At 37.9% G+C, this 134,904-nt stretch overlaps 5 protein-coding genes and 1 long non-coding RNA gene across 6 annotated transcripts in view; 2 read left to right on the top strand and 4 right to left on the bottom strand.

Annotated features, from left to right (window-relative positions):
• The window catches only part of LOC108678766, a 28,699-nt gene extending 27,227 nt beyond the window's left edge, over positions 1–1,472 (bottom strand). The window contains exon 1 of the mRNA XM_018167234.2: positions 1,261–1,472. The gene's annotated coding sequence lies outside the window, so the exon portion shown is untranslated. The remainder of the gene's footprint in view (positions 1–1,260) is intronic.
• Positions 1,473–10,484: 9,012 nt separating this feature from the next.
• Positions 10,485–12,619, bottom strand: LOC108678770. Its single transcript, XR_001931334.2, has 2 exons — positions 12,515–12,619; positions 10,485–11,614 (listed from the first exon to the last, which is right to left on the bottom strand). It is a non-coding gene; the product is annotated as an uncharacterized LOC108678770 (long non-coding RNA).
• A 19,228-nt stretch (positions 12,620–31,847) lies between these two features.
• Positions 31,848–32,867, bottom strand: LOC108678765 (probable H/ACA ribonucleoprotein complex subunit 1-like protein). The gene is made up of 2 exons (XM_018167233.2): positions 32,817–32,867; positions 31,848–32,123 (listed from the first exon to the last, which is right to left on the bottom strand). The coding sequence occupies exons 1-2, from the start codon at positions 32,823–32,825 to the stop codon at positions 31,848–31,850; spliced, it is 285 nt and encodes a 94-aa protein (XP_018022722.1). The 5' UTR covers positions 32,826–32,867.
• A 27,652-nt stretch (positions 32,868–60,519) lies between these two features.
• On the top strand, positions 60,520–90,413 carry LOC108678764. Its single transcript, XM_018167232.2, has 10 exons — positions 60,520–60,643; positions 69,365–69,598; positions 81,182–81,330; positions 81,454–81,482; positions 81,859–82,014; positions 85,907–86,184; positions 86,481–86,619; positions 87,125–87,270; positions 88,401–88,593; positions 88,861–90,413. The coding sequence occupies exons 1-10, from the start codon at positions 60,520–60,522 to the stop codon at positions 89,300–89,302; spliced, it is 1,890 nt and encodes a 629-aa protein (XP_018022721.1). The 3' UTR covers positions 89,303–90,413.
• Positions 90,414–102,298: 11,885 nt separating this feature from the next.
• Positions 102,299–118,757, top strand: LOC108678769. The gene is made up of 8 exons (XM_018167238.2): positions 102,299–103,248; positions 111,237–113,894; positions 114,031–114,374; positions 114,574–114,648; positions 114,936–115,133; positions 115,465–115,659; positions 116,129–116,202; positions 116,589–118,757. The coding sequence occupies exons 1-8, from the start codon at positions 102,594–102,596 to the stop codon at positions 116,797–116,799; spliced, it is 4,410 nt and encodes a 1,469-aa protein (XP_018022727.1). The 5' UTR covers positions 102,299–102,593; the 3' UTR covers positions 116,800–118,757.
• A 7,024-nt stretch (positions 118,758–125,781) lies between these two features.
• Positions 125,782–133,331, bottom strand: LOC108678763 (aspartate--tRNA ligase, mitochondrial; the record flags this gene model as incomplete). Its single annotated transcript, XM_018167231.1, is given in 11 exon segments — positions 125,782–126,394; positions 126,889–127,072; positions 127,886–127,978; positions 128,531–128,650; positions 130,002–130,229; positions 130,562–130,675; positions 131,290–131,487; positions 132,122–132,279; positions 132,532–132,580; positions 132,911–132,997; positions 133,248–133,331. Coding segments are annotated over 11 exon segments (1,488 nt in total), but the record flags the coding sequence as incomplete, so codon positions are not given.
• Positions 133,332–134,904: the final 1,573 nt, after the last annotated feature.

Genomic DNA, 134,904 nt, shown 5'->3' with positions numbered 1-134,904 from the left:
AGATGTGTATAAGAGACAACGGTAAAGCAATGCGGATTGCGGAAGTTGAAAATTTTATGAAATGACATGTTTGCAAAGTGCAAACCACGATTTTTTAATCAAACAAAAATTTATGACATTCGAGCCGCGAGATTTCATACCTACTGAAATTATATGATGTAAGAGCCGCGATATTTCAGACAAAAATAGGACTTTTCCAGACTAGCTTTTGAATAACCTATAGAATTGCACCATGATTATTTTCAACCATCAACAAACGCATGGAACTAAAACAAAGCTTAATATAAAGGAAAAGCTGGAGACTGGAGAGGTGACGGAATTACCTACGATGTCGGAATATACCGCGCTTACCCTAGCTTTTCTCATAACATAAGTTTTGTTTCAAGTCATTTGAGGTTTGCCACTGTGCAGAGAGTGAACGAAGATTTAAAGACCTACGGCGACGCATTATCGGCAAAATTTCCGCCTTCAGAAGATCTTGCCGACACATTTAGATTGAAATTCTTGCATTTAATATATTTCTCAGTCTTCAGCCAACTATTTAGAAAAAAAGTAAGGTTTCCGGTACGTTGGATGGATTACGATGCAGCGAAGCTTGTCCGGAAATCAGTTGCGATGAGTTCCTGCAAAAAATGTAAACAACATTTTTTCGATTGCGTAGTTTTGGTCGCATTAGAGTGGTCAGACTGCTTTATTACTTGTTCAGTTGACACTTGCTGTACAACCGGACTGTTTTTAGGGTAAAATTAGTTATTTGGGGTAACACGTGCATGCAACCTTGTAATAAGTTCGTGGCTTGTAAATAGTTCGTCATTACTCAGCGTAAATGGCTTTTCATTAAAAATTACCCGGCGACGCATCTTTAAAATGGCCGGCGACGCTTTGGGTTTAAAAATCCATATATTGCCGACGCTGCATCCACCCTCTGCATAGTGGGAGGTTTGTTTGGCTATTAATGTTCAGTTTATGTTTAGTATTGGTTTATTGGTCTGAATAAAATGGGAACAGTGCAGTCAGAGTCAGTCACTAGGTTCAATTAGGCTAAATGAAAATAAATTAAGATTTTAATACAGATAAACAAAAATAAAATAAATAAATACCTACTAATAAATAAATGAGAAAAAAATATTCTGCAAAACAGACTGGCTAACCTCTGGGGGAGAAAGCCAGTCATGTTTATGGAGAATCAAACTTGAAAAATAATTATTTTAAGTAAGTGCAAAATGCAAATGCTACATAATCCTTCAAAAATAAATTCACCTGTTTTTAGACTTAGAGAGCTCAAATGACACACGTGCTTTTGCCGAGAATACAACTGACTTTCTCCGTACCACCGTACGGTAGTTTTTTTTATAATTGGGGTTAAGACTTGTAGCGACAAAAGCGCCCACCAGCCTGATCTCTGTCAGAAAAAGAAAGCAAAGCAGCAGACTCGGAGCTCTGCTATACTAGGTTGCTGCCGGTACTGACTAAAACCCGGACCCGGACCAGTCCGCCGGACCCGGACCGAGTGACTAAAACCCAGACCCGGACAGGTCCGGCGGACCAGGTTCAAAAAAATAAAAGGCTGCAAATCATCTGAAACGTCGAGAAAACTTTTAATTTCACATATAAAATTTTTATATTTACTTTCATGTCGATGCAGGAGCGTTGATGTCCTCGTGGGAGTGCAGAGATGCCGAGACCAGCGTTTGTCGCAGGTGAGCTCCTGAGATCCTCGTGACCGCAGCCGCGACTGTGGCGGCCCCCGGGCTGGACGCTCCTTATATACCCCCGCTTCTGGACAAAAGTTACCGGGTTACGAGCCTGCCCACTCTCGATGCAGCAGAAAAGACGAAATTTACGTACCGCATTCTTATTTAATAATAAAGACAAGGTTAAACGCCCAGCACTATTTTTACGCCTTTTTACTGGCAGTGTAGTTGAAGGTGGCAAATAGTTTGCAACCGACTTTAATGTTGGAAGATTGTAACAAACTTGTTTAGTGCATTTCCAGACAATGTTTATTGGTATTGAGAAGTGGTTCTCGGACTTTTCGGGCCTTTCCCTAACTGGATTTTTGCACCTCAAACATGCTGATGTTTTTTCAATGTTAATTGTAATTAATTTTATTTGACTATTTTACTTATTTAATTCAATTTTTATTTAAAAACTGTTGATGTGTTAATACTGCACTACTAAGTAAAATTTCTGGTTAAATACTTCTAAGAGACCCCAATCATGAAATCAATTTTGTAGAAATGCGAAATAGCATAAAGAGAAGATTTTGCCAGCTTGCTTTGGTCCTGTAAAATCTATTAAAGGAACTCAATGAGTGAGCGGTGAGCTTAAGAATCTAGGTGGTCTCGAATGTCATCTTAATAAATTTCTTCTCTTCAACAAGGAAAAACATCAGCATATTCTGCGAATTGAATACAAATAGGATAAATTCAATACCCGGAATCCAGAATATTATTGCAGAGTAGTTACGTTTGAACGTCGCTTCAAGATTGAGTCGTGACTTCAATAGCTGCCTTGTGCCACTATCGGCATCAGTAAACAAGCAGAAAACATCAGAAAGAACAAATTAAGAACTCCCACAAGACACCGAACGTGACATTAGCAAAAGCAAAATATCGCAGCGTCTAACCGGGCAGTCATTGGGGAGAACGTTCCCGCCATGTTGACGCTTACGCTTAGAACACAGGATCGCTACGCTTGCTGATGCACCAGCTAGATTCTGCCATTATCCATACTGTCATTGAAGAAAAGTATTTAGTTTAGGCATGAAATTGTAACCTGTTTAATGATTGTCGAAACCTTTGCAGCCTCACCTCTCAAGACCCCTGATGTAAGGAAGGCTATGCATACTGTATATACATTTGTAACTAAGACGATATAATAAGTATACAGTGTACGGGGATTTGGAAATATATTTTATCATATATTTCATGACATTTCGACATCGCAATAAAGTCAAGGGTATGAATTATTCCCAAATTATGAATATATTTTGAGTTACATATACACGCTTCAAAATTCTAAACTATTCTCAGCAAAAAACTCATCAGCCTAGCAGCATTCCATCCGTCGTATTGTAGTCCTTGCTCGTGCACTAGCTGGCGCCGGTCAAACCTCGAGCCTGGTTGAAGGAACGCATGGGATCCATATCCAAATTGCTGTGTAACATTATATTGCATACTTCCGTTAAGTTGATGTGAGGTGAACACATGCAATTACTCATCTTCTGGAAGTGCAATTAGGAATATATTTTGTTCATGAAAGCCACGGTGTTGTATATAAATTAATTGACTTGTCGAAGTTATTATATATTTCGCCAGCAAAATATTGCGCAAAGACTTGTACGCTGGTTTGAAAGCTGTTTTTTTTTCACTTCCTTTCACAAGCTTCTGAACAAAAGTAAAAGAAGAATAATTAGCACACACAAAATAATCGTATATAACCTCACGTTGAACATTTTTGAGACTTGTTGCTTCTCCATTGCTATTGAATGTTACATCAACATTTATACGGTGTAAAATAAAACCATGAACCGAGGCTGCTTGCCGGGTTCTGCTCACGGTTCCCTCCAATATGTCGCCGATGCAAGACAACGGATAAGATGTTTGGACGTCTAAAATTTATAATATATTTAGTCCCTTAAATGCACCAATTTATCTATCCTGACATCAATATTCGGTAATGCATCAGTATAAAGCAATCTGAACTTGAACAGCCCGTGTCTAAACGCAGAATTATTATCCTTCGCGTATAATTGCATACAACGAATGTATGCATGGGTGTACATATATAGAGCGGCCTGTATTATGCTCCGTATAGCATTGTAGCAATGAGTCCTATACGACGTACGGCAGACTCAAGAACATGCTTGTGTAAAGTTCGCCAGAATAACAAGTTGAGGCATCTGCCTCATCTTAAGATAATTTGAAACATGAATAGGTGCAAGGTTAAATTTGATTAAATTATCAATTAACTGCCCTGCGCTAAGAAGCTTTGCAAATGTCTGATCAGGCATTACAAATTCAGTACCAAATTATACCTCACGTTTATCGTGAGATTTCCACAAACAATACAAACTTTACATAGAACCGCCACATCTTGGCAACGGATCATGTTATTGGGCAGGTCAAAAAGGCTAAGGTTCGCATCATTTTTAGCAGCATTCAAGGTGCGGCGGTTGCGCCTCAGATGGAAACGCAAGGATAACGACTGAAAAATATGTCGTTTGCCTTGAATCGTCCTACGTTCTCAGCAGGTTATAGTAACTTGAGTTCATGTGAATGCTATATACCAAAAATAAACATAAAATCGACAAATTGTGCGTAAAAATTTCTGCGCTGCATATGAAATTATAACTCTTCATTTTTTTCAAGTTGACTAAGGATAAAATTTGATTTTGTTTCGGTGTCTCACCGGAAAATTGGTTCCAAAGCTTTAATGTTATTAATTAATAACATCAACGTTAATCAAATTAATAAAGTTTAATTTTGTTTGGCTGGAACGATATGATGGCGCCTTCCCTTGCAACTTGATTATAAAGAAAAATATAATTCGTTCTATATTTTCACATAACTTCAATAATCGTAATAATTTCTAGCTAATTTATTTATTACATAATATTTGCAGTCTATCAGCTGTTAAATAAGGTTAACATCTCCGAGGAGTGAAACGCCTTCAACTTAATGATGCAATCTTGCTAGAAATTCCGATTAATCCACTTTAGGTTCGGTTTCTATGAGCTCGTAATGACAAATTTAATTGCAAAGCAGTGCATATTTCAAACTATCTCCTTAATTTGGATCGCATTCGTGATGCAAGTTGTCGTGCGATAGCTACAGCGTCACATAAAGCGTAAAAAATATCCATCAATTTTTCTTTTATTTAACTACTCACGTAGCAGATGTATAGTAGCTCTATCTGTGGTGTACAAAACTTTTGCGTGACCTCCCTTTTCAGCGGAAGGAAAGATTGAATTAAATTTGCATTGAATAATGTAAAGAAAGCCCTTCACTTAAACTGAATTTATTGAATTGAATTTGTGTCGAGTAAACACAAAAAAAAAATGGAATAAAGACGATAGGCGCGAGCTGTTGCCCGGTGGAAGTCCTCTGAATCGGGAGCAGGAGCTTCACCTGGCTAGTGTAAACCAGCCATGTAGCACAGGGAAACTGACACGCTAAGCTCCGTGCAGCCCATCCTGTCAAAATAAATGCCAACTGATTTTAATGATACGAAAGCCAAAAGAGAAAATTGGAACAAGCTGAATATTAGGGCTGTAAATATTAAATGCTTAAATTTACGAACCTAGCAGCTATGCTCTTGAAATTTAAATGGTAATCTTGGAATAAGAGATTTATAGAACAAATTTGGCTTTCTAAGGTATATAATATATATTCAGTTGGAAGACAAGACGGGTTTTATGATTTGGGTTGAGAGTAGTGAAGGGGAAACGGTTATCCATAATGGAAACCGGCCGGGGCTACAAGTTGCCACAACACCCTGAGCTTTAGTGACGGACAACCAACCTGCAGCATCCGGTCCTCTCCTCAGCTCTCGCAGAGTCTCGTCCTCCGTAAGAAGACGAGCTGATGCCGCAGTCTCCAGGTCGTCCCAAAACCTCGAGGCCGCCACCTCAGACGAGACGCACGCTGGAGGTCTCACTCCTTCACGTAGACAGGGAGGACAATGGGCAAAGGTGTGGCGTAGCTGACAGTCGTAAGAATTCTTTCTGCTGGGCTGTTTCTGAATCCGACTAGAGGTATGAGTTTAGCTTCTATCTTCAAAGGTGGATTTGAAGAAATGCGGAAGGCCGCCCACACCACAACAAGAAATGTTGGGAAACTGTAGCCAGCCAAATAAACTTACCACTAACTCAGACCCAAACAATAAACTTCCAACTAGAAATATCTTAGTCAAGATAATTTTATACATGTGGTAACTATCTTCCATGAGTACAAATTAGATACAAACATCGCTTCTAAACGTTCACCTTAGATTATTTAATAGGATTTTATCACTTCATTGTCATTGTAAAACATGTTAACTACGAGACAATAATATCATACAGCTACATCTATGTTTCGCCCGTGAGTCTTGATTGATCGATTGAATGAATGGATTGAAATGCGTTAAAAATACCGCGGCATTCGCGAAGACGTTTTCTCAATTGCAGCACCAGAAAGAGAACTAGAGAGACTTCCAATTAAGCTTATGCATGCCTCATTCGAAGTCAGTAATTGTTTTATTGAGTTGAAATAAAAAAATTGTTAGGAATAAGCCTGCTGACAGTAAGCTATTGTCATATTTAACTTTAGTCATATTTCAAAGCATGTATATGATAATGCGAAATTTCATGTCATTGTGTTAACAATCTTACAGCATATACATACTATGATAACATTTCGATTTGAAATGGTATCCAACGACCGTGTTGATTTCAGCACAACATTTACTATTTTATATACGTACTGTACGTAGTTCATATCACGAAATCAAAACTAAAGCTCACTTTTAGTCCTCTGGTTTTTATGCAGTAACGAGTAACTACTTTTTCCCTGCCATGAAGATGCCGTTTACCCATGACATGAAGATGCGAAGTGCACCGGTCATTTGACATGCTCAATCAATAAATTTTACATTGTCAAAGATCGTGTCCTTAATTATTGTCGGGAATGTAAAAAATATACTGCCCTTAATTATTGTCGCTTTATCGGTTACTGCATCTTCAATATATATGTCCTCTTTTCATAATTTAAATCATCTAAATCTTAATAATTATTTGGAGAAGAAGTAGAATTGAAGGTAAGAAATCTTATTTGTCTGCAACTTAGCAGCAAAATTATTAATGAGATACAAACTATACTAACATCATTAAAATATTAAAATAACTTTTTATCCAGAATAACCCAGTAGAATCAACATTACTAAATCCTATTGGCCCTCTCCTGAACTCAGATCGGTTCTTATTTAGCCGCTGGCCGGTTAAATGTTGCACTTCACAAAAAAGGACTCTGCACAAAAGGACTCTGCACTTCTTCACCTCATGCCGAGGTGAGATTCGCGTACGGACACGCACTGAGGGAGGTTTGCTTTGCTGAGGGAGGTGAGCCCTGCTGCATGAGGGAGGTAAGCCCTGCTGAGGGAGGTGTGCTCTGCTGAGGGAGGTGTGCTCTGCTGAGGGAGGTGAGTTAAACCCTTCGCTATTTCTATCGAACTCAGTTCGTCGCTATATGTATTAAAGCCTAAGGCTACTGGAGTTATAACCGCCTGCATAGGTAAATTAGTTTGTGCTTTCCATGTAATGTGCATTAACTAAAACTCTCCACATTGACGCAATTCTAGGCGTTGACGTGCTAGGCGAAACTGCCACGGGAAACATACCTACGCTTACAAACGACGGGATTTACAACTACAAGCTGGCGGAGGCTCTACAACATGGATTTCGAAAATACCCGCGAACACCAAAATACACTTGAGCGACGATTTCGGGAAAGTACCACAGCGGACGAGTTTGAAATACGACACACTCCAAAGAATACTCTATTATACTCTTCTATAAGAAACATTCAACAGCCCAACTCTCCAGCATTGTTGCGACTTCAGCCTTCTTACGGACCTCGAGTCTCGGATTTGACTCCACCGAAGGTCGGAAGTCTGCACTAGCACCGCCGCATCAAGAACATCATCGAAGAGACGTTTCATCGTCACCAGCAGCAGTTCGGGCACCTTCATCATCAGCAGTAGTAGCACGACAAAAAGCTTGGAATAACACCACCACAGATTGGAGGCGACGCTACTCTTCCATATATATATATATATAGTACAGTAGTCATAAATTCTACCATTAGACCGGCAGTGAGACATGACGCTAAGCGCGGTGATAACGGCGATGGCGCGAAGCAAGTGACGACAACGTCGACCAGCCCTCAGTGTCCGGTGCCTCCGTCCTAAACCTCGGTGATGTGCCAGTTGGAAAGACTTATGTTAGGCAGTTCCTTTGTTTTTGTAGGGGCCGGCAGCTTAGCATCTGATTATTATATCAGTGTTATTTCGTGCTTATGACGATTAATCTTCTCAATTTCTGTACGTAGGTTTGCGTTTGATTATTATTTCAGAGTATTTATGTGCTATTGACGATAACTCTGCATAATCTCTATACTGAGGTCTGTGTCGGATTTTTATAATATAGGTCGTGTTAAATCTTTTCAGCTGTTATTATTCTTTCTTTTGTTAACTCGTGATTGCCAGATCGAAAAAAGACGTGCCATTACAACCACTACGGTCAAACCAGACAAATCTATAAAGTTGCTCTAAAGAGAAATATCGAATATAATAACATTAAATAACAAACAAACCCGAACCTTTAAACATAATCAAATCATAGTAACACATGAATAGAAAACCCGAGTAAAAAAATGCTACGTTATTAGAATTACAGGCACTGAAATAAATATTCCGATCACAATCAGAGTTCTATCCTTGCACATCATTCCTTATTTCCCAGAAATGTTTATCCGCGGTGCTATCCCGTATAGGGTGAATGATAAGACTGTCGTGAACGACCGTATGAATCGCGGTCGTACTGTTTCCAGTGGAAGTATCGAAGTTAGAATGGTATGATTGACTCGAAGTTTCGCACGGCCGTTATTTCTCAACTCACCGGCTGTCATCTATGTCTGCGGAGCTATCAACAGAACGTACTTGCATGATGGTTACAACAGAAGAAGAACCTTGTAGTGAGAATTTTGCATACATAGGCAGTGACCCGCATACTTGAAGCAATAGGGCAACATGGGGCAGCGCGCCCCCCCTTTTTTTAAACTAAATTTTTGATGAAGTTTTAATTGATACGAGGTGGTTCTTTGTTTTGTTTAAATGTGCAACTAATAAGGAATGTATGATGTGAATTAGGCGCCTATAGAGTTATTCAATTTTTAATGAAACACTATTTTGTAAAAAGTGTCAAAATGTGCCCATTGCCCCATCCCTGGGGCAATGGGCCCATGAGCTTAGGGCAAGGCGCCCACCCTTGGTCCCTTTACCGCATTTGCATAATTTTCGTTTAAAAATGATAAAACAACACTTTACAGTTAAAAATAAGAAAAAATGTATTAAAAATATGACTTTCATACATTTATTAACAACTCAAAAAATCATATCCTTAACATGAAAAAATATACCCTTGGCTTGAAAAAATCTATCATTGACGTGAAGAAAAATATTTCATTGACATAAAAATATATATCCTTGATTTGAAAAATATATCCTTGAGATAAAAAATTCGTCCTGACATGAAAAAATGTATTCTTGACTAGAAAAAATATATTTAGTTGATCAGAAAAAAAACTTCGTTCCAGTTTTGCCCATAATCCAAATATTATGTGCAGAGAATTCGTACCTAATCGTGATTTCAGCTAACACCATAAAAACTCATCAACTTTTGGCTAATTGGTGTTGACTGAAATCAACTTTTGGCAAGGCAAGAGTCAATAACTCGATAAGGGATCATAAATACGCACAACCAGAAACTAAACCTGCTGCCTTGAGGCGGCAAATCGAGAAATCAAGCAATATAAAATGTGATTGGTAATTCAAAAGCTAGTCATAGTTTTGAAAAGGTCATTGAGACAAATCTAATGATGTATAACACAAGACTTCCCCATGGGCGCTCTGCCCGTGACACGCGTGGGCCCGTTGCCCCCACTAGGTATCCTTTGATTTATATCGTGTCAACATTTTATTTTTAAAGCGAATAGTCTAAACTTGATCTCAAAATTATCCCTATAGATATTACTTTCAAAATATAATTCACAGTAATTTCAAAAGCTTCATCTACACTAATCGATAACAGTTTTATTTAGCAGCAAAAAAAACCTTTATCTGGGCTGAAAAAGTTATCCACAAATATCTTAATAACGCAAACACTTAGCAAAACGTAAATCCGTACACTTCACCTCAGAGAAACTGTCGACCGGCGGTAGAGAACACGGACCAATATCTGCAATACTTAGCGAGAAACCCGCTATGGGCCCATGACCCGCAGTGGGCTCGCTGCCCCATGTTACCCTACCTATTAGACGCCGCGCCCTGAGCGACACTTTCGAGTTTCCCCTTTGTCATGAAGCCCTCGGTCAGTAAAAGATATGAACATACTTGCTCGCTCGTTATTTTACCCCGTCTTGTAGTCGAGCCTCATTCTGTCTTTAATTGCTTAACGCCGCTCAGTCTCCTATCGACTTCTGTACTTAAGTTTTGTTCTGTACTATAATATAAGGAAATCGGAGCCATCTACACTTAATTCAAACAGGCATTGACAGCAACTTTAAGTTGTTCATTACCTTGCTACGATCCTCAAGTCTGTCCGGTTGTCATTCCAAGATATATCAGATGTGAGATCGTAACCGCTACATATCTGACTTATTTCACCTTAAAAATGATCATTATACGAATTCACGTGCCAGGGTGAGAAATCGAATCCATTCCAAGTAAGTTTAACAATAATCGTTTATTTGTTTTCATGAATAATGCTGCAAAAACCAATAACTTTTTAAGATAATTAAATCGAGTCCAAGCAATATTGGAAATTGCAAGTAATTTATACAGTCAATTAAGCCTCGCCTCATGTTCTTACGCCTAGTAAACGTCGTGAAAGATTTTAATGCCCGACATTGGAAAATGTGTCTTAGCATTCAATATAAGCAGATGCACTAAGAACCACTGAATAAGCTAGTGTACTTAGAACCGTTTATTAAGCAGATGTACTAAGAACCATTGAATTAGCTCATGTTCTAGGAACCATTTAATAAGCTGGTGTACTATGAACCATTGAATATGTTGATGTTCTAAGATCCATTTAATAAGCTGATGCGCAGATAAAGTGAGAGTATTGCACTCGTTATTTGCTATTCGAGACAATACTAGTGCATGACAGCGAGGTTCTACAGATGGTTAAAGATATAATAATTCTGGCGCATGCCTATTAGATATTATTTCACAAAATGCTAATTAAATAATTTTAACATGTATATAGTAAAAATGTTTCATAAATATACCGATGCATGTATTAGCTCCCTTACTGTTTACAAGGATTCTTTATTTACATCTATGAATTAGTGAAAAGGCTTAGCGGCTTCTGATACAACAGAGGATGCCTCGTTTGTTTTGGCTTGCGCAATACGCAACTCTGATGCACAAGTGATATTGAGATTTAAGGGATCAAGAACTGATTTGAGAACAAGGAGCAACGTTAAAAAATGAAGAAATTAAGTTAGCTGCCAATCCTAATTATATTAGCTTGAAATTAGCCTGATCCAGCAGATGTGAAAATTGTATACAGAATATATATAGGCATATACAGAGAATCCTATAGGTACGAACTTGGCTTGCAAAATTCCGTGGTCGGTGAATGCAATCACCCGTAATATCCGTAGCCATAGCCGTAGCCGCGTCTGATGACGGGCCTGTAGGTCCTACGGAAGCCGTAGCCGTAACCGTAATGGGGTTCAGGATCAGCGAAGGCCACAGGGTCGGGCAGGGCGACGGGTGAAGGGTCGGGGAAGGGCACGGCGCTGACCACGGCCAGCAGGACGACCCCCAGCAGCAGCACGGCGGCGAGCTGTAGGAGAGACGTTCAGGATCATGGTTGAATTAATTGAATTAATGTATTAATTCAACCATGGTTCATGATACTCCGCGCATTGCGGCATGAATTACGGTGCAAAATATACAGGCGATGAATGAGTGAAGCATTGTAAGACATGTATAAAAGTTGTGACACACAACATGGCGTTTGCAGGAAAACGTACCATGTAATTATTGGAAATTCGCATCCACAAATGAATTTTTAACAGCAATCTTAGCAAAACAGTTATGTCAAGGAAGAAATAAACTGAATTGGCATCGATGGAGATTTTAATTGCGAGTTAGGAAAGCGCTCGCGTAACTTGCATGTAAGTTTGACTTCCATCTCTACGTAATATGATGAGCGTTTCGGAAGATGAAATACTGAATGGCTCTGTGTATTAACTCATTTATTGCGAAATTATTAATACTAAATAAATTAGATTTTTTACATTAAAATAATTTATGCCATAATATTGTTGCAGCAGCTGTAGTATTGTTACAGCAGCAACAATACAACGTCCACTGCTGCAGTTCCCCCAGTAGTGGATGACTTGCCGCTGCCACCAGCGGTGATGCAGCTCCAGGTATCATTCAAGACTCCGGTATAAATTTATGCAAAACTTGTGTTCGCTTAAAAATTATAGATGCACACATTTTTTCTGAACAATTAAGCTCAACGGCGATGGCCGACTTATAAAACAGATGTTCAAAACGAGCGTTTGAAACAATAAGTGATTAAGAATCGAATTCCCGTAGTCAGTTCGGCAAAAGATTGATAGTACGTGCTGTACGTTTACGTTCGTATAGATGTATTCGTATCCACAGATTTATGCGTTTTCAAGTTCAATGGATGAAAGCTGATGCAAATTAACTTAGCGTAACGGGAACCCACCAGTTTCATGTCGATGCAGGAGCGTTGATGTCCTCGTGGGAGTGCAGAGATGCCGAGACCAGCGTTTGTCGCAGGTGAGCTCCTGAGATCCTCGTGACCCGTGACCGCAGCCGCGACTGTGGCGGCCCCCGGGCTGGACGCTACTTATATACCTCCGCTTCTGGACAAAAGTTTACCGGGTTACCAGCCTGCCCATTATAGAAACTTCCAAAGAAACGTACTGCTTTATGACGTAAAAAATTTTCCCTAAAGTCGAACGCGGAGATAAATATGAAGAGCATATATTTATAGCGATGTGGGTGGCAGGCCCTTCGTAGTTGAGTCCGGAAACTTTGTATGTTATTTACGTGAATGCAAGTTACCGGTTTGCCGAGAACGCGGCCGGTGCTGCGCCGAACGTTCTTGACTCGTGCAAAGTTTCCTTGTTTTTTGTGCTGCCGAGGCCTGTGTAGCGGCCGGAAGAACTCTTCTCGGTTGTCTAATAAACGCATTACGAGTAATGCATAATTTATTGCTGCATAATATTACTTTGCAATTGCCGTCGAAATGCAATGAATATATTGATAGAAATCTCATGATCAATGTTGAAATAAAAGTCAATTGTAATGAGAAATTACTTACTTGCAACTTTTTGGAGCAAATTATCTGTTAATATAATGTACAAAACTTTCTGTTAATTGTAAGCAATGACGGGCGATGAAAATCGGCGCCACGAACAGTGGAAATCTTCCTTCAATTTACCGCGGCAGTTGTAATGCGCACCGACACTCTTGCGGTCGCTCCGTGCAGGATCTCGTGATTGCGATACAGTTGGTAGCTCTGTGCAAAGATGTAGCTTTGGGATACAGTTGGTAACATGAACATGAATATAAAAACGTGAATGTAAAAAGTGAATTTGTTTTAATATTTGTTTTTATCTGATTGGTTCACCAGGTATTTCAAAATTACTTTCTTTTAGGATATTTTACCGATCAAAAATAAATTAAAACTAATAAATTCAATTGTAGCGTGAAAACCTTTTTCCGCGAAAGACAGCTGATGCCATAGGCTATGATGTTAACAAGAGCTGTCATGAATCTCTCTGAACGAAATGAGGTGATGTTAATCCTTATTGTTTTACAAACGATATTTATATTTGTGATGTTATGTAGTTCACTTGAACGCGACAGACGCAGTTCGTCAAATGGCCCACTGACTTCGGTCGGCCGCTGGTCAATGGCAGTGTTGTTTTTGTCCATGCGCTAGTTGCTTTTGGACTTTTGGTCAGTGAAGCGACTGAGGTACATGAGAGATCACTTGATCGAGGGCAGATAGCGACTCAAGAGAGGGTAGATGCCAGCTCAATTGAGGAATGAGGGCGGATAACGACATATGTAAGGGAAGAAATAAGGTTGTACGGCATGACATCTTTAGCCGCTCACGAGATACGTGGGTCAAGAAGAATTTGATTGAGTTACCGCAAGAATATTTTCTTCGGTCAAAACGTGGTTAGAATTTTTTTTGCTTTGTATTTTACCAGGTAAATAGTTGAAGCTCAGGCTCTTTGCATTTAATAAATGTTTATTCATTTAAAACATACAACATTTACTCACTTGATGCGCTTTTTAGTAAAGTTCAATCCTGTATTTGATGACGTCAGCCATGTTGGGATCTGTCCAGCATTGGGGATCATAATATATTGCGAAATTCACTGCTTAACATGAACCGTACCTCGCTCGCTCTGTCAATTGTGGACTTACTCATTGTGCTCATATAGTACGACTGCACCAGTAATTGAGAACCTCGTAACTGTAATTGTCCAAAGAGGGGCGCAAAGAACAAAACACAAATAACATATTTTATTCGAGATAAGTACTTAGCGTTTAGCGTCCTATTTATAAACGATGCGGAAAGAAATTCTGACAGCGCCTGCAGGAACCTTATGTCGATAAATAGCTTCGTTGTAATTCGGCGGTTTCGATTCCACATGTTATTCGTAGAATATAAAGAATGGCTATAGATATGCGTGCGAGGTGTCACCGGTAATGCGCAGGTTGGCAAGAGGTTTTTAAATTACTCGTTGGGCTGTGAGGGACGAGACCGGTTTGGTGTCTATTTTTCAATACCATTTATTATGTTTCACAGAATGCCTGTCCATTCAAGAACTTATTCATCGTTGCTGATATTTTATCTGATAAAACATCCAATGACAATAAATCGTTAATGTGTGGACACATTTTTTGTTCGATGTTTTGTTTTTGCATTTTTTTGTTTTTTTCACTGGAAAACAACTTAATCCATTTCCAGCCAAAGACATGTCATGTATCAAAACTTTTATTCATGTCTTACAATGCTTCACTCATTCATCACCTGCAAATACTCCACCGTAATTCATAGCGCACTGCACGGAGTGTCCTGAACCATGGTTGAATTAATACATTAATGTAATACATTAATGTAATTAATACATTAATTCAATTAATTCAACCATGATCCTGAACGTCTCGTGTGTACGTACAGCTCGCCGCCGTGCTGCTGCTGGGGGTCGTCCTGCTGGCCCTGGTCAGCGCCGTGCCCTTCCCCGACCCTTCACCCGTCGCCCTGCCCGACCCTGCAGCCTTCGCTGATCCTGAACCCCATTACGGTTACGGCTACGGCTTCCGTAGGTTCTACAGGCCCATCATCAGACGCGGCTACGGCTATGGCTACGGATATTACGGTTGAGTGCATTCACCGACCACGAATCAAACAAGTAAAGCTCATATCTGCTGGATTTATCTAGTTTTGAGCTGATTCAATAAGATTGATAAGTGACAAAATATTATGACGCATATATTATAATATATGCTTCATTATCTCCTATTGCTATGTTTAACCATTCCGTTAAAAAATCCTGCTGCCATCAAAATTGCAGATAGCATAATGCTTTAAGAACGAGGACTTACGTTTTAGTTATAGTAGCCTTGGACATTTTCTTTGGTAATGAAATAAAAACTGTTTATATTTTTATACAAAATTCGATCAAATAACGATTGTAAATTAGCTGTTCTTAAATTAGATTTGTAAATTAGAAAATTGATTTAAGAATGTTTTTGATACTGTTTAACACGTACAAGAATTGGTATTTTATTTGTGAAGTCAGTTCTTGCAGACGAACGTCTCCTTAAACTTTTCGTGATAATATGGGCATGTAGTTTTTATTAAAATATGAATAACAAAAAATTATGGAGTACAATGACTTTCACTGCATTGATATCATGTTGAAATAATTGACTGTACGCTAAGCTTTAGAATAAGATAATCGGAAACTGCGTCTCTACAGCAGGCACTGCATGGGTACCTAGATTAATGAATCGAGACCTGAATTTACGACTCACTCGAAGATTGGTATAATAAAACGATTACAATGACAATTTTGTTTTTGATTTTATCATCAATTTGACAGTAAAATTTTCTAAGGTTATAAGATTTCCAATTTAGACTGGTTTGGCAACTCTTGCATTTCGCCGGCCGGCAAAGTCCCTTCGTTCAAGGATTTTGTAAGAACACTATCAGAGGGCTCCCTTACCTTCAGGGCTCCGTAACCAAATTATCGAGTCTATTGTCCCATCATTAAGTACCGCGTGTCTGTAGATAAATGTATGTAGAAAGTATCTAAAATAGAAAACGCTGATAGCGAGATGCAGTGCATCTAGTATAGCTTGATCACGGCCCACAGTAATTCTGACTTCTGATATACCCTGTTCAAAATATCCTGATCCAAAATCTGATTGTACCCAAACTGGTAGGACTCTCTGGGACTACGTCTCCTCATCACATAAAGCAGGAGTTGAGCCGTCCTAGGATTGTTACCCCTGTTGGACGCCGCGCTGCGCTCGTTGTGAGGTGATACATCAGCGTTGTGTTCAGTAGGTGTCTATGAGTAATTTATGGATGATATATAATTGGTAGTAAAACAGTTTAAAAAAGTCATAAAGACATAAACGTCTATAATATGGTTAAAGTTATATGTAAAGGCTCATTGCTACGAGAAATGCGAAGTCCAACGAGTGGAAATTTATGGGTATAAATCGCGTTTGAAACTGAGAATAGAAAACTTCGAGTAGAAGGCAAAGTATCGTTGCTTAATTAATGTCACTGGCATGAAGGAGCTAAATTTATTTGTTATCTGAAATGACACGTCCCAATTCATTAGAAAAATGCAAAGTACCGATGTAAATTTTACATACATGATAAATTTAATGCAACAGCAATAGTTTGAATGTATTCAAATCTCAAATTCTTCATACTCGCGAGTATGAAGAATTAGGTTAGAAATTCAGGTTATTTCCTATTAAATGAACAGAACTTGAGCAGCTGGAGACAGAACATGTTGAGAACTAGTCGCAAAAACTGGAGCTCCAGGACAGGCCGACCATGGTCACGGCCAAGAGCGAGGTCATGCATAAATAATTCTTTATGTTTATCCGTACATTGTCATGGACCTGTTTACTCTCTGCATAATGCTAGGCTCCGACGAACTTGCTAATTTTCACAACTGAGCTTAGTATTACTGGACCGAACAATGAAATGTCTGCTTTTAATTGTAAGTCGCGTGTAAGAACTCAGGTCTGTAGTAGGATTAAATCAATCAATTCCCGTATTAAAGCGGGTAAATCACCAAACTCGATAACCAATAAATCTTTCTAGGTTATTGATCCTAAAAAGATTCTTACTTCTGATCACGAGGTAGAAGTTGTCACACGCAATACACTTTCGTGTTTCAGACTAACTTCAGACAAATCATTACTTCGTTTTTTACTAATTTTGAATAATTCATGGGCTTCACAATATTTTAAAATTTGTCATAATGAGGACATCTCGATGATCATATTGTTCCCTAGCACGAGGATGGACGTACATTATTAATTTGAATCGAACTGGATTTTATAAAACAAGAAGTTTGAGAAACTTCTTTGACAATAAAACCTCTCATATACAATTCTTCAGGTTATTGGTGATATAAATTACCTGATAAGAAAAGATAAGTGCCATTATAATAACAAATTTTTATGGCTTTTTATAAAATTATCCATGAACAATTCTTCCATACACATGATAGATGTTCTCTTTAGCCAAGCTGACTTCATTGGCCGACAATTTGACTTCTGCGAGACGAATTGTCATTGAAAGTCATAAAAGGAATTTTTTTCACCCAAATCAGTTACAGGTGAAACTTTGAGTCCCATCTCAGAGGTGAACAAGGTTCGTAAGGAGAACATTGTAACCTTTCACTCCCCAGAGCCACGCGATTTCAATGAATTGCTACAAATTTTTGTCAAGTCATTGCACTTGCAATGTAATTAATTGAAATAAAATATCTGAATATTCAGTAAAATGTAGACGGTGAATGACTTGGGTTTTATATTTTATTATTTATTTATATAACAAAATTATTAAAAAAAATAATTTAGTGGCTGGAAAATCATTTGTAACATGGATATCTTTCCTGCCGTGCAAAAATTTCAAATTCAAAAACTTTGCAAAGTAGATCTGTCAAGGCATATTTGACGGCCAATAATTTATTTCATTTAAATTATTTATTTTACGGCCAATAATAATTTATTTGTGTTCTCAAACACAAATTAAAATTTATGGCAATTTCTCAACAAGAAAATCGTCTGGTTATGAATATTCAAATTAAATTAGTTGAAAGAGAACTATAGGCAATCCCACAAATAACGTTGGTGCCAAATTTACGGGTGTATTATCATTTTGATTATATTTTTTTAATTACAAATATAAAATTTAAAATCTTATCTTCAATTTATCAAGGCCAAAGGAGCCCCGTCGCGCATGATGAGAGGCCTCCGCTGAATTTATATGTGCGGCACCCATGAATCAATTATAGTAGATATTCTTAGAAATTTAATTTTTAGCGTCCGTGGAATCATGAATTTTGTAAATGTGTCCTAAATGATATAAAAAGAAGTTTTATATACATATCATTTTACAATAATATTTTAAATCTATTCTTCTGAAGTAGGCTGCTCCCACTCTTAAAATACTAGTACATTAATATCCTATGTTCGAAATGAAAAGATGCTTTGAAGGTCTGAAAATTATTGATGATAAAGCGAAACGCGTTTTACGTATAAATTCAGTACGTTAAAATTTTGAAAAAATTTGCAAAGAAAATTCTTGTTATAGACCGAAAATGTATCTTCATACACGAGTATTGTGTGTCGTGAGTGGCATCCGAGACGATGCATTTTTTTATTAATTAATGGCAAAAGCAAGTTCACAACTTTATAAAACGCTCAAGTCATATTTTAAATCTACGATCTGAACTATCTTCAATTTTTGAAGCGAGCTGAAAGTAAGCGGCATGAAGCGTTTAGCCTTAAAGGATGAATATATAACTATTGCTCCTATGGATATATATCTATCAAATTCTTGAATGAGGAAACCTTTTTCACGAAAATGCTAACCTGGCTAGTTTCTTCGGTCTCTAGTTTTGAAATTCTTCCGAGAAAATTTCAGTTTTTTTTCTACTGATAATTGTACTTGTTTTCGAGCTGATGATGGAGCTGGTCTCCAAAACGTTCTCGATGTAGATATGGCAAATTTACTTGGCGGCTTGAATGATTTAAAATTCTTGGTAAATACTTGAAATAATTTGAATCGTTTGCATATACAGGGGTTGGACAAAATAATTGGAACACTACACTTATTAGTACCGTTTCTTTAAACTCCTCCTCTGTCCAAAATATTCATCAGAGTTTTATTATATTGGTATACATACATAATTAATATATGTTGTTTTTACTATTACAAGTATATCGCACAATCTATTCTAGATTTTTTAAAAATTAGGTAAGATGCGTGACTTAACTGATTTCGAAAAAGGGCAAATTGTTGGTGCTCGCATGACAGGAGCTTCGATCACCAAAGTCGCTGAGGTTTTCGGTTTTTCGAGAGCTACTACATCAAGGACGATGACGCAATTCGAAATACAGGGGGAAACATCTAATAATCGCACTAAATGTGGTCGACCCTCAAAGCTATCTGATAGAAATCGAAGAACATTACACCGCATTATGAAAGAAATAGGCGATCTACGGCTACAAAGGTGCGTGCAGAGTTAAATCAGCATCTCAGCAATGAAGTTTCTACCAAAACCGTTCGTCGTGAGCATCATATAAGGTGGGATACCATGGAAGAGCCGCTATCAGGAAACCTCTACTTTCTTCTGGAAACAATCAGAAGCGGATGCTGTGGTGCAAGAACCACAAAACCTGGTATCCAGACCAGTAGAGGCGAGTAATATTCTCAGACGAGTCCTCCTCCTACGAGTCAGACGAGTCCCTCGATTTTCTCAGACGAGTCAGACAAGTCCTCCTCCTGTCTGGATGAACTGGAGACGGTTTTGATGGAAGAGTGGCTGAAAATTCCAATAGAAGAAGTCAAGAAGCTGTACGATTCGATTCCCAGAAGTATTGAAGCTGTATTGAAGGCTAAAGGGGGTCCAACGCCGTATTAAATAAAGTTTATCCAAATTTATCAGGTGTTCTAATTATTTTGTCCAACCCAGGTATCTGAATGAGCGCATTTCAGTGTTGATGAAAAAAGCTTATGTCGAAGTTAAGACCGGTATATCGAGATTATGTTCAACGAAAATTGGTGTCGGAGAATGACATGTTCAGAAGCCGTTTGTATTTTACGTACGTTTGATATGAAAATGAACATGAGTTCACAATCGAAAATATTGTTGGAAGTTCGAAGAGAGAAGTTTTTGTGGAGCTCATCGCTCGCTAACCTCTCAAATGCTGCCGAAACTCGATTATAACGATTTATGTAAGAGAAAAAATGCATTCAAGAATCCTTTGATTTTATTCTTGGGGACCTATAGGCTATAGAGTTACAAATTTTTCGGAAGGAGGAATTAGACAAACCAGCTAGAGGTAGTTTTTTATTGCTAGTATCACTTGAAAAAGAAGTGGGGCTGGCCATGGCTACGGCGGCCAGGACCAGCGTCAGCAGCAGGGCGATGATGCTCTGTGGCGGTAGGTAACTTTACTATAAAACTTCCTGAGTGACTTTTTGCGTACATAAAATAGTGAATTAATGGCCCAAAAGGTTTCACTAAAATAGTTTCACTTAATAATATTCGACGTGTTATTTCTTTTTAAATCGCTAAATCTAGTATCAGAATGTTTGATAAAAATTTAACAAGGATTCTAAATTATTTGAAAATTGATTAATGCCTGCTTCTAAGAAAAATATTGATTTGAAGTTTCAACTGAACGTGGGTTCAGAGAAGATAAACTCCGAAATTTTTATTGTCATGAGAAAAAACATTTATGAAAACGTATGAAGAAAGGCGACCTGCAGGAATCCTTAGTAGGTTATATTATTAGCCTGTTTTTGAATATATTGATATGCTCAAAATCTTGAATGGGATTAATAATAAAATAGTAATCTGAATTATAGATCAAACTATTTTTTCGATCAAAATAGCGTTATTAAACGACTGTTTTTTTCATATTTCAAAAGATTCATTCTTGTTTCTTCCCTGCAGCAGAGAGAGGGCAAACTTATTTCTATTTTACGAATTGCTTGATGTAAATGCGTCAAAGTAATTTCAGTAAGGAAACAATAAATCAATCAGGTATAATTTTCGTCTTATACTTACAAACTTCATTACTGCGTAGATGCTGTGATGCGTCAGGGAGCAAGTGCAGTACACGACTGATGTAGCGGGATGCTCGTCGACGCTCATATATATACTCGGGTTAAAGTTACCGGGTTACGAGCCTGCCCATTAGAATATTCCAAAGAAACGTACTGCTTTATGACGTAAAATTTTCCTCCTAAAGTCGAACGCGGAGATAAATATGAAGAGCATATATTGATAGCGATGTGGGTGGCAGGTCCTTCGTAGTTGAGTCCGGAAACTTTGTGATGGAGCCAATTCCCCGGCCCAAAAGTTTTCGTCCGCGGTCTTCATTCTCATTCCGACCGCGGATGGAATGAAGCGGAATCACGATCAATCAAAAATAGAAAAGTTACTGTACAATTAAAAATTAATAAATATTATCGTATATAACTTCAACGTAGAATCGTTATCGTTAAATGAAAATTAATTAATATTATGCACAAAATTTAAGCAGAGAAAAGTCATCGTAAATTAAAAAATTATCGATAAAATCGTCCTTCCCTTCAAGAAAGAAAAGTTATCTCAAAATATAACGTCATGAGAATCACCGGATATCACTTCATTATGAAAAAGTTGAACTAGAAATAAAGAAGTCGCCGGCTACGTAATTAAGTACAATTTTCTTACCTCTCAACGTCGAAGTGAAACCTGAGGAAAGTTAACTTGAAACAAAAGAATGCAATTCGATAAGACATTGTTGATAACGGTTCAGGGCTGTCATGTCATCGGCTCACCCAAAATGACGCCGGCCAATGACACATTATCCTCGGCGGTATCGTCCGCTCAATGTTCTAACTTCATCATGGCGAAGATTGCGTAATGAAATTTTTAAATACACATAATGATTGTGTGATTATTGTACATACGCTGAACGATTTTTTTACGTTGATACGGTCTTGTGACCGAATTGGGCTTCATTATATCGTTTACGCCTCGAAAGGCAGGTTTATGGATTATATCATTACGTGATTTTTTATTTTATAATCGCAAAATAAGCAAGAAATTCAATCTATTCAATGCATTTTTTTGTAAAATTTTGCAATTTCACAATTATTTTATATAGATTTAAAACTGTCATAACGATGAAAGAATATAGTGGAAGATCGCGGTTTAAATGAGCATGGAATGTTATTTACGTGAATGCAAGTTACCGGTTTGCCGAGAACGCGGCCGGTGCTGCGCCGAACGTTCTTGACTCGTGCAAAGTTTCCTTGTTTTTTTGTGCTGCCGAGGCCTGTGTAGCGGCCGGAAGAACTCTTCTCGGTTGTCTAATAAACACATTACGAGTAATGCATAATTTATTGCTGCATGATATTAGTTTTGAATTACCGTCGTGACGCAATGAATATATTGATAGAAATCTCATGATCAATGTTGAATTAAAAGTCAATTGTAATGAGAAATTCCTTACTTGCAACTTTTTGGGGCAAATTATCTGTTAATATACAAAATTTTGACGGGCGATAAAAAATCGGCGCCGCGAACAGTGGAAATCTTCCTTCAATTAGCGCGGCAGTTGTAATGCGCTCCGACACTCCTGCGGTCGCCCCGTGCAGGATCTCGTGATTGCGATAAGAAAAAGTGCCTTCATTGCAGTTGGAAATTTGATATGTGGAGCCGTCAGCGTTAGCCTAGAGTAATTCGATTTTATTTCATCAATGTTGTGTCTAATTTTTGATTAACTAATCAGTTGAACATTGCATGTAATTTGATTATTGTTGTAGTGAGTCAAAAAATATTATAGTCTCTTGACTTGCATAGCATAGGCTGCATAGCATAACATAGCATAGCATAACATAGCATAACATAACATAGCATAGCATAGCATAGCGTAGAACAGCACAACACAGGATAGGGTAGCATAGCAAAGCTTTCAGACCAGCGAACAAATCTTTGCGCAATTAGTTGCAGGCGAACTATGCATTGAATTCAACAAGTGAATTAATTTCCATGAAACATCACGGCTTTCTTGAACAAATGATATTCATAATTGCACTTCCAAAAGATGGCCAATTGTGTTCATCTCACATCAACTTATTGGAAGTGGGCAATATAATGGTACACTTACACAACAAATTAGGATTGAGATTCTATGCATTCCTTTAACCAGACTCGAGGTTTGGCCGGCGCCATTGCACGAGCAAGGACTACAATACGACGGGAGGAATGCTGCTAGGCTGATGAACTTTTTGCAGGGAATAGTTTAGAATTTTGATACGTGTATATGAAACTCAAAATATATTAATCATTTGGGGATAATTCATACCCATCCCCTTGACTTTAATGTCCAAACGTCATGAAATAAAAAATAAAAGATATTTCCAAATCTCTGTAAGCTGTATGCTTGTTATATCGCTAACTTCAGTAATTGTTACAAATGTAACTTTCCCTACACCAAGGGTTTTGAGAGGTGAGGCTGCAAAGGTTTCGACAAGCGCTATAAAGGTTACAATTGCGACAAACGCTGGTCTCGGCATCTCTGCACTCCCACGAGGACATCAACGCTCCTGCATCGACATGAAACTGGTGGGTTCTCCCATCGAAGTGCGATCCATAAACTTACATTATGCATAAATCTTGAATGGCATGAAATAAATTATCCGACATTTATATGGTAGATGGTTTATATGAACCCTGATGGTTGACAATTTTAATGCTCTTAAAGAATAGGGATGCGTATTTTGATAAAGCATGCATGTATCAATATGAATAAGTTGTGTTCTGGAGTAGAGCCTAATATATTTTTCATAAAATAAAATTATTGGATCTTTCAGTGATTCTGATTCGACAATTAGCGTTAACAATTTTATTTGAACGCTGAAGTATTAACCGCAGTTTTGCTCATTTTAGCTCGTTAACTGTACACCTATAGTACGCGTTCATCTGGACAAGGTGAACGAGCGAGTTTTTTTAGCTGATTGGTAGCTACACATTAAATTGGACGCAATGGCATCTAGGAACTTATTGACCGATAAATGGCTGCAAACCTCAATGTACAGTCTGAGTTAAAATCGTGACACTCTAAAGTCTAAAGCAAGTACATCGCGCTCATGATTTAATGCTATTAATCTTTTAGTTATGGGACTATTTCTCTAAAGTTGATTCGATCAGGGCTCTGCGTTGTCAAAAAAGGTCAGTAGAAGCATCCATAGAAGTATTGTTCCTGAGCGCAATGTTAGGTAATGAATCATCAAGACTCAAGAAGTGTTCTAAAACGAGTCTCTAAATATGAATATTTTGTTTCGAGTGGAAATGGAACATGCACATTATAATAAAATACTGCTATTATTTGTCAAATTATAACAAAAACTCATATTTTTTCGATCAAGCTCAAATTGTTGGGTTGGAGCAGTTGAGATAATAAATATGTCGGGCCAATCCTGCTAAGAAAATAATTATCGCCATTAATTGGGGCAGCAAAGCTAATGTCTGCACTAGAACGATTTGATTCTCACGGCCGCCACGACGTATACGAGGATGAGCGGTACAAAGAAGCTCAGCTAAATGACGGCGAGACGAATCGAGATTTACTTCCGAAGGAGAGGCCGTCTTAATTGGCTTAAGCTAGACACGAAGGACAAAGTTACAGGCTATTTTCGAGGAGGTAGCTCTAGGATGTGTTTGCAAGTTGTGTACATTGGGCGAGAAGGTGGCTGCGAGATGCAGTTGGTAGCTCTGTACAAAGATGCAGCTCTGGGATACAGTTGGTAGCTCTGTACAAAGATGCAGCTCTGGGATACAGTTGGTAGCTCTGTACAAAGATGTAGCTCTGGGATACCGTTGGTAACTCTGTACAAAGATGCAGCTCTGGGATACAGTTAGTAACTCTATACAAAGATGCTGCTCTGGGATACAGTTGGTAGCTCTGTACAAAGATGTAGCTCTGGGATACAGTAGGTAGCTAAGTACAAAGATGCAGCTCTGGTACAGTTGGTAACATGAACATGAATGTAAAAACGTGAATGTAAAAATTGAATTTGCTTTAATATTTATTTCTATCTGATTGGTTCACCAGTTATTTCAAAATTACCTTTTTTTTGGGATGGATTACCGATCAAAAAATAATTAAAAGCTAATAAATTCAACTGTGGCGAGAAAACCTTTGCCGCAAAAGACGATGTGAACAGGAGCTTGAATCTTTCTGGATGAAATGAGAGTGATGTTCACCCTTATTGTTATTCAAATGATATTTATATTTTATTTCACAAATATAATATTTGTATTTCACAAATATAATATTTGTGATTCAGTTCATATGAACGCGCAAGACGCAGTTCGCCAAATGGCCCACTGACTTCAGGCGGCCGCTGGTCAATGTCAGAGTTGTTTATGTCCATGCGCTAGTTGCTTTTGGACTTTTGGTCAGTGAAGCGACTGAGGTACATGAGAGATCACTTGATCGAGGGCAGATAGCGACTCAAGAGAGGGTAGATGCCAAGTCAAGTGAGGAATGAGGGTGGATAACCAGGCAAGTAAGGGATGAAATTGGGCTGTCCAGCATGACAATTTTAGATGCTCACGAGAAACGTGGGTCAAGAAGAATTTGATTGAGTTACCGCAAGAATATTTTCTTCGGTCAAAACCTGTGTCGAAAAAAATTTATGCTCCATATTTTACCAGGCAAACAATTGTAGCTTCATCTCATCATGTTTAATTATAATATATTCATTTTATTTGCACATTTATTTCACTTGATGCGCAATTTAGTAAAGTAGAATCTCGTATTTGTTGACGTCCGCCATGTCGGGATCTGTCCAGCATCGAGAATCACAACATATTTCGTAATTCACTGCTTGACTTATACCTCGCTCCATCATTTCTGGACTCACTCATTGTGCTCTCATGTAGTACGAGTAATTGAGAACCTCGTACCTGTAACTGACGAAGGAGGGGCGCAACGAACAAACTCACATATATAAAGAATGGCTATAGATATGCGTGCGAGGTGTCACCGGTAATGCGCAGGTCGTCAAGAGGTTTTTAAATTGCTCGTTGGGCTGCGAGAGAAGAGACCAGCTTGGTGTGCTTTTTTTTTCATCAATACCTCTTGTTATTTTCGCAGAATATTTATTCACTGTATTTATTAACTGTTGCTGATATTTTATTTTATAAAACATCGGATTACCATAGATAGTTATTGTGTAGACAAATATTTTGTTCGATGCGCAATGTCATTGAAAACAACCCAATCCGTTTCCAGCTAAAGCCATGTCATGTCATGTATCAAAACTTAAATTCAAGTCATACAATGCTTCACTCATTCATCACCTGCAAATTCTGCACCGTAATTCATGGCGCAATGCACGGAGTATCCTGAACGTCTCTTGTGTACAGCTCGCCGCCGTGCTGCTGCTGGGGGTCGTCCTGCTGGCCGTGGTCAGCGCCGTGCCCTTCCCCGACCCTTCACCCGTCGCCCTGCCCGACCCCGTAGCCCTCGCTGATCCTGAACCCGGCTACGGTTACGGCTACGGCTACCGTAGGTTCTACAGGCCCTTTAGACGCGTCTACCGCGGCTACGGCTACGGATATTACGGTTGAGTGCATTCGCCGACCCTCGAATCTGGCAAACACAGATCATATCTGCTGGATTATCTAGTATTAAGCTGATGGAATAGGATTGATAAGTGACAAATTATGTTAATGTGTCATTACCTCCTTATAATGCAATGTTCAACCATTCCGTTAAAAAATCCTGTTACCATCAAAAAAATTATGAAGATAGCATAATTTTTTGAGAGCGAGGCCTACGTTTCAGTTACAGTAGCCCTGGACATTTTCTTTGTTAATGGAATAAAACCTGTTTACATTTATATACAAAATTCGATCAAATGACGATCGTAATTTAGCTGTTCTTAAATTAGATTTACGAATTAGGAAATTGGTTCTAGAAAGTTTACGATCCTGTTTAACAGGTGCTATAGAATTGGTATATTATTTGTGAAACCAGTTAATGCAGAAGAAAGTCACCTTAAACTTTTCGTGATAATATGGGCATGTAGTTTTAAGTTAAATAATGAGTAATGAAAAATAATGTAGTACAATGACTTTCACTGCAGTGATACCGTGGTGAAATAATTGACTGTACGCTAAGCTTATGAATAAGATAATCGGAAACCGCGCTTCTACAGCGAATACTGCTTGCCTAGAATCAATCGAAACTTGCATTTACGACTTTCTCGAGAAATGGTACAATAAAATGATTATAATGACAATTTTGTTTTTATTTTTATCATCAATTTGGCAGTAGAATTTTTTAGGCTTGTAAGATTTCCAGTTTAGACTGACTTGGCAACGTCGGCTTTTTGCACTGACAATTTTCAAAGTTTACGGCGATTGATCGAATTGTCATGCGCTATTCTTGAATGAATTTTAAACGTTCCAATTGCAAATGATTGAATATATTACACGTTATTATGAACAAAAGACTCGGACTAAACGTGTTATGGACTATCCACTAAATAAGCAAACAAACTTTCGGTGACCCAAGACACTAGGCCAATGATCTTAAATAAAGGATGAATAAAAATGATAAATGAAGAACTATGATAATAAATGAGCGATAAATACATGAAAATAAAAATATGAAACCGTGTGTCTTTCTAGCCCTTGCCTATCAATTCGTTGTCATGTCCTATATAGGTTCGCAGCCCGCTGAAAAAGCACGAATAAAAACAAATTAAGGGGTTGAATTAACGTAACACTAACGAATGAATTTTACACTCGTAAATAATTAAGTAATATAAATTTAAATATTTATTATCATCAAAAAAAACACCACTACATCAACACGGAAGATTAACGTCTGATAAACAATGCAATTAGGTACTAACCTCTGTGGTGGAACACATAGCAATTACGAAGTACATGGAGGGGAGTGAACTATTACGTCACCTCGTGGTGTAATAACGCATACAAAAACATTTTCTCATTAGTTATTATAATTTTACATATTATTATTTTTATCGAATGTAATTCGATCATTTTGTTACAATATAAAGTTTTATGAAGAAATCGCAAGACGAACACACGCAAAAGCGTATAACAGGTGAAAACAATAGTTCACTTGTACGATATACTGATCAAGTTGGACGGGTCTTATAAGAAAAGAACGCATGTTGCCTAAATTACTTCAAATTACTGTATATCATAGTGATGTCGGTTTGAAGTATAGGCCTGTTGTGCCCTGTCGCCAATTCTTCTATTTTCCGTGACATCTTAACAGAATATTTAAATTAATAGCTTTAAGCTCTAGTTTTAGATTCAAATCATCCATACACAACTCATAAAAAGCTACTGATCACAATGCTGATGCATCACCTCACAACGCGCGCAGTGAAGCTCGCAGTAGGGGTAATCATCCCAATGCAGATTGACTCTTGCTCTATGTGACCGAGTAACTCAGTCAGTGATGAGGAGACGTTGTCGTTTCAGAGAGTCCTCCCAGTTTAAGTACAATCAGATTTTGGAACAGAGTATTTTGAACAGGGTAAATCAAAAGTCAGAATTACTGTTTGCCATGATCAAGCTATACCAGTCTACCAGAAGGTCCGACGAGTTGTTTAAGCATCGTTATAATTGATATTGGTGCACGACTTGACAGTATAAAGTCATGGACGTCTATATGGTTCAAGTTGTATCTCGATGATAATTGCTATGAGAAATGTAAAGTATAACAAGAGAAAATTTATGGGTATAAATCGTGTTAGAAACTAAGAGTAGGAAACTTCAAGTTGAAGGCAAAGTATCACTGATCAATTAATCTCATTGGCATGAAGGAACTAAATTTATTTGTCATCTGAAATGACACGTTACAATTTATTTTAAAAATGTTAATGAGGGATCAAATCAAGTAATTGCCATATTTAAGCATATTTAACCAATATATATTTCTAGGATATTGATCCTAAAAAGTCTCTTACATCAGATCACGAGCTAGAATTTGTCACACGCAACACACTTTCGCGTTTCAGACTCGCTTGAGACTAATCGCTCCGTTTTTAACTAATGCTGAATTATTCGTTGGGATCACAATAATTTAAAAATTAATATAATGAGGACATCTCGATGATCATATTGTTCCTATCAAGAGGATGGACGTACATTATTAATTTGAATCGAACTGGATTTTATAGAACAAGAAGTTTGAGAAACTTTTTGACAATAAAAGCTCTAATTTACTTTACTTCAGGTTATTGGTCATATGAATTACCGTACTCGATAAGAAAAGATAAGTGCCATTCTAATTACAAATTTTTATGGCTTTTTATAAAATTATCAATGAATAATTCTTCCATACACATTATAGATGTTCTCTTTAGCCAAGCTGAATTCGTATGCTGATAATTTAACTTCTGCGAGACGAATTGTCATTGAAAGTCATAAAAGGAATTTTTTTCCACCCAAATCAGTAATCGGTGAAACTTCGAAGCTCATCTCAAAGGTGAACAAGATCCGTAAGGAGGAAATTGTAACCTTTCACTCCCCAGAGCCATGCGATTTCAATGATTTGCTACAAATTTTTGTCAAGTCATTGCACTTGTAATGCAATGAATCGAAATAAAATTTCGGAAGATTCAGTAAAATGTAGACCGTGCATGACTTGGGCTTCAAAATTGAATAAAGTAATAACAAAATTATAGATAAAATAGTTTAGCGGTTTTACATCATTGGTGACATGAATTTCTTTCATGCCGTATGAAAATAGATCTGTCAAGGCACAATTTACGGCCAATACAATTTCCCCAGCTCAGGGAGTTGCTTTTTGATCAAAGTTATGAATTTCACTGTTTAGGGAAGTTACAACTTAAGAATAATATATTGATAAATACCGTTCGAAGAATTATACGTGAAGAAGTATTTTTTTTTCTAAACATTTAATAAAGAAAATATTAAATAATGTATTTTATATTTTTTGGTGGGTATTTTCATGTGAAATATAAAATAACGAACACAATTTGATACAAAAAGTGCACATGCGTCGAACCAAATTACAAAATACTTAGAAATACTTACAAAATAATTTTTTTTATTACTTTGCTGATGATTAGTTTGCTGGATAAAATGATGGAGGATGCTATCCAGATAAATTTCCTTGTTTAAAAAATGTGAAAAACGGCTACATTTTACAACGCAATACATATTATGGTGTAACGGACCCGCTAACATTGTATGAGAAACAAAATTGATTGCGTCACGAAGTGGTTCGATTAATGAGAATAATTAATATGAATCGATTAGAAAGAAGCGAGAACGCAAAATAATAACAAGTGAAAAATTAGATCCTTAATCAATACCAAGCACACACGAAATAATTTATTTGTGTTCGTTAAATTTCTCACAAGAAAACTGTTTGGTTATGAATATTACAATTAAATTGGTTGAAAGAAAAATATAAGCAATCGCACAAATAACATTGGTGCCAAATTTACGGGTGTATTATAATTTTGGATATAATTTTTTCAAGTACAAAATTGAAATGTAAAATCTTACCTCCAATTTATCAAGGCCAAAGTTGCCCCGTCGAGCTCATGATGAGAGGCTTCCGCTGAATTTATGTGTGACACCCATGAAGCAGTTATAGCAGATAATCTTAGAAATATAATTTTGAGCGTCCGTGGAATCGCGAATTTTGTAAATGTCTCTTAAAGGATATTAGAGGAAGCATTCTATACATATCATTTTACAAGACTATTTTATATCTATTCTTCTGAAGTAAGCTGCATGCTCCAACTCTTGAAATACTAGTACATTAATATCCTCTGCTCGAAATGAAAAATGCTCTGAAGGTCAGAAATATATTGATGAAAGAGCAAAACGCGTTTTACGCATAAATTCAGTATACTAAAATTTTGAGAAAATTTGCAAAAAGATTCTTGCTTTAGACCGAAAATGTATTCTTATACACGAGTATCGTGTGTCGTGAGTGGCATCCGAGACGATGCATTTCTTTTTTGCATCATGAATGTAAAAAGATAGTGCACAACTTTATGAAACGCTCAAGTCATACAGTATTTTAAATATCCTACTATCTGAAATATATCTTCAGTTTTTGCATGCGAGCTGCAAGCAAGCAACATGAACTGTTTAGCCTTAAAGAATGAATATATGAATAAAGCTCCTATAAATATATAGCCGTAAAATACTTGAATGAGGAAACCTTTTTCGCGAAAACGCTTCCCTAGCTCGTTTCTTCGTTATCTATGTTTCAATTTCTCACGAATAAAATTCGGCTTTTTCTACTGATAATTGTACTTGTTCTTGTACACAAAGTTTTTGAACTGATGATGGAGCTGGTCTCCTAAACGTTCTCGATGAAGATATGGCAAATTTACTTGGCGGCTTCAATGCTTTAAAATTAATTCTTGATAAAATGCTTGAAATAATTTACATTGTTTGCTATGAGCGTATATAGTTCAGTGTGGATGAGAAAAAAAAATCAGCTTCTGGCGAAGTCAAGACAGCTAAATCGAGATTATGTTCAACGAAAATTGGTGTCGGAGAATGACATGTTCAGAAGCCGTTTGTATTTTACGTACGTTTGATATGAAAATGACTCTCAAATGCTGACGAAACTTGATTATAATGACATTTGTAAGAGAAAAACTTCATTCCAGAATCATTTGATTTTATTTTTGGGGTCCTGTATAGGCCATTGAGTTAAAAATTTTTACGGAAGGAGGAATTAGACAAATCTAATTTCTTTCCACCACCAAACTTCCCGAATTTCTTCCCGCCACCAAATCCACCACGTCGGAAGCCACCGCCATATCCGCCACGGAATCCTCCATAGCCCCCGCGGAATCCACCGCCGCCAAATCTGCGTCCGCCGAATTTTTTGAATTTGCCAGGCTCGGGGTCGGCGACGGGGTTAGGGTCGGGGCTGGCCATGGCTACGGCGGCCAGGACCAGCGTCAGCAGCAGGGCGATGATGCTCTGTGACGGTAGGTAACTTTGCTGTAAAACTTCCTGATTGACTTCTTGCCAATATAAAATGGTGAATTAACGGCCATATGATATTTCACTATAATAGATTCACTTAATAGCGTTCTGCCCAAAAAATGTTTCACTAAAATAGTTTCACTTAATAATGTTCTATATGATAATATTTTGTTTCAAATCGATAAATCTAGTATCGGAATGTTCACAATCGATTGATAAAAAATTAAAAAGGATTCTAAATTAATTGGAAATAAATTATTGCCTGCTTCTAAGAAAAATATTGGTTTGAAGTTTCAACACATCATGGAATCAGTGAGATAAACTCAAAAATTTATATTTTAATGAGAGAAAACATTTACGAAAATGGATGGTGAAAGAAGACCTGCAATATACCCTTGAAAGTCATACTGTTCGCCAGTTTTTAAATATATCGATATGCTCAAAATATTCAAAAATATTAATAATAAAATAGTAATCTGAATTCTAGATCAAACTATTTTTTCGATCAAAATAACGTTTTTAAACGCCTGTTTTTTTTCAGATTTGGAATCATTCATTCGTGTTCCTACCCTGCAGCTGTGGTAAACTTATTTTATCTTATCGGATTGATCGATCTAAATGCGTCTAAGTAATTTCAGTAATGAAACAATGAATCAATCAGGTATAATATGGATCATATGTACTTACAAACTTCATTATTGCGTAGGTGCTGTGATGCGTCAGAGAGCAAGTGCAGTACACGACTGATGTGGTGTGATGTTCGTCGACGCCCTTATATACTCGGGGCGGCCTTCCCTTCAGGCGTAGGGACCCAACAACTCAACTGAGGTGATTGCTATCGTCATCGGGGGTGGACAGTTGAAGCATTTGAAGAAGCCATTACCGTGATCAAGGTCAACTTGGAGGAAAATGTATGAATATTAAACTGATTTGTTTGATTATGCTTTTGTGTAATGTAACGTCTTTTTATCAAGGTGAGATGCATCTGCTCTATTTTTCATTTATGTTACGTAACCAAAAATTAACGCTGAACGAGTGTATTTTAAAGCGTTGGAGCATTCCAATCGAAATACCGGCTGTGAGGTGACTTTAAGGGTGATATTATCAATATCTTCCTCGAGTAATTTTCAAGAGATATCGTAATTAAAATCTAAGCTCACATGTTAAAGTGATACAAATAGCTATAACTGCAAGGATATTATACTTCAGCGAGACAACATATTTTTTATTTTTTTTTTACATCTGAATCTTAAGAAATATCTTTAAACCTAATTTCATTTATAAATTGTAAACAACAACAACATGAAAAAAAGATTTAGGGAGTGTGGGTTGCGACACTTTTATTTGTTCAACTATATGTACATTGAACGATCAAATACGAAAAAGTGCGTAACCCGTGAAATCAAATAATCATCGATTTAATAGTATATTAAATCATTATGCAAGGTATCTATTATTACTGTCGTTATCACAGAGGTTTCTTGAGACCCGTAATATTTAGTTAACATAAATAAATGGTACGTCGAGTCAGAAATTAACGGCAGGTCTGATATGGACGCCTCGGAGTTCAAGTGGTGCACATTCATGGTGCGTGGCTGCATCGGGCGTCGCCAGGGCTGAGGTTTAACTAAATTACTTGCGGAAGTTTCGTGTCGCCCGAGCTGCACGCATCGAGTATTTCTTTGACTAATTGCCCATTGCCTCTGGCGGTTAAACAAATGCACTATCTTTATATATTCAGTTCACACTATCTTTATCTATTCAGTTCACACTATCTTTATCTATTCAGTGTACACTTGAAGAATTAAAAAAAACTGTAAACATTTGAGTAATTCGGATTAAAATGGTTTGGTTGAGTTCGTACGGTAACTGCACTGACGGAAGTCAATACCACAATCTTCGACTTCAAATTGGTTGGAGTGACAGTAACAATAATTAGTATTTTTAACAAGTAATAATAGCAACAATATTTGAGCGAACATCAGTGGTTCTGGCCAGGATGCAAAACAATTGAAGCAGATCTAGAAATAAGTGATATCGTAGGACTTTTGAAGGCAACTTCAAAACCGTATTAAAAATTCCGGCATTTGACTTCTGAACAATCTAAGATGGATTTATGATCTATAAATTATTCAGAGGCTTGTTTAAGTTTTTGCATAAATCGGAAATAATTTTATGAATGATTACAAGTGAAAATTAGGATGTCTCCGCAAATATTACGAGTGATGTTTACATACATGTGATACTTTGGATTTCTCCGTAAATAACATAATAATTGTGCCACGCATGAGTTAATTGAAAACAAAAAAAAGGTAGACTATCAATTGTGCTAAAAAACTCGATAACTGAATCTCTTCTCAGCGGACTAGCCAATTAGGTGACTTGCTGACTAGCCAATTAGGTAATTTGCTGTCTAGCCAATTATGTGATTTGCTGACTAGCCAATTAGGTGATTTCCTGACTAGCCAATTAGGTGACTGGCTGAATAGCTGTCCTGCCGATTAATTGACCAGCTGTTGAAGAAGAGAAGCAACTGGATTGCTGGTCCGCTGTGCCAAATTTGTCTTCCAGCCATGTTTCGGACTAACTTTCTGCATGCAGTTTCATCACGTATCACTATGCGGTCATTGGCAAAGGATGAAAGTAAAATCGGGAGCCATCGTTGCGTTTGGAATTATTATCCAAATTATTATTATTATCGATTTTTATGAAATAATTTTATAAGTTTATAAATTAGTCGTGACTAAAACACAAGGCAATGCGTAAACGAATGATAGAAACATTATAACCGTCGTGTCACGAGAACTGCTTCTTCTCGTACGTGATGAAACCATCACTACTTCTCTCGAATCAAGTTATTATTTTTTTTTTGAAAATTCTGATAATGTTATTGGCGCAAGCCTGCTTGTAGACGAAGACCTCAATTCAAACTAATTACCTCAACTAACCTGTCATCCAGCAGCTGCAAACGCTGCCATAATAATTTTTGTGTGATAATAAAAGTAATAAGGGAACACTATCTCTAATGTCCCTGACATTAAAAACGTTCAAGACTGGATGTCCTGCTCAAGGCTGTTGAGTTTTTGCTTCAGATGTAGGGTTCCGTTAGGTAAGCGATGCGTTCTTGCCACCATCTTCGGTATAACAGGTTTTTGTCTCTTGAAGGTTACGAGTGACGTTGAATAACAGTAGATGAGTGGACCTCACTCAGGAGAGGCTTTTGTGCTCAAAAAATTCATTTGGATTTAAATTCGTAGATGAGCCAGGTCAAAAAAAGTTTTTCACTGATAATTATTAACATTTTCTGACAATAAATCTGATATATACAGTAATGGTATAAAATATATGGGTATTAATAGTATAGCATATTCAACGTCATGTGGCATGAAAGCCGTTTGAGCAAGGGTTAATGTAACCTCGGTAGTTGTCGCTCTCACAGTGGAAGAGTTGGTTACATTCTGTATATTATATGTCACAGTATGTTGTATCATTATGCACTCTGAAGGTTCTACAGAAATTGTGATAGATGTTTGAATATGCCCATAGCAAAATTTTCACGTTATGTCCTAGAGTGAACTATTATGTATAAAAATACTAAGAGTATTAAAATGAGCAACTGCCAGCAGGGTAAGACAAAAGCATCTAAATTTTATTTGGGGAAAGGAAAGTGAGGTTCGAAGAGACAATATGAATTAAATTGAATATAACGCGACTATTTTCCTTCATAAAATACGAAATGTCGAATAAAGCTACATATCACATCCCATGTTATATTTCTAAGTACCTAAGCACTGATTACTGAAACCGGTGCAACTCATGATCACTGAACCCCGAACCGGTGTAATTTGGGAGAGTCTACATATGGTGGACATAGTGACACTTGATACCTAATAATGATATCATTAAAATACCAGTCAAATTCCAGGTTGTAATTTTCTAATTATGTTGATACGTATTTAGTAGGGTTGCTAAGAATAAATTTAATGTTTCCGAAACTAACTGATGTAAGTCAGAGGCATCAGAAAATACAATGTTCTGATTTTACGTCTGCAATGATTTCCGTAATTTGTGGTAATGATTAAAATCATAATTTCCTAAATACGATTGTAAACTTTTTTAGGTTGAGCATATATATGTTGATTGTTGGCTATTCAGTTGACTTACCTTAAAACAAATGTTGCTCACTGCGGAATGCAGGACAGAGCAACACTGTCCTGACTCTGCCACGGCAGTAACGCTTTTACCTGTATGCTATTACTGCCTTATCCAGTTATTCATTATTATATTTAATATATAAAATAATTGAAGTGTCTCACTTTGCCCCACGTCTTACTGTAACCCACTTTATTTGCCCTACGTTTGGCTGCTGAACTTCACATTCAAGGAAATGCTTCTCAACTTTGGCCTTGATAAGTTTGGGCGAGAAAAACGTGTATGGGACTACGTTGCAATATTACAACTTCCGCTGGTTCTCCTCATACAACATTCTTAAGTCAACTCGAAACAGATGTGCGGTTTTTCATTTATTTTCAGCGAAGCAAAAAATTTTCTTATCCAGGTGTCTAACTCTTCGTCCAACTAACGGTAAAGAAGCTACTAAAAACTAAACTGTAATTCATTCGAGTGTAGTTATGTTTTAAAGAAATATGTTTTTGTGACATTGAACTGGCAAGCTTGCATGTTCTGCATTTCATAATCATCATTGAATTACAACAAATGCTTCACGATATGAGCATGCATGGATAGCATATTATCGATGAAGGAATAATTACAAAAAAAAATAATTTAACGGGTTGCACACTGTAGTTGTATAGACATTTTTCGGTTATTTTAAAAACTGAGATGCCAAGCTGTGATGAGAAAAAAAAAAACGGACAAAAATATCACCTTGGATAAGAAGAGACATTGCTTTATACGGTGAAACAAGCCTAACATTTTGGTCCTTATATATTAAAAAAGAATTAAAGTTATTTATCGGTGACTGAGCTAGTAGTCTTAACTTTGTGGTATATATATTTAATACGTGCAATAACGGAAGTTTCACCAGCCAAGAAACAAATATTAAAATGGTCAACTGATATTTGTGCATTGAAGGGTGAAATAATTGGCCCTCAACTTAAGGCCATTTTGTGGCAAAATAGGCGTCATGAGGGCCTTGAAGGGGCCTTGAAGCGATCACGACGATCAAAGCCCGGACATGCTTATGACCCAGCCGTCTGAGGGGGAATGACTTGCGCTGCACAATCGATTAAATTAGAATCTTAGTGTTAAAACTTATTTTATACTGGGGCTAGCAATAAGAGGTACTTACATTAACCCATTCCAATTAGAGGAGCCAAGAGTAATTTCTCGTGGCTTTATATTCCTTCGAGTGTCAACCAATAGTTCCGATCTATTTTTAGCGCATTTTTTAATTTATGGAAAAAAAGACGCTATTGCGCTCGCCATGTCCGTTCGTCTGTCTGTCCGTCCGTGACTTCACGTTTTCGTCGACGAGAAAATGCGCTCTCTGTCACTCACTGCAGTGAGAACTGAGTTATATTTTTTACTTTTCAGGGCCTGGAGTTTTGGATATAATATTATTGCATCATTTTGGACTCAATATAATCGTATAATTAATTTGATTGAACCATATAGTTTAGCTTTACATTAGTTTTTCAGACCGCACCTAGGAAATTTAATAAGTTTTTCGCGAAACTTGAGGCATATATTTCTTTAAAGTGCTTATTTTTGATCGATACTTCAAATAAATAAGAACCTGCCTCATCGAGACTCGTTCCAAGCATGATACGCAACTCAGAGAATGTACAGCGACAACCATTTGAGATCCAGAATTTTAGCTTAAACGTTTTATTTTTTTAGTACTCGACGAAAAAGTTACAAGAAAACTCAGTATAATAAAAATTCAGTGAAAGACGAGCATGAGCGAGATCGCTTTTCAGAAAAATTTCCCACGTAATCTAGTAACAAATAAACGGATCATTAAATCTGGTATGTAATAATAACAATACATATTATCAAGGGATTATCATCAAGCGGGCGTCAGCAAATGTCGCGGGAAGGTTTGCTGCATGACTGAGTAGAAGGCAACGTTAACTTAAATGTCTCGATGAGCACGGCCGCAAGTTGTCGGGCAGAGCACTAGTGATGGTCAAACTGTAATGCCACAACAACGATGGCTGGTCCACTTCAGGTAACATTGCTGCTGGTATGCATTTCCCGTACATTTGTTAATATATTATAACATTCTCTCATCATCAGTTATCAGGATATCATCACCAGGTCATACGTATTATAATTCATCACACTTTGCGTGAACGGTCAGTGTACATATATAATTTTTGTCATAATGTCATAATTTTGTCATAATAATTTGTGAACCTGTCATAATGGCGAGGACGATTCATAAAAGATTCGGAGCATTTTAAACACATATTTTATTTTGTCACTGTTTCATCGTTGGCGCTAAGAGGATGTTATTTTGGGGTCGAAAGACGGCGTATAGGCTATGATTAGTTGGAGGCGCGTTGATGGGAGTCCTAAAAATGACAAGACATTTTCCATGTCCTTCAACACAGCCCTGAGGCGTGGGGCAAATATTCGACTGGGACAACCTTTTCTTAAAACTAACGGGTAATATAAAATAGACATCATAAAAAATTACATATCAAATTTACTACTAAACATTTGGATAAAAAAACTGTTTAAATAATAATATATTTTTAGGCGAAAAGATTATTTCAATGATCGAGTTGTTGCAAATGATATAAGGAAATTTAAATCGAGAGTTCCCTCATCAGTTGACAAAATTCTCGATGTTTGACATAAAAAGGTGTGGAGTCACAATTTATTCATAAATCAAGGACAATTGTTTGGTTGTTCTATAATGCATTCTAACAGGATGATATGGCATGGATGAACAAACAGCATTGGTAGCCAAAAACCTGTTTTGCTTCTCTGATCGTAACTGCGCGCCCACAAATGACCAATCATTTGGCTTACCTAATCGCCAATTCACGGTCAGCAAGTAAAAACTAAAAATCCTTCGCTTTTTACAAGCGAAGTTCACAAAAACTGTGCCGTTTTACTGCTGAAAAACCTCCATGTGTAGGAGTGAAAAAATGTAAGATTTGAGGCGTGGAAACTGTACATTTTTTTTAATAGCAACTACTCAATTAAGCTATAATGGCAAAATTCAAGGACAAAATCATTAACCGTAAATAAATTGTGACTAATAGTGCGACCAGAAAAAGTTCCGTGTCAATGATTAAAAAATTTGTTAAAGTTTTATACAGATAACATTTTTTCATCATTCAGCATTGACTTGTTACGTAACACAAAAATTAATTCGGACAAATGACGTTTTTTTCTTGGAGTTGATATCACGACAGTTTGATTCCTGCGTGGCAACTCACCTCTTCGACTTCAATGGGAAATAATCCGTATCGTGATTGACGGCTTACAAACGTCGAGGTTTTCCAGGATCCTGGAGTGTGAAAAAGAAGAAAAAAATTAATAGAGGGTAACTGCCTCCACGCGCCCCAAGCCATGCATGACGCCACAAAAAATCTTTAAAAATACGGCGTGGTCATAATGCTCCCGTGAGTCAAAACTCATGTAAAAACAAATTTTGCTTGACTAACTTATGCTCCAATAATTAAACGCTATATTAATAAGTTGAGTATAAATAGCTCTGTTCGTGTTTAAATTCTTCGATTGGGATAACGTACAGAAGACGAACTTATAAGTGTGATTTAGGTTTTTCTCTACCAGTGACACTTACGTTGCAAGTATTTTGCTACTGACATAAAAAAAATTACAACGTGAGAAAGAATAAAGGAGCACTGAAGTTTGACTATATTTTTACTTCTGAAATTTTCTTAGCAAAAAAATCAAATTCATTGTAACGTAATTTTTTTCTACTCTCCATAATAATCTACTTTTTTTCATTCTCTCCAAAAGCTGTGCGAAGTTGTTGCATTAGTTTTTATGTAAGAACTTAGCTAAGATGTTATAGTTTAACCTCTCAATAAGTTCTTCGCACTACATAGTAATGGGTCTACATACTATAATAGACCTGCATACTAATAGCTCTGCATTGTAATAGGTCATAGACTGCATATAGTAATAGGTCCGCATACTTTGATAGACCTGCATTGTAATAGGTCAAAGACTGAATAGTAATAGGTCCGCATACTATAATAGACCTGCATACTAATAAGTCTACATTGTAATAGGTCAAAGACTGAATAGTAATAGGTCTGCATACTAGTAGGTCTGCCTATTAATAGGTATAAGAAATTGTTCCCCAGTCATAGAGCACGTAACCCTGCCAGGCCCTTTAAGAAGCTACATAATCGTCGCATATATGAATGGCATTGGTTAGCCAAATAACACTGAACAGATAATGAAACTACGAATTTTAGTTGAATAACAACAACTGTTTTACGAATATTATCGCGGATTATGATGATGAAAATACTTTTACATATTTTCAAATACATTGAAATGGAAAATTTCTTGTATCACAAATTACGAGTTCAGGAACACAGACGAAAACAAACTGTTTCTCCATCATAAAAATAACCGTTTTTAATGCCAAGAACAACTTGATAACATTGGAGTAATCATACAAATTATCACCGTTTTGATCCTACATATCTTGGGCCATGAACATCTCAAATATTATGTGTTGTGTGTGTTGTGCGTGTAGTGTGGTCGTAGTTATGTGTGTAGTGTGGTCGTAGTTGTGTGTGTAGTGTGGTCGTAGTTGTGCGTGTAGTGTGGTCGTAGTTGTGTGTGTAGTGTGGTCGTAGTTGTGTGTGTAGTGTGGTCGTAGTTGTGTGTGTAGTGTGGTCGTAGTTGTGTGTGTAGTGTGGTTGTAGTTGTGTGTGTTATGGTCGCTTAAAATAAAAAAGTATGTTTTATTTTTGTCCTATCCAAGTTACCGCTAAAATTTAGTCATAGTAAACGAAGTTCATTGAAGTGAAAACACATTTCAATTATAGAGTTTTCAACATTAGATTTCATATTCAAAGAGTTCATAAATTTGAAACCACTGTACACTAATCGATTTTTAACAGCAAACGAGATCAAACCCATTTCTAACCGTTTAAACTCCAAATAAACATTTAATAAAATCTCCTTGTTAGTAATCAATTTATTGACATGCTTTGCTCAACTAAATCAATTGTCAATTGTTCTTCGTGCAATGCCCGAATCATGAACGAATCAGCTAATCGGGCTGCAAGACATAATCTGTTGCACAACTATTGCGACCATCACCCTGGCCTTGAAAACAGGCCCACTGCGTTTCCGTAGTCCTCGAGGCGACGTTATCATAGAAGGATTGCTCTTCAAATGAATATAATTGTCATAATTTTACACATTCTATTCGATGAGTATACCACAGCTTAACATATGCTAGCGTGAGAGAATAGAAAGCTAATTAGCATGAAAATTGCATTCGGACTGGAATTAGAGTGAACATGAAGCGCGTTTAAGGCCATTGTATAGAATAAAAATTTCTTGTATAAAATGCGACGTCTTGTGATGATTTATCAGCATTGCTATGAATTAATTATGCAATGGTGTGCAAATGGAAATATTTGCACTTTTTGGATGTTTATTGCTATCTAAGACACTTCTAACGATTATTTAATTAAAACTGGGTCTCGTCGCAATCATTCATGTTTGTTTAATATTCTAGTAATAACAATTTTGCAAATGGTTTGCCATTCATAGCATGATTAATATATTGATTGGTATGACATAATTGCTAATGTATCGAATGAAAGGAGAATATTGGCTTTAAAATGACTAGAAAGTATTCCGTTTCTACCGATCAGGTATTTTAGAGGTTCAAATGCTCGTAGAAAATCTAAATTGCAACAGCATAAAGTGTGTAGAGCACTGCAATTATAATTCTTCTGTAAGATAGCTCAAGGGCGCAACCCAGATTCCATGGGCACAGCGCCAAGCTCAAAGGCACAGTCCACAGATCAGTGGCACAGCACAGAGCTCAAATATTGAATCCACAGATCAGGGGCACAGCAAAGACCTCAAATATTTAATCCAGAGATCAGGGGCACAGCACAGAGCTCAAATATTTAATCCAGAGATCAGGGGCACAGCACAGAGCTCAAATATTTAATCCAGAGATCAGGGGCACAGCACAAAGCTCAAAGGATCAGTCCACAGATCAGGGGTAATGCACAGAGCTCTGGAGGACAGCACAAGATCTAGAGCACTGCAGAGAGATCTGGGGCACAGAACAGAGATATAGAGCACTGCCCAGAGCTTAAAGGCCCAGCCCAGAACTCAAATTAAGGCTCAGCACAGAAATCAAAGGCACAGCACAGCAGTCTGGAGAGCATCACGTGAGCTTCAGTCATAGAGAGTAGAGTGCAGCAGGAGATGAAGTGCACCGGCCTGGCTCAAAGTAGCTGTCCTTTAATCGGGCGTGTCTTTGTAATGTTTGAAAAATGACTTTAAGAGGCGTCTGTAAGCCTATATTTTGAATCAATTACTAAATTTTCGAGCTATTAGTGTTGCTTTCTGTACCTGATGCCTGGCAGCTTCAGGAAGCCTGACTATTGGCCTTGCCCGCGACTCTGACGTGGGCGCATATGCGACGCTGAAGTTCGGTAGTTACTCGTCGTCTTAATTAATAGTTAGCCGAGATACTAGGTGGGAGTACATATGTTTTAAATCATTTATAATTAATTATTACATGGTAACAACGAATTGTCAGCTTTTGATGGTAATGAGGGATGACTTTATTGAGCTAAAATTGAGAAATTGGGAGATATTCATTTCGTTACCATCGGTAGTAAACTTTTCAGATAACGGTTATCAGCTAAATTTCTTGCCATTTGACGAAAACTTTTGATTGTAGATTAATGTTTACTAGATCGATTCCGAAACATCAATTCGTCAAATCATCACATTAATGGTTTATGAGAAAAAAAAAAACGATGATACGAAGATGTAGTCAATCACCATAATATAAATGAAGTGTTGATATCTCTTATCAAGTTTTCTAAAATGGGTAATAAACATAACATTAAGTTTACAAAAGAATAAAATCAAATAAGATATAAGCGACGAATAATAGAACGTAACTTACGTAAGAATATTGATAAGTAAGATACATCATATTGCGGAAATTTATACTATGAAACAATTGTAAAATATTCATAGATGCGTAATGAATGTCGTGCGTAAGCAGAAATATTTTATTTCTGCTTACATTCTATTAATATCATTAATCTAACCCGAAAATGGGTTAGAATAATGATGCAACATAATTTTAAGAACAACATTAATGAGAAAAAAATATATATTCAAACTATAATAGTCTACGATGAAATAAATTTTCTCAAGTTCAGTAGAAAACTTTACAACACAAACTAAATAAAAAAAACACTAATTATATAATCATGATGTCAGATTATCTCTCTACTTCAATAACTGTTCTTTGGCACACAATAACAATGTTCTAGATCTTTCAACGCATTTAGATCAAAGGCGGATATTAGTTTTAAAGAGACAGCAGCGAAGTAAGAAGTATTTTCTATGCTTTGGAGACAGAGGCGTTGCGGCGTGACATATACATACATCGCTGTCAGGAGTGTCAGGCGGCCCTCGCAGCCCGCAGGGCTGCGCAGATGTCATCAGCCTGCTGAAAAGAAGTGGCCGATTATAAGGGTAATTAATGACGTCTTCTATGTCTTCAAGAGTGTTATACACATTAAAATATTGATGACCCCAAGCATAAATGTCGCTGATGAAATCTACTTCAGCTGGACGAGTCGATGAAGTGTCGCTCCGACGATGACGGGCGGAGCGACTGTGGTATGGTCTATGCCAAACACATGCCTTTCTGCGTTCGTGTATGATGAGGAATGCTTCGTTCCATGAGGTTTATTATTGAAGTCATCCCCAAAACTTGGGCCAGACGGACGAACCTATGGTGTCTCGTGTCTCTGTCTCCTAACCAAGAAGGAGGAAAGGCTGAGGACTAGATAGAATAATTCAACTGAAAACGAAATGAAACAATTTTCTTTGTCAATAGGTAGGCCAAGCGTCGGTGAGGTGACAGAGGTTTGGTTGATCGCAGTTGCCATGTCTAGGTTTATCTTGCCAATAACTAACCAGTAGTCTAGGAAACATTGTGAATGTGTCCTCAATGAATAAATTTTAACAGACCCATGACATTGTTACAGGAAATGGAATGACGCATGTTATTTTCAGTACGTCGGGGGATTTGAGATTTGACCTGCTCCGGAACTGTAATTCTTCTTCACTCAGGTGCGTGAGCTAAGATAAAGTACATCTACAATATTTAATAAGAATGATAACGTCTTAATGTCCTCGAATTACAGCTGCGTGTGAGTTGTATGCTTGCAAATTGAATACTTTTACAATGTTGGGGGAGTTCATTGTCTATTCCCTTCATACATCAAATCTATATATATATATATGTAAATGTCTTCGAAATATTTGCATCCCCGTTAGAACAAGCTAATCCCATGAAGATTTTATAAAATTATTATTAATTGATCATATTTTTTGCTTCATGCGTTAATTAAGACCTACCACGTGGCGTGTTCATCGTCCATTTCACCGCCGGCGAGCTACACGGAACTGAAGTGCGGCAGGCTTAACGTAATGCGACACTTTAATGCATCTGACGCACACGGTTGCGCTAACTGATGATTCTGTAATTAAATTCATCGCAATAAAGTGATAATGTGGCAATTTATTTTATCCCTATATACAACACCATTCGAATATTGAGATATTCGATATGATCATATTTTTTGCTTCATGCATTGATTGAGCACCTACCACGTGGCGTGATCAGCGTCCATTTCACCGCCGGCGAGTTACACGGAACTGAAGTGCGGCAGGCTTTAAACATAATGCGACACTTTAATGTATCTGACGCACACGGTAGCGCTTACTGATGATTCTGTAATTATATTCATCGCAATAAAGAAAACTGGATTAGCTCTATCCTGGTAATTTTCAGAGACGTTCTTCCACTTGCAACTTGAAATTAAATAATAAAATGGAGAAAAAAGTTACGTGATGCAATGGAAGCGAAGAATTGTATATTTTTGTCGGAATTACTGTCAACTTAAATGGAAATTCACAAAATTTAAATCCTAAATATTTTGCGGTTCTTTATTTAATTTTTGTTAGCGAATAAATGCAGACTAGACAGTTTATAGAACTTGCTTCCTTAGCTATTTATTCATCCTTTGCCTTATCCGCGTTAAATTTTTTTTAACTCTAAATATAGCTATATATATATAAATATATAACTCTTACGCGTTATCGCACTATTGCTGTATTATTAAGAAGGGGACATTATATTTAATGCCTCACTTAATATTGAGATCAGATAAAGTGGGTTTTAAATCGGGTTATAAGTGACAATAAATCGACATTGCTGCGGGCGGGTAATTCCAATGAACTGTCATAACACGCCTCACTCGGCGCCAACGACGTCGCGGCGGCTTCCTTATGGCTGCGGAAATCAATTACGTTAATGACCCTCCTTCTCAGCGCAGGTCTCGGCTCTGATATGGGGCACGCAGAGGAAAAAATTTGGTGAATATGCAGTTAATTTCAAACATGGAGAGGTGAATTCTATAGAAAAATCTATACGTGTAATATAGCAATGTACGTCTTAGGTTCAATGTAAGTTTAATTACAGTGCAATTCATTTAGTAGAATGTATCTGAAATAAATATACTGAGCGTGTAAGGCAAGTAGTCCGAAATTTTTTGAGCTGTGAGGCGATCTATTTTGTAGGCTGCGCTAGCTCCACTGAAACACAATCAAACAAATATTTTCGTTTAAAAATTCATCTCGACATTTTCTCGTATCCTTAGAGATACTATATTTTTTAATATGAGAGAATAACATACGGTTGGTTGCTGCTCGGCATTGCAAGAGCAAGGTCACGATAATATCAATGTAAATATAATAGAAAATTTGACGAAAATGTCATCTATGACAGTTAATGAAAATGTCAGTTATGACAGACCCCAACCGGAGCAGGTCCTTATCTAGTCTAAAGTCAATATATTCAATGAGGGACACCAAAGGAGTTGTAGCAAAGAAATTTTGCAATAAGGAAGTCATTTATAGATTGAAAAGCTTCATATTATAGACATGATATTATGTAGTCTGGTGTTAAACACGGCCTCAGTGCTATGTGCTAATCGATGTCAATTTAATGTTCCTGATCCCTGCCGTTATGTAAAGTAAATTTACTGTCAAGCTAATTTATAAACCTCGAATTTTCTCCCAAAAATTACGTCGTTAAATTATTGTTACTACTGCTACTTACTATACTTACTACATAATACCTGTTCTGTTTTATGTTAATTAAAAGTTCTATGTCCGTTACTAATTGTAAAGGTAATTGGAAATTTTTCTGAAATACCAGTCATGAATGATGACACACGTGTCCTTCCTGCTAATATTTTTGAAATTTTTAAATTTGTTTAATCTCACCCATGCAAATGATTTTCAAACTCATCCGGACTTGGGCCTCAAAGCGATTTAGTGCATTAATCTCAACGGATGCTGTGGTAAAGCTGTCCAATACTCCATCAGATCAATGAAGCCTTAAAGAATTTCTCCGAAGAAGTCATGGAGCCAGGCCTGCCTCGAGTTATTGATAGGGAACGAGGCAAAACTTTATATCGTTATAGAGTAAGGCAACATGGCCGCTTGTTCCTAATCTGTTGTGAATAACGTCCTGAGAAGACGATGATAGAGAACAGAAATATGAAATGGAAAGACATAAAAATAGAGGGTTTGGCAGAATGGGATGCCAGAAACTCACACAAGATGACGAAAATTCGATTGAAGGAAAACTGAACGAGTGATCTGAGAATGAGAGGGAGTGGAAGCGTGTCCGGTGGAGGGAGGCGCTGCGGGAAGAAGCCACAGTGCAGTGACCGCCGCACGTCCTGCTGCTGTGGGAGCTGCTACCGCTGCCTGTCTCTTGATAGCAACTTCAGGAACTGCAGTTACGGTTCAAACTGAGTGTTAACTTTTGAACAACTTGGTAGTTATTCTTTAAAATTTAGCTCCCTTACATCTTAATAGGAGTGGGCATAGTCTTCGTGTTCTGAGACGCAACTGGACGGCAGAATTCAGCTGATGAGCATAGATTCTGTTGAAATTGTTTTCTGAGAAATAGATCCTTTCTTGCAGCTGGTGCACTACAAACACGATTGTTACCGACTAACAATTGTAAGTTAAAGATTAACTAATATCACAGCCGCAGATTGGAGATGTGACAGATAAAAAGCTGCAATTTGCAAATCTAGCTGAGCTCTGTGCCTTGTACAGCTACACTCCTTAATTGTACAGTCGTGAGGACTGTACAGTCGTAAGGGCGACCTCGACAGCGCTGCCGAGCATCGTACGGCAGCGATAAACTCTGCGCTGCCTTGACACCGGCGCTCGCCTGGTCCCTTGACCACAACTGAAATAACTACAGGGATGCAAACATTTTAATATCTAAATTCGCACCAGCAAATATTCAAGGCAAATATTTCACTGCACACATAATTTGACCACATGATTTACAAGTGAAATAGCTGCAACACTACACTCAAAACACGAATAGGAGTAATAAGATCCAGCACTCATAACGTAAGTAAGAGTAATTAGTTCATTGTAATTATTGCAATTGTAATCATCATTGTAATTTTACATCAGAGACAAACTTATATTGGTCGTCAAATCATCGAAAAACAACGTTGAAATATTTAATTATTGCGATTATTATTACTGTGAGAAATCTCGTTTCCATAAAAATTAAATACCGTCCTATATTCGCAAAAGAAGTTACTTCGTTTTTCGAACAAACTAGAGACATTGCCCAGCCCAAGACAATCCAGTACGATTTTTATCAGCAGACGATAATATAATTATGTAACTTGTTTCTGCAAAACAATATTATTTACTTCAATCATTGCATTAGGTGCAATACATATTTGAAAACGCTGCTGAGATCAAAATTGTGTAATCTCATTGGCAACAACTGCAGTTCTGGTTATGTCATTGATTAAAAACTATAAATTATGTCACATTATAAGACGAGTAAAAACATTTAGATAATTTTCAAATTTCACAATTGAAACTACTTCCATTAAACAAAAATTAGATAATATGTAATTGTCCGAAATCGCGGCGTAATTATTTAAAAAACCAAACGGGCTTTTAAAGAAAGTAATTATTTACTTGTCAGTTTTTTTATTATGAATGTCAATTTTCGATAACCTGGCGTACTCAAATACGAGGTGCCATCATTAAAACCCTCACAAATCATAACTGTAAATTACTATATAGCGTCAAAAGGCGGTATTTTAACAGCAACTTTAGATATATTAAACCACATCACTTACTATGATGAATTTTGCGAATAAATATTGCTCATCTAGAATATAAAAGCGGAACGTTGAGCTTACGAAGACGTTTCAATTTTTCAGTAATGTCTGAATATTTTGTATTCTCGGAACCATAAAACTACCACCACCCACACTGACCTTAACCTTAAACCTTACGCTGCCGGAAGCGACGATCTTACGTCGAACTGCAAGCTTCAACAAAACCGGTCCGATGCACGGCGCTCGTGGCCGGTGCCGAGGCTATCTTGACATCCTGCCTCCTGTCCAAAGTATTAACCGTGATTATAGCTGATTTATTCATATGCATTATGCAGTCATTTATTTCTTTTGATTAATGCAATATTCTGCAATAAATTTAATAAATAAACCCATTTAATGAAATAAACCCATGGTTTCAAAACCATGGGTTTTGGTTTCAAAAGCCCGAAAACCCCTCATTCCATGGTTTCAAAACCATGGGTTTTGGTTTTAAAAGCCCGTAAACCCCTTATTCCATGGTTTCAAAACCATGGGTTTTGGTTTTAAAAGCCCGTCAACCCCTTGTTCCATGGTTTCAAAACCATGGGTTTAAGTTTTAAAAGCCCGTCAACCCCTTGTTCCATGGTTTCAAAACCGTGGGTTTTGGTTTTAAAAGCCCGAAATCCCCTTGTTTTAAAAGCCCGAAAATCCCTTAAAATGCTGCTCATGATAAGCATTATGCTTTATAACGACAGTTGATTGAATTTTAACAAATTTCTAAAAATGTTGTTTAAAAATATGTGCAAGAAACTGTTTTTGAAAAAAACAATGTAATGAATGAAAAAAAATTAGAAATATTTATCGGTGATTGTATTTCAAATCCCATCTACATAATAACTGCAAGTGAACGCCTCGCGATAGAAAACTGAGGAAAATGCCCTAAACATTTCGAAAACTACTCTTTTGTTCAGCATGAGATTTTGAAAGTTCTTCAAATTGAATTATTTCTTATTGTAAGCAGGAAACGGAGGCGGGCGGTGTACCTTTTGTCTCCTGTTTAAACAAAGCGCATGAAGCTTTTTCTGCATCGTAATCTGGTGATCTGCGCGAGGGCCTTGAAGTTGACGATTCGCTTCGGAGCTTAGCCTCATCCTGTGTCATATGACGAAATTTAAAACAATTTACTTAGCAGAATCCAAATCTCCATTAAAATCCTCGAGCATAATACGTTAAGATTTTTATTTAAAACGCAGCTACGCGAGCTCATTGCAAGATTTTTCCATAAACCGGCAAGGTGCAAAGTGCATCTGAGGCATGAAAACTTTAGTACAATTTATGGCGGGAGATAATACAAAGACGCAGAGAAAAATGGAAATTGTTGGAAAAGTCGCATAATGCCCGGCGCAGCTACAGCATGGAATGGAAACCTTTTGGCTGCACCATGAACTCTAGAAAACAAACGATATCCACAGAGACAATATGAACAAAGAGCTCATTAGAAACTTCAATGTATAAATGACGACTATCAAGTAATATAACTGAATTGCGGAAAAATCACTCGAAAGAAATAAAAATAAAATAAAAAACTATTGTTGCAAAAATAAAATAAAATTCGGCCAGGAATTACAAGAAGCAAACCAGAACTTAAAACTGGTTAGCTTATTACGCATGGAACAACTGAATCGAAAATGATGTAGCTAATGATCACACGATCTTGTAAAAGTAACCATATAAACATTAATTACTGAACAGCAAACATATCAAAAGGAACTGCAGCAATAACAAGAGCAGCAGCGGATGTAGCCAAGAAGGACACGGCAGTCTAGCGCACGTGCATACACCACACGTCGTCGCCTTGACAGTGAAGACCGAACACCCGCCCTGACACCACACAACCGGCGTCACTGACGGCAGCGTTCCGATCTGTGTGAACTCAGTTAACTCTTAATTTTGAGGGCTTAAATTATGCAACATTACTCAGATATAGTGAAATCTTCGATGAATTAATACAATTTTCATCTGTGCGACCGCTTGTTTCTCCCTTTGTTTCATGATAATAATCTATAAACACAACAAGTTGGTAAGATTTATGCAATGAGCTTCAAGTCCCCAGGGCGTGAAGAATATAGGTGCTTATAGTCATGAAGTTGATGGTGCCAAACCCAGAGCTCATGATTTTTGAGCCTGTCGACTGTGTAACCCTTTGTCAAGACAGTATTATTTTAAATATTTTGGAGCTAAAGTGTTGTTGCAGTGGATTTACAAGTTTGTCGAGTTCACTAATGTACTTGCCTAATATTTGTACCTAACATTTACTGTTTTGATCCTATTTCTCGAATATAACCCTCATAATTCAAATTTAATCTTGCTTAATTAGGTTACCATCCTTTAACTGGACAGTATAATTCGACGAATAGCAGAAAATTAGATTTTCTTGTATTACATTCAGTGAATTTGTCAAACTGGATTAAGATGCCAATAAAGGCTCCGGTGTGTCGGTGTCAGTTTTGAGAGAATCACTCGAGTGAATCATGGTGAATGTTACTCGTGTTTGCAAACATCCAGAGTTGATGAAGCCTTGGATATTCATATGCGATCGAGTTAAGAGGTTTAAGGCTTGAGTATTAAGACTAATGCGACGCTAGATGTGGTCTTTTTGAAATTTGCAACGAACTGAAAAACTCGAACTGTTTCTACACAGATGCGTCGTGAAAATATTAAAAAATAATTTTCAATACAATGATGATGGATGTAATGCAATGATTTTCCTAATTTCACGGGCGGTTATCGAGATTTGTTTCCGAAATATTGATGCAGCTCATTTCTATAATAAGCTTCGCAATTTAAAAGTGGATTTAAGTTATTGACAATGGAGCTTCAAATCAAATGACTTTAACAGTCGGGGTTACAAAAGATCCTATAGAGTACAAACAAAATAATTTATTGTTTATACTTTCGTACATCATTTATCTTCATGTTCAATTGGCATCAATCATCACAATCTTGCTTTGATTTTAAGCTCCGGAAAAATAAATTTAACGACAAATTGGTTGTTCCAAATCATTTATCCGTGTTTTTGATAAAGAATTTATTATTTCAGGTGCAATGTTGCTGGTTTTACTGCTGCTGCAAGCTCTGCAGTTGCACTTCGCTGCTGCTCAGCCCACTCCTGCCCCGGTCGCAGCCGATGACGGCGGAAAGACGATGAGTCGCCGTAAGTTGGGGAAAACGCCCGACAACACTTATACCTTATGATGCAGCTGTCACAATTGGGGACTTGTGTACCGCGATAATTCATTTAAGTGTTACAAGCAACAGGAATGGAATTATGACAAATTTTACGTAATTTTGGGGATAATACGATGTTAAGCAACTTTAAAAAAACATATGTCAGTCTATTTCATTTTGGGAAAAAATCATTAAGACCAGAGACCTTATTTTTTGCAATGCTCATGAAAAATCCATTATTTACCGTACTCTCGTCTGTTTAATTATTTTTCGTTTCCAGCTCCTGATGAATTGCCGATTATTAGTAAGTCAGATGACTTTATATAACCTTGGCTATTGATCCTAATACTTATTTGATCTGCTGTACGAATAATTGGCGATCAAAATACGATATAAATGCTGAAGATGTGAGCGAGCCTCTCACCACAGGACTATTTATAGTTCACCGAACTCCATTTCTCAAAGTTTTAATTTAGGAAGCCAAACCGGAAATGTAATAGAATATTAATTATTTTAACTCTACTTATAAAATCAATTACAGATTAACCGATGAAAGAATTCGATACAAGGAAGTTTCTTCGTCCTTCTGAAGTAATTTACTGGCGCGATTGTAGGCTCGATACTTCCGGTGGGTTCGTGGCTGGATTCGTCCACAACACAAATTATCTTTAAATTCACACGTTATTCGCTAAAGTTGCTAGTCGTGTTGTAAGTGCCAGTCATTACCGCACAGGAAGCAGAATTGGAAACTAAACGGGCTAGATCGGAATATTTTTTGGAAACAGACATTTGAAACAAAGTGGTCTTGGTCAATAAATAATGAGTAATGGAATAATAATACATTATTTGGCCACGGAAGTGGCGAGAAATCAATCTTTTAAATAATATTCGTTCAAAAACAAGTAAAACAATGTAACAGTTATTCATATGAATACAAACTAATTGGAAGGACTTAAAACTTAAATGACTTGCGTTGTGGATGAGCCGAAAGATAATAAATAACGTCTTAATAAGAACGCGACATAAAATACGTAAGCTGTGTTGCCACATTAGAGGGAAAATGAATAATTTACTAGTAGATAAGTCTCTTAAATTTTAGTACGCTACAAGTCATCGCTGAAAATATCGTGCACTGCAGCTTAATTGCTACTTGCTGAAACAGCCAACGCTGAAAGTCACTATTTTTCTTGTGGTGTCACTAGAAAAGAGAATGAAGAAAATAAAAGGTGGCTCAGTGTGGCCAGAAAGAGGATAGAGAAATTTAAAAGACAGTGAGAGACGAAGACAGGCGCAAAAAGCAAAATTTTGTTGATTGAAAATGTATGAGGTTAGGGAGATGTGAGGGAACCCGTCGCAGCTTAGAAGGCTTGCTTTGAGTAGTGATGGGAGGTCGATTTATCATAATTTAATGGTATGTACGATTTGATAAGCCAGCATTACGGTTTCTTCTAATTTAAACGTTTTTTTATTATTATGCTTTTGGTATTTTAAAAAAAAGATGACATCCTGGTGAGGGTGATTAATGTTATGATGCTTATGGTGTAGGTGGTGAGTGAGTCGCTCAAGAGTCAAGACTATATTGGAGGTACGCGGGTAAGAGAGCCATTTTATTGGTTCTGAAAGTAAGGTTGCATTGCTACTTGCTGGAGCTGTTAGTCATTGCTGAAAGTAAGATTGTCTTGCTACTTGTTGGAGCTGTTAGTCATTGCTGAAATTAAGGTTACTTTGCTACTTTGTTGGGGCTGTAAGTCATCGCTGAAAGTAAGGTTGTCTTGCAGCTTGCTGGAGCTGTAAGTCATGGCTAAAAGTAAGGAGGTTGTCTTGCAGCTTGCTACTTGCTGGCGGGTACATCGCTGCGGCTGAAGGCTCCTCATGTCGACGAGACGCACTCGGTGGCGGGGCTGCAAGACTGCGAGACGCGATGCGACAATTCCCTCTTCTTTGAGACGCACTCGGTGGCGGGGTTGCAAGACTGCGAGACGCGATGCGACAATTCCCTCTTCTTCACGTGCAGGTCCTTCTCCTTCAGGTGATTCTTCTTAAGAAGGCTTTTTCAGTGAATCGCTATCGTCTGGAAGTTATTTACTTTTTGTAGGTGATTCTTCTTTCAACTGCATTTTTTCTGTATATTATGCTCTCCACTCAGAGAAACGATCTCCAGGGGAGACAATAATATTCGTGTGGAGCCTAATTAGGCTGTGCGTTATTACTCCTATATAGCAATCGCTAGTCTTAAGAGTCGTTTTTGTTCGGCTAAAATTGTTATTATGCAGGCCGGGATTGTTGATATTGATTTAAGCCAAATATCGTAATCTCCTATCAGCAGATAAATGATGCAAGGATTTGTATTTCAAATAAATTTTTACACAATCAATGGTATGCGTTGACTGATATTTACGAATTTTGGACGCTCGGACTTCAATATAATCTTCTTCATTATAATCTTCATTATAATAGCAATGCAAACAATACAAGGAAGTTATCCGACCAACGCAACAATTCATAAAGTAGTAGTAGAATATCTGGTCAAGGTAGTTATTTAAATTATGATCGGATTAATCTTGTAATTATATTGCGTTTTACGCACCTTTTTATGATATTTTCTGAATTTAAAGGTTAAATGTTAAGTGTAAAGGTCCAATTATTAGTATGCAATATTTTCTCTAAAATTTGGCAATAATAAACATAATTATACATTCAATGGGTGGATATAGTTCCGCAAAAAATTAGATGCAAAATTACCAGGTATGGTTACGGAAGATGAAGGTTTTAATTTTTCTAACTTTGTTCATTCGTTGGCAGCATTTTGTGGTGTAAACCTTAAATTAAATGAAACAGTTTTAACTTTAGCATATGTTAGCACTCATGGCAAAAATGTGATTAATGCCTAACTTAACAGCTGCCCAGGCATCAATACCCCTTACGTACCCAGTAAATCTGCTTCCTTTTCTTAAAATATTCTTTTAGGTCCGAACACATCTTGTCAATGGTTTAGATGCACTGAGTATGAAGAAATTCATGTCATTGGTTGCTGTCCGTTTCGTTGCATCTTACATCCAAATTTTCAAGTAATTTAAACTTAATCATCTTCAGTAGGTTTAGAGCAACAACGAGTCATCTAAAACCCAGCACAAACAAGAATATTAAATTCCTAATTTTATACTGTTGCCTGCAAGAATTTTATTCGAAAAGTACCAAAATTAGGCTCAGTTGGTAAATTGGATCTCTTCTTAAGTGATGTCTATCTCAGAAGAAGATTCCTATCTTATCATGTAATTAATTATTAATTAAATAAACTTAAACTATTAAATAAATAAATAAACGTTGTTCTACATAGCACAGGTCGTAAATGCCTCTTCCTTACAGCGGGACGTACAACAACATCCTGCGCCACAACTGCCTGCTCTCGCGGGACGACTTCTACGTTCTCGACCTCATCAGTTTCCGGGACTTTGATCGCGATGCCAATTTCGGTTTTTACCAAAAGACCGAGGGCGACTTTTGCAGGCAGCGCGAGATACAGGAACAACAGGAGGGAGAATTTCACATCGAAACCGGTGAGTACTTGAACAAATGATTGATTCAAAATATAACGACACATAAACTGCTAAATATACGTTAAATGCGCCGCAGGTCCAGCACCCTTGTGCGTATGAGTGAATTTAAACGACGCAGCCAGTCAATCATCAGAAACGGCGTTCCATTCCAGGATTCAAATGTGATCTATCGTAGCCTTTAAAGTCGTTATTCAGCGAGCTTCAACTAATCTTGTGTTTAGAACTTACGCCCTCAGCGCAGACGGAGTCCGTAATTCGAGGTCCAGAACTTTCGAGATCACCGTACCTGGCAATATTTGTTCATGCACTAATCAACTGAATTGAATTGAAATAGTTACACAGCGTTGCACACAATTCAAGTTACACAGGCAATAGCTACACAGCGTTGTAAGGGGATCAGCTTGCGCGAATCACATTAATTGGAACGCACATTATACTCGAGTATACTCGAGAACAAAATTAACATTTTCTGAGATTCCGGCGACCATGAAATGAAGGCAGAAATGTCGACGTATATGGCAATGGGATAGGGCTGGTTCTAATTGAGTTAATTGTAGCTTTTCGCAGTTAGAAAGACGGTCCGAAATGCCGGACTCGGATATTTTAATTAAGCATCAATACAAAGTATTGGGGCAATACTTTGCAATGAACATTTCATTTCCCCGATATTTCTCAGGCACGAAACATGAAAGATTTTCTGAATTCAGATTGAGAACAGAGGCGATGCAAAATTGGAAAACTGGTCAGGTAATTGTGCATTTCGAAGGAGAATTTTTTTCCTGGACATTCACCGAAACTGTTACAATAAAATTCCTACACATTCACCGAAGCTATTACAATAGAACTCCTGCTCTTCTAGACGAGTCTAAGCTCGTATTCTGGAAAGATTTTTTCTTAGCGGCATTGAAATCTCCTATGGATGAAAACACGCATAACCATTTTAAAAGAATTTTTGCTGCGTTAATTACTTAATCAATCACTTCGCAAGATTAGATATGTTTTTTGTTTCTGTAATTTTGTTTCTCTATTTTTCGTTTCTTTTAATTGGCGTCTCCTTGGATTTAATATTCTACATTTCAAATGTACTGAAAAACTTCTCTGTCTTCATCACAAATTTCTTATTTTCCAATTTTTTATCAGTTAATTTTTTTTACCGTTTGAAATTCCAAAACATAAATTTTTTGTGAAATTTCTTCTGGCTCATTCAGCCTTTATTAAACACCTCCTCACGATTTGATCTTGACGACAGTGCTAACATCAAAAGCAATTAGTGTTCTGAATAACATCATTTCAATTAATAATATAAAAGTCTAACTTTCAATAATTTGATTTACTCTTTGTGGCAAGGGTCTTTTTATATCCCTAAAGGAACAAAATTTCTTGGGAAGTGTTGATGATAAATTAAAAGAATTCCAGTAAAAAGCCAAGAAAATTCACGAGTATTAATGTCATCGAAATTGTGAATTAATTTCTACCAATGAAATTAAATTATGACTTTCATGTTTCCGCAAATTTGGGTACGATATTCTTACTAGAATTTTTTTTTTCATTTGCAGCTACGAAGCGAAAAAATCCACTTGAAGGTTAAAACTTTTGCAATCAGTTACGCTTTTATGAACGACCCTGGATGTTTTTAGATCACTTTTTAATGCTCGATGAAAATAGTTTAATTCATTTTCACTTATTACAAAATTATTTTCATTGCTAGGCATCATTTTTTTAGGTGACGAAGATCACCTAAACCTCAACCTCACAGTATCAACATCACAGTATCAACCTCACAGTATCAACCTCACAGTATCAACATCACAGTATCAACATCACAGTATCAACCTCACAGTATCAACCTCACAGTATCAACATCACAGTATCAACATCACATCATCAACATCACAGTATCAACATCACAGTATCAACCTCTCAGTATCAACCTCACAGTATCAACCTCACAGTATCAACCTCACAGTATCAACCTCATAGTTCAGTTGATACTGTGAGGTTTTTGGCTGAATTGTTTACACCGCTGATTTTCCACCCTTGTCAAGGACGTATTTCATTAGCATATACTGCAGGTACAAAATTTCATTCGAAATTTAGTTAAAATAGATTTTCTTATCTCTTTATCGAGAAAACGATTGCTCAGGGCACATTTTTCGAAACTCATGACATGTGACGACCGTTAAATTTTGACGACAATTCAAGAGAACGGTTCTGATTTTATTCAGAAGCTTGGCTCTGTCACGGCCAGTCAGCGAGCAATGACAACTATTGCTCTCGTATTAGGTTGTTCTTTGACGCTAGGCAGTCAACATCGTAAAATATCAATACGTATTAAAATAGTGCGTAACAAATGTGTATTTTTGTTCCGTATCTCTTATGATATACATTAGACAGGAATAGTTAGTAGTAATTTGGTGTACTACATAGATTACCAAAGCTGAAAATTTAATGTGTTTCCACATCCTGGGAAGGCTCTACTTGGTAGCTATTTCAATGTGAACCAAATATTGATTGTTCCGTGTTTGAGGATATTCACTTTATGCAGGTAATGCTTAGCATCTACCCAAGTTTATAATCGAACAAAGAGTTTTAATTACTAAGGCCTTATGTTATTTACACTATCAGAGTAATATTTAACAGCTACTTGAATTTATAATCGAACGATGAGTATTTATTGTTCAATGTTCATGCCTCGATCAAGTTATTCTCGTCAGGCAGCTACTACTTAGTTCATTTTAAACATTAGAATCGGGAAAATTTATATTAATTTTTCATGACAGATATCGATGGATGATTCAGTTATTGCCTATATTTTGCTAGATTTGGAGAATAGGCATGAATTCTCCATACCTCAGACTATTTGCGCACTCCGCCTGCACCAAAGTCAACTTTGCGCAAAGATAGCTGAATTAATAGCGCCTGCTAATAGCCTTCATTAAATGCTCGAATAACGCAGTCCCGAAGGTCAAGTCTGCTTGCTCTGCTGTCATAAATTCGACGCTAATTTCCCTCTGGAGGTCGCAACTTCCGGAATGCCTGATAAAGTTATAGTCCAGAAGCTCTCAATTCCCACGTATTGGTGCGCAGTCATCGAGCTTAAGTGAGGCTTAAGAGGAAGAATGCCCCGTAATGAAGTTCCTTAATTGTTCATCTGCTCAAAAAATTCACGAAAATCTTATTCGACGGAATATTTCGCTTAAAACACGTCGCTAAAGTTCTTCCCCTTGCTCAAAAACGCGCCGGTTATGGGAACGAATGCGATCGAGATTCTCAGACTCGTGGTTCTGAAAAAGTGTCACTTACTTGGCCAGAAATGTTCTCATGTTTTTACATTTTCGTACTCGAAAAAGTAACGCGTTGATCAAACGTTGTATTGTCATGCACAGGATGATGAGTGAGCAACAAAGCTGTTGTGTCCCTGAATATGCACGGGCAGATGAGGCGGCGATTTCCGCTGACTATGTCTTAATATTTTTACATCTTACGTCGCAGCGTCGGCTATGTGCTGGAAACTGACATCCGCTTGAACCGATTGAAGACATAACAAAATACGCTGCAGCCTTGAGGAAGTTCTTTCGGCCGGCTTGGCATGACCTAACAGTTATTTTTATAAAAAGATAGGCGGCGCTGACAGAAATCACTTCATTTAAAGCACTAATTAAATGTATGTGCAATATTTTAGATATAAATACTTGTAAATACATGATATATTAAACGAACACTGCCGAACAGTCGTTAAAATTCCTGAGCATTATTTTTATATCTTTGAAAATTCCCACATAGTTCAAGGTGGCTAATTTTTTGAAAAAAGTAAGGGCGCAAGGATTCTCATAAAAATGGTAAAAAATCCCGACACGTTTAGCAGAATTCCCACTAATGAATATTATGATGGACGATCTGGCAACACTCATGTTTACCCCGGATACGTTCATCCCTGGCATTACAAGTCATCAGTCATCGTATTTAGACCAAAATTAGAGAAGGCAACTTGAAATTACAAGGCTCAGGAAGCCGTTAAATTGGCACGTACTTGGGCGGCCTTCAACTCAAGTCTCATTTGCTCTGCCCGCTCTTGATCTGTTGCACTTCTCTTCAGAAAATGTGTTGGGTTTGGCGCCAGAAAATTTCGGGATAAGCCCGTTATAAAATTATTTTATTCGGGATAAGGCCGTTATAAAGTTATCAAATTCGGGATAAGGCCGTTGTCAAATTATTAATACAAATTTGAACGAAATTATTATCTTAAGCTGGAGCTTGTGACTGTTCACTCACATGTTAAATCCTTTTATCTATGAAAGAAACATCTCTACAGAACAAGAATGGTGTTTTTATAGTTACAAAAAAAAGAATAACTACAGAATGTAATGAATAAAATGCGATCAACTACACTGAGAAAAGTTAGTATTCTTCAAAAGATTTGTTATAAATTGTTATAAAGATTGAAGTTTTGATTAAAACAGAACGAATTTTCGAGGACGAGCGTAAAGGGCTCTTAGTTAAGCTACTTGAGATTTCTCCCACAGCACCGGAAGCTCTTAGTGATCACGGCAACGATTTAGCGCAGCTGGAACGCTGGTCGGTTCTGCTCAACCGCGTGCCTGACAACCGCGTGCACTACAACCGCATGCGTTACAGCCGCAAGCGTTACAGCCGCATGCGTTACAGCCGCAAGCGTTACAGCCGCAAGCGTTACAGCCGCATGCGTACCGCCAGCGTTACAACCGCATGCGTAACAGCCGCAAGCGTTACAACCGCAAGCATTACAACCGCATGCGTTACAACCGCATGCGTTACAACCGCCAGCGTTAAAGCCGCAAGAGTTACAACCGCATGCGTTACAGCCGCATGCGTTACAGTCGCATGCGTTACAACCGCATGCGTTACAGCCGCATGCGTTACAGCCGCATGCGTTACAGCCACAAGCGTTACAACCGCATGCGTTACAGTCGCATGCGTTACAGCCGTATGCGTTACAGTCGCATGCGTTACAACCGCAAGCGTTACAACCGCCAGCGTTAAAGCCGCAAGCGTTACAACCGCAAGCATTACAACCGCATGCGTTACAACCGCATGCGTTACAACCGCAAGCGTTACAACCGCCAGCGTTAAAGCCGCAAGAGTTACAACCGCATGCGTTACAGCCGCATGCGTTACAGTCGCATGCGTTACAACCGCCAGCGTTAAAGCCGCAAGCGTTACAACCGCATGCGTTACAACCGCAAGCGTTACAACCGCATGCATAACAGCCGCAAGCGCTACAACCGCAAGCATTACAACCGCATGCGTTACAACCGCATGCGTTACAACCGCAAGCGTTACAACCGCCAGCGTTAAAGCCGCAAGCGTTACAACCGCAAACGTAACAACCGCATGCGTTGCAACCGCAAGCGTTACAGCCGCATGCGTTACAGCCGCCAGCGTTGCACCCGCATGCGTTACACCCGCAAGCGATACACTCACATGCCTTGCAACTTCATTCGTTACAACCGCATAAGTTACACCAGCATTAGTTGCATGCATGTGTTACACCTGCATGCAATACGCCCGCATGCGTTACAAAGGTTTACGTTAAAACCGCGTGCGTTACAGACCCTTTAAAAATCATACGATACGATTTTCATTTACCCGTTCAAAATCTGAAATCGTGAAAAAAGTTATTATTGAAATTTCATCATTCATTTTAACATGTCATGGAGTTATATAACAGTGCATGAGTGAGTGCTGTGGTTTGGCTTTCGAAACACGATGCATTCGACGATTAGCTCGCCGCTACACGTCAAAGCTTTTTTCTCATTTCACTCAGTCGGTAATAAACGATAACCATTATATAATTTCACAAAGTTTTTACAAATTAATTCCGTTCTACAATAAGCGATCGCTGCTGTGCACTAAATGATTGCATACATTCATCATTCCTGGCATCGAGTGAAGGTGAAGGATGCCGCGTGAAAAGATTTCTGTTAAATGACTTGCGCACCGGACGCTGACGCCTCATTTTAATGCGAGGCTGAAATGCAGTGAAGTGGAAATCGTTTAATCGATGTTAATTTGTATTCTTTTCATCAGGGTTCTTTATCGATCTTTTTATTACACTTCCTGAATTCGATGTTTCAACCTTGATTGTCTTATCTGATGTTTTTCGTTATTTTTTAATCACTACGAATGAAATAAAAAAATATAACTCAATACTCAGTGCAGTGAGTGACATAGAGCGCATTTTCTCGTCGACGAAAATGTGAAGTCACGGACAGACAGACGGACAGACAGACAGACGGACGGACATGGCGAGCTCAATAGCGCCCTTTTTCCATAAATGAGAAAATGCGCTAAAAATAGGACGCTCAAAATATTAGGCGATGTTACAAACATAAGAATCTTGAATTTTTTTTTAATAATTGGAATTTTCCGTGTGAGGTATAACGCACGCAGCTGAATACGAGGTATCAAACGCTCCGAATGGCATTTCAAGTATACATCGCTCTTTAGGGGTTTTGGGCGCGCGCGAATAATAGGCAGAAGCTAAACCGTATGCAGTGAAAGCATGCAACGGACGTGGCTGCGGGTTATTTTAACCGCTGATTTGATGCAATGAATAAATATGACGGATTAACGTAATTCACATGTTTGGGTGCGGTTTGGCTTTCGTAATGCTTGCAGGATATGAAATCGACCTGTTATGTAAAATAAAGATAATGTATAATTCTTGTGTAATACCACCCCAGGAATTTAAGTACTTCAATTAAACGATAAGGCGTTTAAATTTATAATTTTATTTATTCAAAATATTTATTGCGTATTCCACTAAATTACGACGGTAGCAATAGCTGCTTCATCAAACGGGCGGTGGGCAAACGGGGTCATCCTTTCACTCTGACCCAACAACCCAGCCTCACACCTGCGGTCATGTAAGCGTGCGGTTTGAGTTTAATTATAATCTAAATAATTAAAATAGAAACCATGCAGAGTGTTTCATATTGGACCAACGAGTTAAAATAAACTTTATTTATCATGATTTACATAATTTTTGCTATGTTTCATTCTAACTCGTTCCATTTTAAAACTAATCAATTAGTCGAACATATACTACAATACCAATAACATTCATACTATCGAAGCATGTGCATGTTTGTACTATTATTTCGATTATTTCCATTGAACCTACACATGCCTTATTTGCCCTTTTGTAAGCGATACGTATAAGCCGGATATATAATTGTAGCATCGCGGTTCAAAGTAATATAAGTTCACGAATAATGTTGATCAAGTGGAGAAATTATCCTTTATTTAGCATAGGATACAGTAAAATTACCTGCGTTCCAATAATCTTCATGAGTTGTGTTAGAAATTCGTAAATCCACCCAGTAAATAGAGCGTCTCAACAGATAGTGAACAATAGCTCACAATTCGATGCTGGCGTTGTTGCGGCGCGAGGGGAATTCTAGTAATCGGAACAAGTATAATAGGACGAATTGTTTCAAGATTTTCTTATATTTATGAAAAAAAACGTATTGAAAATCCCCGACGCATGAAAGCTGGCAAATTTTTCAATAAAAAACTGCAGTTTGTAGGGAGTAAAAACTTTTTTGTGGATTTAACCGTAAGTGTTAAACTGTACTTGCCAATCCTACATATACACCTATTGGTGAAAAAGTTTTTACGGAATAATTTTATATCATATTTCTATTTTATGACTGAATGAATGTTTCAATTTAGATTTTATTTTGGATTTTGAGTGTCGTCATAAATAACTCATATGTAACGAATTATTTTCAATTTACTAAAGGTACAAAACCAAATGGGAAATCTATCTAACTGGAATTCTGCTGCCAGGTTGTCAAGTTACTGACAGAACATAAAAAGAGATTTTGCGCCTATATTGATTTGAAAAAGCTTTACGAGCGCTGAGATTACTAGGAGCATTGGCAGAGAAGTTGACTAGAAAATTCACCGTATTTTAAATGAAAATGATTCGGAAATCAGCGCAATCAACAGTTTTAATACTCACCCAGTGAAAATTTACTGACGCGGCAGCTTCTGATTTGGATTACCAGAAGCTGGGGCGACTCTAAATTTTGTTAGGGCAATAATACGAGTGTAATCAATCGGTACAACTAAATTTACACGGCAGGGTTTTATTAGAGTATTAAATTTTGAATTTAAAAAATTAGATTAATAAATTTTGAACTGATGATGAACATAGCTTCCCAACTTGTGGGCTGAAAATATAATGAATTATTTTGCCTTTTTTATTATGAAATTCATTGTAGCCTAGCGATTTGAGAAATCACTTAATCTATGTTCAGGGTAATTTATTTATTTCACACGCTTTCTCCAAGTTCAAAATAAGCGATAGAAAAAAGTTAGTGACTGACAGAGACCTGCTAACGTAGCTTCATCACTAAAGGGAAGGACTGAGCCATCGTTTGATGCAACTGTTTTATGAGAGTAACAATGCTTACATGGTTTATATCTTATTTTGGTGGCTGCGAAATTAATAGCAGCATCTTAGCCTAGAGCCCGCTATTGTTTTACGAATATTTGAGTTAATTAAAAAACGAAATTTTTCACACTGTATTATATTTGTTGATTATATGAGACTATTTAATATGAAATTTATTCTTTATCTCTGAATTACTAGGTTTTTCCTTTCTCGATTTGTAGGTCCATATTTGTTGGAAAGAAGTATTGGACTTGTACAGTCCCACCCTAGTACACATACACTGGACCCGCAAAACCTCATGTTGTACCAGTATTTCTGAACACTGATGCGGTACTTCGTAATGCTCTGCCAGTATTTCTCGGTGCTGTTCGAGTACTTCGTTGTGATGTACGCATGTACCAATACTTCGCTATGATGTACCAGTACATCGTGGTGTAACATGCCAGCTGATCGCCACGTTGTACCACTACTAAGCGGTGCCGTGAAGCGTGAGAGTACAGCACCGTACTGCACGGTACAGTACCGGTACTACGGTACTACACCGTACTGCACGGTACAGTACCGGTACTACGGTATTGCACTGAACAGCACGGTACAGTACCGGTACTACGGTACTGCACCGTACTGCATGGTACAGTACCGGTACTACGGTACTGCACCGTACTGCACGGTACAGTACCGGTACTACGGTACTGCACGGTACAGTACCGTTACTACGGTACTACGGTACTGCAAGGTACAGTATCGGTACTGCAAGTTACAGTACCAGCACTACGGTACTACGGTACTGCACTGTACTGCACGGTACAGTACCGGTACTACGGTACTGCACGGTGCAGTACCGGTACTACGGTACTGCACGGTACAGTACCAGCGGTCACAGTTCACGGGCGCCAGGGGACAGGAGTTCGAGGCAGTGTTCAGTGCTATGCTTTCTGTGTGGGTGGTTGCACACTTGGAGTCTCGGTCTCGGTTGTGCTGAAGCTAGGAATATAGTGATTGAATTCATCATTAAATCATGATATTAGACTTCTCAAAAATACGGTGAAGCATGTCATCACGGGAAAAACTACGAATTCAATAATGATAAGCATGTGATAACAGTAAACTCAAATGATTGTTATTACTCCTTAATTAATGTATTTTATCGGGATTAATGACGAAAAAAAATTCCGGGCAGATGAAGATTAGAGAAGTTATCGCTTGTACACACGTCAGAGATATGCTCAATTTAATGCTCTTCAGTCTAGTGAGAGGAGAGTTCATGAGGTGAAATCAGGAAAAAAATCTAAACTAACATTAAATGTTGTTGCTTGTATTCAATACGTTATATTTAAAAATAGGAATAAACTTATAGTATATGGTGTTAACTCTTCGTCGTTACACAGTCTTACAGGCTTGCGGACGCGTGCTTAAGGGTTAACCTGTCGCGATAATCATTCAACCTTGTGTTCATGCAAGTGTAACTCGGTGGTTTACGAACTCGACTAATGAGGGAGAATTATCTTTATACCGAACTACCATAATTGTTAATTATGTACTTTTGGATCAGGTGAACTGGTCATGTTTTGTATTCATGGTAATTCCGTTCTTCGAGTTAGAATTGTTTGTGCTTCTCATTCATGGTATGGTTACTGTCTCAACATTGAACTGGATTCATAAACTTCAGTAATGGGTGTCCGCTCGAAACTAATAAGATTAATGATCGTTTATCACGGATTCTAACTTAATTCTTGCCCTAAAATGATTGTTTATATAATGCAACGATGTAGCAAATAGCCCGCATTTTCAAAGTAATTTCAGATGCTGTAACTAATTAACAATGATTAATTCAAAAGTGGTATAAATTAAAAATCAATTTAATTGTGAGTTAATTTTTGAATGAAATTTTAATGATGAAATTTACATCTCATTAAACTTGCTATTTAAATTCTGGATGCGGTGGGCGGGCAAGGGATATTAATAAATTTTTTCCATTTTCTTTAGCGAAAGAAGAGTTAATGCAGGGAAACTGATACATAATTTCGAAACACCAGCCAAAGCCCACTGCACAATATTAATTTCTTCAAGTATTGATACATATTCTTTAGGTATACTCAAGTTCTTTACTTAAATAATATTGTTGCATCCAAATTTACTTGGTCATCCACAGGAAATTGGTTTCGTTTTTTTTCTAAAGGCGGATCTTTATCATCTTTGTTTGGTAAGATCTAAGATGAAAACAATTGTCTTTGACGGACGGCTAACCAGCCAGACATCCTGTAATGCTGTGTTGCAAGCGTCGACATCTTAGCAAGATTTTCATTTTCAAAGTTGTTTCTATGATAAAAAAAAGTTTTCGCATCCGGCGTCTTCGACGTTCTTCGCTCTATGGTTTGAACTAAATTTGAAAAGGATTAAACTGCGTGATGTACGTTCCTTAAATGTAAAGTGGGTGTAGCAATGCTAGAGATGATCCTCAATTTAGAGAGTGCAAAGCAGTGCTTGAAATGTTCTCCTAATTTAAATCGGATGAAGCAGTGTTAGGACTTTTCTTGAAATTTGAACCGGAAAAACCAAAGCGGGGAAGGTTCATTTCATTAATTATCAGCTGGAAGCAATTGGGATCGAAATATTGAATCATTTATAGCATCAACACACATATATGCAAGATTCAACTGGCAGTAGAATATGGCAAAAATTTACTAACATCTGCAAAATAATTTGCAGAATATCATAATAATTATAACAGCATAATCTATAATTGAGTAGATTTGCATTTACGGCATTTAAATTTATATTGTAAGATGGAAGATACAATAGCAACCAAAAAATAACCAACCTAATTTTCAAATGACCATCGAAACTAAGTTGTTCGTCTTAGTCAGGATTTTTTTTTATTGTAATCAACCAATGACTTCATTAAAAACATTTGAGGTAATGGTATTCAATGACACATCTCGCATTATCGTTACCACGAGGAACATGAACGAATATTTGCCCGACAACTTTCTCACTTTCTTTCGGCGCAATAAGAACACGCGACGTCATTATCTGCTTTATTTTTCTTAAGAGAAAAAGCAGGGAACATTATTATGCGCGTCATCTTCTGGCGAGTCATATGAAAAAGTATCCACGGTAGCTCATGTGTGATGAGCACGAGGTGTCATTGCTTTTATTCACTGCTGTATCTTGTTTTAAATTTGAGGGAAGTTTTTGAAACGTTGAATTCCGTAAAGAAAATCCCAAAATGGAAGGAGATATAATAACTTTTAATGAATTAGGCGAGCTCTACGTCAATAAAGAGGATGACATGCATATGAACCCCTACCTGCAGCCTTCGTTTGGAGGCTGCATGAGCCATCTTTTCCAAGGCGCTTGAGATCCCCTTGACTTGCGCAATCTGAATTAATTTTGTAAGGTGTTTCCTCGTACTCTGTTGCGCAAGAATTATCATTTCTGCTAATACCAACGTCCTGATCCGACGAGAAACTCAGCTCTGCCTATCACCTCACCTGCTCGTGTTTGTGAACAATCACATGACTCGTCGAATGTGCAGAGAGCTGCCATTATGCCGATTGAGCGTCTGAGCGTCTATTCCTTGAATGTCATTATGGCTGTGTGTGTAGAATTATGCAGGAAAAACTTGCAAAATTATTTTTAAGGTGCAGTTTGTTTCATGCTTTGACTGATGTAACATTACTATAAGGAATGTTATATCAGCCAAAACTTAAACTATTTTTATCTTAAAGTATTTATTTAGTCACATTACCTCATCATCTCTTTTGATTGTAGCAACCATGCAGTTAATCGCTTCAAAATACAGAGTCGAGATGACCGAGCTAGAAATGCCAATGAAAGTAAAATTCCAATTGTACACTCAAATCCAAAAAACTCAATCTCATAGATCGTTGTTTCTACCATTCATTCAAAAGTCGAAAGCACACAAAACGTCGCCTGCAAGACCCACTGCACGAAGTAGCGCAAGTTGAACCGTTGCCTCGAAACGCGAGTCAAAGGTTGGGGAGGAAGAGGCCCCTAAAATCAGATGCATTGTTTGGACGCGCATAATTGCATGCGTTTGATGAGGGGCGCCCGTAAATGCGCCTTCCGTGGGATCAGTTGCAGGCACTTGGAAGGCCACGGCATAATAAGTACGCTGGTACAAAATAATGCATAATAAGGTTATGAAACTTTGTAAATTATACTTTTGTATACGTAAAATACTTTAGAGTACTCTCGTAACGTACTTGAAATTTTGAAGGTACCTCCCGAAATACTTTCCTGTTCTAACTTTGTGGTTCCTGCATATCATGAAAGTAAGATATGTTATTGATGGACATCCTGGAGCTCAGTCTGAGAGCAAACATTCGCCGAAGTCGTGTGTCAGAACGAATGAAAATTACCGTTTGGAGGAAAACATGAGAATAAAATCTCTAGATCGATTTGTTCGGCAGTAATTCAATCCACAAGTTGAAATTTTCTCTTCTCCTTCATATACACTCATCTTAATTGTTTAGCGCTCACCTATAGTCAGTACCGCAGTAGTGTTGAAGCATTGTTAGAGCTTTGTAATATTATGCCTATAATTTTTCCACTTGTCCTATAAAAATAATGCGTCACGTTACGCAGCAATTCTCACCGGGGTAGAGACACCCGGGACGGTAGCCTTGAGGGCCACCGGCGCCCGACGAGGCGTCAGAAAATAAGACCAGAGGGACGACCTGACGCCTCGCACAAGCCGAGCACGCGGCGACGCGGTACGTAGCTCGTCGCGCTCCCGACGGCGTTGATGTGCTGTGTGCCGCACACACGCTGGTCCTTTGCTGTTGTAAATGGACATTTCTGGATATAGTTTGAAAAAGAATTATATTATTTGGTGCAAATGGTGGGATAAATATGGGAATAAATATTTCACTTGAAAGAGAAGTAGGTGATCTGATATTCAACAAAATATTTGACGTTAATATTAGTCGAAAAAAATTTTTCATGGCCTGCGAAAAAACGTTTTAATTGAGTCTATTCATCCTTGAAATATAAAAATTAGAATTTAAATTAATTCAGGGTAGAGGAGAATATTTCATCCGTAATTAGAAAATATTACTAGAATTTTTCTATTTGCAATATGATGACAAGTTGCTCCAAGCTTTTCCAAGTGCTATAATGAATGAATTTATTTAAGCCGAACTTTTTCCTGTGTGGTGATGGAATTAGTAAAGAATGCTTAGTGTCATATTTTTGTTGACTCTATGTGTATTGTATTTTTTTATTGTAATGCATGCAAGTAACTCACGGAAATTAATTAGAATTTCCTTTAATGTATGGGAATAGAGTCACAATTTTTTAAAATGTCCAGGTAGACTGAAGCTGTTTAGCAAAATTAAAAAAATAGTGCATTTTACATTGAAGGAATATGAGTGAATTCAAATAGACACGAACTGATTCAACGTGCTTTTTCTGTGAAATTTAATGAAAAAATGTTACGTGACGATATCCACGGAAGGTGAATACAAACTGTAAATTAAAAGTTATATTAAACCATTCACTGTGTTGGTGCTTGAAATTCAACAAAATTAAAGCCAATAAAAATGCTGACCTATGCTAACTCAGTCCTCTTGGTTGCGCTGATAGTTTTTGCGACATCATTCTCAAGTGCTGAACAGAAGGAAGATGAGTTCAACAACGGCAAGTTGACGTCAGGTCAAGTGTTCGGGGACAACAAATATCATCACATTTTGGTTGAACCAAAAAGCGGCGAGAAAAAAACCGCGGGCTTGTCGGCCGACAGACGAGGAGGCAACCATCGCTTTGCTGACCGCGATGAACTTACCAAGAACCAGTACGCCTGGTTCACGTCTTCGCGTGGTAGGTTTATTGTATGGGTTCACAAGGCCACGAGGTGGGTTCATTCTGATTCATAATATCAGTAAGTGTGCTCATTTTGGTTCATACAGTCAGTCACGAGGTTCATACAGTCAGTCACGAGGTTCGTACAGTCAGTTACGAGGTTCGTACAGTCAGTCACGAGGTTCGTAAGTCAGTCATGAGGTTCGTACAATCAGTCACGAGGTTCGTACAGTCAGACAGGAGGTTCGTACAGTCTGTCACGAGGTTCGTAAGTCAGTCATGAGGTTTGTATAGTCTGTCACGAGGTTCGTAAGTCAGTCATGAGGTTTGTATAGTCTGTCACGAGGTGGGTACTCCATAATCCAGAATTTAATATCTTGTATGGTATATTCTCGCTCTATTAATCAGAGCCTCTCATGTGGTTCCACTAAGTATCGAAAGTATACCTTCAAACAGTATTAACTTTTCGCGTAATTCAACCGAGTACAAGAGACAACATTACTCGCATTTTACTTTGCTCTTTAAGTGACGCACAACAACAAGATGTTGGCGATAGGAATTCTTTGGTTCGTGGTATACCTCGTGGACCGCAGTGCCGCTTACATGCGACGATCAATAGCCGGAAACTGGCAATCAACTCTGTAGTGAGACACATATCAGGTGTTCGTGTCTGTTCAATATGCCTTTTTATTACGTACGGGTTGAATATTATTTTTTTAATTATCATAGCGTTTGGGGAGGAAATGTTTTGAAGTTTTCTATGTGTTTTGAATGATACCTGAGATGTCTAACGTGGTCTCACTGTATCTGTGAGCACGATAGATTTTCTTTTTATAATACACCTGTATAGCCTAATAAATGTATTTGTTTCTGACTATAAACTTGTCTATAGAAATCAAAGCCGGATTATGCATGATGAATGCGATTCGTTTGGCACGGATAGGGCGTCAAATTCCAACGGATCCATCTTTTAGTTAAAGTTTCCCCAACCGTATCAGCTTATTGTAAGTTACCAGGCAAGGCCTTGTGTTCCGTGCGGTTTGCGGTTAGCTTCTTCAACGCCTCACAGGACGCAATTGAAAACAATGGCAGATAATCGGTGGCCAATATTTGGTCAGCTTTTGGGTACTGATGATTTGGCACCAGACACTTTAGCTCGCACGCAGCTTTTATTTCAACGCTTTAGCATTTACTTCAACATTTCAACCAAGTAAATAGTTGTTGATTACTTAAAATTAAAAATTTTAATGTAAGTACGTGAATATTTATCGAGAAGCGTTGAAATGTTGAAATATAAGTAGTCGATGAGAATTTCATTTGACAAAAATGGTAAACAGAGGTATGTGCTGCTCGGCAAACCCGACCTTGAAGATTGTGATGTCACGGTTTTAGGGAGGGTTTAGAATTCGCCCTCGTGACTTATCTTCGCCTCATCTTGATGGCGGGATTGCATGTCAAGAAGTGATTGATCCACAATTGCCATGTATTCGTGGACTCACGTTCGTCGAATCAAAGAATATAATCTAGCGCGACTTCTTATGAAATCTGTTGTTGCTCAGCGATCATTACTCCTCGAAAAATTATAGCTGTCAAAAAACATGTTAGATTTGTCCAGAAGAATATAAAATACAACTTCCGTTTTTATTCGTAATCCTATGAAACCTCTTGTTGCTCAGCGATCATTACTCTCCGAAAAATTATAGATGTCGAAAACATGTTAGATTTGTACTGAAATCCCTCATCTATCGCGGATGTTACGTTCCAGACCTCGACCGCTAGTGGTGAAGTTCGCAATGGGGGATTTGTCAACTGATAGTATTTATTTAAGTATTTATATTGTAATATTTGGAAAAGTTTTCATTCTTTTTTCCACAAACTCTTTTCGCACTTTTACTGTCGATCGAGTTCAGTGGCTGTTAAACCGGCGAACAAGCGAAGATCTGCGAATGATTCATATCATTAATTTTTCTTGGAAACCTGCGATGAATTGATGCTGGGAAGATGAAGCGCGATGTAGCGAGGGAATACTGTAATCATAGTCACGTTGGAATACACAGATTTAATGAAATAAATCGCTGCTGAGGTAGCAAACAATCTCTTTTGGATCAGCTCTACAGAAAGATTAAAACTCACTCTGTTGACTGATTTTCTATTGATTTCGCTCGCTTCTATTCCATATAGAAGCATAGGCGGAATTAAACTTGCGTTAGATACTTCGTTTCATCTACAACATATAATAATTAACGATACTAATGTTCAGTGTATGAAATTTTGTCAATAATATGGAGTGTATGTTTTAAGACTTAAAGACGAATGACAAAGGATTCCATAAATTTAACTTGTATCGAAATGCGATATTAATAGATATTAATACTAATAAAAAGCTGGAAAACGGTTAGTAAATTGGAATGGTATGCACTAGAAATAACGAGGCAACAAATGTTTTACCAGCATTTTCTTGATTATATTGATAATATTGCACTGAATGACATTCATATTACTGCAATGTCACGCAATTGAAAATTTAGGGAATTATCCTGAAAGAAAATATATTGAATTCTGTGCTAAAATACGGAGTGCAGAAATGCGGCTCCGTAGAAGTTTTCGGCAGGATGATGATATCGAGGCAGTGCAATCCTTGCATCCTCTGCAGGAAGCACATGCAGACTCGCTCGCAGCAAACTTGCAGGAAGCACATGCAGACTCGCTCGCAGCAAACTTGCAGGAAGCACATGCAGACTCGCTCGTAGCAAACTTGCAGGAAGCACATGCAGACTCGCTCGTAGCAAACTTGCAGGAAGCACATGCAGACTCGCTCGTATGACAAACTTGCAGGAAGCACATACAGACTCACTCGCAACAAACTTACAGGAAGTACATGCAGACTCGCTCGTATGACAAACTTGCAGGAAGCACATGCAGACTCGCTCGTAACAAACTTGCAGGAAGCACATGCCGACTCGCTCGTAACAAACTTGCAGGAAGCACATGCAGACTCGCTCGTATGACAAACTTGCAGGAAGCACATACAGACTCACTCGCAACAAACTTACAGGAAGCACATGCAGACTCGCTCGTAACAAACTTGCAGGAAGCACATATGGAGGTGTAACAATATTGTTACTTTTAGCAGTATTGTGACGTGAAAAAATGTCCAAAGGAAATCGCCACCGAAATGAAAGTGAAATTAAAAAATATACGAGGATCATTGCCCATACGCTTGTTTGTTGGACGAAAGATGTTTTGAAAACCAAATTTGAGATCAGACAACGACTGATTGAGAATAATTTAGATTTTTTTTCACAGCATTAATACGGGGAGCTTGAAATGGTTTTGGATTACTTCATGACCTTTTTAATTTTGTAACTCAAATATTTATGTATGCTTTTTATCAACATCTATTGCGTGGGTAACGAGGCAGCGACAGTGGAAAACCGCAGTTGAAAGACCCAAATATCGTTCATGAGCTTACACGCGAATACCGCAATAAAAATAAGATTTAACTTGTTAAAATTATCAAATAAAATTTGACAAACTTTAAATATTGAATGAAATTGTTTTAAATCAAGGTAAGCACGTCACAATCGTGAGAAACTTTCAGTAAAGGAAGTAAGTGTTTATTTCACTGCGACTGTCCGCCGGAAAGTGCGTACAGTATTTTTGTGCATGGCTTGGAGGCAACAGATCGCGAGACTTAAAGGGTAATGGGGGGCATTAGAAAGGGTAATGGGGGGCATTAGAAAGGGTAATGGGGGGCATTAGAAAGGGGAATAGAATAGAATAGAAGTGTCGACATTGAAGAAATAGGCCAATTTAATTTTTAACGGAACTTTAGGCCTTTGATGTAGACGTTCCCCGTTAGAGACGAGCGTCATCGCCGTCATTAACTGCTCATGCAATAAAAGTTCCGTTAAAAATTAGATGTAAATATGTCTCAAATTAGGAATTAAGGTTTAATTTATCAAAAAAAAATCTGAAAATAATTCTAAATAGCTGAAGAACATTTTAGATGGTATTTTGGTCATTTAAAGAATAACCTAATTTTTTTACAATAGTTGAGAACCACATCAAATTAGCATTGCATGCACTAGCGAAGACTCACACCAATAATGGCTTAATAATTTTGGGCAATAAAATGATTTTAATTGCATTCAAATAGAATTGCCCATCTTGACCAACAGCTACGTGCGCGCGCAGCAAAATACGTGCGCGCGCAGCATATTTCTAGGAATTACAAACACATTTGATAATTATTATTTAAACCAAATATGTACAACAATTCTTTCCTCACATAAATAATTGCGAATTTAAAAAAAAAATAGTTGACTTGATTGCTCTTAAGTGTATCAACAGTAGAAACTTCATTACAGCTTGGCTCCAACATACAATCATAGTATTTGGCAGTATTAAATGAAATTCTTCATCAGATTAGATTTAATGTGCGTTATACTTCCTGTACAACGATCTTAAGTACAGTAACTATGTAGAGCGCAGTAAGCTAATACTAACACAACGCGAACGAGAACGGCAGTAGGCTACCCCACGTCAACCAAACTACCGGTTGTTTGATGGCATTTATAATTGCTAAGAAAACCTTGTGGGGAACGAGCGCCCGCCCGTGGTCTTGGGAGGTAATGCTGAGTCGTGGTGCCTTTTTAGCGCATTTTCTCATTTATGAAAAAATTGCACTATTGTGCTCGCCATGTCCGTCTGTCTGTCTGTCCGTGACTTCATGTTTTCGTCGACGAGAAAATGCGCTCTCTGTCACTCACTGCTGTGAGTACTGAGTTATATTTTTTAGCTCGTTCGACTCTATTTTTGTCCATCATTATGTTATTATGGTTGATGTTGTCGGTGCAGTTATAATTATTGTTGTTAAGGTTCTTCATTCTGTTGTTTTTAAAGCTGACTCTTTTCCCCACTGATGCTCCGAGAACAGCAGGATATTGCATTAGCAACTAAAAATTATTTTTTTAAAGCGAATGCAGTTGGCATTCAACAGAAATATTTGAAGATTGGTATAATTAATTATCAAAAAAGAATTCCTAGTTGGTGCGTGATGAAACTCAATGTGGCAGGAAATTTTTTTTTAACCCGCATGGATTTTTGGCCGTTGTGCATCGAAAGATTGGAATATATCCAGTAAATAAATGGCAATCATAGTTGAAAATTAAACCTAGAAGAGACTGTTACGACAGTCACCAGTTAAATATTTTTTCTTTATGAAAAAGTTGAGAGAACTAATGTTGAAGTTTTCGCTAAAAATATTTCACACGATAGTTGTTCACGTAAGAGCACATGCATGCTATGGATTCTCAGGAAAAATTTCTGATTATTTCACGACTTCCACTCGACATAAGAATAAAAAAAAACACGACAATATAGTCTGAAGTTCACCTAACTGAACGGTATCATGGTCATCTATTCAATTACAAGTTCCTTGTTTAAGCAATACCACTGCGCCTGATGATCTCCCACGATCGTGCGAAACTCTGTGCATACAATGGAGTGTGTCTCTCTGTGCTCTCCGAACTGCGATAAAATTCGCGACATTATACAATTATTAATATTATATGCATAATATTACTTAGGAGAAGCACTTCAATGACGACTACAAACAACTCGATCGATATAAAATTTATTAGTTATCTATGTTGGGAAATGTATGGGATAAATATTTCCCATAAATTAATGATTAATTATTTACTTAATAATTGAATAAACTGCAGTTGAAGGCAAGTATATAGTTGTCGAGCATTCTTGCTAATTAAGTAATGTGATGATACTCTTGAATGTTGCACGAAAACTTTCGTCATGAAAGTCTAAGTTTAGACTTGTAATTAAGAATAATAATTATTTGAAAAAGCGCCCGAGCGATTCTCAAGTGAAAATGGAAGCCTTGCCGGCGATGATCGAAGGACGTTTCTTCTAATAAATCATTGGCAGAATAACGACGGCAGACGGAATGGCCGCCGGTGAACGAAGGACACGCGACGAACGGCCGTGAACGGGTTTTTAGAATCGGGAAGTGAAATTGACAAGATCGTCATTACTTTGGAGGGTTTGTAATTTAATTAAATCAGCGTGATTGAATTTCTATGCAACAAAATGGAGCTTGACCTCGTTGCCGCCATATTGCGTTAACGAAAAATATTTGATGAAATTTTAATTCAACATTTCCTAAATCTGGCTGCGCTCTTTGTTCAATGTAAGCGTGTTGAAAACGAGGAACACTAATCTCGTTCTCAAATAGAAATAATTTGTTGCAACGCATAATTTGTAGAGACCAGAGTTTTATAATTTGAACCTATACAGGAGAAAATGTTAAGTTGCTGTCATGGATAATTAACGATATAAGTTCTGAAGCTTGAAGGTTATTAAACATGAAAAGATCTACATTTGTATTCACGAAGAAAGAAAAATTTTAGAACATGGTTCAACGCCCTCTAAATATAGCTTTCTTGACATGAAATCTTTAAAACCATTAATAATTAATATTTGCGTTAAACCTGGCCAACATTGATTTGTAAAGCGAGTCTATTAATTGATATCTCAGACCATCATATATGTCCCGAAGAATATTTGGAAAATGTTCATTTTTTCAGAGCCGCTTTCTTTTGTGCAAAAATTTCACGATGTGCTGCAGCTCATCACTGATATTTTGATCACATATCTTGCTTCTCGATGCGCATGTCACGATGTAGGAAAAAACCTCGACGACCATAATAATTTGTTGGAAAGGTTCAACGCTTTAATGGTGATTACACGAGTTCAATGCACGGTTAGAAGCAAGCACTGGTAGGATTTCAACTCCATACCGTTTGATCCGATTCTATGTAAGCGCTTTCTTCGCGAAATATATTTCAGTTCATTGTTCTCTTGAAAATCTTGAAAATGGGCGGATCAATTTATGTCTATAAAATAATATTTCCAATTATAACAAATTTAAATACCAAATTCGCTTCACACTCTGAACTTGTGATCGCGTGGTGCCCTTTCAATTTAACGATTGCAGGCTTGTGAGGTGATGACATGGAGGTCAAAAAGCCCACGATCACTGTAAGTATTTCCCCAGGTAATTAATCTGTTGAGCGACCACTGCATCCGAGCGTAGCTATGCATTGTAACTGTCACGGCAACACCGAGTAGAAAGAAGTTCAAGTCCGGAACAGCGCTTCGTCGCTCAGGAAATTGTCGCAAAAAATCTCGGATTCAGCCACGTCCGTCTTCGAAATTTTATGACTACAACTTCGGAAATTCTGAGCTTGATAGTTAATTTTAGTTTGGTAAACGAATCCATTGCGAGTCAGTTCTGTTTGCACGACAAGTATTTTTTTCCAATTTGGTACGGTTTTGCGCTCCATGCACTCCGTGAATGCATTCGTAGTAAAAATGTTAAAATCATTTATAATAAATAATAATATAATCGTTCTTTAATTTAGATTGCCCAAGGACAGTTACTTCTGTCCCGTAATTTCTTACTGATATTTGTAACGATAGATAAGAAGATATTGCAATAACCACACTCCGATAGGCTCAGCTTATAATAATAATAATAATCTAGTAAACATAGACATAAAAATCATTTGATTTTAGACGTCACGATGTAACGGTAGCCCACTGCGCGTGAGTTTGCAGGAGCTCTGAATCACTCATTGGTGAAATTTCGTGTGTGTTGCGCGGAAAAAATAATTATGTATGCTGCATATTTCTCTAACTTACATATTACGTCCAGGAGCAGCTACCGTTACACTTACTCCTGACACCCGAATGGCAAATTTTGAACACCAAATCCGGCCTATCAATGAATAATTTACGTGAATATAAATGCGATATTGTACTAAAGACGTTAAAACCGCTGTTTAGTACACGTTCTAGCGCGCATCCGGCTACACCGCTACATTGTCATCGCACGCGGCAGCTAGTCCGCGCCCTATAGCTACCAGTTTTGTCACGTGTATCATGACTCGAACAGGTCAACGGTACTGTTGTGCGTCGCTAGTACTACGTCTTCATCAAAGGCATTTTATTTTTACTGGCATTAAAGTCTGCAGTAAATACCGTACTGACAGAATTTAGACAATTTCGTTGCTGTAAGCTACAATTCAATTCAAATCCGTTTACTCATGCTGCAAATCAGACTCAACAGTGGTGTACCTAAAATGCCACAATTCGTCAACTTTTCTACTTATATCGTCCATTCTGTATTAATTTGTATGTAAGCCTTGTGTAATGTAATACAACCGATGGCGTGAGGAAGCAAGCACATGGAACTGACAGATTCTCTATGCGTTGTAACAGAGCCACTTAATATTAGTCTTTTTTAAGCTAGCGTGATACGCGCCGTTTAAATCATACGGCCTGTCGAACGCTCCGCGCTTAGAATGGTGTGAAGCAGGCTGAGCTAGCATGACACCTGCTTCGGTAACGATTGTGCAGAACATTGAGCAGGTTCATGTCGGTTATGATTATTTGCGACAGAATTAAGATTCTTATAAGTAAATATCCGGTTGTTATTACTCCAGGGACAAATTCTTGCTTATCTACAATGATGCTCGTGCATCAATTTGTGATGAGTAAAGGTAGTTAAAGAATTGTGAAAATATTTTGCTAAAAGGATAAATAAATCCAACTTCAAAGGATTCATCGCTTTCAAAATCGAGAGAAAAACCAAACAGAAACTACTACTAAAATTGAACAGCGGAGGGTATGCGGCCGTAACCCCGTAAATCAGACGAATGGGTGATATTGGTCGAGCACAAACATATTATTCCACTAGATAAATTGCGGTATCATTAACATCAATGACCTTTGCCCGTCCGACTTTATTCCAGATTAACATCTAATTTCAAATCATTACAAAGAGAACCGTTATATCCGAGCACAAGGAAGCTTGTGTGTGTTCCACAGTCACGCAATCGAGAGTAAAATGGTTCTTGCAAGATTGCGGCACTAGACAATGAATGGCACCTAACACACGGGGGAGAACATTTAATCATTTCCCTCTCCTGAGTGACGATCCATAATTTCTAGTTATTTAATGATGGTTTGCCAGCTTTCTGCAAGGTCAGCGACAAGAAGCGACAGACGAAGAAGCATTTGAGACGACAAGAAGCTAAATTTGAATTGCACGCCAGCAATTCGAGCGGCACTATAGCAAATTATTTTACGTCACTAATAAATCAACCGTCATTGTGTGTCGCGGTGTTTTCTATTTATTAACAACATATGTATTCAGAACCAGTTTTCATGCTTGGAATTCGTGTGCGCAGGAAAAAGTGCCAAAAAATTTATTAGTAAACAATATTTTGCTGGCGCATTAGCACTGCAATGAATGAAGATTTTCGCAGACGTGAAGTGCAGCGAGGTCACGACGCGGGAACCCTGCCCCAGGTCCTGATCTAAAAAGTCTTCCGGTTACAGGAAAGAGTTCAAATTATTGATGACCGCCCTTGAAGTCAAAATGGGGGAGCCATTAGTCAGGTGCTATTGAAATACGTGAATTTGTTGTATAGGAGGGCCTGCAGGTGTTGAAATTGTAATTAAAGTCTTTCGATGACAGGGAAGACTTTGAATGATCAACGACTGTCCTTGGGTATATATATAAGAGGGTGGCCATAACAGAGCTGCAGTGACTTTTTAGTAAATTAGAGTGTACAGCTTACGACATAGACAAACGTGAACACAAGTCTGGCATTCATTACATGCAATGACGAACTCATCGCGATTAGAAATATTTATTTGGATTATTTAGGTAAATGATGAATGCGCTCCTGCAAAGGGATAAAAGTTATATAAACAAGGTATGTGAAATTAATTCGTTTTTACATTTGACGCAAGGACTATTTAAACAAAAAAATGGACAATAGAACACGTTTCTTCGAATTCTTCGGATTCTCTGTTCAAATTATCGGAGGAATGATTGAAATGTAGTGTAAAAAAACTTTGTTAATATATAGTGTTATTGTTCTATTCTAAATCTTTCAGTGCAATTAAGTAGAAAATATACTGGTTACATGAATATGATATATTGCGATCGTTAATGCATGGCTGACGCAATTGGCACGAGTTTTGCGCGTGTTGTAATTTCCATTTGGCTTGTCACGGTGGCATGCAGATTCAATGTCGTAATTTTTCTCGTTTGAACTCACGAGAAATGCGCGACAGTTTCCCGTCACTCGTGAAAATTTGGATTTCCTCTTCAAAGCCCGTCGCCGGTCTTTGCAGGTAGGAAACTTTTTTTTATTAGACATTCGCAATATTAAGTGAGGTGAAATATTTAAAGACATCTTTTCTCAATAGCTCAATAGAAGTCAGCATTTTATCCGAATTAAATATATAGTATCAACTATAATAAAAAATAAAGATTAAATGACGTTTATTTAAATTACCTAAGATTCATTTTGTGGCAAGGGTTGTGTGATAAAAATATGTAAGGAAGTGCGCTAAACTTCAGTGCGTTTAGCAATTTTCTGCGTCGATAGAAGTCGTGAAAAGGCAATTTTGTTGATGACAGTCTAATGCGCCCGACAAACTTGACCTGGCAAAGGATATCAATAGACAATATAGAGGACGATCATTCATTTGTAGCCCAGGAAGACGGAACTGCCGCAGTTCAGGAAGAACATTTCAAACTGTGAAATGTTCTTTAAAAAGTGCCATTCACGGAGCTCTTAAAATGGCATTAATAGGACTTACGATTTTTATGCATATTTTATTTTATATCTGATATTGTATTTGGCTGCTTATGTGGACTAAATCTATTGAATAACCAAAAGTCTAATTTATTAATTTCGATTTCTGCTGTAGCGTATAACAATTGTGACTAATTAATAAAATAAACAATATATATACTGAGAAACCTATTACAGAATTTTTGAGAAAACAGGAAAAAATTAGCACAATACTTTTTTGTAGATAACGATACGCTAATAAACAGCCGTTATACTGACGCGTAAGTAACGTATTCGAGCGAACATTTAGACGCAGAAAACAGGTGTAGAGAATTGCTTCGGAATTTACGGAATTGTGGAATTGTTACGCAGGAAAATCTGTTCACGGAAAATTCTATAAATTCTAAAAACATTAGCCACTGATAAATTGATCAACTACGCAATCTATACCTATAGATTAATTTTCTTCGAATTTCGTGTTTTTTCTTCGAATTTTGTATATAATTGTGAAATTTCGATTACTCCTGGACCCACTTTTTTCTTGAGAAGTCGTGCTAAACGCCAAAAAATGCACTAAATGCGTAATGTCTTGTTATATCTTCATCCTTAATTCACTATGAATTTGGCAGCGGCGTTCACTCACTGAACAGCATACACTTGTAATACTTCAAAATACTGGGTTGTGCATTTGTTAAAATTTGTATGAAGAGGTTCTCCTTAATCGCATGATTATATTTCTCAGTGCAAGATAAATCATGACTGAAATTCAAACGATGAAACTTTAGGTAGTTATAGAAAAAAATAGTTATGATGATTAATGATCTGGAGCTTCAAGTAATTTACAATTTGAAGATAATGTGGCATGCACAAATTTAATTATGAACAAAACAATCCTGACCATGACCTTTTATGTTTAAATCGCGCGCAGGAAGCGGCTGTTATCGGTTGGTGCGACCGCGCATGCGCATCGCGCGGCAGTTCATCCAAGCGACGGTGGTGACGCCGGACAGGGCGGAGTGCGAGTACGAGTGTGCTAAGGCTAAGGAGTTCACATGTCGGGGCTTCAATTTCAGGTGTGTGTGATCTGTGATCGTGGAAACGTTCGTTTTTATATGCATAGTAATACTGAATTGATAATGATAATAATATTGAAATAATGTATTATTATTTTATTTAAATATTATTTCTGAGTGTGCCAAGGCGTTCACATGTCGGGGCTTCAACTTCAGGTGTGTGCGAGCAGTGAGCGTGGAAACGTTCGTTGTTCTATGCATAGTAATACTGAATTGATAATAATAATGACATTGAAATAACATATTACTACTTTATATAAATAATAGTTCTCTGCACTGCAATGTGTAGCGGTTTATGGCAAAATAGAATGGAAGAAATCGGAATTTTCGCACTATCCTATGTACGAAATTAAATTCCATTGCATTTGAAAATTAAAAATTTAGTGTTGCAGTTTCCTTCGCTAATTAACATATTTTCCTTCAAACCTCAGCTCGTAAGATTGAATATCAAGTTCATAAAAATAAAATTAACTAAAGCGTAATGTAGGCCATTTTATCAACACTGCCTATAACTATAGAGTTCGCCTCTCAGGTACAGGACCCGGGACAACCGCAGCACCGCCCCCAACTGCGAGCTGAGCCTCCAGGACACGTACGGCGCCGACCTGGATGACGAAAGGGTCTTTCATGTGGACCACGACTTCGACTTCTACGAGAGAACAAAGCTGGGCAGAGATTGCGAGGGAAGGTGCGTTGGTAGAGACATTAAAGGGTGGTGTGTTGGTAGATAGCGGGTGCGTTGGTAGACACTATAGGGTTGATAGTATGGTGCGTTGGTAGACACTATATACGGTTGATAGGGTGGTGCGTTGGTAGAGACACTATAGGGTGGTGCGTTGGTAGATAGCAGGTGCGTTAATAGGCACTATAGCTAGGGTTGATAGGGTGGTGCGTTGGTAGACACTATAGGGTTGATAGGGTGGTGCGTTGGTAGACACTATATACGGTTGATAGGGTGGTGCGTTGGTAGGGATAGTGCGTTGGTGAAGATTAAAGGGCAGGTGCATGAGTTGGCTGAGATGCAAGGGTAGTGCGTAGGGGGAGATTTAATGGCAGTTGCGTTGATGGAGATGCAGAGACCGGTATGTTAGTCTGAATTTCCAGTGCCGTTATTATTATTGGAGGTTTTGATATTACTTATGTTATTCGAGGGTGGAAGCGTATATTCTCGTATCGTATTGTTACCACTGTTTTGTACGTAGAGATACTACTGGTGGCAGGTAAGTTGACTGATAAATTTGTACGACGAGTGCCTACCCGGAAATTCTGCAATGAAAATTAAATCTACCTATCTCATAATAGCCACGAAAATCTTTTTGAAGTTTGATATTACATCTTAATTAATCTATCAATAAATTTTAATGACATTTTTTACTATTATATGTGACATGAAAATTAATTTTCTACTACTCATTTTACACCAAATTTTATTCTTCGTTATTACTGAAAAAATGATGATTACAGAATTTCCAATTCAAAGCAAGTACCCGAGTGATTGATCTCAATATTCAGTGTCAACCTGGTTCATATATATGTCATTTTATGGTCGTTTTTCAATATTTTTTAATATGTTCATTATTGTACATGAATCAATTTCTAGAGTAACTGCACCTTATCCTTCTAGCTTTGCTAAAAAATCTTGATTTATCTGGAATATTGGAATATGGCTTGTACTCATCAATAATTTTCGCCAATGACGTATTTTCATATAGAAAGTTGCAAAAATAATGCCAATAGTCGACGTTTTGACCCAAAATTTTACTGGCTTGTGTTGATGTACTGTCTAAAGCAGTGTGGAATTTTTTTGTGATCTTTTCGTTGCTTTTGTACATACAAATTTTCTTGTGTATATAATGCACTTGAATTAAGGCACTGTACAGCTGCTATGCACCAAATATAGTTTATTTGTGCCAGCTTTCTTCGTTTTGTGGAAGATTAAAATCCTGCAACTTGATGAAAAATTGAAAGACCTATTTTCTGTTTCAATACCCAAAAAAGCCCATGTATTTTCTTCTTATTCATGAATCATAATGAACTTGATTGGATTTTATTTCAAATTTCATGAAGAACTTGTATCCTAAAAATAAAAGTTTCTAAGAAAAGACGAATAAATCAATTGACATCATGCAAATAAGTTCATTTAGCCCACAGAACGAGGAAAATTAGAACAAATATAGGCTCGATTAACTTGCTCAAACTGCTTTTAAACATTGCTAAAGTTTCAAACACACTCAATCGAGGAGCCTTTGGATTTTTCGTCTTCCTTCATACCTTGTGCTGTACAAATGGCTTTCACCTTCTTTCAGGCCTCTGCCTCCTAACCACTTGGACCCACCGAGCACAACAACCACCCGGCAGGGGCTCACAGACTGGGAACTGAGGAACGCATTGACGCCTTCAGGCGCGGTCACTCCAAGTAGTGTATTCCGAAATATAATAACTGCGTCACCCAGTAGGTCTGTGTCCCAAAACATACCCTCCAGGGGACACACAGGCTCGCATTTCAACGTGCCCGACTTTGGGTTGATTGGAACGGCCATTCCTCAACAACTGGATAATTTTGATACGTCCGTTAGTAGAAAACCCATCACTGGTACTGCCGTTTTATCATCTAACTCTTTCCCGGTGCACAATCCTATTGATACCCATTTAAATGAAGTTATTCATAGAAAACCAAGACCATTCGTAAGCCAGCCTGTTGTTCAAAGTGGTTCTGCTAGTAGCATATCGGAAGTCAGGACAGACGGAGTTGCAGTGCACGGATCCCACAATGCAAATCATCTAACAACCATAGCCAGTACAGATGACGAACATCTGATAACTACCAACTCCGAAACTGTTAGTAATACAGCTATCATTACTCCTGCTTCAGCAAGCTCAACAATTACCACAAACAGCAACACGATCATCACTCGACGGCCCATTGGGTCTCGACGTCCTGGTGGGACTCAGAGAAATACTGTCACTGGAGGCTGGCCAACAGGCAGCAACATTGCTTCTCACGGAAATCCAAATCTCAACATAAAATTCAAAAGAGTTCAGGGAGGTCCATCAGGGTCAAGCTTAGCAACGCAGTCCAATGGAGGAGTCAACCGTAATGACATAAGCACCAGGTTTCCCAGCGACAGACTGAATGATAGAGGTGCTTTTAGCGACATTCTTCAGAACGAATCATTAGATCCGATTCGCCCTTCCAATCAGCATTTTATAATCACGAGCAGTGAGAGGCGCAACAATGTAAGACCAGACAACAGAGTTCAGTTTCATAGAGTTTCCCCGGATTTTTTTTCGGATCCAAGAAGAGAACCAAATTCGAATAGTTTCAATTCTGTAGTATTACATAGGATACCGAACAGAAACGAAGTTAGTCCGGAAAATAATATTATAGATACAAGCAACGCTCATAAGCTTCCATCGTCCAACACACGAGTTTCCAATGATGAAACCAATAGATTTTATTGGTTAAACCCTGACAATTATGATCAATCAGATGACGATAAATTTAAATGGATTGATTTGTCAAATACCATCCACGCGCCAAGAGTTTCTCAGAGTTCGGGAGCTTCTTTTGTTCAACGGGGCTCCGCACATGAAAGTTCATCAAACAATAAGCCTTCAGGTGCAATTCCAGAGCGTAACAACGCAGTAGTCCACAGAAGTCCAACTGCTAATGGGGGTAACTTAGCAAGTACGTTCGGGAGCTTTTTTGCGAGTTCTACTGGAATTACCGATGATAGATTCAAGCCAATCAGTGGTACCAACTCTGGGTCCCAAACCAATCAATTTAATTCTAACGACGCATCAATAGACAATGACAACAGGTTCAGACCTTTAAATAACGTTCAATTTGTAAACAACCAACGGACAGATGACCGGTTTAGGCAAACTGTTGATAGGGATGACAGTCAAGTCAGTAGAGGGAGTAATTCCGTCTTCCAGCACCCACAACGGGCTGAAAACACACGTCAGGCTGAAAGCGATTTTCGAATTCACAACAGAAATGTTGCGGACACAACGTCTCCATCTTCCATTCTTGGGGAAAACTCGCGCTTTTCAGGTAGCAACTCCAACCGAAATCGTTTCACCGTAAATTTAAATAGTGCTAATTCAACTGATGATGATAGGGATCAATTTGAAAGCGGTGGAACCCGCGATTTCCATAATCAACGCAATCAGTTTTTTCGAGTAAACCAGAACTTTCCAGTAACGAACAGAGATACAAAAACTAGCTCTGTTCAAGATAATACTGCATCAGAGAGGAAACAAGAAGTTCAACCTACATTACTTCCATTGGATGTAAATTTTCCAAACATTATGTTCGATTTTCCAGGAGGAAGGAGGAAGCAAACGAGCACGCCAAGCCCCAACACAGTCAGTGACTTATCTTTTTCACATTTTGGCTCTGGAACAGCGAGTTTTGGAAATCCTCCTATTACTACTTCCCGACCAATCCGCACCTTCATTAATCATAGTCAGAACGCACCCCAGTTCGGCACTTCAGGTAATTCTAACTTATTTAGACCAATTTCTGATCACAAGTCCCCAGTAGTGTGTAATTGTTCTACTGACCATTCCGGCAGCTTGTTTGGATTGGGTAACAGTCCTGGAGGCCAAGAGACTTTCAAAAGACCAGGAAATCCTTCTGCAACCAGTGGAAGGCTTCCTTTCGGCTTTGGTGCAAGTAGTGGAACTGGCGACAGATTTGGCACAAGTGTAGTATCCGGAGGAGATTCCAGACTTGGCGATCGCTTGAGGCCAGGCAGTGGCGGCTTTTCGTCAGGGTTCGGCTTGGGAGGTCTGGGCAGCAGCGGCACGAGCAACACATTACCTACGCAGTCTTTCGGCCTCTTCAGGGAAGGTTCGGATCCAAATTTATATTATTATTTACTGCTTGACTGCAATGCCAATTATATTATTTTTTCGTTATGCACAAATTTTTCGTTGAGTTACGACCACCTTCCAGATGGTGTGTGCCAAGAGCGCCGTCACTTACAACGAGCAGGGTATCTAAATTATTTTTATGAAATTTTTATATACAGGGTAAATTATTTTTGTAAAATTTTGGTCTTTAGAAATGTGCTCGGGAGAAAATATTTTGTTGAATTATGTTCACTTAATTTAACGTCAACTTAAAGTATGACGACCCATCATCAGACTGTTATCGCCTGGCACGAGCCAACACGAGGCTGGGCCTGCGTGTGGTCAGGGACCAACTACGCGCCACAGACGTCAACGACTGCAAGCTGCGATGTCACCAAAGCCGACACTTCATGTGCCGCTCCTTTGCATTCAAGTGAGGTCTTCTCAGCCATGGGCACTGATATAAATAACGAAACCGAACTGAACTCAAGGCTTCTAGATGTTTATGAATTGTCGCATACCCGAATCGTTGTGAATTGAATTACACCAACAATTCTGATTTTCTACGCACCAATTTATTGGCAGATACCTATAATTGTGTGTTGCTGATTTATTCAAACACTAAGTAGGGCCTCGAAACACTTGAGATAAATATTGACCAAAGATTGGGACGCTGCTGATTGATATCAAACGACGCGACACTTTAAGCGCTTAAGGCTAACAGAATCGCTTAAGGCTAACCGATTAGTTGAGCCCAAAATTCCTATTGTGTCGTAATATTTCAACAGAAGCAAACCTTTCTTATAAAGAATCTGCTTTCGTGTATTCGGGAATAATTTAAACTTTAATAAAACACGTTACTATGAATGAATATAATGTTATTAAATGAATTATGGTCGGTTGAAAATCTAAGTTATTTGAAACCTTCATCTAACCAGCTACCGGAGCGCTGCACGACGCGAGGAAAACTGCTTCCTGAGCGCCAGGGAGGTGACGCAGATCAGCGCCTTCGACCTCCCCATCGACTCGGGCTACGACGTCTTCCAGCGCAGGATCTACGACAGAGAATGCGATGGCGGATTCAGTACGTCTGGTATTCTAGAGCCGTATTTCAAAATAAAAATGGTGATTTTGTAACGGTAGAATTTCAGTTTATGATTGCATAATTATGTGGAAATTAAGAATTAAAGGTAAATACCTGATCGAAAAACTAATCTTGCATATATGTGTACCAAGGTAAACGCTGCCTTATCCGTGGTGGACTTCCAGGCGTGACATATGGTCATTACATTGCCGTTTAAAACGAAAAGGATGTAAAAATTTTCGAAAGAATCGGCACGAAATGGTCATCAATGAAAAGTTCAATATTATGGCCAAGGTAGACTTTGAATTGTAATGTCCTTGGAGTTTTTGCCTTGTTGTTAAGAAAACGTAATCAATGTGGAACTCTGTAAAATTTTACCAATTCTTTGACAAAATACGTATTTTTTTACTACAGTCCAGATGTGAGCAAACTTTTCCCGACCAATAGTGAGCAAACGTCGATTCATGTATGCATCGATTCCGTATGTACATCGATTCCTATATGCACACAGAAATGAAATAGGCGAAAAATGTCTCAACTGTGGTTACTTCATTGCAACTTGCAAGCAAGTGTGTACTTCCAACATTTAATTTAATCAATAGTCGAATCGATACATTGTATTTTCCTTTTGTATATTGTCATGAGATAAGATAATAAATTTTTGGTCTAAAAATTTTCACTGCTTCCTAATGTTTTGGGAATCTAACTGTAATTTTTTATCTTAACTAATCGACTTCCTTTCGATACAAAGAAATTTATGTTGCCCTTGGGTCCTGTGCGTGGCCTCCAGAGGTCGATTTCAATTACACTCTCCATGGATGCGACTTACCCGGATCCAAGGACAGTGAACTCCAACTAAAATATTCGCTAGGGCACCCTCCTCACGGCTTCTGGTGTGACCCCTTTCCAAGAGGCTTCTGATGTTGAAATAACGTTGATTAAACTTTGTTTCAACCAAATCAACTCGTACTAAACGTTGTTCCAACATCATTTCCCGGCATGACTGCTTATAGGGGTGAAGTGAAGTGCTAAGGCTGCATATGACGATTGTTGCAGTCGCTCAAACGATGAACACGCAGTCCAAACTATTACATGCAACATCTAAACTATTAAATGCTGGTTTGCTGCAGGTGACTCGGCGTTCTTGACGTCTGAGGGTGGCACTGAGACGGTGTCGGGGCTGCGTTGCTACGGTCGCAATCGCTGCACGGAAGACAAGCTTGGGGGCTACTGGTACTGTGAGACCAACGCCGTAGGGGCCTGGGACTACTGCTGCAGGCCTGACCAGGTCTGCAGTGCAGGGGACAACGAGGCCTTCAAGTGGTATGTCGGGGAAACCGTTACTAGTTTTTTTTTTATCAAGCACAGTACAGTTTCTACGTGCGCGTATGATATTGCTGATCAATGGCACTTGATACAGATCTTTTACATTTTACAGACAACATTTACGTACATAATTGATACATTTAGACAATTCAAACAACGTTGAATCTCGTAGCGTCGAACAGTTTTATTGAGGAATTACAAGGCGAGCATTTATTTTTTTCTCCCGCATTATAGATGATAAACTGAAATTCCAAATTTTTGCAGGTGCTACGTTGGTTCGGTCGGTGTAGAACAATGGCGTCCGTGCACTGGCAGCAGCTTCCGGAGAGATTTCCTTCACGAATCTCCTTCGAATACGACTCTTATAGAATTATTGGACTCCCAGGGTGATTTCAACGACTCTAACCATACTGTCAAGGACTCAGATCGACTCGCCCACGGCAAAGACTCGGACCAGTTTGAAGTAGAACGGCCCAGGTCACCGGACCCAGCCAAATTCCAGGGCGACTCTCTGCTGCCCAATTCCTTCCAGCCACTAAAAGCCGTTAATTTTTCATTGGATAAAAGCAAACTTTACGTTGAAGGCGAGGAACTGCACTTGACAGATGAGGAAAAACGGGGTGCTTTTTCTGATGGAGGCCAAGGCGATCAAGAGGGACGGTCGGAAGCTGCAATCGAGTTGCACGATTTGCCAAATTTAGGATAAAATAAGCATGACGTGAACAAGATTCATCATAGTACATTTGATATTTCAGCTTTAGCAATCGGGAATTTTTCTGCTCTGAAAGTGAAGAAATTTAAATTTAAAAGGCGATAATAACTAGGCTGGGAGCTTTACTGATGGAGTTGAAATATATCCATTACGTGAGTATAGTAGCGAGTCAAATTGAAATATAATGTTATTCTGACATTTTAAGAATCATCGTTAGTATACTGATTGCGAAAATTTTTTTTACAGTGTTTAAGGCACACGCCAGTGAGAGAACTTTACAATTATTATTGGTTTTACTGCGTAACGTTAGTTTGGTCATTTAATATTTGATACACGAATATTCTTATAATATCATCATGGAAAACGAATATTTGATAAACGAATATCGCAATCACTGTATCTCTTTTTAGAAGTTTGTTTTGTGTAACTTTTTACTTGAAAATTAATTGCGACTTGTAGTTTATATTAATGGGCATTACAAAATCAATGCAGAAGTGGAGCCAAAAAACGTTCCTGTCTTTATTGGATAGGTACTAAAACTTCCTTGTAGGAGAATTTATTTAGGCAGAAATTAATGAAACTTCATAGTGTTTTAAAAGTGATATTTAAAATTTTACAAATAAAAATTAGTGTGAAGCTGTTTTGGTTTTTTGAACGCAGGAGCTGTTAGTTATATTCAATGTATTTTGATTAAGAAGTTCGAGGTGCCGAGTTAATGCATCATTTCATGCCAAAGATAATCGTAGGCCAATTATAAATGAGTTGATTTTATCACACAAAGTTAAATAAGCCTGATATGATATTGAAGCTTTTGATTTACTTAACCTAACCTTTCACATGGTCAAATGTTATCTTCATTGTTTTACCTTGGTGGAATAGAAGTATCTGGAATATGAAAGTATCGATAGAAACAATTAATATTTTTAATGAGGTGCAAATAGTTTTATATTTTTTCCAAATTTCGTAAGGTATCGAAATAGTTGAGCTCAGATCTTTGATCCATCTACTACAAGACTACTGAAAAAACAAACTTTGCGTGTACTTAAGATTTTCGCAACTTACATTTGTCTAAATATTTTCTAAGATAAATGTAACTCTGCAAAAATATTTACATCTCCTCAAACAGAAAAAGACGTAGGAATGATTTCGTTCACTATGCATAAAAATGAATAGCATTTGTGCGAATGCAATTTAGGTACAGACTTTCTTTGCGATCCCAAATATTGTGCCGCCAAACCAACAACCGCAACGGCTTGACTGAGTATAGCTCTAGACCATGCAGCTTCTTTTAGTACAATAGACGATTTCATATTTTATGGTGCTTGCAAGAAAGAATAATATTATCTTATGGTGCTTGCAAGAAAGAATAATATTATTGTTGAACATCATGCATTTCATATTTTATGGCGATGGTGAGATAAAATAATCATAAAACATTCCACATTATTGTGAAGTTTTATCTCTCGATTCGAAAGAAGTTAGAATGTAACTTATAAAGCTGAGATATTACATTAATTATATTAGTTAAAATTTTGATTTAACGACAAAAAATATTTCAAAATCAGTCCTAGAGTTTGATGTTAACTAAGCTAAACTTGGATGTCAATAATAATTTGATTGAATAAACTTTGAACCGGAATTCTGGAATAAAAACGAGAAGAAAGCTGCCGACGTACGGCAACAGCCTTAATGGATCAAAACTCAATTTGATTGTCCGTGTCCTTACTCGATTCTCTACTAATATCCGCAACTCTTTTGTGCTACTCGCATTTTTATCTTGTACCTCCAACTTGTATCTCCTACACGTATCTCCTACTCGTATCTCCTACTCGTATTTCCTACTCGTATTTCCTACTCGTATCTCCTACTCGTATCTCCTGCTCGTATCTCCTACTCGTATTTCCTACTCGTATCTCCTGCTCGTACCTCCTGCTCGTATCTCCTACTCGTATCTTCTACTCGTATATCCTTCTCGTATCTCCTACTCGTATATCCTTCTCGTATATCCTACTCGTGTCTCCTACTCGTATTTCCTATTCGTATCTCCTACTCGTATCTTCTACTCGTATATCCTACTCGTATCTCCTACTCGTATCTCCTACTCGTATTTCCTACTCGTATCTCCTGCTCGTATCTCCTACTCGTATCTTCTACTCGTATATCCTACTCGTATCTCCTACTCGTATCTTCTACTCGTATATCCTACTAGTATCTCCTACTCGTATCTCCTACTAGTATCTCCTACTAGTATCTCCTACTAGTATCTCCAACTTGCACCTCCAACGCATATCTCTAACTTGTTCTCTAAGTCGTATATACAGTACAAAATGTACTCGTACTTCTATCTCGTATCTCTTAAGTACTTAACCATTAGTCTGCTTAAATCGCATATGTTACCCAAAGCAACGAAAACGTCAACTAAATTGTCCAGATCTCCGTTGAAAACGTTCCGGAAAAAAACTCCATCATCAGTTCAAAAGGTTTTGTAGAATATAAAAACAATCATCAGTGAAACTCTAAAACTTCAGAAAAAAATATTACATATTCGTTACATAAGTATTAGTCTCTTTCTTGTCCATTTAGATTTTCAAGAATAATTGTTTTTGCATTCTATAGAACTTTTTGGACTGATGATGGACCCGGTGTCTGAAATGTTTTCAATGAAAATATGACGAATTTACTTGGCGTTACTCCTACTCCTATAAAAAAATGCAGTGCTAAAAGTCTTTATTGTTCTCAACAAGATAAAAACACTCATGAATATTTAAAATTAGAATCTGAAAGCCGACAGTGGATGAATATTTCTTCCAGCTGACTTTCTTTTTACTGACAACCTCTTGGTGTGGTTGCAGGCAAATTCCATGAGTCACCGTTGCACAACTGCTAACGGGAACATTTTTCTGCGATGAAAAAAATCTGAAAATGTCAAATTTTTCCATGGTGAATTTTTGAATATTCAAAATATTAGTTTCAAGTGCAGGTTTGTTAAATTTCAAGATTTTCGAGCAGATCGAAGCTCCCGTGGTTGACTTGCAGGTACTAGATTTCAAACACAAGGTCGGTCGTTATTCGCTTAGGCCTTAGCCCAATTAAAATTGTTACATACTGTAGCAAGCAGTACTTTGGTAAGCCTACCGACTATGCAGCTACGAAGCATAGCACGCTAGTTGGCATGTGGTCCCTTATTGACGACTTGCCCTGCCGGTTAAATAGGCAAAAAAAGTGAAACTCGTTCAGCGTTCTCGGACGCCTTGTCCATCCGGCTGCTCAAGTCGAGTATGTGGATGCTACAACAGGTGCGGGACGAATTGATGCTGATATTTCTTAGATGAAGTTCCTTTAAACCCTGGAGCGATAATATCATTAGAAGCCATTCAGCCAAAAATCTGTCAGATTTTTACATTTACCGTAACATTTCACCGGACGTTAATGGAACAAAGCCTGCAAAATAAACTAATATTATTAGATGAACGTTTGCAGAAAAATATTATTAGTATACACGCGTGAAAGTGCAATGTCCCAATTATTTTATGACAGTAAGTGGGATGAAATTCAAATCGTCTTCGTGGACGAAAAAGTTTTTACGAGAAAATATTTTTTCTACAGAGGAACTTTATTCTTTGTTTGAAATCGATGATAAATTAAGTGCGTTAATTTAAAGTCTAAGATACCACTGAACAAGAATATTTTCGAAGGCGGAAACCTTCAAAGGCATCTGAAAATAGACTCTCAGAAAGAGAGCGAAATGCCAGAAGCAGCCAAACTTTCCCTTGATGCCTCGATACCTCAGCGGGAACGTGTGTAAAAACGGCACGTCCGGTTCAATGCGGATCAATGGAAGTAGGGGGTATGTTGTTCGTAACCGAGAAAGCTTGTAGAATTTCGAAATAGTCAATGGCAATTTTGTGAAATTCCGAAACCCATTTGGTGGAATTCCGAAACCCATTTTGTGGAATTCCGAAACCCAAAGTGGGAGTTTTGCATTCGTATCAGATGATAATAAACACTGGATCCATTCGGGGGCTAACAGAGAGAGAGCATAACGCATTGTTTTTTTTTTGTATTTCTTACACATTGAAAAGTGCTGTACCCTGTCTATGAGAGTTGCGTCGATCGGAACAAAACTAAATGACAAATTTAGATAAAATTTCCATATTCGAAACAATTGATATGGTCTTGCATTAGTTTGTTCAAAGTATGAGCTTGATAAGTAATATTTAATAAAAAAACAGTATCCTATCACAGAGCGCATCCTGATTATTTCATAAATAAAATGGAATTCTAAATATCAAAGACTACTTCTAAAATACGATTCACAAGAAGTCGGATTGCTGATGAGATATTACGGGGCCTGGAAGTTCTTACAGGAGCAGAAGCGGATTGCCTTGTAGCCTAGTTTAGGTTTGACCGGCGCGGCGGCCTATGGAGTTGCTGGACCGTTAGCTCATATACGGGTCTCTTCTCACCTCAAGCTGGAGCTAAACATTCTTGCCTGGCCGTGGTTTCTTTCAGATTTGCTTTTCGGTATCGAGAGTTTGAAAAAATCCTCTAGATGTTAGGTACCGTGATAGTGCGTAACCAATCGTGGTTAAGAAGTTTTCGTAGAAGGCTATTCGTAATATTTTAGAAAACTTAGGAGTGATTGTCTTGCATTGCATTAAATTTCATTGAATGTTTCATCCGTCATTGGAAATTATTTGTTCTCATTTTGTGATGATAAAACATAAGCTTCTTAAAATATTCCCAGATCAACTTAATAATCACATGTTAATAATTTTACGGAAGCACTAATTTAATTTTTTTGTCCTGAAAAAAATTCCAAATGAATTTTTCGATAAGATAGTGTCACTCAACTGGACGTGTGGCAGCCGAGGTTGAGTTTTGGAATGCCAATTATTGGCAAATTAGCTCATAAAAACAATAAATGAAAATGGACGCAAGGGCTAGGATATACTTTCTAATTCCTTCTGCGCGTGACTGAAATGAATACGAGTGTGCCACTCCTTGAGATATTTGACTAACATTTGAGAAAGTGTTCCAGGGATTCTACGAAAGTAATGGTGAATATGCAGCTTTCGATCGTGCATAACGCAGCACTGCGTATTTTCTATGCTGTAATGTTTACATCTGTATAAAATGCAGTGAAATTACGGACAGAAAAATGTACAGTATGCCTAAGGCAGCTTGGAGGGAGACTTTACTGCAGTCTTTAGCAAATGTCGCGATCGAAGTTTTATAGATATAAAAATACTAAGATTGAACCGAAGAGGCGGTATCAGTTATTCTAATTCCAATTACTAGAATAATGAAATTCGCACATAGATTAAAAAATTAAAAATTAGAAGGAAGAATGTTGCGCAGGGAACGAAAAATCAAAACTAAACAGAGGAATAACAAGAAAACTGAAATAGAACTGCTCATAAACATCAATCCACGTTTCAAGAAGGATGTACAGCAGTAAAACTCAAATTATAACCGCGAAAAAACAGATGTGGAACAAAAAAAAAAAAGCGGAATTCGCGATGCAGAAAAAGTTGCTTTTAGGTCAGCAGAATTAACAGTAGTAAACATGGTATTATATTGCATGAAAAAAAAAACAATAAATCTCCACCGTAGGAAATAGACTCAAATGATGCAGTGCAAGGGAAAATTGCACTCAGGAAAATATCAGTTAAGGTGTCGGCGGGAATCGGAGACCTCAATGCCGAGAAATAGCGATCCAGGCGCCCTGGTCCTCTTATCAAGGTGCAGAAAAAATAGCAATTGAGGTTTACAGGAGAAAAAACGACGGAAAATTAAAAGCAAGCATTAACATCTTGATTTAAAGTTAAAGTTGGAGTTATATTGCTGAATTATAGTTGAAAACTTGACTTGCAACTAAAAATTGATTCCTAAATAATTGTCACCAACAAGGATCGTTTTAATTGAACAGATCACAGAGTGATTAATGATCTAATTAATCACGAGTGGTCGAAAATTTTCAGGAATGATGTCTACTTCAAAAAAGAGTTCAGTAGCGCTATCTTTTGCTTGAAATTTGCGGCTATTTTCAAAATAACTCATGGTTATTTTAGAACATTTTAGAGTTAGATGGCCTGTGTGAGATCAACTAAAAATTCCAATAAATTATTCCTAACAAACCCGTAATTATAGAAGACCGAAAAGTGTCATGTAAAAGCCCTGTTTGAATTTTATTTATTCGAGTGGTTCCATACGAGAATGCGGATCAAGACGCTCAGCGGGAGTCACTCTGAGAAGCCCAACAATGACTGATTTTGTTACGAACGTCAGCTCCTGCTAAGATATGAATTAGAGGAGAAAGTCGCCTCAACGAATTGAAGTCTTTTGTGACTGCGGATGCGGTATTAGGAGAGGTTGATCTGCGCCAACTTCTGGAGTTCCGGAAGGTAGGCATCGAATAATTTTGTGTCAGACAAGGGAATTAAAAAACTTGGTGTCAGAGATCCGGATTGAGGACATCGAATAATTTTGCGTCGGAGTTCCGGAACAACGGCAACGAATAATTCTATGGCGGAGTTCCGGAATATGGGCATCGAATCACTCTGTAGCGAAGTTTTAGAATACGGTTTGAAAAATTCTCAGCCGGAGTTACGGAGTTCGAAAAATGCTGTACCATCGTCAAGTTAATTTGCAATATCTCAGCTTTGAACACTTATTCTGTTTATGTATTACAATCGTCCTTGCAAATGAAACTCGTTACGCTTGGCGTTTAACTGTTTAGAAAATTGGTCTGTGGCAAGTTCGGGGTTAATATTTCGACACTAATAAATTTTACGGTTACAAACAAGAAATAGTAAAAGCTAAGCTAGAACACCGTCATCAACTGAATGAAAATTATATATATTGAATGTGTCACATACATGACAAACATGAATTCATAAAATAGACACTCATTACCAATAAGTCTAGACTCAATTTTCGGACAGCTCATGGAGAGCACAATCCGTATAATATTCATGAAAATGATAGAAGAAATCGCGCGTAAATTAAAAAAGGCAAACATATAAAGTGAAACAGTAATGATTGCGATCATTCGAATAACTGCGTATAGTTTTGATTATTGATTTATAGCTGGGCTAAAATACACTTACAGGTTTTATGCTGCTTTTTTTATCATGATTATGAATTACTCTCATGCCGGCGTGTAACGCGTTAGTGTAAAAAACTGGACTTCTAGCCTCAGTTTCACAATCGGAGTTGCGCGCAGTACAAAAAATTGGAACTGCAGTAGCAGGAGAAAAAAATAATAAAAAATAAAAATAATGAAATAATAATAAATCAATGACATGAATTCTTTATAATGATTTTTTTAATGCATCGTTGGGCATGGTGTGTTATAAAAAAAATTACAGAGCATGGTCATACAAAATTTACAGAGCATGGCAAGACACTCAAGTAAATTAGCCGGCGGTCTCAACAGAACTCCGTGAATTCGAATATTTTTAAATTTCTTTAAATTTATGGTTGAGGAACGTCACCTCACAACTTTCAAAATTTGCACTTATCTGGTGAAAATTTTCTACCCACTGCAGAGCGGAACCTCAATCTATTTGGACTGAGGAAAATATGTTGCTCGTTTATTGCGAAGATATAAATAATGTCAGCCAAAGCGGCGTAGCAGACGATTATTTTAAAATCCCGCCATTATTTACATTGTCTTGGAAGAATGAATGCAGTTTGCGCCTTGCACTGCATCATTTGAGTTATCAGCAACGTGTTTGAATGAACAAATGATGCCTTCAACGCAAGACTGTGTACGTGCAGATCATATGCTTCATGCCTTCGTTGAAAAATCGGTTTGGACTCGTTGTCTTGGCCCGAAATTATTTCATTGTTGCGGTAATTTAAATGTAGTCCTATAGTCTGATCAATGTAATGATCCTACGTTCACATTTCACTTGGAAATTCATTTTATCAAAACATTACAATTGACAACCGCACTATATTGTGTTCTGAAATTTCGAGGAGACTTTCCGCTTTAATAATATATTAGTTATAAACGCATTGCTCTATAATATTTCTACATTAAATGAATTATTTTAATTTATCAGTTCAAATACCTTAAGCAAAGCACGTCAATTACAAAACCACGATGAAAGTTCCCGGAAAGGAATCAGTCACGACCAGCAGTTCATGTTTTTATTACAGCTGATTAGCGCTGTACGGGATAATTACTGCTGGAAGGCACTATTATTAATGTATTAGTGCTGGAAGGCATTAACTCTGTAGGAGATTACGCTTAATGAACTCTACGTCGCGAGCAGTGAAAGTTTATTCTGCTTTAATTACGTTTAGCTTGAAAGTGAAGTAGTTTATGTTGGGGTGCCGGGTAAGAAAAAGCCGGATCCTGTCTCCTCACTATACGGATGCATTCAAGATTAACAATGCTGTAGAAGTGCAACATTACCGACTTGTTGAGAGGATTGAAGAGAGATGAATTAATTCGATTACTTTTTCTAAACCTAGATGAATGAAATTATTTCAGATGAATCCAACATGAAGATGAAATAAAAAACACGATGAAATAAAAGTTAGTGCCTGCATTAATTAAGAATTTTAGTTCCTTCAAGTAAAACTGCAAAAAAAAATTGAGATAAGTGAAGCATTTATCCAAACAGAAGTTGCGAAATAAAAATAAGTATCTCTTGCCTTAAAAAGAAAGTGATGTCTAAGCTGACGCCACTTTCTGTGGAGCTCAAAAAGGCTATCGAAGACCCATTCGATATAATTTATTCACGCCGATTCTATCTACATGGGGTTTACCGCTGAGAGCATCAAAGGTGTGAAGCTGGTGAGATGGCTTGCAAATTCTCAAAATGTGATGTTGCGGCTAATTTCTTTTTTAAAAAAAAGGTAACGTTATATACCTGAATATTATCACTTTACTCTTTAATATTATCTTTTATCTCTTTAATATTATCTCTTTTTGAATATTATCTCTTTACGATTTAAATTAACATGTTAGTCGCCCGAATGAACATTGGCCGATTTGACACAAATTCCCTCATTCAAAAATTCGTTTTGAATGAGGGATAGAATCCCGCCTCCACGTGCTTCATTTTTATTCAAAATAACACCTTAAATAAACTTTGCTCTAGATTTCAAATTTTCATGGCGCTGAAATGACTCGGACTAGAAAAATATTAGTAATAACAGCAGAATATTTCGATTTTATTGCAAACCCGCTGTCTTTCAACATCAAGCAGATTCGCGACGGTTTCAGTCAAAATTGTGATGGTTGGGAAAAGCTCACAAAATATATTATAAGAATGCATTGGATTGAATTACGTCTGGTTTGACGCCCCAAGTTCTCTTTTAAACTTAAAGATCAAAGTGCATAGAAATCCAAACAGGTATATGGTCCTCAAAGAGAAGTACCCGCATTAAAACTACGAGAGAATTTGTAGAGTTGATGTTGCTAGTTTAGTTTTTATAAGGAGTTCATAGAAAGCCGAACACGGGAGCCGGATGCTGGTCCAGATGTGTCGTTGTCCGGTGCGATCAAATGTTTTCACGGCAGTTATTTTTTATGAAATGCTGAGTATATGCGTCTGGCATGATCAATTGAGGACTATTGCATGTGATCTTCAACTTTTAAAGAGGGAACACGGCTCTTTTGATTAAAATATAACAATATACTTTTGAACAGAGGCATATGAATCAGTTAGTATCACAGTGAAAAAGTATGTTACTTAGATCTCTAATTAGTAATTATAGATCAGTACAGTTACAGAAATCAGTAATAGGAATTGGGGGTATATATAAATTCAAAGTATATGAGCAAATGGGTAGGACAAATTCCACATGAAGTTGTAAAAAATATTTTTACACCCAATTCCGATAAAAATATTATTTTTGGTCATGCTTTTTTGTAGCATGAACGGCATCGCATGCTAAATAGCTGCAGCTTTCGGGATTAAATTATTATGTAGCTGAAAATTAGGGAGGCAAAGCAATGGAAATTATGGACTTGGACTTAAAGAGAAACTTGAATCATCAAAAAGATAACTTTGAATACCTGATCTCCCGTAGAGACGGCGGTCGGTGATTGAATGAAAGATAGGTTACTGAATATTAGATTTTTGATAGTTTTTTAAGGCCACTTGCCATGACGAAGCTGGAATATAAGTTGATTTGTTGACTGAAAAGTCAATCCATTCATCTTTTTGTTAGGGAAAGTTTCAGTCTCCGACCAAGTATTGTAGTCGATGTGAAACAGAATAGGTTTAAAATGTTACACTGTATAGCAACTACGAAAGAAGGTTAGCATAAAAGAATCTCGTGCGGGAATGGAAAGCGACTCGATCCGAAACAAAAGCGTGACTTCTTAAGTGTAAAAGACGCGCTTACGGTGCTCGCAAAGCGGGGGAAACTCAAGCAAAACGACACACATCGCATGATCATTTGCTGTTGAGTATTTTTACATGAAATCAGATTTATTGGTTGATATAGGAATAATAGGTGAGCTTGATATGAAACAGTTGTGAGTGATTTGATTGTAGTCATACCGAGTAATGAGCTACATGCATTTACTGCAATAAATGTCAATTAGAGTGTTCGATGTGAACCTTAAACTATGAAGTTTCATGAGTCAAGATCTCATTGTCCGACACCCTCAAGTCTACTTAAAGATATTTCTGATAATTTAGAGGTTGTACTTCACGAAGAAAATAAATAATCGAAGTAAAGTTATCAGAGCCCGCAAAATAGGCATTTGTTGCTATTAAAGTTTCCACAAAATCCCACTTGAACAAACGTCCTGCGACCAACAGGTTATATTTGAAATCAAACTGCTTTACCGATCAGTCCCGTTGAAATTTCGCTTCGTGTTGAGAGGTATCAGTTATGGTCCATTTTTGTGCCACCAAGTTTCAATTAAATAATTAGTGTCAGTTGAATGGATATTTTCAAAGGAACAAGTGACGGTCAGCTGAACGTTCGATGGCTACAAAATTCCAGGCGAATGGATGTTCATCAAGAAGAAAGTTCATTCGTTGACCCGCGATAACTTGTCATGCATTCTGACTTTTGAGCACTCGCCCTGTGGCTGGCTATCTCTGTCTTGACCGGAGAAATCTTACCGATAACAAGTGAAATTCGCCACCGTTTACCCTTTGGAGTTTCTATACGGTTTGAGGTATGTTAAAGTTCAGATTCATATCGTGGGGTTGATTCAAGTGTTTCTGTGTCTGTTGTGCTACCTAAATATAATTTCGTCCTTTTGTTTTGAAATTTGTCACGACTGGTAATGTGGGGTTAATAATGTAATTACAATTGCAAAAATGTCTTTGCGCACTGAGATCATGAAAAGACATCGGCGATCCTACTTGTCTCGGTAGGAATTAATAGAAACTTCTGTCTATCGTCTTCCATTTTAGTTTCAAATGAGCACTAGAGAAAGTGCTAAATCGGATTAATTTTAACGCAGTAATAGCGCAAATTCCAGACAGGTGCTTAATGGCTTCGTAAGCCGTACGAGAAGTGATGTACTGTAGATGATTCTAAATTTACAAGATCGACGGATTTCAGAAAACGGTTCATAGGAAGTTCAGGCATTTCAATTACAAAAATAATATATTTTACATTGGGAACAATCTGAGTGCATTTTCCCCCGAAATGTAACGATAATTAGAATAAAATATCAAGGTTTAATTTGATGTATTTGCATAAAATCTGAGAAAATTGAAAAGGAATTTCAAACTCAAAATCTGCCTGCTAACTAACACAACTTCATTGGCTGAGGGATATATTTTTTGAATTATTATCATTATCATTAAACCGCATCTTAAATAAATAAAAATGACTTTAAAATTTATAAATTAAAAGCCTTCGAATAATACTACCATTGAGAAATACTACATATAAGTATCCTAATTTCAACACATACAAAATCTTCCCTATTATCGAAATCTCCCTATTAGTTTACAACCCTGCCGCAAAAAGAAATGCAATTCAAGACAAAACTCGAGATGTTCCCGCATCAAGACAAGAGATTCTGTGACATGCACAACATTCTACTTAATAGAATTTATTAGTAGCTAAAAAAATTGAAAACCTTCCACAGTAAAACAATTAACGATTTCAAATAAAATAACCATCAGTAAACTAAGCGAAATACATCCTTGTTCTTACACTAATTCTTGCTGCAGCGAGACAAGCTCAAGCTCTTACAGATGGAGGGTTCAACGGCTGCTTGCACGGAGTTTTGAGGACCACAGAGCGCTCCATATTTGCGGCCTAACCGTTAAGATGGCAAGCACAACAGCGCAGGCTGGCCTCACCGGCGGCGCATCAGGATACGAATTCTCTGTGCCAGTGGGTCACTTGGCCTGCCTACGTCAAGGCCGCTCCCGCCTCGCATGCCAAACACCCGGCGCACACAGATAGATTTTTTGTGATGTGTAATTTTGGGATGTATTGAATGTAGGTTGAAGTAAACAAGAGGCTTTTTAGCTCATTTATCTATTTTTATTTAAAAAAGCATTGTTTTATTACGACGGTTATTCGTTTATTCCTTTATAGAAGAGCATTAATTGAAATACAGCCTATTATGATCCTTGCAATATCGAGCAAACAAGCCTCTTTTTCATCTGTGTTATAAACTTAAAGGTAAATGTAATTTAGTTTAAGAAAATCCCGCTATTTTTATTATAGGTGCTCTGGCGCAAAATTTTTGCCGATAATTGTGCACGCTTCGAAGTATCCACTTTAGACATGATCTTTGCACAAATGCAATATTCTCTGATATTTTTGATCACATATATTTGATTGCTGGAAAGCATCCCAAATCCAGGTATCACATGACAGTTGCCTGAAGCGAGTCTCCACCATGGCAGCTTATACTACTTGCCCTAAAGCTCTTCGTGTTGACGCCATCGCAACAAACGCACGAATTCTGCCGACGTGCCGGAGGAGAAAGCAACTTTCTGAAAGAACCCACCTGCCAGAGTCAGCTTTACGGAGCTGAACTGGTCGGTCATTCGCAGTCGTGCCGTCGAACTTGCCGGTTGGACGCTCGCTTGGCTTGATAGGTTGGTCGGTTGGTGTGGTGTTATCCTTCACGAATTGCTCTGCTAGCATTTGAGTGCATGGAGATGATAAAGTATCAATAGGTAGTGATTTTTAAACCTTGTGTTTCAGAAAAAAAGAGAACCATTTCAGATTGTTATTTATTATAATCACTATTTATATCGCACGATAGTTTACTTTTTTTCAAATGATCTCTCTTTGCACATGAGACGAGCAATTTAAAGTGGCGACAATCATGAAGGGCAGATTTTATTTGTTATATGCCTGTATTGCGGCATTGTGTTTAGTTAGTGTCAAGTGCCATAATTCCAATGAAACCCAATTCTTGGATGAATTCGTCGATGAGAAAACGGGACCAGCGTTTTTCTACGATGATAATGCGCAGACTGAGCTTGAAAATATATACGCTGGACCTTTGAAACCCACTAACGAGAACGAATTGATTGTCGTGTCACGTGACAATGTCCAACAGCTCATCAAGACTCTGATGTTGGCTTACACTCACTCCAAAGACCCGACGATGATGCAAATCCTCAAGAGCGGAGGACTGGGAGCCATGAGGACCACATTCAAGCACTTGGGCAAGGAAGAGTTCGGAGAATCCTTCATTAAAACTGCCCAAATGTTCATTGAAGAACTGAATCTTGAAAAGAACGAAGAAGAACTTCTAGGTCAGTTCGCCGAGGAATACCTCGAGAAGCACAAGTTCAAAATTGTTGTTCCTGAAAGCTTCCTGCTACACGAGAAAGAAATGATCGAGTTCCTGGCGATGAAGAAGAAGATGGACAAGAAGAAAGGAAGGTCCATGTCTGACCCTGAGCCGACCAAAGATCTGGAACTGAGTTCTATTCTTCCATACGACGGGAAACAATTCTCGACATCCATCATTCGTGAGTAAAATATTACGTTGAGTCGTGATTAGTTATTTTGAGACAGGAATGGAAAAGCTTTAGTTTTGTTGTCATCAGTTTATTTTTAATTAAATATGGAAGACGGTAACGAGAAAAAGTAAAGAAGATTGAGAGCGCATAACAATAGATGCCAATTTAACAAGTAACGCTCATATATTACAGGCTATTGACACTTTTCTGACAATCTTATTGAATATGGCATGAAAATTAAGAATTTTAAGATGTATGTGGCCTCAGTTTATAATTTATTGAAGTTGTTCGTTTGCTTATATATTTTACTGCAAAAGTTTTCCTAATTAATCAATTTAAACTGACGTGGGTGAGTGGGTGGGAGTATTAGTCTTCGATCAATCTTGAAGTAGAAGAAAATCCAATTTCATTATTCCAGCAGGGATAATTTAAATACAATGGCTCAACTAAGAAAGCAATCAGTACAAACAATGAAAAAATATGAGTGAATAAAGTAGAATGTGTAGTCAGCTGCAGAGAATTTTCCTTCAGAAGGAGAAGTCTCATCCCATTTACTGAAGTGAATAAAATGAAAATTTATTAGTGATATCGGCTCTCGTCTGTTGGGTAATTGGCAGTCATTAACTAGCACGCATGTATCAAAAATGGCACCGTACTACATGTTCTCATAACATACTGTCGCGAAACAAGCTGACAATTCGAATCTGATTGCAACAGCGAATGAAGTATACATTCATCTCATGTCTTATCTGATACAATTGATATCAGCTTGGTATCCTGATATCCGTAGCAAAACTTAGGAGAGTTTCCCTATAAGATGTTTGAGGTGGAAATATAATATTTCAACATTTGCCCTGTATGAAATTGACACTTGTATGCAATTATATCATCCATATCACAACAATATCGTAGCTTCGCTGCAAGACAAACAGTGGCATTGATCCACGTTGCTTGAAAACGAACGCTTTTCCCAACCCACCAAGCCGTCTTACCAGCAGCATTTTATAAGCCTTAGTTGTAATATTTCGCTTTCATAAAATCGTTTCCCTCGATCAGGGCGAACATTTTTCACGTTGGCTGATGCTATGATCAGTAATATTTTTAAACACCTCGAACCTCTGCCACTAATCGAACTAATCACCCGTGGAGCGATCATTTAGCGATTACCTTTCCTCCTGAAATCATTATATCAGTCTCTGGTGGCTTCCATGCTCGTGATCCCCCCCTCCCCCCGTACTCCCCCGTCCACAACAGGATGCGTGGGCTGTGCTTTCTTCCAAGGAACGCGGAGGTGACGAGACGGACCTCAGTGTGGGGTCTGCGATGTGGCGATTAACGCGAATACTAATTTTCTGGCTGCCCAAACTCTTGTAACATTTACTTAATTATTTACTTTACTTACTTTTGTAACACTTATCACAATTGTAATATGGGTTATATGTACTTATAACACTCATATTACGTGTAACAATTGTAACGCTTGTTGTTGCACTTGCAGCACGCTTAGTGTGTGCTGCTCATACTTGCCTGGTTACACGTCTTGAAATGCCAAGTGTTTTAATTGTTACGCGTGTTCGAATTGTTTACACGAGTAAGATGTAAAAAATGCCCAGAAATGCGAAAGAAGTAAAGTTAGTGTACCAAAATTCAAAACCGGGCAATAATTGTAATAGGTGTAAATAAATAACCCTTGTATTACCAGCAGTCGTGAATCATTTGAGCACCAGTAACAATAACAACAACGACAACACTTGAAGTGACAGTTCTAAAAATTTAAACACTTATAACTGCATGGACAATTGCAACATTTGGTGCAAATTCTTTTTCAGCGTAACTTGCGAAATTCGTTCAAATTATCGTTGCCATAAAATTTGCAACAACTGAATACAGTGATCGAAGCGCTGCAGTTTCGTAACGTCAAGTATACTGTGTATTCGACTTTATTTCTTTCCTCCACGATTAGACTGCAAAATCAATAACGTAATTATCGAAAGTAGAATAGAAAAAAACATAGTTTATAGTGATGAGGGATTATTGCACTGAATTATTCTATTGTTTGTGGCAGGATACTTTGCTGCGAGGTTGCTGAATTGAATTGAAGTGTAACTTGGAGCACTTAACAACCCATTGTGAATGAGAATGTTGGTATAAGGTCTGCCTTAGGGGCGCACTCAAGAGTAGGTTGAAATCCGGAGTGAAAGCTTGGTCCAATGTGTTGAAGAGTTAGGCGTTCAGACTCAGGTTAGACTTGTATTATTCATACTTGGATCTGGAGCAGCGTACCTTAACATTTTCTCGCCCCCAAGGCCGCACTCAACAGGATACCAAATCTCGCTGGACTGGTATAGCAGAACTGAGATCGTGGTGATATATAAGAACGGGGCGACGTTACCAAGTTTTATTAGAAATATTTTTACTTAGAAAGGTCAAATCGTTGTTTTGTTCTTGCGCAACATATACGGTCCTACTTTACCGAACTTTCTTTCCGGTATCATGAGAAGAGTAAGTTGGCATAACATAATCAAGTTGCGCCATAAATCAGATATCATCACAGTTTCAAAACTGTTCTCACGGCCTGAGAAGTGCGACCTTGGGTGGGATTCACGGTTGTGTCACCATGAGTATTTTTGAAATTTTCAGGTATCATATGGCATATTCTTGGACCACATGCGGCCTGCCGACCGAAGGCTGGCTAACATATATCTAGCCCGATCTCATTGAAGTGTCGCAGTGAGTCATGATATGTAAAAGGTATTTAAATACTTACAATAATCTATATGACTTCACTGATGCCAGTATGTAACGGATCACTTTCCAACAGATCAAACACTATGCATGAAAGTATATGTCAAAGAACTAATGCAAGTTAAAAGCGAAATAAATAGGGTAATATACATATTAAAGTATAAGATCTATTCGTTAATTTATTATGGTAGTCTGGATGGTGTTCAGCATAGGCGCAGAGGCAGGCGCGGCAGCCCTGGGCTGGCCGGCCTCTGATGTGGGTCAACCTGCGCCTGAGGCGTCTGACGCTGCCGTGCGAGGTGGAGGTTGTTGGTGTTGTTGCGGGGATGAGGGGTNAGCCCTGGGCTGGCCGGCCTCTGATGTGGGTCGACCTGCGCCTGAGGCGTCAGACGCTGCCGTGCGAGGTGGAGGTTGTTGGTGTTGTTGCGGGGATGAGGGGTCTTGATGTTGGAATGAAAATGAAGGTAGTTGGTGCAGTTTTAATTTTGAAATAATCGAATTCACACAAATTAAGAAATTAAATTCATTTGCCCATAAAGGTAAAAAAATTTGTTCTATCGAGGTAAAGAGCATATAGTTGTTATTTACTTGACTAGGGTTTATAATTGGCACAGGCGCAAAGCTAAATACATCGAAGATAAATGTTAGATACATGCCTATTGCGGAGAATATACGGGGCCGATACAAGACAGAAATATGTGTGTTAGCAAGATTTACATGCCCGATATGAATACATCTTCCTATACGTATAAGAAATAAATTTTTTTAAAGTTGGAGTAGTGAATTTTTTTTTGAAGCCGAGCAAGCAAATGTCAGATTTTGTTTACATTGGTCGACTTGACGTCCAGCATCCACGGCTCAGACGTTTGTTCGGGAACAATCTCTGTTGCGATGAGACTTTCTCTCGGTAACTTACGTATATTGAGGCGGTGAACTGCGAGTAATGATGGTATAGTGAGCTCCGTGCAGTTTCTTCGGCCAAAAAGGTTGAGGGAGTAAATTACAATAATGATTTGTCACGCAACATAATGATAAAGGGTTATTCATGTGAAGTCAATCGTCAGTCATGCCTGTACAAAGACTCGTGACCATAATTTTTCTTTTGGTGTTATCGTGTTAGCGGCGTGTGATGGTCCGAAACTTTTTGTCTTCGATCCTTAGTGAGAAATAATGGTTCCAGCTATCGAAAATCAGCAGCGTAATATAAAATAGTTGAACGTAATTCATCATCTATCGGTAATTGATTTCGAATCTTGCTTGTTCATTTACAAATAAATTTTATCTGGTAATGCCACAAAGTTGGCGGTATTTGCGAAAACAAATCTATAGGTAAAAAAGACACTTTCTGTCTATACAAATGAGCACAAGTTGTTTTTGGTACCCAGATGAACACTATGAAGTTTCTTCACTATTATTAAAATATTTTTGTTTTCTTGACAATTTTTAAAAAATTTTGTAACTCCATTAGTGTTCCCCATCTTCATACGCTTACCCAGTAAGTGAAGCACCACAAAGCTGTATTTAACCGCTGTATAGTTACTTTGACTGAGCACTCCGATGCTTACACTGCCGAGGCTTATATATAAGGGGCAACTGACGTTTTTCTTTCCTGCATAGTGTTTTACTTCGGCGTTATAACAGCGCGATACATCTTCTGAGAGGAGCGCTAAATAAGCATTACAAGGGCATTATATTTATCAACTTTGATTTCAATTTCCTTAAATTAGAAGCTAATTTTCAATAAATTTATTCATATTGTGAAATCATGACTTCCGTTTATTAAAAAATTTAAAACCCTAAATTTCTATCAATAAAGTAAGCATTATCGTGCGATTACTTGTAATACTTAATGCGTATATCATCAGGACGGGAATCATTTATATATTTACGGAGAAATGCACAGAATTACTAATTGTTAACCAGGTTTAGCAATGACCAAGTTAAGCAATGAAGGGGTTCAAAGACCAATTGTTTAGCAATGAAGGGGTTCAAAGACCAATTGTTTAGCAATGGTGGGGTTCAAAGACCAACAAATTAAGTTTAGCAATGATGGGGTTGTCGCGTGCAAATACGATGCTAATAGGTTTGGGATCGAGCCCTCATTGATCGTTTCTTGCCTCATTTTAAACTTCAAAGCGTAACTGTCAACAATTGCTACAAAATTAACTGTCTCAGTTCATCGGGCTTCTGTCATTAGTTGTTTAGAAAGTAATATGTGCCCGCCAGTCATGTAAATAATTAGTCATGATTTCACTTCAACATCCGGGTGATTTTAAGAGCAACTCTTTGCGATCTAAATAAATTAGGTTACATAATAATAATAATGCCTGGCATAATGATCACGGAAGTGGAATAATTAACTCATAAAATTATTCGGATTAATGCGTTGAATTAGAATTGATATAAATTGCTCATTCCAATTTGAAAGTATTGAAAGTAACTATGCGAAAATATAAATAATTCGAATAAGTTAGGTATCTAAGACAAAGAATTTTTTCCTTATGTCAAAATTAAATCGGAAATGTCAGTGAAAACTGCCTCAAATGGCCCAACGCCTGCGATAGCGGCAGTCTGGAAGCACCCCCATGCGGTAAGATCATTCGCAAGTATTTTTTCCTGCGAGTGTTTCTAGGTCATTTTTTGCCCAGTTTCGTCTGTGATGTGCAAGTCATGGTCTGGCAATGAATAGTAAAAGTTGCTCAGCAGGGATCTCTTGAGAAGAAAGTTGCCGTGTTTACCAGAGAATGAGGAGCATCCATGATTGAATTACGACGCAGAGTTTCATTGCTTTTAATTCTAAACTGCAAGGAAATTCATTTACTGCTTAGAGGTTTTAGAAAAATATAGGGCATGAAATACGAAGTTTATCCAGTCTACGCAATGGAAAAATAATTCGTTAATAAACTCACAGTGTAAACAGAAGAGGTTGATTTAGATTACACGGAATAGAATGTAAGCAAGACGAACAGTAATTCTAAGTTTACACAGGTAAAGTTTGGTCAATATAAACGGTTGTGTCTTCTGATCATTTCTTGCACACACAACGCTCACCTTCCACGCTCTAGTAAGTGGAACGAATCCCTATGGCGATCAATAGAAATATAGGTCTCAGGTTACATTAAACTAGTCGTACGGGCGTTATGATCTCGCATCGTCATGACGATGCGTGTGCATCGTCATGCACACATTTATTATGATGATCGAATGTATGATGACATCAAAGGTGGCACACATACGGCTAAATTGTCATCAATATTAATGAAATTTGATGGAAATCTCAAGTTACGATATTCTCCAAATGTGCTCATGATATTTCATGACATCAATGATGTTGTTCCAGTGCTCTCGTAACCGCAATATTTGCATCTTTACTTATGACCTCAAACGCGATCCAGCTGCAGGCCCCAGCTGTGCGTTATGATATGAAAATGGAACACGAATATGAAGAAATTTTTATTAATGAGAGCTTGGATTGAAATACTGGATTTTTGAAACATCATTGTGTCCCATAGTCGAATGGTTTCACTGACGTCACTAGTAAAATGCGAATGCAGACAATTAATCGTTTCCATATATGGAAACGATTACCCCTAACATGGACACAGAAGGTTATAGCTAGCCAGACCAGCAATCGATATAAAGGAATTCTTATCAATCGTTATCTTGAGTTTTACTGTTTGCAGGTTAAAATTAATTTACATGGCGACTTTCATCTCATTATATAAAATAATGTCCCCCACTTATTCAAACTCAAACTGCAGTTTGGAGATCGTTGTATATACCTTATTTAAAATTTCTTGAATCAAGGCGTGTAATCTGTTTAAATTAATTTCTGTATTCATGCAATTATTTCAGACAATAATTCTTGCTCCTATGTAGAAAAGGCGAGGATTCACTCAGTTGCTTATTGCCATAAACCGACAAGTGGTTTTCAAGATACTGAGGCCGAGCCCTGTGATGAATGAGAAATTTGAAGGTGAAGACAGTATACATTTTTACACTGCATGGAAAAAGAATCAAATGAAGCTCAAATCAATATATTCCTGAATATTTTAGGACACGTTATTATTAGATAGATAGTATTAGGTAAATTCATTCAAAAATGAAACAATAAAATTCCGAGTTTCATGTGACAGACGTTCATGTGACTTCGAACGTTCATGTGACAAATTTTAATTGAAACTTAATCAATTTATATTTTGAGTTTCATTTCAGTGAAATTCTAATGTAAAAGTTACCATTTTGACGCGTTAGGAATATGAGTTTTAACACAAGCATTTGTGTACCTAATTCACGGTGACCTGAAGCCTCTCTTGTGGCAACGAACGCTGCTACGCATTGCACATCGCCTGCCACGTGCGTCCGTCGCACACACACGCTCGCGCCCATGCGTTGTAATGTGGTGCAAATTTGTTATTAATTTATGTGGAATAATTGGACTGGCGGATAACAAATTCGTTCAATAAATACATAACGAATGTTTATGTACAAAAAAGAATGAGGACTTGAAAACTCATCAGGTATTTTTGTGCAAGGAGAAAAATTAGGAAGTTAGTGTGCGCAAAAAGATGTATCAAATAATCCTACTAAATTTTAGAGTAACGATGAAATCAAATAAATAATAAATGACTCAACTTTGCACGCATTATTGGGGGCTGATTATCTCGGATTATTTTCGCAATCCGAGATCAACAAATTAACATTTATTATGATATCCATTTCATTAAAGTTTTACAATCGATAAAAATTCATTCGTCGAATTGAAGTTGTGCATTAAAAATTGAAGCGCCGCAGGCTCATTAGAGTTAAGGAGGCGACGTGCCGACAGATGGTCGTACGGTGACGTTAATACTTGTGTCGGTCAGGACGTGACGTGGTCACGTCAAGCGGTCATACGTGGCGTGACGTGGTCACGTCAAGCGCTGTGGCGATATGCATGAATGCAAAAAATATAAATAAATACTACTTTTGCTTCCTTCACGAAAAAGATAATTAACTACGAAAGAAATTACGTGTGCTTGTAGAATGTTCCACCTCCGCAACGGCGGTTAGAAACAATGCATGGTATGATGCGCGTAATTTAGCAGCTCGATCCCGCATGAACAGTTCGTGGTGGAGAGCTATGCGTTCATGTAGAAATATTACTATGTTGTTAGTAGGCGATGTTTGCATTATTCGATTTTACTTCAATTTTAAAACAATTATTTTCCGTATTGAGTTACATCTAATGATAAATTGTTCTTTCTTTCCAGCTGGCATCGACTTGACATGGTTAGCTGTGCTGGGTGGCATGATCGCAATTCCCTATTATTTCTGGTCAGAAAACGAATCTTCATCCAACGCAAGGAAAGACGTCATTGAAGATCCTCTTCCTTCGCTTGCTCCTCCGCGCTTTTCTCCTGGTCCAGGCAAGAATGAAATTGGAGGCAAAAAACACCCCAAGAGAAGACGGCCAAGCAACGGCCTCTCTCCCCCTCCGCCTCCTCGTCAGAGAGGCAAAAACAAATCCCCAAAGCATCGTCCCGGCTCAGATTCTAAGTCGGCCTATGATAAACAGTACAGGAACTGGTACAACAACCATTTCTTCCAACAGTTCAATCAACTTCCTCCTGGAGTCAGCACTCCTCCTGGCGGAGGGTCTCAGTTTAATATTGTTCCGGGACTCGATGCAGGAAACTTAGTCGGGCATAGGCCACCTGGGCTGCCACATATCCATGCAGGAGTACAACACCTGAACCCCGTTGGAGTTACCCAAGGGGCGCCGCCAGGACATCAGGCATTGATCGGAGCTCACGTCGAGCAAATCTTCCCAAACCCTCTACTCAACCCCGCAGTTCATCAAGTAGCCGGTCTTTTACCTCCTCCTAGTCCACAGACATCGCCGAGAGTGGAAGTCAGGCACGAAAGTGGAAACTTACCAGGTCAAGGCCAGAACGGATTATTCCTTCAGCAGGGCTTTTCAGCACCACAAGTTCTACCCCCATTTGATCAAACGAACGCCGAAGATCGCAGTCAAGTAGGAGTGCTCCCACAAATCATACCTTCTGCAAACCGCCGGGAAATTATTGGGCTTCAAGTTCCTCAGCAAAATTCCATTCTGAACGAAGAACTAAATACTCTAAATCTAAGTCCGCCAAGTCAAAGTCCCCCAACGTTGAATGAAAATCTTCCCACGCGAGTTGAAGGGGAATCTCCAGGTCCATTTGTACCTACACACATCGAAGATCAGACATCTGGCCAAATAAAACATGTTGTTGCAGAACAATTGCCAAACCCACATGGACATCACCAAGGTTTGCACTTGGTACACCAAGGACCGGTTCCAGGCCCCTTTGGTCATCATCATCCTATACCAGGTGTATCCTTCCCACCAGCACAGCGAGTCCGCTGGAGAGCACATAATCCACTGGCTCAACAAACGCCACACGGTGTGTTGAATACAGGTCTCAATCCTAATCTCAATCCAGACTTTAACCCCAGCATCAACCTTGGCGCTATCCCAGGACCAAATCAAATTCATTTTTCCGGAGTGACAGGACCAAACCAATGGCCTTCCAACAGACCAACCGATAGAGCTCCAGCTTCGTCTTTGGTTTCTCCTTTGGTGCCACCACCTCCTCCACGCGAAATGATTGGTTGTGGAGAAGATAAAGAGAGTTTTGGATCATTCAAGACTGGCCGTGAAGGCAACACTCACTTCAAGGTATCCTTCGAAGAAGGTCAAAACAACAGAGTTGAAAAAACGACTGAAAATTCAGCCAAAGAAAATGTTTCAAACGATTCACAAGTAGCTGAGACAGTAAACTCTGCATCGTTTGTTGTTGTACGACCACAGAACGTTGTTCCTACTGCGACAAACAAAGAGGAAGATGTTCTAGATTTGTCTAAGAGTCAGTGGCAAAAGTCAAATTCTCAAAGTGGCCCAGTCACTCAGCCGTTGCAGCACCTAAATTTCCAGCAACAAAATCGTCTTCAATATGCATCGAGTCACGCACGACCTATCATATTCTCAGTCGGAAACAGACAGCCTGGACAAAATCAACCACAGAATTTACGATGGCAAGTGCAACATCAGCAGAAGCAACAGCATGCGTCACTGGAACTGAAAGAACAACTGGAACGTGAGCGCCAAGAACAATTGAACGAAGAACAGGAACAACGAGATTTTGATAGACAACAACACCAAGAAGAACTACAACGTGAACAAGAGCACGAGCGTAACACGCAGCAAGAGCAGCAAACCGATGCCAATCAATTTTCGCGGCCTCAATACTTCTCTAATGAGCAAAATATTGGAAGACATCAACCAATAGAATCAGAACATCCGTTCGAAAAAAATCAGCAGGTTCAGGGTCAAACAGAAAAAGCCAGTTCAGAGCTCGCAGCACAGTTCACGCAAAACCAGAACCTTCAACCTGACAACTCTCGAAATCCTCAAAAACCTCTCAGTATTCAGCATTTCTTAGAACAGCAGGAGTTGAGGCACATGGAGTACCTGAAGCACCAAGAACGACAGGACGCACAAGCACAGTCAGTAGTCTCGTCGCCAGAAAAAGGCGTCGCACTTTCTTCTGCAGAAAATACAAGTACGTTCCGCAACAATGATGCCGGTGGATTTGTTCCTATCTACGGGCCTCCTACCCTACCACACGGGCTCATTATCCGTTCAACCACAGAACGTTACGAACTTCCCAAACCTTCTGCTTTTCTCGACAAGCTGAAGGCGGAGAAAGAACAAGTTGCCAGTAATTTGCTCATCGTAGAAGGAGAACGAGTCCCAATTTTCAACTCTGCTGAAGATCAATCACAGAAATCGCAGGAAAGAACAAGTGGCGTCCAAATCACACGCGCCAAGCCAGTGAAGCTATCGGAAGAAAATTTTGCAAACTCAGCAGACTTCTTTTTAACAGGTGAATAAATAATATTTATACTTAGAATGTAGTATTCACTTTTGACCACTGGAATGACGAATTTAATACGTTTTAAGCAACCTAAATATAAACCGAAATAATTTATTTTCCTGTTTATCCAATTCGTAAAAACCAGATTCAGCAAACCAAGAGCACACGACGACTCCACCAGTCAGAATGACGACCGCACCGCCGGCATTATTCGTGCAGAGACCGACGGCACGAACTGGGGTTCCGATCATCGTGACTCCCTACAAATCCACCGACTACCGAGTGGTGACATCCAAGTCTGTAGTTACCTCCAAGCCGATACCTTTGGACCAAAAATTCCAGTCCGCCTATAAACCTTACTACTTAGATGAAGATAAGAACACGACAGATTCCCCGAAAGTAATTGTAGATGAAAAGGAAAGTCAATTCGATCCCACAGAGTATCCTACTGAGGAGCCAGAAACGATAAGGCCAGGAAATGGGCATCAGGTCAGTCTTGGTGGAAATACACTTAATAAGACGAGTGTAGTTAATTAAAAATATAATTTATTTTTTTTGTCAAATGTTTTTTTTTCAAGTGAAAATTATATGATTGAAATCGAAGAGATGATATATGTCGTGAAATTGATGCAAGGAAAGATCTTTAATATATTCTTGACTAATGTAGTTGAATTTATCAAAATTTTAGAAAACGAAAAACGCGAATGCAGTGTTCGACTCCTTAGAAGAGTTGCTGCCCAACTACGAGCAAGACTACCGTCAGGTATGCAACAGCATTAAAGTTTAACCGTTGCTTACGTTAACTCTAAATCAATAAAATTAAACATAGAAGTAATTAATTATTCAACTCAAATATGATCAAATAATTAGAATTTATAATTGTCAAATAGCTATGATGACAAGGCCTAGTCATAGGAACATAATGGTCTCATTATTTCTTGGGCATTTGCGCGTTAACGTCGATGATCGACGATTATCATATAAGAATTCTTGATCATTATACTTGCATCAATTCGAAGAAAGTTTACGCATGAGGTTTGATAATAACAGGTCTTGAGAGGATATCAGAGAAAGCAGCTAGAAGAGAAAGATCAACAACAAGTGTACGACCAGGTGGTCAAAGCTTCAGAGCAGCTGGAGGATTACGTACCCCCTGCCCTGAGCAAAGAAGTTCTTCAGCATGACGCTGCTGGATTCGTCAACAACAATGAGGAAGAAAACAGTTTCGACGTCAACAGAAGTTTGAAGGTATTGTACGATTTGAAGATTCGCAGTTAAGAAAACTTTGTGAAAGTCTGACCCGGCGGTTAAGATGAGAAAATTTAAATAGAAAAGCATGTTGTCTAGCTGGAGTAAATGATTAGAAACATAATATTATTTCCTTAAGATGTTATTTTTATGCAAAAATTCTTAACAGGACCAATTCACATCAGGAGCTGATACCATATATTTTTATAAGTGAAAAATTTTATTTCATGTATGTCGAACCTTTTATATTTTTGAGACAAATTTGATTCCATTCACTACATATCATGCGACAGTCATTTTATTCAAGCTTGGAATTTCCGTCTTTTGGCAGACCGACTCCCTGTTACAAGAAGAAGTTGAGGCAGGGCAGGCTTCAGCTCCCCAAAGAACGCACCGCAATTCCAAGACGGACGCCAACATCCCCATCTACTCCCTAGATCCTTTCTACGGACCCAGGCTGTCTAGGATCGACGCCATCTTCTTCCAAATGAAACTCGACGAAGATCAAGAAGGATGCAGAGAACAAGTATGCTATTTCTGTAGATAGATACATGCAATAAAAATAAACTATGTTCGAATTTCAGCGAATGTATGTGTTTATCGTCTATAATGAATTTCATATAATTCAAAATATATCCGAAAAAATCGTATAGTGCAATTCTAAACATCTTTGTTAGATTCGGAAGCCTTCAGCTTTTCGTAATTTCCAAATTTTACTTCTTTCATTCAGCATTCACAATATTGTCTTCCTGAAATACTAAATAATGCAAAAACGGGTGAAATGTAAATTATGAATATTTTTAGAAAATTGTCATCGTTAAACCTTATAAAAATCTGTAATTGGATAGTTCATAAATGATGTAAAATTCAATGACATTAAGAGTATTGAGTTGGAAAAAATTTTTTTATGAATGTTCTATAATTTGAGCTGGTCTATATATTTTTCATAAACACGTACATAATTAATAAGCATATGGCGTTATTTTTAATTTCAGGTTGTGTGCAACATGTATAAAAATCCTGACGTGTACACACCGCTCAGCGACTTCCTCTCGCGACAGCTCACTGTGTAAGTACTAAAACTTTTTCCTTGCAGTTGATTCCTGCTTAGGAAAAAATCTATTTAATAAATAGTATTGTTGGTAACACCCAGCCAAAGGCAGGTTAATCTTTGACATGATAATTAAACATGTGAAAGAACCAACAGGTCTGCAAATTTTTAATACGTACATATCTTTGTCTTAATCGTTATCCGTATATTTTACTTTACGGTAAACGTGGTTAGATATTCAAGTAAATACTGTTCTCTTTAAAATGGTGATGGAGCGAAGAAAACTAGATACATGCGTGGTTGCGTGGTGCTACATATACTTTCCAGAAGTGCTCATTCAACTGAGACGCTTTCTCTCACAAAAATTTAATGACGACAATGACCCTCATTACATGTGCTCTCAGGACTCTAGAAGAGCTCCAGAAACCTCAGGTCGCGGATGAGCGAATCTTGCGGTTCTTCCGGTACCTGCAAGCTGCACGGACAGGCCAAGACGGCGGCGACTGTCAGATCAAATATTCGCAATGTGCACAAGACACAACACGACTCGCTCACAAGCCCATCCTGGACGCTTTTCATAAAGTGTCCGGATTGATGAGCCATGAAAACCTTTAGAGAAATTTTTCTAACCGGAATGATACGTCAATACCAATAAAAGATGGCGTGTCTATAGCGGGTAATGATTTATTCTTTTTTATTTTGTGCTTTGAGTCGAATATCTTATCAAAGAATTACCATACGTAACTCTTTCGCTAATTGGCCGTACGAGTTTTTTATGCTATATCCATGGTATCAATTAGGTCTTATTAGACAGCGGAATTCATTTCTTCAAACGTTTGTGTTTGCGGGTAAAATATATTGTGGCTGACCATTCTTTTCGATGTACTTAATTACTGAACTTAAAGGAAAAGCTAGAATATTGTTTTATTTAATGCCATTCACGTTCATATATTCATTTAATTGTATATTTTCCTCACACCATTGCATTGTTGACAGCATAAATTAAAAAAAATTACGTAGAATTCCCCATTAAGTTAGAAAAAGCCATTTAAGGTTTAGGTGACCAAGTGCAAAAACAAATTGCACCTGAAACAATATGTATAATTTGTACAATAACCATTTTTAGAAAATCTAAATAATGAGTATTTACTTTGATAAATTAATTTGAGGTACAAACTCCGGCTGATTTTCTATTACATGACGATAAATAAATTAGTTTAAGGCCAGTGCATCTCGAAATCTGTGGCGACCCATATCCATTCATTACTGAATGAAGCTCAAAGGAAATCGGGCCTGACTTTCGTCTGTTGTTGCATATTGTAGATGGCATCTAGAGAGTTGATCCGTGCTGGTGATAGCGTTGCGCTCACCGCCGCAGGGGAAATGTTTGTGCAATATGCTCAATTTTTAAGACTAGTATCGTGTCTTCATTGCTGTACAGAATTATTTCTTAATTGAATCACAGAGCACGTAGTTAATGAATAGAACGTTTATTGCCTTACGGCCACCTTCGTCTATATCTGTGATTTTCATTCACAAACTTATAAATCAAACTAACCATATCATGCTCCGTGTGTACGTATAGCTGTAATAGACCTATACTGAATTAGAATTTATAAGCCGTGGCTCTTGAATACTCATCATGCAGTACTAATAATAACCCAATGTTGCTAGTTGCAATAAACACGCAAGATCCGTCTAAATGGGGCCCAGAGAAAACCGGGCTCTATTTTTTCATGGAGCAAGTTTGGTGGCCGAATTGTGAGGGCTCGCTCTCTCTGGTGGGCAAAAACTGCCCTGCTTACCGGCATGAAACTCGCGCGGACCGTCAGAAGGTCCGGTCTGCCGATGCCAACCCTCCCATGTGGGCATGAAAAAAATAAGGCCGATTTTTATTAGATATTTCAGGGCTCTTTGTTGTGATCTGAGCATTTATCTCTCAAAATGACTCAAAAAACTCCGTGTGAACTCCATTCGAGGCGGAGTGCCATTATATGTTAATGTAAATTTAATTATTTATTTTTTCATGCTTGAGGCGTAAGAATGACCTAACTGAATTCTAGTGACATTTTGAAATGCAAAAAATTTTTGCATGCCAAAAAATCAGTAGCACGAAGTCGCGTGTTTTTTGACGCGTTGTATTTCCCTAACACGTCACGTGTTTCTTGACACTAATTAACAGCTCCATTATTTGAATGCGAGACCGGAACTAGTGTAGAGCTTGAGCTGTAATATTTTTCACTGAAGAGTATAAGCTTTACAAATTCAGAAGTGACGTAGTTAATTGATGGAAATAAGACAATGTTATGGAAATTAGAATGAAATTGTCAATGCACGAGTTAGCAGTTTCATCTTTTTGCATCTGAATCATGTTGATGTCGGTTACCATAGTTCAATATTTATTATTTTCATGCTCATAACATTCATCCCATGCACTGTCACATCTTAAGTTAAGTTCTATTTATTACTGTACTTTCTCCTTACTGTTTGTGCGAATGACAAGTTTGACGCAGTCAAGTCATGCACGAACTTTATTTTGAGAAAATCTTACAAATATAAATGTATTAATCTTGGTTTGTCCATAATTTTCCTTTAAGTTGCTGCAAAAATGAACATAAAAACATGTTCTCTAAACCTTAGTGAGGCACCGGCTTGAATGTATTGTTTAGGTCGCAAATAAACCAGAAAAAAATATCGAGATCGAAAAAATATTTTTTAAATGTTGCTACCAGAATTTAAATTTATAACTACCACAAATAATTCTATTTTATCGTTTAACCGTTGAATGGACTAAATTGAAGCAAAAAAGTTGAAATTTTCTGTAATATTGTACATAATTTCAAATTAGTTTAAGATTTTTTTTCTGGAGTGTCGCTACATCAGTAGTGAATAGTTCCTGTTCGGATAATTATTTCAATACTTCTTTCCAACAAGCAGCAAAAACTTCTTTTCTTCTTCAGGATCTTATTCAGTTTTGTATATTCTTCCATCAGTACAAAGCTTCGTTCAACAATATATATTGACGAATCTCAAGCAAAAGCAGCTCTTTCATGCCATAAATTTTATTTCTTAAACAGTAGCCCCGCCTAAAATTGATATAAGAAGCTTCAGAACATCTAGAAAGTTGTCTCAATGTCTGAAACTGGTCCAGTTGATCTATAATGAAAGCCTTCATTTTTTCACTTGTTGGCAAATTCTTTTCGTCTGTCTTTTCTGACAATTTTTTGTCATATCATGTCTGATCGATTGTTGGCTAATTGTTGCGAAGTAACATGTAATGATCTCTCGAACATCGTAATCTCTGAACCATTAGAAAGGCCGAAAGAACGTACCAAACTCCATCATGATTGCCTGCGCATGCAATTATAAGGTGTCGTCTTGGTGCAGGCGCTTCAGCTCCTTGAAATTTTTTATCACGAAATGTCCTTGTTCCATTTAATCTATCAGTATTTGTTGTTGTTGCATCAATTCCCACTGTACGGATTTGATCACACATCCCACATGTCAGTCAAATTTCATACACAGCTGAAGCTGTGGTATGGCCGGTTCTATATGATATCTTTGGAACAAATAATGGTTAATCAATTCCGTTTCTAGATACAAGAATTGAACGTCGCCTTACTTTCTGACGTGGTATTGAGTTTGATCCATTATGCTTGCGAGGATCAACATTAAACTGGTCATAAAATTTCTCTTTCAAATAATTTTCTTGATGTTGGCGTTAGTATGAACGCTTGGCCTAGTCTATTTTGTTTTTCTTGTGTTTGACCCATACATCGAAACAATAATTCTCGAATTTCTCAACGACATGTTTTCATCGTCGAGTTTGGAACAGTAGCCTTTATCTGCACTCCTAGGATATCATCCGCTGTGGCACGAGCGTCATACCTGATGTTATTTTGCTGAACCCTGCAGCTTGTGATGGAAAAAACATGACCATTACCTCATTCCTTGGTAGCGACTTGGTTCTTCTGTGTATTGATGACAGCTGGATACAGCAGTCACCATTCTACTGATAGGTTCCAATATCAATGCAATAGTGAGCAATATAAAATATATATGCGTTGTATAGAAATAACTATAGTGAGCTTTACAGAAGGATATTTTTCATCATAGCTGAATCCAATGAACAGAATCATTTACATGACTAACACCACCTGGAAACATTCGACGGATTCTAATAATCATGCAGAGACTATACACATGGTAGAGAGGAGTAAACATGCCAGCAGTACAAAAAATAATATATGATTTCATACTAGAAAACTCAATTTTATACTTCATGTAATAATGTTACAGTTCTGCCATATCACAGTTTGCATGCAAATTTATTGCAATGCTAGATTTTGTGAAACACGTGATGAAGTTTACAGAATAAACTGAGAGTGAATCTCAGAATAGTATAGTCCAATAGACGAGAGTGAAATAGCTTTCGAAATGAATTAAATGAATTAAAGTTCATGAAAACAGATTTAGAAAGGAGAATGCATTGCGAATGCATGTAGATAAATAAAAATATTGACTAGTGACATGGCTGAGGTCATGTACGACTTTCATCATGGAGAGATGAAAGCCTATTAATTAATGGTGATGAACGTCAATACAAATTTTCAATTAGATCTATTTTCAAAACTAGAAAAAGTCGAAAAATAACATCTTTAAAAATGCCACTCTTTTTAATACCAGAAAAACATTAAACATTTCTATTTCAGTTTTGTGCCGTGAAAGCATCTGTATTGCACCTCTGTTTTGTCAGCCAGAAAAATGGTGTCAACGAAAGCAATTCTGATGTATCATGAAAAGCATAAGGCATAAATTTGTTTGCACGGTCGTAAAATAACCTAATAGATCGTAATCTGTAAATATCCTTATTCCAATCTCCACCACAGGTAACGTGATCGCATGAGTCCAAACAAAGTTTCGAGTAAAGCTAAGTCAATTAGATACCAAACCTCCATTTTATCCATAAAGTGATGAACTAATCTTAGGCATATTAGGTGTCTTGATTCATAGTATTATTATACAAATATTTTATGCTTATATATGGAATAATGTTAAAACTAGAAAATACATCAAATTTAAAAATTACCCCCGAATTTTTTTTAATGACGTTGTGCCGTTGACACATTTACTATAGGTACCACATTTTAAATGCACATGTACCATTATACAAACCATTATCATATGGTTGTCGTTTGATGTTCCTAAAACATAACACCCAAGTTCTTTTTTGTGCGAATTATTATCGAAATTCAATTATTTTAATTTAATCAGTCCCAGATTTCATCCGATATAAATGAAATTTTTGCTGAATTTTTCATATATAATTAAAAAGAACCTATTGAGAAGGTGCACACGGGTAAAATTAAATAATCGAAAATATGCATCTTTTTTTTAAATCTTATTCATTTGTTATTTTTCTCAGCGAGTTCTGCTGAACCATTTGTTTCTGACCTGATATGAAAAATTCATACATTAGGCTACTATATCCATCCAGAATATTTTTCTAAGATTCTCTTCGAATTTTTCACTTCAACTCTGGCTTAATCGTGTGATTGCGCCAGTTTCGGCGATTAAAAATTGAAATGTTTCTAAACTAAATAGAAATACATGTAAGCATGAAAAGTAGCATATTTCAAACGATAAAACGATTCAAAATGCTCAAGCAGTAGGAACTAAATAAAAAAGAAAGTTAGTTACGCAAGTGCCGCATCTATCAATTTCTGCCATAGCCGCACAAGCAGCATGTGACCGACTGACATCGTTTGAAGAGCTTGCGGTGCAGCCTTGTCATGACCTGCGCTGCTGCTGCTTCATAGCGACCGCTGCTGCAACTGTGAAGCTCCCAGTACATCTGATATACAGCGCGTTACAGTATACAGCTACTGCTTCTGTTGCTGCCACTATTACATCTGTTGCAGTATGTTTTTGCCGCAGCTACTGCTTCTGTTGCTGCTACTACCACATCTGTTGCAGTCACATCTGTTGCAGCGCGTTTTTGCCGCAGCTACTGCTTCTGTTGCTGCTAGTAACACATCTCTTGCAGTATGTTTTTGCCGCAGCTACTGCTTCTGTTGCTGCTAGTAACACATCTGTTGCAGCACTTTTTACCGCAGCTACTGCTTCTGTTGCTGCTAGTAACACATCTGTTGCAGCACGTTTTTTACCGCAGCAACTGCTTCAGTTGCTGCTACTACCACATCTGTTGCAGTATGTTTTTACCGCAGCTACTGCTTCAGTTGCTGCTACTACCACATCTGTTGCAGTATGTTTTTGCCGCAGCTACTGCTTCTGTTGCTGCTAGTAACACATCTGTTGCAGCTAGTTATGTTTTTGCCGCAGCTACTGCTTCTGTTGCTGCTACATCTGCCACATCTGTTGCAGCACGTTTATCTCTCAGCTTCAGTTTCTGTTTACATCCGTTTTCAATAATATCTCATGTTAATGATATATTTTAATTAATATCTTAGCTAATGCTTTCGTTGCTGCTCTTACCACATCTTTTACATCAGTGAACGACAAAACAAGAAACAATCTTCATCTTCAAATTCATTCCACGTAACAGAAAACCGTGCAGTAGCGCGCCGATGCCGAAATGCCTTGTAAGTACCCAGCCAATACAAAACTGCCTAATATCTACATATATAGGCTAACTACAATACTAGACTATTTTCACACGGTTAAACAGAAGGGTGCATTGTGCGTCTCCACACAACGGATGTCGATTTGAAGAAAGCGACCTTTGAAACGATGAAACCATAATTATACATAGGCATTCGGCGTGGGGCTTACAGGGAGATATTATAACGTGCAGAGCTAACTAGGCAGGTTTAGCTCCTTGACCTAAATATAATCGCATTTGCAAATCAAACGGTTTTTAGAAAGCATGAAAATATTTCAGCCGAGGTTTTAGATTTATTATCAAATAGTCTTAGAGGACATGAATGTTTATCGAAACTTTAGTTCAGAAATTAATGCAATTTAGGGTAGAAACAGGTAACTAAATAAATGTCGCGTCTTTTTTCATTTTTTTGTGAAGAACGAATAAAGAGTTTAAAATGCTTCATGAGCAGTCGCATATCATGGATATTTATATCGTTAAATTTTATCGCGAACACTGTTAGATAGAAATGCTAATGTTTTTTCAGTAGGTAGGGTAATAAGTTAATGTGGTAATAGGTGATGCTATATTAGATTACTGAATGAACAGTCAAATAATGTTTAAATAAGGTGAAAAAGATAATTTACGCATGAGCTATAACGTATTTTTTAAAATCTGAACGGAACTATTTGCGTGTAGACAACACTTGTTAATGAATGACCGTGAACCCATGTGAACATGTGCATGTATGTACATATATACAATTATTAACGGCGAAAGTGTAGTCACATTATTCAGTCAATGATCATAAACATCTACCATTTTTATACATTCTTTTATCAATTATCTTAAACATTTCGGTACATCTTTACAACCCGTTGCCATTTTTGTAGCATTTTCTACGCTTCAATTAATACTTTATTTAGTACTAGTAATTAAAACTTTATTTAATTTTTCCGATGAATCAAAGAAACTTTTTATAGGAATTACCAGTCATTGAGAAAGAATTCTAAGTATATATAATTTTTCATGAGGCATTTAAGAGTACTATTTGCTATAAACATTATATTTAATACGAGGAGCCTTCTTCGGGAAGTTGGGGCAGAGAGGCTAACGGAGAAAGCACCTATGAAAATAGCAGGTCAGCGACTGCCTTTCCTCTTACGCGCGGTGACTGCGGACCGGCACGCAGCCGGTCAAGACGCGGACACATATCAACGCCCGGGGATTTTATTCTCCATTTAGGCTATTTAAATTACAGGGCAAAAATAGTAGACTAAAGAATTGTCATTTTTGGATTGTTATTAACTATCAGTCAGTTGAGTTACTTTAGGCATAAATAATGATTTGACCCAGCACGAGTTCAAGTAGGAATATCTCGCGCTCGAAGCTTTTGGTTCCTAGTAAAGACATCGCGAACTCAAGGTGTTTAAGTACAAGAAAATTACCTATTTAATATTAATATTATCTTGATGTTCTAAGATAAGGCGATTTTACACTTCTTATGAAAAAGTCTAATTTGAACAATTCAACAAAGTACGCTTGTAAAGAAATACGAGTTGAACTTTATAGTTTATAAAGCAACTGGCAATTGACGCTTTAGTCATCTCATTTCAATGAAAGTTCGTAGCAAAGAGGTTTAACTAATTATTGATACCAAAATTTTTTGATATGTAGAAATTTTCAAAATACATTGATATTAATTAAGCGGTTCTTAAATAGATCGGAACTTCCTACTTCAAGTTTAGCCTGGAAGTTGACACAACAAGCAAGCACGGCAGCCATGCCCGGGCGACAAATGTGAAAGCGCCTCCGCCTTCTCAGGTCAGGCTGCCAGAGCTCCGTGACTCACCTATCCTAACCCCAACTTTCCCTCGTGATTTGGGGTGGCGAGAAGCTGTCGTGAAGGCAATAGGCCAACTTGAAATAGTAATACGAGCCTAAATTGGAAATGCCTTAGATGTATTTCGAGCCTTGGAAAGTATTTCCTATATCGTGAACCTGCATACTGCGCCGACAGTCCACGTTGCAGAAAATAACTGATGAACTTCACAGGGTGGGAATCATATTACTGCAAAATAACATTGAGTTCAATCAATGAAACAATCTAATATTTTCTTGAACGGTGTTCAACTCCGATTGTTCGACACGCGTCTTGAAACATCTTATTTTAATAAATTATTTTCTGTAAATATGATTTCTAGTCTTGGCGTTTCTTTAATAAATACTGAACAATGAATGTATGTCAGCACTCGAGTCCCGTTCATCTGAATACGTTTTCTATCTGAATATTGAATGAAGAATTTTTACAAGCATAGCAATTACTTTAATGGCTTTGAATCTTGATAAATGTAAATCGTGCTTCTAACCCAAAACAGAAAATGACCCATGGCCCTAAAGCTTAGATGTCTCATTCGAAAAATGATCAACGCGTTGCGTGAATTTCCAGGCGAAATGGACGCCACTTTCCATTGCCAGTCCACTAAACTTTCTCTTGCACTAGACCGTGATGACGTCACTAATCCTTCAAGCTCGTCATCGCGCCGAAAGTTGGTCCCTGGAAGGCGGATGGCATCCGGAAGTGGACACGAATGGGCAATCAGAAAGCCCAACTCGAGGAGAGTTCTCGAGTGATTTGACGCGAACCGGATAGCATACCCAGCACAATGACAGTTGCACTCAAATGAAAAAAAATTAGAGAGTTGGGCGATGTGCATCTGAGCAAACTTTTGGTTTGCTTCACCCTTCCAACGTCGTCTCAATATTGTGCCAGCCTCAGAGTAATCATAACAACGTTTGAAGTTCGCATGAAGGTCTCATTAATTTATTGTTTAACAATACACAATACTTTTTTATGTTATTCTTCTTCAAAAACATTAAGTGTGCCAATATATCCGAAGGAAACACCTAGCATCTTGTCTTGTCTCGTTTTAGGGAATCTCAAAACTGTGCATCAACCTCCTTAATTTATCCGAGCTGGAGAAATGAAACTATTATTGGAAAGACGCGAATTTATATTCTCCAACCCTTTGACGTTCAGATTCATTTTATTTACAAGTACAGAGATTTTAATGATAAATGAAAACAGATAGATCCTCGTTTAGAGATGCCCGGTGGCACTGCTTCGTTTTTCTTTATCTTGAAAACATATAAACTTTACTTGATCACTTGCAGCCTCTGACTCAAGTTTTAATCACTAGCAGTTTTGATTATGAAGCATTCCTCTTTGCCTTCAATATTTAATTGAGGAATGCAATATAAACAGTAAGTTGAGGCTCTTAATTATAATCAAAATTATGATGGGAAAAGCTATCGGGCAGAACTGACGCATTAATCACATCAGACGTAACTGGGCCATCAGTTCGATATCTTTATTGAATTGCCATCTGAGATATGAGTAGAAATTTTTTAATACGAACAATAAAACAATAAAAGATTAAGACGGCGAGGAAGAAGCAGGGCCGATGATCTTGAGTTTACGCAGGAGCTCCTCGTCTACAGCGCCAGGTGCTCCGGTCATGGGGCATCGTCCTTGGCTGTTCTTAGGGAACGCCATCACCTCCCTGATGCTCGAGCTGCCCGACAGCAGCAACACGAGCCGCTCCATGCCTACGGGGAGAGAGAGGAGCTAAGTGGTGCATAAGTCTGCGGGCAGAGAGGGGAGCTAAATGGAGACGTGTAACAGCGACATGAGTCTGCTAGCAGAGAGAGGAGTCAAATGGAGACGTGGGCTGGAGATAGCTAATGATTTACATTTAATAATTTAATTAACATGAACAATATCGACATGAGTCTGCTAGCAGAGAGAGTAGTCAAATGGAGGCGTGCAATAGCTACATGAGCCTGCTTGCAGAAAGCGGTCAACACTGTAGGCGAGAGCAACGTTGGAGAATCAATGATATGTAGTCAGTGGAGCAGATAAAATACGTCATCATTTCAAATACCAGTCTCAAAGAAGTTCAATGAATATTCGATATCATATGTCGATATCGACAACAGGAGTCAAATACACAAATACATGCACAAGGAGCTATAGGTACAAAAAGCTTCCTTGAATATTATAAAATGTACTTGTATTATGCAATATGAACACTGCTGCTGACCTAGAGCAATTCCAGCATGGGGAGGTGCACCCATGGTGAGAGCTTCTGTGAAGTAGTCGAGGTCTGAGGCAGGAATACCGAGCAGCTGCAGCACGCGCTGCTGCAGGCCGCTGTCGTGGATACGCACGGACCCGCCGCCCACCTCACACCCGTTGCACACCAGGTCGTAGTGCTGAGAGCGGGCCTGGGTAAGAATTATAGTTTATATTATAGCTCATTATAGCAAAGTAAAATTTCTCAACACAAATAACTTTGAATGACTTTTGATAGATGTAAATTCAACATCAGATGCCTGGAGGAAAAGGAATTCAAGTATGAAATTAATTCTTCTCACACTGAGCAGAAGAGGTTCAAAAATGATGATGAGCTCGCCTGTCGTCTAAATCCATTCATGTCGCGAGTAGGGAATTACATTACCCCGAGTGTTAAAATACAAACACATGGCCATTGTGTACAGGAACGGGGAAGAGGGAAGCTACCAGACAGAAGTACATTTCTAGCACCGATAGGTCTCACTATTGAGCGAAGAACCGCGTCTTGGCTCAGGGTTCAGGAGGCAAAAGTCAGCCTCCACTAGAAACTGTTTCACACTGTCTCCGTGTTAGAGAGAGAATATATGTCAACAGATTGTTCTTTTATTGGCGTTTAAGTCTTCGATGATCAGGTAAGAAGAAAGAAGTGGGCTGCCGAGATCATGCATAGAAAGGACACACTAGAGAAAAACAAAAATGTTGCAAATTATGAGCAGCAGAAGATAATGTTGCAGATTATGGCATCGTAACTGCCATAAGTGAAGTCTAGAAGGCTGTATACTGGAATGAATACAAGAAGCCTTTTAACCCATAACTATCAAGGCCCGGTCATAATAAATAAACATACGGTATAGCAGGCGTTGAGACGAATCAGAAGCGAGGGAAGTTCCGAGAAGAGGACTCGAACAGGAAGAATAAGTAAGGCGAGCTACAGGAACACGAGAGCACAAGCAATAAACGAGCACCTTGAGAGGTTCAGTGTCCAGCAGATGAGCGTCTTGTGGTCGTGGAGCGGTGAAGGGATGGTGAACGCTTTGTAAGCCTCCTCCGTCATCCAGCTGTGTGGGTGCACCAGGGAAATGTCGTCACTTATGACATGATAAATTACTATGTTTTCTCATGATATTCGAACATATTTTCATAGCTGATTCAAAGTAAAATCATGATATATCGCAGTTGTAGGTATATTCTGTTTCACAATCATAATTTCAGGTCCATTGCCACTGTATAACCCATTTAATTTTCTGAGAACGATATCTGTTGAGCATTGCTAATACATTTCGTTGATAATCTTCTATCGTATATTTGGAAAAGGGAATTTACCAAATCCAACAACTGACAAAGATAGCTAATGATTTACTTAGAAACAAATTTGACTTTCAAGAGGCAAAGATGAACCACAAAGAAATGCCGAAAGAGCAGAGGATTTCTATCGTGCGGCAGCACCTGCTGCTTTGGTGTCGAGGCAGCTTCCCACGTGGATCTTCGTCAAGCAGAAGAGAATACCGGAAGAGAAATAAACTGAAAACTACAGGCTGGAACTACAACTGAACATACATTTTTACGATAAATTCGTAAGACAAATACATGAGGTTGCAATGAGGCTCTACCTCGAACATAGGGAAATCGACGACCCAGTGGAAGTGCAGTCGGGTCCTGTCCCTGACGACCTCCCCAGCCGCCTCGGCCAGATCTGCTGCCAGCAAACGGAGGCGCCCCAGCAGCGACAGCTGTGGAAGAGGGTAGAATTCAATAAGGGTTATTACATGAATAGATAAAACTATCATATTGGATCTTACACAGAGGTTACAAATAAAAATTATACCACAATGAAAGCAGCGTTGTTGCTGTGCACAGAATTATAGGAGGGAGTGTCTTTATGCAACGGTATGCGAACAATGTTAGCTTATCGTTGTTAACTGAGATATCGAGTTACAGCCTCATTGTTATAGCCTCTGAGAATATAAATAACGTTATCAGTTTACGCAAAAGTGAAAGATTATTGGGCAGATAAGTTTCAAATATTTTCTGCTATAAATGCACAATAAAGTTTTATAATATTTGGGAAAAAAGACGGATATTTTTTGTTGATCAATAGTAAATGCACTTATGAATAATATTTTGCAGCGTGGCGTGGACTCGAAAGAGGCTGCATGTCTGTTGAGAAGATAGCTATTGTTTCGATTAAGATTTTAAGTAACAATCTGATGATATTAAATTTCAATTTTTAGATTTCTCACGACCGTCAGAAGTCGACCATTGTGTAGTTTTGTTCATGCCCATAGTTAGCCAAAGCTTTCCATCAATAGGGCGTCAAAGATCAGACATTGAATTTTGAAGCTGCAACAAACACAACTCTAACCATGACTGACAGATGACCTGCATTTAATCACATCGTATTTCTCGGACATTCATAAAGACCTTGTCAAGATTCGAAATACTCCTTGAAATATTGTTTCAATTAATGAAGTTACTTCCATACGAAGCGAATCAATGGCTATATAATCAAGAGGCGGGTTGGATCACAGTAGGTCAGCGGACACAAAATTTACAAGCAATAAAGATATCAAAGTCTTGAATCGAAAATAAAACGTTGACGACTAATACCTGTAGCCTGGTAAAAGACTATAACTATAATACGTTCTGGTATAAAAATTTTCCATAGCCATAAACTGATAGAAGATATATAGGACAGCGCCATGAGTATTGCAGTAAAGGAGTAGCGCTAGGATATCGTAGACGAAGAATGAACAAAAGGACAGAGACGAAGACGTGTTCTCTGCACAACACCTTGACAGAGACTGAGGAAAGAAGCCCACGAAATCCTGCCTTTATAAAGACTCGCTTTCAGAAACAATACATTTAGAAAACGAAAAAAACATCGAACTCCTAACGAGCGCCTCTGAATGCCTCATGGGTGGAATGCAAGTAGAAGTCTCTATCTCATTACCTGTACCACCGACGCCTTAACTCGTTAATTAATTAAAACCAGAAATTTACAAAAGAGACAGGCACTAAATATCTAAATATCAAACAGGTACTAAAATATTTACGGGAACAACAGGTTATTGCTTGACTCACGACGCTTTGTGTAGCACCGGCCGCGAGTACGATGGTGTCGCCGGGACTGGCGCCGAGGAGCTCAATGAGGCGTCGGGTCGCCGAGGCGTCGAGATGACGCGCGAGGGCGCCTGCCAGGGCGACCTCGTCAGACGACCGCCGCACCGTCAGGAGACTCACGCCCGACAACTGGTGGTCCTTCTGCGCCAGCTCGTCCCACGACTTCTGTGTCGACTTCGCTAGGAATTTCTGCGAGGAAATACAGTTCACATCAGAAAGATTATTCGCTTCAAATGATTACAGGGGAGACGATTAATGAGACCAGAGATTAAGTACTTCTAAAAATTATCCAACTATCTTGGGTATTTTTATTGTAGAAATTTTGTAGAGGGAGAATGGAACATCATCTTCAATCATCTTATTCTCCTAAGTGGAGAACTAGTAAATATAAATGGAATGTTATATTTCCACGTCTTCAATTCTGTAGCATGAATAAAATTGCAATGTTTTTCGCAGTCACGAATGTTATTAAAATAGATACGTGTATGATATCCTTTACTGCGACTGATCGTACACCGCACCTGCCCCCGCGGCACGACGAAGGCGTGGCCACTGCAGCGCTGGTCCTGCAGTGACGCAGTGAGGCGCTCTGCACTGCAGCCTTCACTGCACAGCACTGCCGTGACGTCTGCCAGCTGTACAAGCGTCATAAGCGAGCATGAACTACAGTAATGCAAGAGCTCGTCCGTGCAAAATAATGATTTCACAGAACTCAAGTGAGAATTTGAGAACAGAACATTTAGAGTTGAGAAGCAATTTCATACAGTGGGAAACATATTGTACCTGAATTAGAGAACGATATCATGTTGATAAGAGTTCATAATCAGAGTTACTGAACACTATTGAGAGTTAGAAAGAAAGTTGCTAAAGAACTTTCTTTCAATTGGTAATAATAATGGAAGATTAATTGTGAAAACACGCGCAGAGAAGAGAGGTTAACCATTATTTCCACTTTTACATTAAATCAGTAAAACGACAAAAATCGATCCGTCACAACCTACGAGAACGTTCGCAATTTTTCACAATAAAAGTCAGATAATAATTTTATCATTCAAAACTTGTAATTCATACCATAAAGAAAGAATGACGTAAATATTACGCGTTATTTACTACATGCGAGAAATTGGCTGTCTAGCAGCCACGTTTTAAATGGCCCAGTATGCCACGTAAACCTGGTGTCAGGTTTGTCTTGGCTGTAGTTGTTTATGGCATCATACATCATACACGGGAAGGTTCGTGTAGGAATTACCTGCCACGCAAACCTGGTGTCAGGTTTGTCTGAGCCGTATTTGTTGATGGCGTCGTCATACGTCATGCACGGGAAGGGTATGAGTGGCGGGGGACCTGCAGTGTCGCGGTATATGTCGTCAGGCCAGCATCGCACCAGCAGACGCTCCACCAGGGATCGGATTTCTGGAGCACCAACATCACTCATTTCGAGGTCAAGCTGAGGGAAAATTTGCGATATAAGTAGAATGAGATTATTATTTTCGTCAATCATCAATTTTATATCTTTTAGGTAATTTTCAAAGGATTTTCCTTCAATTTAATAATGTCTTTATCTGAAATTTAAAATTAATTGCTTAATGCAAAAGAGTGAAAATACAGCAAATGTATCTATGTTAAAATGCTATCATGAAAACATGGGTACCTATCAACAACTGCTACAAAGCGTTTTCCTGGGCATTAATAACCCACAGAAGCTACATAAGTGTCGAAGCAATCTTTCGTCAATCAGATGGGTATCGAAGAAGACATTTTATGGTGATTGGATTAGTGCTCCGCTCACGCCGTTCGTACACAAATACGGCACAATCATATAATACGTACGTCTTGACGCACATGCATTATTTCATCTCTACAGTCTCATCACATATACTATTGCAAGAAATTTTTATAGAATGAAGCCTTTCAGATTAGAAATCAAGCGGTGGATCGATCTACTACATAAAAGTTTAACAACAGAACACGACTGGATCGAGAAAAACTCAAGAATACACAAACCGAAAATGACGTCAAACTATTAAATACAATAACTTATATGGACATGATTTTTTTCAGTACAATTGAAAGAGTGGGACCTGCATAAACTCAGGCTGTCGATCAGGACGGGCCGTCTCATCCCTGTAGCAGACGGCGAACTGGTAGTAGCGCTCGAGCCCCGCCAGCATCAGCAGCTGCTTGTACGTCTGGGGCGACTGGCTCAGGCAGTAGTATTCTCTTCCTTCATTTAGTTTCTCTGGAATGCCACACCTGTTAGTTAACACGGATAGGATACTTGCTAAAAATTTATAAATGAAGACTTAACTTCTTCATTGAATGAGATTCATATTCATAAAAACGAAGAAATGAAGCATGCTAAAGCCATATCTGATTTAATTACCTAAATGGATTATTAGTTCTACTACGTATAGTTTCATGATAAAATATAGGTAATAATAATAGCTCACAAAATACAGTCTATTTACAATGAAATCTCAGCATATCTCACCTGCATTGTCTGACTTGCTTTCGTACGGCACAATGAAGAGCTGAGCGCCCTGTCAACCAACAAAATTTAATTCACTGTCATTATACGGCAATTTAATTTCAATCATTTTTTTGACCGCATACGGTATGTCCTCGGTATTAAAATGTAATACTAAATAACAGAATGAACACATACTATAATTCATTAGTCTCATTACTACTATGGCTGTAAAACTATCAGGTCATTTACCCGTGCTCTTTAAATCAAACTGCGAGTCAAGTTTTTGATGATTCATAAGTAGCCGAACCTACGCATAATTATTACCTGGAAACTTTAAAAAGATATAAAATTATGATCAGCTTATGAGATCACCATAAATCAAAATTAAATAATATCTTACGCCTGCAGTGTAAGGTCCAAGAGTCGGAGTGTTGATGTTGACAAAATTTTCTTCATCTTCCAAGAAGTCACTCATGCGCTTCATTACCTGTTCACAGAGAAGGATTAATGAAATTTACAGCGGTACTGAATGCCATAATATGAATTAGGACTTTGATTTGATATTTATTTTCATAGTCGACACAATATCAGAGAGAATTAAATGAAGCAGAATAATTATTGCATGATTGCAAATCTTTACCATCACTAGGTATGTGAGATATATTTATGGCAAAATATCACTGCAGTGATTGCTTTAAGCATTCATAGTGCGTGGAATTGATTGTGCTGCACTTTACCCGAGATCGCAGTCTCAGATTGCGTTGCAAGCGAGGGAAACGTAGGTGAAGATATCTGTAACGTAGCCCCAATGACTCCTTGGGCTGCAAAGCAAATGAAATTAATAACAATGGAGATTTTAATTTGGAATAATAAAATGTTTAAAATGGGATATTACAACACATTTCAATCCATGCGCGAGTTATTCATATTGTAGTATTTATTAATGTAAAAGCAATATGATAAGCAGAAGTACCCTGATCAATGGGTTGATCGTTAGGCAATGTGTATAAGAATCGTGAGCCTAAGATGGGTGGACCAATTATGCGAGAGCAGGCTGCCAGTCAAGCGTCGTTGCTGTAGTGCTTGAGATTGCAGAACCGATATTTGGGCTGCTATTGCAATGAAGCAAACACGTGAAGGGAAGACAATTTATTAGATGACAGCAGTTCTGTACCAGCACTGTCTGTGAACCCACACAACTAGACTACAACTGTAAATGCTGTTGATGAAATGGCATAACGGAGCTCTAGGTACCAGCACCATTAATAAACCAGTATAACTGGATGGCATATACAGACACTATAAACGAGCTCCCTCATGGAGCATTACATAGAAAAGAACATTTGAGAATCTCAAGTTATCAATCATGAGTGATGTACCATACAACAGATATTCTCACTATTATAGAATCAGAGCCCTCCTAACCTAAGGACGGTTTTAAGCGTATTTTGTTAATAACTTCTTCATGCTTCTTGTGCCAGGCGCACAATAAAGGCGTTCCAAATTACCCCTGGGAACGGAGTAATCCGGGACAATTGAAATAAAACTTAATTTTAAAATGTTGAAGCATGCATTTGCAAAGTGTACTCATCCATTACTAACAGTATTCCGAAGTCCTCCTCTTCCTTTGTAGATGATGCATATGTACAATAAGTGACATTTTCTGTGATTTTTACTTGTAACCACATTTATCTTAGTTTCGCTTTGTGTCTGTCTGTCATCAAAAATTCAAACCTTAATTTAGAGCACTTCTAAAGATCCTAGAAACTTGAAATTTGGCATGCATGCTTATGCTGCCTAACAATGCAAGAATTGATCATCAGAATTTCAGAAGTAATAAGTTTTAAAAAAAATTTTTTTTGAACATCCAGAGTTGCCAACCCTGGAAAATGATTTTTATTGCTAAAATTGCTAAGCTAACAAGTAGAAAATAAAACAAATAAAAAAACTTAAAAAAACATGTTTTTTCAACAGAAAAAAAAACATTTACTCTTACGTAACATTAAAGTTATGTAAAATGTTGTCATTGTTGTGTAATGTCATGCAAGAGTAAATGTTTTCTTTTTTGTCTGTTAGAAAACGTGGTTTTTAAAAGTTTTTTTTATTTATTTTAGGTATTTTAGAATCAGTTCATTTATAATTTCCTCATTTACTCAAGATTTAAACCAATTTCTTATGTATGATAAATGATAATCCTGGTATCCACTACCCAGGATACTTTATTGGTCTACTTATAGGACTCAAAAATGGACTTGGCACTTGAGATTGAGGGAGAGTCTGAAAATCTCTTTGCTTTGCCACTAGGGCAGTAAGGGCACTAGCTATACTATAGTAGGGTAAACGCGGTATATTCCAACACATTAAGGACGCATCGAGAAATGAAAAACTATAAAA

The sequence above is a fragment of the Hyalella azteca genome, unplaced genomic scaffold, assembly GCF_000764305.2.
Source record: "Hyalella azteca isolate HAZT.00-mixed unplaced genomic scaffold, Hazt_2.0.2 contig16037, whole genome shotgun sequence".
Taxonomy (NCBI): Eukaryota; Metazoa; Arthropoda; class Malacostraca; order Amphipoda; family Hyalellidae; genus Hyalella; species Hyalella azteca.
Note: the sequence above shows the minus strand (reverse complement) of the source record. Positions and strands in the feature narration are given on the sequence as shown.

What these genes read in the sequence shown, in the direction of transcription:
- LOC108678764 (XM_018167232.2), top strand. Translation starts at nt 60,520, where the DNA reads ATGCGTTACAACCGCAAGCGTTACAACCGCATGCATAACAGCCGCAAG. An exon ending in TGTCGGGGCTTCAACTTCAG is followed by an intron (nt 81,483 to 81,858) that starts GTGTGTGCGAGC and finishes TTCGCCTCTCAG; the next exon opens with GTACAGGACCCGGGACAACC. An exon ending in GACAACGAGGCCTTCAAGTG is followed by an intron (nt 88,594 to 88,860) that starts GTATGTCGGGGA and finishes AAATTTTTGCAG; the next exon opens with GTGCTACGTTGGTTCGGTCG.
- LOC108678769 (XM_018167238.2), top strand. Translation starts at nt 102,594, where the DNA reads ATGAAGGGCAGATTTTATTTGTTATATGCCTGTATTGCGGCATTGTGT. An exon ending in AGCAGACTTCTTTTTAACAG is followed by an intron (nt 113,895 to 114,030) that starts GTGAATAAATAA and finishes CGTAAAAACCAG; the next exon opens with ATTCAGCAAACCAAGAGCAC. An exon ending in ACGTCAACAGAAGTTTGAAG is followed by an intron (nt 115,134 to 115,464) that starts GTATTGTACGAT and finishes GTCTTTTGGCAG; the next exon opens with ACCGACTCCCTGTTACAAGA.